The 144,179-nt window shown below is 39.4% G+C and overlaps 1 protein-coding gene across 2 annotated transcripts; it reads left to right on the forward strand.

Annotated features, from left to right (window-relative positions):
* Positions 1 to 15,087: 15,087 nt before the first annotated feature.
* NRIP1 (nuclear receptor interacting protein 1) lies at positions 15,088 to 95,639 on the forward strand. 2 transcript variants are annotated; one of them, XM_034074402.1, is made up of 5 exons: positions 15,088 to 15,110; positions 22,062 to 22,146; positions 69,994 to 70,042; positions 86,744 to 90,614; positions 93,348 to 95,639. In XM_034074402.1, exon 4 carries the CDS (start codon positions 87,111 to 87,113, stop codon positions 90,597 to 90,599), a length of 3,489 nt encoding a protein of 1,162 aa, XP_033930293.1. In that variant the 5' UTR covers positions 15,088 to 15,110; positions 22,062 to 22,146; positions 69,994 to 70,042; positions 86,744 to 87,110; the 3' UTR covers positions 90,600 to 90,614; positions 93,348 to 95,639. The 2 variants fall into 2 exon arrangements, with proteins under 2 accessions (XP_033930293.1, XP_033930292.1); XM_034074401.1 differs by having other exon boundaries at positions 86,744 to 95,639.
* Positions 95,640 to 144,179: the final 48,540 nt, after the last annotated feature.

Raw genomic sequence — 144,179 nt, forward strand, 5'->3', positions numbered from 1 at the left:
TTGAAAATTGTACAACTACAATTTCTATATTATCTACAAGATTACAGGATTTAGCCACACACTGTCGCTCTGACTTGTCACACTGATAGATACCTCTTAAATGTGCAGTTATGGTAGAAAGAATGTGTATTCTTTGTTACAGATTTATTCCTCTAAGTACTTTTCCAAAGGTTTTCACCTTGTTTTGCATTGCACTAAATGGTGTAAGTAAAGATTATCTCAGTGAATGGCTTTATTAATATAAAGAAGTACTATTAAGGATTTTGTTTTGTAACTAGAGAAAAAAAATTGTTCACTGCTCAAGGTTGCTTAAAAACAAATATAAAAATTACTTCTCTATTGATTTTGCTCTTCTGTCCTTCAAAAACTGTTCTTGGTTTTTTTTTGGGGGGGGGGAATAGAGATAAAGATGAAACCAATATCAGGATCTACAAGGAGAGAGAATACAAACCAAAACCAAAAGGAAACACGTTTATATGTTGACAATTATTTTTTCCAAGCTGCAGACTTAACTAAGATCCATAGGCTAGACAGAGTGCTAATGTCTCTAATGGAAGTATTCCTACTGCATTATACCATGCTTAGATAAGGCAGAAAAAGAGCTGAAAAAGGCATTACCCTACTTTCAAATCTAGGAAACTGAAGTGCAGAGAGACAAAGTAATTTGTCCAGTATTACAGACGTCAGTAGGAGAATCATGAGTGTAAGCTCCTACCTCCCAGCTGAACTGATCTACAAGACCATATTTATTCTGTAATCTGTTTTTATGCTCTTAATCTATTTAATCTTCTCCTCATACCAATTTTTAGAAGTGTGTCTCCACAGAGAACTCCAGCATGAGAAATGTTTCTGCAGATGAACCACAAGGTTTTATAGTAACACTATATAATCATTACATGGGAGCTGCTCGGTGTTAAAATGGTGCAAATTGCCATTAGATGTGAATCAAGGGAAGTAAGGTTAGCTATCTGCTCACTGCTGCCTTTCCATCGTTCACTGCCAACAGCAGCCACTCCTACGACATTACATAATGCTACATATGTTTAGCCAGATTGTCTGCTTCTGCTGGGGGGGGGACAGGACATGGGGACACCCAACAAATGCACACTCCTCATCCCCTTTCTGCTGTGATGGGGAGGGAAATCCCAAGGAGACTTGGAGTAAGGCAGTGCCAGGGAGCTACTGGCTGTGTTCCCCTTCTTAGCGATGCTGCTAAGGAAAGGCTGTACACCAGCTCCTTCCTTAGCTTGCCTCATGCTTGTTATTCATAGAATCATAGACTGTTTTGAGTTGGAAAGAAGCTTAAGATCATCCAGTTCGAGCCCCCCTGCCATGGGCAGGGATGTCTTCCACTAACTAGGTTGCTCCAAACCCCATCTATCCCAGCCTTGAACACTGCTAGGGATGGGGTATTCACCACTTCTTTGGGCAACATGTGCCAGCGTTTCACCACACTCATAGTAAAGAATTTCTTCCTTATAGCTGACATGAATCTCTCCTCTTTAAGCCTGAACCCATTACCCCTTCTCCTACCACTACAGTCCCTGAGGAGGAGTCCTTCTCTGGCATCCTTGTAATCCCTCTTCAGATACTGGAAGGCTGCTATCTAGATCTCCAAGCAGCCTTCTCTTCTCCAGCTCAACAGCCCCAGTTTCTCAGCTTGACTTTGTATAGGAGGTTCTCTAGCCCCCTTACCATCCCTGTGGTCCTACTTTATTCCTCTATGAGCAATGGGGATGGGTTAGAAGGCCCTCTTGTCCTCTGGATATTTGCACATGAGAGCTGGGTGTTCAAAACCAGTGTCTTACAGCCTTTCTTAATCTTTGCTGCACAAAATAAAATTGGGAGGGGGAGGAGGGGGGGATGGGGCAGAAACTATCCTGTGGCTTAAATCTGCAGTATAGAAATACACTGAAAGGAAAGCCGAGGTGTGGAATGGATTGGGTACCCTACGACTCAAAGTAAACCACACCCACTATTGAGCATGGTGTGCCAGTTATTTCACAGGTTATTTGTTTAAACTGAAGATTCCACACTGCTAAATTATACTCTATGTGAAACTCCGAATCTGCTAGTTCCACATTTATAAGAGAGCAATATATAGAATATAGGCCTATTAATTTTATAGTCGAATTTCTGATTAGATTTTACAGCACCTCTGATGAACTGCATGGATTTTACCCATTAAAAATGATGACAATTCAGTTCTGTCATTTTAAGTGGAATTAAAGCCAGTATTGCCAAGTATGATAATATCCTATGAAAAAAATGAACCAACACTTATATATATATATAAAATAATATCCCAGCACCATGTTATTTCTGTGTAGGAAAAATTCACTTGGCAAGAAAGTGCCACTGTTACCTATTAGTGCAGTCAGGAGACTGCGGTTCTGACAGCTGAAATCAACAAAAATTCTCCATTCAGGAGAGCAGATTAAGTAATGTTTTGTAGCACAGCTGTATAATGTGTCTGTTGTTTATTAAAAGAGCCTGCTAGAGCTGGTTAAGGAAAAGCTTAAAGTAAACTGCTTTCTATCAAAACCTAGTTTTGTTAAAAACCAAAATCTCTACAATATCTACACCTTGTTTTAGAGGAAACTAAAATAAGTGGAACTTTTTTGAGAGGAAAAAACCCAACATTGAAACAGTCTGCTCTTGACCTTTTTTAGATGCAAACTTAATACACTCCCCAGAACAAAAAATAGAAATGCTGTAATATGAAAATAAAATCTCCAATTTTTTTTAGCGACAATTTTAAATGTGGGGAAGGGGCTTATTCTGCTTTTAAATGAAGCCAGATTCTGAAAACAGACATAGAATGTCATTCCCACTTGTAACATGACTTTCCATTTGCATTTGCAGATGCAAGGTATATATTCTAGCTCTTTTGCTACACTAATCCTGTTGACTTTGCTTGAAAAGAATGGCACATTTCCCACTAACTTTATTAGTGACAGGATTGGGCCTTGATGCAATACCTCATGTCACAGCAGCAAAACTTGTTGCCAATTGACTGTCTCAAGGGAGGAGATTTCCAGTAACTGCTCCCTGAGAACTATGCTAAAAATGCAGCTTTTTTTTTTTTATGTCCAGCCATCGGGGTAATGATACACTCCATCCCTAAAGAGAGGGGCACTGACTGAGCTGCATTGATGGCACCAGAGGTCCCTGCTGGCTTGTTCACTAAACAAAACTGGCAACTGACTCTGAAGATAAAAGTTCTTGACGTTTTTCCAAGCTGGTGGAATGGAGCTGAGTGACACTTAGAAATAAACAGAGGAGGGAATAGTATGATCTTGAATGACAGAGGAGCGTTCATGAAAGACTTTCATGGGGGAGATGTGGGATGTACTGTTCCAGGCTTGAGTCTAGGGGATTTGTTGACAGTTGGATAATGTGCATGTTTGCTACCTCTAATATGAAATGCAGCAGAAAACAAAGGAAAAAATTCCAAATGAATTCTTTATTCCTACTTAAGCGGTTAAAACAAAAACACAACGCTGTATCTCTTCTCTATAATTGCCAATCTCTTTGGAAATCTGTTAGAAGAATGTTTTCTCTCCTGACAAGGAAATGTACTTCATGCAAAATATTTGTCATTTGTCTGTGATGATAATTCATGATCTTATCCTTCATTCTCTCACTTGTTTAAGCAAATAGTAACAGTACCTTTAACCCGAGACTTCAAAGGTAAAAATATTGTGGAGAGGTCCCCATTCTTCTTCTTGTCTCTGATCTCAGCTAAAGCCTTTGAACATCAAAGCAGCTCAGAGTTTGGAGGACTGGGTTACTAGAAAGAAATTCATTACATTTCCATGTTCATATTCAAGATAGACCATAACAAACATTAAGATTCAAGAACAGTTTAATTTCATCACTTACAACAATTAAAACAAGTTGCTGCTTTATCTTTTTGCTCAGTACAATGAAGCACACTCATTCTATCGTATTGCTGTGAAAAATCCTTGACTTCTGTCAGTCAGAAATTGCTTGGAAAAATTTCTTGACCTAGGAACTATAAAGCAATTAGAAATGTAAAATAAATTCCCCAAACAAAGAATGTTGCCATTTTAATTACAATATCACAGTCACCTAAAAGGTTAACACTTAAAAAATGAATCTTGTACCCTCAATATATTACCTCTAAGCAATTCTCATTTTCACATTAATTTTCATAGGCTGTCATCTAAGTTAAATACTTTCCAGCTCTGACAGTTTATCTCTATATGTATTCTCATTACAGCAGTCACTAGTGCCAAAATATTTTAATCTTCAGTATAATCCCTGCAGGACCATATTCTTAGCTACAACTTTAAGGGTTCTACAGCTGGTCTTCTTCTTTTAAAGAGTGGAACTCCTTTGTGAAGCAACCCTTGCTCTTGTAAGGACTTTGTATAAACAAGTACATTTTGCAGTCCGTTCTGAAATTACCTTCATTGTCAGTGACCAGATAGTCATAAACCCTCCCTTTCCCCATTACTCCCCTCCCAGTTCCTGTGCTTTCAGGAAAGGTTTTAATAACATTATTCTGGTTGGTTTAATTTCTGGTAATTTAAAAGCCAAATCCTGGGGACAAAACTCTTGATATTTTCCACATTTTTTCCTTTTTTTTTTTTTGACTGATAAGAACATACTGGACATAAACAATTAAACATGTTAGTTCTGAAACTCGATCCCTCCTCAGATCAGTGAAGCTATACCTAAGTGTACACACCTGAGTGACCACAATAATCAGTAACCAACTCTTCAGCAGAAACACATGCCATCAGGAATGCCAGTAAGGTGGGCTAGCAATTCTGCCTCATGACTGCTGCTGACTCAGGTTATGGGTACATTTTGTTATGGAGAATTTTCACTGGCTTCAGCAGCACCACCAAAGAAGTAAGGTACTTGTTTGAATAAGGTTGCCTGAATCATGGAATCATTTAGGTTGGACAGACCTTTAATATCATCAAGTTTGTTTTCCAGGGTTACTTAGTTGATAGTCAAGACTGCTTAGTCCAAATTCTTAACAATACTACAAGGACCAAAATAAAATTCAGCAGCTCCTTAACCCATGGCAGCTGACAGACAGAACACCTTCACAAGCCAGAACTCCTTGGAAAACAATGCAAATCTCATGCACCTTGTGGCATGCTTAGACCTCCACCAGACACAGCAGTCCCAGATTGCCTCTGTCAGTTCTAGTCCTCTGATCAACCTAACAGAAGGGTGATGACACATGAGGGTTTCCTTCAGAAGAAAATGAGAGCTTGCAAACAACTAGTGCATGTACCTACGTTTCTTTTCAGTGTGTGGGATATAGCCATAGTGCACAAACACCTGGATTCAGGAGCTGAAAATGCTTCCGAATCTGCCAGTTGGGATACACCAACTTTTTCTAAAACATATACAGGATACGAGTAGAAGGCCATCACCCAGAGTCCATGGAACAGCTTTAAGAACACGAGTAGAGGCTATGTGGGTTTGCAGCTCATTTTTTTCTGAAGTCAGTGATAAAGCTTCCATTAATTTAACTTAACTGGTAGGTTCAGCCCCCTGATGAATATCTCTTAGTGGTAAGTCAAAGTTCATTAAAAACTTGGTAGGGCCAGTGCAGTAATAGCTTAAATAGATTTTGTGGTGTACTGGCAGCCACTGTGAGGGAACAGCAGGTATGAAACGTGCATTAGTCTGTACAATACATTGCCCTGGAAACAGGACTTGCTATACAAGATGAAATTTGATAATCAGTCTCATCGGCAGATCTGCAAGCAGGGCATTAAAATAATCTAATCCAGGGAACATAAAAGCATGAATGAGCAATAAGCAAAGCACATTTATTTCAACTAATGATAGGAAGCCTTAATCTTTTAACTGCAATCCTGAAAGAAGAGCTGGCAATCAAAAACCACCTAAGGTTTTTAACCAGTGAACCTGGGTTGAATTTTAAAGACGGGTTAGAAGTTCAAGTGGGTTTGCGTCAACGGGCATGAGCCAGCCATGAACAGCTCAGTTTTGTCTGATTTTAACTGAAGAAAATTGGTGCTCGTAGAAGCTTTTATAGTCACCAGCTTGTCAATATGGTAATAACATAGTTTGAAATTGCTGGTTTGGTTGACAAATAGATCTCTGTCTTGTCAGCATAGAAATGAAACCCAGCATCATGCCAATGAACAACCCTGTGTACAGGCAGCTTTGGATTGCTGAGTAAGAACAGGGCCAAAATGGAACCCTACAGAGCACGAGAAATAAATGCTCTAGAAGGACACAAATTACCCTTGAAAATATAATGCAGGTAACTGTTGGGTAAATATGATTTAAGCCAATTTAGAACTGTGCCAAACAGGAAGATAAAGTTTCTCAGGCATTCAAGAAGAACATTAAGATCTAGCAAAATGAGAGTAGCTGGAGAATGAGAGCCTGTCTTCAGGGGAAGGTTAGAGCTCACTTCTGTCTTGCTGAAAATTTTAAATGGTAAAAACCCCACCCAAAATAGAGAATTTCATTCCATACTCGCTGAAGCCAATGGCAAACCTTTAATGTACTTTGGTGATGCTGGATTATGGGGATGCAAAATAAGACAATAATTCATAGGAGGGAATTTTTGCCTTCTGTTGTGTTTCAATATAACAAACAGAATTTGTGCAATATTTTTAATATTTTTCATTTAACCACAGAAGAGACAGGAAGACAATCGCAACAATTGAGTGAAACATTCTGCAAATCTGATTTTAAACAATTTTTTAAGAATTTGATAAAACATTTAACAGATTACTTGTAATCTTCTGGTTTACAGATTTTCTTTCTACTAGAAGCATTCTAGCAGGATTGAAGAATGTTGACAAAAATTCAGTTGAATATCAGTTCACTGCTATTTCAACTCTCAGTGGAGAGAAAGGGAAAACAAGGAATGAGAACTTGTAAGAGAAGAGCTGTATTATAGGAAGAAAGGTTGAATATCCTCCTCTTTTAATCCACAATTTAAAAAATAAAACAAAAACAACAGTTATTTATGAAGGTGAGAACTGTGAAAAAGCTGATGAGTCATAGAAAACAGAATTACATGTCTTCATGTCATGATTTACACTGTGTTTTACTCATAAATCCTAGTACAGCTTATTACTGGAATCGCAGTAGATCTCTGATACTGGGAAAGAGAATTTCTGTACAGAATAGTGAGAATCATAACACAGTAAATTGTCTTTGCCTTTTCCTTTTCTATATAGAAAAGAAGTGAACAAAACCTATTTACAATCAAAGGAATAACTAGGGAAATACATGAAACTATTTGTTTCAAAAAGCCAAGAATTCATCTGAATTGCTGCTTCATTTATTAGCTTTCTTTAAGCATCCAAACAACATCAATCAGGTATCATGAGTAGAAAATTACACATAACTAGTACATAAAATGGCTTGGGAGAGCTGAAGAAATGTTTATGGATTTAATTAATTTATACTGTGCTGACCTGGCAAATGTATCTGCTTATTAATTATTTGTTAAATAATTGTGAGTAGTGATTGTGTTTTCAAGAGTTTAAATCTGCTCTAGACTAACCACATAGACACTTTTTTTTTTTGGAAATACATTTCTTCAAGGAACATTTTTTGTATATTTCTGCTGGTATATATTTAAAAGTTATTAGGCATATAGGGATACAGAACATAACATATTTTAGAATAAACCTGTAAGGAGTCCTGTGAGTCCTTACCCTTCCATTAAGAAAATTAGCAATAGTGTTAAAGAGCTGATGTATGAAGAGTTCCTCTATCATTTATATTAAAGAAGGGATTTTAAGGAATGGAGTAATTTTAAATGGGGTTTGTCAGAAAAACATTTATTCATTTGTATTTTGTATGGAATTATAGTATTCTATTTAAACAAAATAACAAAAGTAGGCACAGCATCAGTTTTGACAAAATTCATGAAAACATTTGAAATATTTCTTTTTCCTGCTGCTTGACCATCTGATTCCTCAGATGGGGGAGGAAGCAAGAAGCAGGAATCCCTAGGAGTACAAAATTCTCCTCCCTCTTAAGAGGGACTTCCAAGTTCAGGTTTCTTGGAGTATTTTATTAGGAAAGCAACACCAAAGTTTTGGTTTTCCAAATGAATTGTACAGTGGGCAAGATTTATAATAATTTTGGAGGATTTAATGTTGCTTCTCAGTGCAAATAAACATGAAATAACACTTTCAAACTATTCACAAAATGTAGTTCTTTTTCTGTACTCAAGACTTTACTTTTTTAAAAGTTGCTTTGGCCATTGTAATGCAGTAAAATAGTCGTTCAAACAAAGAACGTAACCCACAGATTCTCTGTGCTAAAGTAATCAAAACTCAGAATAACTTTTCATGTATTTTTTAATTACATATCAAAGAAAAAAAGATGCAATTATTTTAAAACTGGAATAATATATGTAGAAACAGGTTATAGTATCTGCTGTTTATATATGGAAGTATCCCCATGTTCTTACTCCTTCAAAGCATGAGTAACCTTGGCTAGGCAGTTCTCTTAATATACAAAGTTTATATATAAAGTTCTCTAAAATATATACAAAAAGGGTGGCAAGAGAAATTTCCCAGCTCTATGAGCAATGTAACTTATCTGAACATAGCTATTACGATCTGGTTTACGGTGAGCTGAATCACTCCTGTGCCTCTGCCAGCTTTACATCATGTGTAAAATACTGGTATGATGATCAACAGCATCAAGGCTGGGTTTGTTATATATCTTACATTTAGTGAAGTTAATGTCTCCTAATAAAACCTAGATATTTGTATGCTAATAAAAATGTTCAAAGATATATAGCTGGATCAGTTGTAAAAGCTCAGCTAATATTATTCTGATAAATTAATAACATAAAATACAATCAAGCAGAAACTTATCTAAGCTTACACGGCCCAGTGATTGGAGTTCCTTAATTTTTTTGATACCCAATTTAAATGGATTATACCATTAGAAATCTGTAGATAAACAGAAGCAGTAATCACATATGACTAAATCTGTGATGATACACAGGTAAGCATCAATTTTTTGAAAATATTTAATCCTCAGAACTTCGCCCCTTTTAAATACTTAGCCAAGAAACCAGATATTTTTTCAGAATTACTTAGTTGTCACTTTTCTGAGGGATTTAATGAGTGACGTTAGGAAATCCTACTACTGTTGAGTAGTAGTACATATTCTTTCTCTTTCCATGTTTTTGTGCATTTGTGGAAATTGTTAAGCATGGGTTTTTCCTAAATAATATATTTTTCATTATAAAAAAACAAAATCATAAAGAAGTTTAGTACTTCTGAATTCCAGTAATCTTCTGAGGCCAGTCTCTTTCCTTCACCTCTCCAAATCTCACAACAAAAAAAAGAAAGGAAACAATCAGCAACTTACTTAGAAAAAAAAGAAATATTACAGATTAATAGAAAAGATGCTACTTTGTCATTTAAATACTGTTATTGTGTATTTCATCAATAATTTATCCATTCTTATGAGGTATGGGGACCAAGCTGGCTAAAGTAAGGTACCCTGTCCCATATTAGAAATTTGATACTTACTTTACACTCCGGTGTAACTGAAATCAGGTAAAATAAATCAGGACTTGCATATTTTTCCTTTGTTGTTAAATAAAATAAGCTATGATTTATTATTTTTCCTTACAAAAGGAGAAAAATAATAAAGAAATAAAACCTCTGACTTAATGTAACCCAAGCAAATGTTCCAAGTTAGTGGATGGGTAGAACCATAGCTTAAGTGTATTAAAGTAACTTGTATTTTATATTATTGGGTTTCTGTCAAAGGTTGTCTTGTTCATAAGCTAATATGTGGGGTGGTAAATATATTTAATAAAAATACATGAGATACAGTTTAGCTTAACACAGCAGTTTCATTTACTTGAGTCAGAGCACTTAAGATCATTTGCACTGAAGAATATTATTGCAATTTTAATATATAATTAAAGTGATCATATATTGTAAAACATTTGCCCAGTACCTGTATTATCTGAAGGGCAAACACAGGACACCTCAGCTTCATTTTTTTAGCTGCTTCCCTATGGTCCTTTCCAGAACTTTATTCATTTGCAGTGTGGTACTGGCTGCCAGATCGCTGCATGTATAATTTGAACGTACTGTTCATTTTATTTTAGAACATGCTGTTTCAACAACATGGCTTGTGTCATCATGAGATCTGCGAGAAAGGGTTATCCAGATTTCATGTTAGACAGCCAAGAAAACAAGGCTGTGAAACAACACTGTAACTGAGAGTAACTTCTGAATGCAGATTGTGAGAGGGCACAATTCTTCAGTCCTCATTCAATCTCTTATCACTGAGATAGGGAACATCTTTGTCAAAGAAAAGAGGAAAATATGAAGTCTGGAAGGAAAATGCATGGTCTGAATGGTTTCAGCTACATGCAACCTTCTCAACTGATATGTTTGCATCGCCATCAACCCACAAGTAGTAACAGTATTTTCACACTGTTATACCTGCTCTACCAGTACTTTCTTGCATCAGATTGGAAGTAGTGTCCCCGGGCTGGTTATTTTCTGGATGTGCCTTCACACTACCAGGAACGTGACTCATCAGAGCAGTGTTCTCAGAAGTATATTTCACATGTTTGTTTGTAAGAGTGGGATGGAATTGCAGAAAATTCACAAGTACAGGATGTGTTCTTCTGGCTAAAACCACCCGTATTTTATTCTTGTAAATAATAAATACAAAGCAATCATATCAACTTAGCACATGCCCCTATGATTCTCCCATGAAAGGTGTTATAGGGCTGAAAGCAGTGTTTATTTCTTGCTACCGAATTTAAGACCCAGTGGTAGTTCCTGCCTATGGACTAAGGACCTCCACCCCAAAAAAAAGCCTATGGGAAAGTAAGCCTCACCCTAGCTCATGCCTCAGAACAGATACAGCATCTTAGAGGCATGGCCAAAACTCAGCAGATGCTGCAAGCATATGATTCCTGCATGAGTGTTTATATGGTACAGCTGTCTTTAAATGTTTTTGTAATTGGAAAGACTCCAGCATCTGGTCCTTTGCTTATTACTCTTAGATCAAAGAGTCATGGTCTGAGGTCTACTTTTAAATAATGCAGAAAAAAACCAACCCCAAAACCTTGAGGCGCTAATTCAGATGGTCTGCTTCAAAGTACTGGTAGAAATATAAGTAACCAGTGTAATAAAAGAAAAGAAGTGGCAAAAAATTGCAGTCAGGAATGATACGAGTTACACAGGCATACAAACACCTTCATCATTTTAAAAGTAGGTATGTAAGCAACAAGCTGTATGTACTCAGTTACACAGAGTAAATTACTCTTCCCTTTACATGTTACTGTGTAATTCAACTCCACCTCCGACAGTTGCAGACTTGCTGCTGTCATGAACAAAAGAGGGTATACGCTATGGTACACACTGCAAAAACCCTTGCCCTGGACGAGTTTTTCCTAATAGCACTCATAGTGTTCCCATTAAATTCAGTTAATCCTGAATAGTACTTCTGAAGAAAGGCAGACTTTTCCACCTTACTACTTCAGATTTATGGATGCATGCTGATTGATATGTAATTATTGTTTATCTAGGCAACCCTGCTCTGAAGTCAATTACTGAATAAATAAGAATCATAATGTTTCTATTTATTTCGTGTACCTACAGAAGTTCTGAAATACAGGTGATTTAATCTTCTGTGAAGGCACCTTTGAAACAGTGGGTAATCTGACATATTACATGAATTGAACTAGGCTGAGTCAAGGATAGAATTCCATTATTTGTCTATGTAAGGCTGACAAACTGTTTTAGAGGAAGATTCAGTCCAGACATTAGTTTCTATAAAGCTTCTTGACCACATCCTAAGCTTTTCACATCATGACTGGATGCCATAAAGCAAGGCCTTAATTCTTTTGATTGAAAAATGTAGTTTCAGAGCTGTTGGTTTTTTGAGGGGCTGAGAAAGCCTTAAAGAAAAATCAAAATAACAGCAACTGTAGTTCTCCCAAGCTCTTCAAAGCACTTTATGTGATTTAAAAATAGGCTAGCATTAGCTTTAGAATGTTTGGGAAACATGTAATAGCATTTTCATTTTCTTTTTTAAATGAATACACATCTTGTTACCTCATGGCATGGACCTGTGTGTTTTACTTCAGCAAGACAAAGACAAAGTTTGTTACTGGAACTGTAGCTTTGTTCAGCTTTTTTAAAATGCATTATAGTAATTACCCAAGTTGTCAAAAAAAAAAAAAGTTGGGCGTATATCAACTATTTATTTCACTATTTTTGAAATGGTCACAGATTAATTTTGTACTTCAAGAATGTCAGAATCACAATTATAATTTGATTTTGACAGAATTCCTACTGGGGCAAAAATATACCTTTCTGTCTTGAGATTTCCTGTTAGCAATTGTAAAGAGGGTATGTGTGTACCATTATGTATTTTTATAAACATAAAAAGAAGTGGTTCACTGAAATTACCAAAGTACAGCAGCGACAGCTCTCCATTAAGTGCTTGCAATTCTGGAAATGAGTTCTAATACAACCTCTATAAAAGGTGTTTTTCTCTTCCAAGAGCAATCCAAAGGTAGTTTACATTTTTCTGTCATAATTTGCCTTCCATTTACAGACATCTTAGAGTGATGAATGTTCTTCAAAGAAAAAAAAAACTGAAAAAAGTCCCCTTTTGGGACATCTATAACAAAGTAAAGGTATAGACACCACCCACAGATCGTAGATAGGTGGGTAACATCGGTAGATGCACGTCTTTCACACTTGGAGAGTCAGTGTGTGTTCAAGTTTGGTTGATGACTGCACAGGAAGAACCAACAAATACACACCGGTACTTTCATATTTCTTGAGAGGCTGAATTCACTGTGTGATGGAATTTTTCGTTTACATGTACAGTGTATTTATTTTGTATATTGTTTGAATTCTCATACTTTAAATATGAGCAAGTGGCACAAGTCAGTGAGATATGAATATCAGTGTTGGAGATAACCTCCTAAGTCCTACGTTGTATTACTTAATACAGTCTCAGTTGATAGCACCATATCAAAACTTGTGTCCTCAGGCAACTAGGTTAACTAACAATAATAATTTGAACAAATATTGCACGCACCCATTTTTACGTTGCTTGCCCAAGATTCCTCATTTTGTAGGTCTCTTGTCTACGCAACACATTCCCTAAGGTTAAGAATGAAAGAGGTCTCTACTACAGACACTCTTGATTGAAATAGCAGCTAAATTGCTAGAGTAATAAAAAAATTCTTTTTCCCCAGCTAATTCTGCTGCTTATCACTGGAAAATTTTTGAGATAAAGATTCTTTATGAAATAAAAAAATTAAAAATATTTTTTTACAATAAGAACTTGCTGATGAGCCTAGTATGAAAATGAAGAACAAAACTTATTGTTTTAATGCAAGCATGATCAGGCTATATTATGAAATGTTCTCAAAACAAGAGACTCTTGTATAGACACTGTGACATGCAATAGCTTTAGAAACTGCTGCTGTGTTTCTGGAAGAAAGTGGTTAAAAACACAGAATGATGAAGTTAACCTAAATCTTTCATTGGCTTAAAAAATAGGTCAAGTAACACATTACTAGCTCTGCTGTAAGCCTGTACACAATCTGTACATTCTGAAGTGAAAGATGTTTTTCTTAACATTCCCACATTTATTTTCATTTATGATATCTCTAGGTTAATTTTATTTTCTTCCCACAAACATGACTCTCTTTTGTGTTTGTTGAAGTGGAGATCTGTATGTTAACTATATTACTCTTTTACCAAAAAAAAACATTTGTAATTTTTTGAGTTTTAGAATGTTGGCATATGTTAATGTAGATATCATCACACAGTTTATAAGCGACTTGTAAACAAATTAGATTCTTTTCCTCAGTCTTTAACTTCTAGAAGTATCACAAAGTATTCCGTAATGCATTTGGCAAACACCATGCAAAGTGCCAAGACATTTGTCACACACAGGCACAGAGAAGATGTAGTAAAGGTCACATACACTTTGTAGCTTTGCCTATACAGCCAAGCTCAGCCACTATCTCTGCATACTCTCCTCTTTGATGGGAACGAAGTCTAAAGAGCAACTTGACATACTGTGCCGTTTCTGACAGCGGAGGTGGCGGGGATGCCACCTACCAAAATGGAGGGCTGACTCTCCTGGAAAGCTCAGCCCAAGGCTGGGCTTTCTCCCGAACAGCATTTATTGCCACGTGGGCTAACAGCACGGCTGCGATGAGCCCTTCTGCCCCCGATTCCCGGACTGCTTCTGTGGGGGGAGCCGGGCGTCCCCTCCCCAGCCCGCGACACCGGGGCGGCCCCGCGGGCCGTCCCTGTTCAAGGACTGTCCCCTCTCCAGGGCGCGGAGGCCGAGGGGTAACGAGACGCGCCCGGAGCCATGAGGGCAGGGCCGGGGTAGGGAAACAGGGAGCCACGGAGGGGATGGAGGCAGGGTGTGTGGCAGGGATGGAATCAGGGCCCGGCCGGGAGCAGCCGCAGGTGCTGGGGCAGCGGCCGTGCCCTGGCGGGATCTCCTCGGGTTCTCGTTCAGAGAGAAAAAGGACAAGAAAGTTTCTAGCGCATGTTTTTCGGAGAAAAGCATGAAAATATCAGCTTTAAAGCGACGAGAAATAGTAACGGCTGCAAGCCCCCTCCCCCCCCCCCCCCCCTTAGGCGACCCCAAGGGAAAAAAAAAAGGTGTTATTTTTAAGCCACGGCTGTTTTCATTAAATACGAGTCCTCCAGTGCTATCGCTCCTAAGTTTGTTTCCCGGGGGCTCCGTGCCTTCAGTCGGATTAATTAGAGAGCAGGAGGCTCCGCGAGCTGCCTACGTGCGCCGCGCTCAGCGGCCCTGGGAGGGGCGGGGGTTCATCCCCTTTCCCCCCACCACCGTGCCCTCCTCTCCCCGCCCTCCCCTCGCTGCGGGTCACAAAAGGGTTAAGAAAGTTGGCCGGCGAGATGAATGGCGCGGCGCGGGGAGGGGCCGGGGCTGGGCTGTGCCGTGCCGCGGCGGGCGAGGTGGAAGGCGGGGAGGATCGCGGTTGCGGGTTAGGCTTTGAAAGTCAGCCTCGCAGGCATTGCAGCAGAGCCCCGAGCCGCGGAGAGGACAGCAGCGGAGCTCGTCGTGTATGTGCGCGGGGCCGGGAGGGGGTGACGGGCGCACAAGCAGACAGAGAGACGGACGGACAGGAGGACGCGGGGGGGAGGCGTGTGGGGGAGAGGCGGCGCGTCCTGTCCTGTCCTGCAGCCGGGGAACCCAGCTGCGGGCTTCGGCTTCGGGAGCCGCCGCCGCTCCTCTCCGCGCCGGCACCGGCCGCCGGGGCGGTGTGTGTGTATATCCGTTGCCTGCGCGGCAGCCGCCGCCGGAGCCTCTCCCAGAGGCACCAGGCAGCCCGGCCGGGAGGAGCCGCTGCCGCCGCGGAGGGAGAGGGTGCGCGGACCCGCTGCAGGGTGAGTGCGGCGCTCCGCGGCCGGCAGCCCCGCTGGCTGGCGGGGAAATGGCAGAGCGGGGCGGGCCGGGCCGCGCTGCCGGGCGGCGGCAGCGGGGAACAATGCCGGGGTGAGCCCGACGCGGGGCTGGCGGTGGCGGGGGCTGTTTCCGGTGACGGCAGCTCCTCCGGCACCCTGCACAGCCGGTGCGAGCTGAAAGTTTGGCTGTGTAGGGTGGGCTTGGGGGGGGCGGGAGGGACGGAAAAGTTATTAGTCTTTCCCCCCGAGACCCTCGAGTGTTTTCCCGAGCGCTGGCTGCAAGCCCGGGTCGCCGTTCTGGAGGGACACCCTCCTGCTGCTGCTGCTTTCCCGGTGTGCGTGTGAAGTATTTAAGGAGCCGCAAGCTCGGTGCGCAGCGGCTGCGGCGGCCGCCCGTGGTGTCGGGAGGCAGACCCGGCCCCGCCGCCCGCGGCCTCGCCCGCCACCCCTTGCTGCCGCCCAGCTGCTCTCCCGGCAGCTGCGGGCAAGGCCACAGTCCCTTCTCGCCTCCCCCCGGCTGTGTGCCACCGCCCGCCCCGCCTTGACCTGCGGGCGAGCGGCCGGTGCCCGAGGTGCTTTTTCCGTCGCCTCTTGTCGGTGACAGGCGCTGTGCTCCCTGCTTCCCCCAAAGATGCCTTCTCATCGCCTCGGGCTCCTTAGGGACGTCGCTGTTTCCCTTCTAGACTAAAGGTTACTTTTTCCAGACGTGTTTTTGTGTCCCTGAAGCCCTTTAAAGGTGATTTTTATTTTCCTTTTTAATTGCCGCCCTCTCCCCTTTTCTCCCCACGGAACATGTTGTTTGAGGCTGTTCTTTTTAAGTGTCAGTAGGTGATTTAAGTTGGAAAGTGGTGAAACATAATGAAACCTAGCGTGGACAAAATAAGGGACAGCTTTGTCAGGTGCAAACAGCCTTCTGTCTGTGCTGCACCTCTCGTGGATTCTGCATGCAGGATTCTGATGATTTAATGGGTTTTTAATTTCAGTATGTAATCAGCTAAAATGTTTGAGACGTATTGAAGCTCTGGTAGGATTTCTGGCTTTGGGGTTAAGTTGTTGTTGGGAAAAAGCTGAAGTGGAAGTTGTCCCTGCTTCATCTTTCTGGAACCTGGAGACTACATTATTCCTTGTTTTATTTTGAGGGGACCTGCCTGCAGTGTCTGACAGCTCACAGGCTGATTAGAATTTAACTGAGTCATGGCACTATAAATGTTCAGAGATACCGTAAAGCTTTACTTACAAAGAGTGCGAATCCAGTCTGCAAAGACCTGTGGAGAAGCAGTCACTTGTGGAAAGGAGGTAGCATATCCTTGACTGAGTGGTGGAAAACACTTTTCTTTAATATTCAAATGCGATTTACTGTTTCTAGGGCTGGCTGAACACACTAGGAAGTGGCACATTAAGATGCCATATGACCAAAGCCTTCTGAGCTGAGGATATCTGGTGGTTAAAATCGCATTTAATGGCAGCTGAATAACTGTTGCTATATGGGCAACAAGATTCGACATCTCTGAGAGCAAAAGTTCTTGTCCAGACAGTGTTTGGGCAGGTCTGGGACTTTTGCTGTCTGGGGCTGCTGTCTTCTTAAACTTGTGGTTGAGAAGTCTGACCAGTTATTTTTATCATTGATCCCTTGAGATAGAATTGATGTTGACTTCAAAGCAAGGCAGCAAGTTTGTTGTGAGTGAAATGCTTCTTCTATGGAATGAGGTGGAGGAGCTAACATGCAGTGATTGCCTGTTCCAGGTAAGAGTGAAAGCTGACTTCCTGTTAGCCTGGACTACAGTGCCGAGTTACCTGATGAGCAAGCTCTGTCAATAGCATTCAGATTTGTGTAGAACTGTGCATGCAGCCAAGTACAAGATGCTGTCAAATGCCAAACTGTATTGGTGGGATTTTAATTTTTTCCCTTCGCTTGGTTTTAGGGTAGGAAATCACCAGGTAGAAATGTCTTTTTCCTCTCTGCTCCCCATACTTGTTTCTTTTTCTGAAGTAAGAGATGAACTAACCAAAATTTATTATGATCATAAAGACTATGTTGATAAAGTAGTAAAAGTGAACTAATGTTTTTAGATTGTAAACTCGAATGGGTGATTTAAATGTTGGCTGTGTCACCTGCAATGTTTGATAGCTGTGTTTAGGGTAAATCTGGTCTATAAAAGGCACCAAGGAAAATGTGGGGTTTTTGGTGTTTTTTTCTTTTTTTGTTTGTTTTTTTTTGTTTTAGTTTTTTTTAAGTGATTCATTAAATGCTGTGGAACTCGAATTAACTTTATAGTGATCATATTTCCCTGTAGGCTTTGCTTAATATGGGATTGCCTTAAAAATTGACAACAGCTTGCTTGCTTAAAGCCTGTTTTGTCTTTTCAGAGCTAACTTTCTTTTTCTGGCTTTGAACATTGGCATAAGGTTTCTGTCATACCAGCTGTATTATTGTTAGCAGTGAGAGTGCTGTTAATTTTACCAGTGACAGTGCAAGACACTACTAAATCAAAAGATAAACTCTTTTTGTGTTGTGCCGAGCACATGTATAAACCTGCCCAAGGCAAAGTCAAGGAGTTGCATTTCCCACAGTCAGCTGCCTTGCTCAAGGGTTGAGCTTGACACCTCCTTGTAGGGCTATCTGAGACGATGTGAAGGCTAATATTTTGTTCAGTTTAGAATAACTCCTTGAAATTTGCCTGAACCTCAAAACCCAAGTGGCTTGTGATTTGGGGTTTATTTCCCCCTATATGTGAATGTAGAGCAAGCAGAGGGAGTCCAGAGCAGAGACTGGGGAGAGTGTGGGGATCCCAGCTAGGTGCCTGGTGTGGGGGCACAAGCCCCTTTGCTGCTGGGTGGCACATGCTGGATGACACATGCTGGATGATGAGCAGTAGGTGGGATAAATAGGGTAACTAGCCTATGAATTAAAAAAGGATAAATACACTTTTGGGAAAAGAAGTGCAAATTTTGAAGAATGAATCATTATTGCTCAGCAGGGGTTTAATGACAGGCAAGTGGAAAGATAATGTAGGTAGGGAATGAAGACTGAGCAGGAGGAAAAGGTATGAAAGAATATGCACAAATGTATAAGACAGATTAAAAAAACATAAACTTGACAGTCTATCTAAACAGTCTTAAACTAAAGACATAAAGGTTAATGGTAACTGTGTTTGTGGTTTGCTCTTTCTTCCTGCCAGTAGGCCAAAATGATAAGAACAATAACTATCTGAACTGTGCTGGCCTGCCTATGGCAAATGTGAGGAAAATTGAGGGAAGTATTTTAAAGGCTTGTGGCATTGGTTTTGGCGATTGTGGTGTTAAGGTTTTGCTAGCTGCATTTGAAAATGCAGTTAGAAAAGAAGGCACTATGGGTGGCAGGCAGTACTTCAGGCAGATGTCTGTGGCTGTGTAAAAATTGTCCTGCGTTCTGTGGTGGGAAGATCTGCCTGAGGAGAAGCAGGTAGAATTCTTTTGGTAAAGATGAGTGCCCGGGCTTTAGTGTTTCTGTTTTATTTATTTCAAATACTTAGAAATGTTAACAGGCCTAGTTAGCACTTGAAAGAATTGGTAATTTATTTGGCTGTCTGTTGCAGGTCGCTTGGCTTGATGCTTGAAGATGGAGAATTGGAACTAAGGCTCGTGTAAATAAATAATTCATGTGTAGGAAGGGGAAGAAGTTGTTGCTAGCCATCTTAGTTTGGGTCAACCCCCTCCTGGCATAGTCTTTTCATGCTTAAATTGTTACTGGAGTTCATTGCTCCTGTTTAATTGCTTGTCTTGAGAGAAACTGTTTTCATTACACTTATTTCTAAATACCACTGTTTTCAGCAGAGGAAAACCAATTTTGCTTATAAACAAAATCAGATTAAAAGCAGAAGCTACAGATCTTCTGTTAGTTTCTAAGTGGTTGAGTTTAGTGTAGAAAAGCGAGTTTTGGGGGAAGACTTCTGGGGGGCTGCCCTTCCTCCTCTTGAGAAAGAAAATTACAAGGGAGACAGGAGAGATCAAGTGCTAGGTGTAGGATGTGTTTTGGTCTCAACTAAAATTGTTACTTGAAAACAAATAAGGGAGTTCAGTGAATTTCTGTTGTAAAATGTGTCCAGGTAGTTTTCCTTGCTTGCAAGAGAGCAAGAGCAGTATTTTTGTTCTTATTAGTGCTAGGCTGGTACTGCTGCTCAGATGCTGGTATTTTCATAGTGAACTTTTTAAGACTCATGGCTATGAAGTTTCTACTTCTCTGTGCCCTACCCCACTGAGAAAATGTAGTGGGAAAGGAAACTGAAAAGGCTTTTCAGTGATGTAGAAAGGAAGTCTTGCCTCTGAGGTGGAAAGAAATTACCCTTCTTGCCCCAGGAGATTGTCCTGTTGATGATGTTCATGTCATCACCTATCCCACTTGCAGCAGTTTATAATATATATAAGATTCAGCATTCAAAAAAAGAAACTATAAGGTGTGCAAAGCAAGTGAGGTGAAGTTTTGGGGGATAAAGTATTATTCTAGGAAAGTATTTATTTTTTTTCCTTAATTTTAAAATATTATTGAAGGAATATTGAATTGTTCTCCAGAAATAAATTCTTTTGTCTCTCGTTCTGAACTGTTGCAGACCTTTAAACCTGCATTTGGGACAGTGCAGGAAAGGCTGTCTAATGCTGACCTAAAGGAAGTCCTGGCTATACAGTGGACCCTGATGGCAATACAGTGTGAGGTGTTTGTTGTATTTTCCCTCCCACTAAATACAGATTTGTCTTCTGTTGAAAGTAGAACTACTTAAATAAAGCCATTTGGCAGTGATCAGGAAAAAAGTTTGTCTACATGTATACTCTAGAAGAAAAATATTGATACTATTTTTTCTCGAATTAAGGTGACTTGAAATGGTGAATATATATTTTTAAGTGCTGCTTTCTTCTGCTCTGAGGGACCTTTTCTCCCATTTTTCCTTTGGTCACAAAAGATTTCACATCCAGCTTGTTTGTGCTTTCAGTGAAATGGGATAGGAAAGGCTTTGAACTATGTTTATTACCACTTTCATTACCCATCATTTCCATGTTTGTTTTGACTGCAATGATAGCTATATTTTTTTTCCCCTAATTGAATTCAAATGTTGAGGGTTGCTACTGTTCTGTGGTGCAAACTGTCTTTTTATTTTGTGCTGTGCATAGGGGAAAGATTTGAAATACTGTCTATATGTAGTGTTTCAGAGTATTGACTACTGTTTTTTCAGCTTAATTAGCTCTATTGCTTTTGTTGGGTCTTGATGCTGGCAGTGGTCAAGCATGCCTCTGTTATTTCATGGACTTGAAAGCTTTGAATAGGTCTTCTTTTGGATGACCACCCATCAGCACCTGTCGGTTGTTTGTGTTTTGGTTGGTTGGTTGGTTTTCTTTTTAATTACTTTATTTACTACATTTTCTTACTGGTTCCTCCCTAATGTAACACATTGCAGTAGTCAGAGTCAGATGCTTTTTCTTTAAGCTGGCATTAGCCCAGGTGGTTTTGTGGCAAGGGGAAATGCTGAAAGCTGTTCACAGTGCATGTGCTTCCTCTGCCTCTCTTCACCCTGTGGGCCCAGAGCTACCAGTGGGGTCCTCTGTGCTAAAGAAATTCTGTATTTAAAAAGCTTTTGTATGCAAGTTTAGTGAGAACAGAAGCTAAAGGTGTGGAAAAGAGGAGAGAACTCTCTCAGTGCGAACCGGGAGAAGGGGAAAGTTCAGCCAAAGAGGGGATAAAGTGTGTGTATGTGTGTGTATATGTATGTATATATGCATATATGTATTTTTTTATGTGCCATTTGTTTGGGGGCGTGTTTGTTTTACTTTAAATATATTTTTATTGTAGTTATATTTGACTCTATGCATAACAAACATGCTGTTTGGGTGGTAACTTGGTGACACAAGATTTAACATATCCTTTAACAGTGTGGCTTGTCACAAGAACAAGGCTAAAGCAGTGCCAATAACAATGATCTGGACTAGCTGTAAGTTTGCATCTTTTAGCAAAACTTAGTAATAGTAGAGAAGTGGTGAGAAGAATTTTTCAGGTGACGAATAACATCTTATAACTATAATACTATATAATACCTAAACATGTCAAAAGCAAATATTGTACTTTCTACTTGTTTATTTTTTTTCTAACTAATTTTGTGGTGTTTAGCATTACATTCACCAGTTATACTGTGCTCTTTTCCTTGTGTGTGTATATATATTTAAAAGAATAGGGTCTCTTTATGATTTTGACTTTGGTAAGTGCAAGTTTGAAGTGTTAAGCAGTTATTACTGCAGAGGAAGGAGGGCTTTCATGTCACAGCTGGTTTTTGAATGAAAGGAAGAGAGTAGCTTTGAATCGGTTGAACATGGATTTTGTTCTTGCAGAAATACTATTGACTTAGTCAATACAAGTCTAGACAACGCCATTTGTTTCTACTTGTATTACGGATGGTTTTGTTTTGAAGGCTTTGATTTCTGAAGTTTGGAGTTCTGTTTTTCTTCTGGAATAGAAATGTTACTTGGCGTTCTCACTAGCCATTTAAACATTGCTTTCTATTGCACCAATAAGTAAGTAGAAGTATATTGGATATGAAAAATCAGTGTGTGGACTTTCATAGGGCAATTTCTGCTGTTTTTTTTCAGATCAAGCATGGAATTGTTGAGGAAGAAAATTAATGCATCCTTGGACTCCTGAAGGAAGAATTTTCCCGATGGGACAGCTTTCAAGGTAAATAATTTGTCTGTGTTATTTACCTTGTCTCTTTGGTTTGGGGTTGCTTCTTGCCAAGTCTGTTGGACAACTGGCTGCTATATACAAGCCTTTTAATATTATAATATGTTTTAAGTGAAAATTTTCAAGCTAATTCCCCTCTTTTACTGTAAGACTCTTTTTTATTGTTTTTTTTTTGTTGTTTTTTGGTTTTTTTTTAGAGAGTACTGATTAAGGAGAAATAAATATTTTTGTAACATCTGAACCTTTTGTGTGGAATTTGCTGGTAAACCCTGAAGATTTAGCCTACTTGTTTAGGAGGTAGCTGCTAAATAGAGAACAATTTGATTTACATATAATTTCAGAATGAAAGAGAAGATTAAATAAAATTTACTGTGTTACAATCTCTTTTACTTTTTAAATAAAACAGATCCAAATTGAGCTTCTGTGGCAAGGGACTGTCACAGTATAATCATTATTAGATATTACATTACAGTGGCTTGTAGACATTTAGCACTGCTGTCATTTTGTTTGGATCTGTTCCCTTGGTTCCCATTTCCTAAATCCTATTTTTCTTTGATACTGGGGAATAATTCCCTGAGTGTTGTCCAGTGATTGCTTATGTGTATGCACTTTGGTTTGTGAGTAATTTTATCCACTTGAGTAGCCCCACTGTACTCGGTGGGCCTACATGCATGCTTAAGAACTTGAGAATCCTGATGAGCATAAAGAATACAATTTGGGCGTGTAGTGGTTGACAAACAGTTGTTGTTTTGTTTCTGGTCTCTCTTAGGACTCATTTGCATTGCCTCCAGTGGCAACTTTTGTGAGTATTAGTAGGGAAGGTCTAGAAGCTGGAGGCAGTCACACCAAATCCCAGCCTGCAAAACTTCTCACATATCTGTTGTGATGACACAGATTGCAGGTGCAAGGATGGATCTTTCTGTTTTTTAATAAATCCATGTGTTGCTTGACTTCGTTTGAGTATGGTGTTGTATAGCATTTATGTACTTCAGTTTGTGTATCTTCAATGTAATAGAATGTAGCAAAGTGAAATAATTAGAAAATATTGGCACTCTTTAAATTGAGGAGATTTGGGTTTATTCAGAATCAGTGTTTTGGAAATTAAGATGAGGAATCTGTTTCTTCCCCCTTGCCCTCCCAATAACGTTTTGTGTCTGACTCTTGAAAAATTAAAAACAAATATCTATCATTGCTGTAGTGCTTCTTAGTTGTCTGAGTAATTGTATTTACAGGAAAGTTAATTATGTTACTTGCTGGTCTCAGAATCAGTAAGATAGGCACTTTGGAATTAAAGCATCATTAATTAATTAGCTATTTACAACTTGAGAATTGTTGTGATCAGCAGCAGATGGTCACTTATACAGCCTTAACAGAATTTAGTAGACAGTGGCTTTTGTGGCAACAAGCTTTTAAAATCTTTCATATCTTCAGAAATTAACGTTAAAGTGCTTCAAAGATTTGTTTCAAGATTCTCACCTCTGTTTAGAAGCAGTTCTATTTAGTCAAGAGGTGCAGAAGTGCAAGTGGTAAATAAGGGTCTTGCATCGAGTATTCAACTTACCAGTGAGGTGGTTAAGATAAAGATTTATGAAAGCCTGGTTATCAGTGTATACGTGGCTGGTAATCCTGATACAGTTTGCATTTTTCTTTTCCATTTCTAACCAATATTATAAACCAGTTAGATGCTATGTATTGGGTTTTTTTTTTGGGGGGGGGGGGGGCCGGGGAGGGGTTGGGGGTGTTGATTATAAGTACTAATTATAGAATACATGTGTTGATATACAAGTGTGAATTGCATAGCATTGTAAATAGTTTCAATGCGGAGTCAAGTACAGTTATGTCTTGATCAGAGATTTGGTTTTGTTACTGGAATTAGACTTCGTGTTTTAAGTTCTGGACCATTACAGTGGTCTTTCTCCAAAAGAGTCCTGCTTTACAAACATAATTGTTGATCTCACTGATGCTGTGTAACCTTCATGATGTAAGAGATACAAGAGGGGAAGACAGTGGTGCTAAGCTTGAGCTTACAGCAAAGGAAAATTATGTAGCAGTGATCTAAAATGTGTAACTTACGTCCTTATTTAAGTTTGTGCAGGTCTGCGAAACTTTAACTCACTTGAAGATACACTTACTGTTAGTTTTTAATTCTCATCTGTAAGTAGTAAGAACAAGGTGGTGACTCAGTGGGAACAAGGTTGGCAGAGGCAGCCTTTAATTGAGGAGGAATTGGTCACTGTATGCCAATTAAGTCTTATTTTTAATGATAGGTTTTGGAGAACTACAAATGAGTGCAGTGTGATCTTGGCTGATAGTATGTGCTTTGTGTGTTGGATAAAACCGGAAAGCCTGAGGATATGAAATTGCAAACAGAAGTTTCACTGCATTTTTTTTCCTTTCTCTGATGAAAAGGAAAAAGTAGACTGTGCAAGTAGAAGAAACTCCGTGCTTTTGCTGTGAAACTGATTAGCTGGTTAATTTGGGTGTATTTTGTCTTTGGGGACTAACACGGTGCTTCCATTTTGTCATCATAGGAAATCTGGTGAAGGGATTGGTAACTTGCAGGGTGGAGAAACATCCCTCATTCTGTCCATAGCTTGACATTTAATATTTTACAGCAAACTTAAGTTTAACATATTTGAACTTGTACTAGATAGGGTTAATAGGCTAGAACAAAAGGTCAAAGCATAAGGCATTAGGCTTAATTAAGGGAGAGCAGGAGTGGCAGGAGTATGTGACAGTTAAATGGGTTTCCCACAGACTAATGTCTGTTACAGTGCAACCATGCCTCAACTTAAGTGGGTTATTTTGTGCAAAGGGCAGCAGTGATTAGCAGTTTGACATGCCAGACATTTCTGGCCAATCCCATCTGTTTTAGAGGTTAAAAAGCATACCTTTATGAGCTGATAGATTGATTTGTGTGCCTGTCTGGTAAAGATTAGAAGTCCAAGGCCGATGCTGTAAATGCCAGTTATAGAATATTGTACTTTCTTAGTTGCTCTTTGTTTAAACTGCTAACTGTGTTGTAATGGGGCTAACAGCTATAAAAGTGACCGTGCAACACGAACACAGCAAGGCTGCTGCAGCGGCAGGTGTTCTGAACCAGAAAGGTTTGGGAGAAACACTTCCTTCTTGGTTCAGGTTTGTTGTGAATGTGAGCCTGTAGGATTTGGTCTGTTGCCAGTGCTTCACTTGGAAGGGGGATCTAGCAGTTGTTGTTAATGTGCTTGTCCAGAGGTTACCTGCCACAGCACAAGCAGTTTTCCAATTCCAGATATGGTCAGCTGGAGGAGAACTTCAGCTCTTAAAAGATTTTGGTATTTATCTTGACTTCATTATGCTGTCTGTATCTTTCCCACTCCATTGCTGAAGTGGGATGATACATGTGTATTCTGTTGTTTTCTCCTTTATAGCAGTTACTCTCTGGATAGTTCCGGTGACTGCATTATGAGGTTGCCTTCTAAGCCTAAAATAAAATAGATAGCACAGTAAGTCTTGACTGTATTTCTCATCATCTTTATGACTTTGTAAAATCAAAGTTACATTACTATTAATATAAGACTATTAATAAATCGTTGATGCAATAAAACTGTTTTTGATAATGTTCAAGGTTCATACATAGTTGAAGGTGATTATCCTATTTTAAAATCAAGTAGAGGTCAGACTGTATTGTAACATAACTGACTATGGCCCAAATGATCTGCAGTAGCTTCAAGACCAGTGACAGTCTTCCCCACTTCGAATAAATACACACTTTTGAATTAAATTGTTAACTGTAAATGCAATTTGTGGTAACATACTGATTAACTTCCTTTGTATTTTGTGAAAAGCACAGAGATGTGCTCACTTAAAAGTAATGCTTAAAGCTCTCTTTAAAAAAAAAAGACTTTAAGTTTTCCGTGTTCTCTCTCTGCTCCGTTCAAGCAGTAACACTTGTAGCTGAACGTAACTGAGAAATAAAACTGCATTAAATTAATATTTGGCACCTTGCGTTTAACATTCCTACATTAATTTTTATAGTCTGTCTTCTGTCTAAAATTTCTTGGTTTTCTCCTTGCAAACAATGATTGTTTTTCCCTTCCTCCATTTAAAGGAAAATAAAAGTAAAATTTGAAGGTAGTAATGACTTGATATTGATACTATAAAAACTGCTCCACATACAGGAGGTATATGTTTGCTCTAACGGCTGTGGCCTGTTCCTGAGATTTACTGATCTGTGATTTGTGAATAACTTGTTCTTACCTTATTTTATAAGAGCCACCTTAGTTTTTCCATTTTTTTTTTTCCCCTCCTCATGGAATTCTCTTCTTTTGGAAATACCCAGAAATATTTTCAGTGTCCTTTAGGATGAACAAGACAACATCATTATCTGGTGGTTTATTTAGTAACATGGAGCTGAAATGGGCATATGCAGCATCATGTTCTCTATGGAATAATATCTATTTAAATGATTTGAATCTAATACATATTTACATAAAAAAACATCTTGCCCTTCTCTGTAGGGAAAGAAGGTGAACAAGCATAAATTTTATAATACTCATTGCTTCTCTTGCACTAAATCATACTTAAATTGCAGAAGGTTGTTGGCTTGAGTTGTGTAAAAAGTGCTTGGCTAGTAAAGTGCGGGTGCAGGGAGATTTATCTAATTTAACACTAAGAAAATGTTGTCAGCTGCACTGCATTGATATGGGATTGCCTAAATCCAAAAGTTGTACTTTAGATTTTCATATATGCGTATTTGTAATATTTTCATGGCTATAATATACAAAGTACAATCCTGAAATGATCCATTAGTGCAGTGTGTATGCATGCTATATTTTTGGCTAATTTGATTGCTATTGATCATACCCAAGCCATTATCTAATATCTTGGGAGTGGGATGGACACTGTGTCTGCTTTTCTGCTGTTTCGGGGCAGAACATAGTTGATGAAGTGTCTCGCAACAGTCGTTGTTAAAATCTTGATAATTGCTGCTTGGATGTAATTAGCATTTCCTGATCTAAGCATAGTATGAATAGAATAATAAATGTTTTCAAGTAGTATGCTAGAGATTGTACTTAGGACTTCATACAGGATATTTTTTTCCCCGTAAGGATATGGTCTACTTTCGTTGATGAGAGTGGAAGTGTAGGTAGTAATTTTTATTGGGTTTAGGATTCTCTGTGAGTCTGCACAGTTCATGAAGCTCAGTGATACGGAGTCATTATGACGGCTTCTTTTCTACTGTTCCATCACTGGATAAATCTCAGCAAAACTGGTTAACATTATTGAATATAACAGGACTATCATATGTTCTGTTACTGTCAGTGAATCAACTGTGGTGTTTTGTTTTTTTTTTTTTCTTAATATCTCTTTTGCATTGCACCTTTCAGTTAGAATAGGGTAAAACATTTGTGTAAGGTATTCATACAGCTTGACTGGCCATGAGGTGTTAAAAACAATTCTGAAGTGTCCATTCTTTTCAACTTCAAATAGTCTTCAGAAAAGGAAAGGACACAGTTGCAGTCTTTGAAGTTTCAGAGATTTGCTTTTTTCAGGTAATTGGTGAGAAGACAAGCACTTGGTTGGTATCCCTGACCCTTTACAAACTGAGTAAAAATGGTGCTGCACCATGTGCTTGTGTGAACTGACTATGGATTTCTCCTTATTTTAGATTTCCACACTCTTTGACCTTGTAGTTGATGACTTTGGTCTGGAACGATTTCAAAGTCATGTAAATGAGTGTAATTAAGGTATTGCTTATCATCTTGGAGAGTTCACAGAGATGCTTATTGGCTAGAAAGGTTTGTTTACTTAATATGGAAGGTTAATATAAGGTGAAATTTTACTGTCTAAAATGGCTTCATAATGTTACTATTTAGCAGCTGAAGAAAATAGTGTTTGAAAAGGCAAATAATAGTTTTATTTGACCTCCATGTGTTTCCTGTAGCTTGTATTTATTGGGAAAATTTATCTTCATTGCATAGTCTTATTACAGTTTTCCTTTTTCATTGTCCTACAAAGGGAACCTCTCAGAACTATTTCTAGGCTTTCCTGTAGGAAAGGGGCTACATTAAGGAAGGAAATGCAAAAATACTTGACAGTAATTGCTATAAGTAGTCTATCCACTTCTGTCTTTTGTTCCCCCTCCGTCTTTTTGCAAGAATGGGATTCATGCTTTGTTCTTGCTGTTGCTTTTGTCTTTATTCCCACTGCTGCTGAAATAAGGTGAAAAAGTGGTGTAAAACATCAGGGAAGAGCAGCAAGCTGCTGTATCTGCCTTAGTTTCTCAGGCAATCAAAAAAACAGGACCTAGGCCTCTATTTTCTCATCTGTAGCTGTCAACTCTGAATATAGTTGTTTTGCTTATCATTATGGAAAAAAATTACTTGCCTGGTTGATTCAATAAATAGTCTTACTGGACTATGTGTAACTTCTGGAGATACCCTATGACTACTAAGCAAGAGCATCCTTCCTCTCCCATTTTCGTAAGAGCTGAAGGCTTCACGTCCTACTCAGTGCTTGCTAAATGTGCAGGTAGGACAACAGTTTGATTTTTCTTGAAGTCATAACAGCAGTCATAACTTGAAGTGAACTAAAGGTGCTTTCACAAGAGAGAAGCAAAATCTCTTGGGCAAGATGTGAAAAGGAGGTAAAGTTCAAAATCAGAATATAATAATCTAAAAGGGGTAAAGAGGTGGGGTGGAGGAACACCACAGATAAACATAAAATCCTTAACCATTGAAATTTGAAGGAATAGTACTACTGACTTCAGTAAGGCCAAAATTTCACCTGAATTCCAAGATTGTAAATTAAACTCCCAGAACTCCCGGAATAATGGAGTAGTAAGGAATGGTTGTGGAGTAGAGAGACAAACTGAAAAATACACTTTGTTACTTCAGGCAAATTTATCTGGAAGGGATGAATCCGTGTCTTTACCATTTGCTTTTCCTAATGTGCTAAGAGCAAATCTGTCCTGACCTGCTCAACAGTGGCCAGGTAAGAGTGCAAGAGTTCTCAAAGCAATGTTTCCCCTTGCTGATGGAGGTCAGGATGATTTCTCAAGAATCTGTCCTGGTCCTCTCGACTTACTGGTGTTTAATTTTCTGCTACCTGAAGTTTTATCCTGCTATAAAATAAATGCAAAAGGAACATTTAATAAACTGTGCTGATAGCATTTTGTAACCTCTTTGCACTCCCTCACATAGGTTTAACAGCAAAGATGAAGAGATAACAAGGTTGTGCAGAATCACATTTACTGTTTACTGAACTCTGTCTTGTCTTTGGTTTGTGATGTCAAACACGAAAGTTTGAGCCTGTTTTTTGGATATAGCTCTTCAACACTGCTGTCTTGCGTGGCTGCTCACGAACTTCTTTTTAAAGTTTGTCATCTAGTTTGTCATCTCCTCAAGGCTATCTTGGCACGCATATGACCAAACTGGCCTTTTATCTGAAATGCATAAAAGGCCAGTTCCCCAAACTTTATCATCTGGACCTCAAGTATTATCATTAGTCATTTTCTACTGTGAATTCTATTAATGAAAAAAGAGTCTGTTCAGTGTGCCCTTCAGGCTCTCCAAGCAATTTCATTTCTGCATTACCTTGCTCTGATTTTGTTTTCCAAGTATTCTAATGTGAAGTAGAGGAGATGAACAGTATTTGGACACTACTTTTGGGGTAATCCTGAGTATTTTGGTTTACAATGGTGCATGGTTCCTCTAGCTCTGATGTCCTCAGAGCTTTGCTTAGGCAAATACCAGCTATATTTTGTCTCTGCAAAACTGAACTTAAGCATTGAAGGAGGTCTTAAAATATCCTCTTTGTGCTGATGATCATGCTATTTCTGTGTCTGCTACCTTATGACTTGGTTGTTACTTTTTTGAGGAAAATTGTGCGTGCTTCACAAGATACCAGGAGCACAGAAACAATAAAATTTCTTCTGTTACAGCCTTCTGGGGACATCAGAGCCCATTGCTGTTCTGCTACTTAAGTAGATTTGGAGAATCAGATGTCAGTTACTCTTTTGGATAATGGATTGTTTGAATTTAACATATGAGGATGCTCCTCTTCTTTTCCTGTTGTCCTTAAAGGTCACTGTACGGGAGGGAAAGTTGAGTCATGGGCTATAAACAATTGTAGATCTGCTATCTGATCTAATCCTTGTTAGCTTATTGCTTGATGCTGTGGCAAGTGGACTTTGTCAAGTGTGTGTGTCAGTGCTACTGACCCTCATGACTTGCTCCATCCATCTGCAGAAGGTCCCATCCTTGTGGTGGGATGGCATGATGGTGTTGTCTGCTTACCTGCTGCCCTTCCTTGCTGAGCAAAAAGAGTTGCTTGGAAATACAGATGTGCCATGTGTATCAGACTGTTTATTTCTGTGAAAAAATTAGTTGGCTGTTTTAGTTAAACTTGCTCATATCACATGGAGATCATCTGCAGAATCCGGCAAACTGACACAATGCGCTGTATCGTAGAAATAGCAGTGGTTGGTTAAGTAATTCAGAAAAGTGATGTAATGTACTGAAATACTCCTGAATATTGCAGTTACTGTGCCTTAGTATCAGCACTGTAGACAGGTGAAAGACTACTGAAAGGGCATGTGATAAAGGATGAATTAGAGCTAGATACTACATGATACTAGAAACATCAAATGCTTCTGAGGCTGGAACAACTGTAGTGCTGTCCTGGGGATAAAGCACATAGAGTGGGGGGGCTTTTTGTGTGTTGTGTTGTGGGCTTGTTTGGGCGTGTTGTTTTTCTGTTTTTTTGTTTTGTTGGTTTTTGCATGTTTGTTTGTTGTTTTTTTTGTTTTGTTTTGTTTTTTAATCCTGATTTGGATTCTGTTTTTAAGATCTCTATCAAATGGCTTCATGCGTTCCTGCTTGGAAGAACTACGGCAGAGGGCCACCTTATGACATAATTGAAATTGTAGTGATGAAATTTTAGGGGGAGGGGAAACTCTAGTGTTAGAAGTCTTGGGAGATGTGATTATTTTGTATGCTTTCATGATTTGAAGAGTACAAATAATGCAAAGCTCTTCATCTGTAATAAATAAAAATGAGATGGAGAAGCACATGCTTACCTTTCAGCCTGCATAAACAACCTTACTAATTAAGGGCAAATATTCTTATGATTTTCTGTTTTGATTTAATCACTTAGACAATATAAGAAAATGTATAAATAAACAAACAGAATTCATAACTTCACATTTCTGAATGAGTCGCCATATATGCTCTTATGGTGTGTTCCAGCACTGTATTCCTGTATTCATATTTACAAATGAGTCACTTAAGATATGTAGAAATAACTGGCAATTACTGAAATGAGATCACAGGAAGAGAAAAAGGTGTAGTATCTTCCATATGCTTTTATTAATTCTCTTTGGTTATTTTGTGTGTGCTATTCAGTCTTTGCATATTGCTCATGTGTAATGCATGCATAAAACATTCTCTTCTGGAAATGCATAAGTGGTTTACATGCGAGTTGTTCAGTGACAGTGGTACATTTTGGAGGCTTATCTCCCACTGAATTTAGCCAGTACTGAATACTTGGATGTGCTGTGGTCTATGGGCATAGCTTCCTCTCAGTTTACAAGTGCTGTTTGCCATTCCTTGTAACAACATGCATAAGTAATGTAAGTCTGATATAATGTCAGCTATGGTTTTGGAATTGAGGACCTTGGTTTAAGATGAACATTTTTATTTAAATATGTTTGTCTCGAAGAATCTGAATATACTGGAAAGCATTCTTTTTAATGAAAGAAAAAAATCAGTCCTTCTGCGCTTAGTGATAATACCCACACCCTTTCCCCTCTATGTGTGCAATAGATTTGGTGATTTGTTTCAACATGTTCCATGGCAGTCATTAGCAGGAATTGTCTATGGGCATAGTGGAGGAGCAAACTGATGGAAAAGCAAAGCTATGAATTGAAGTTTGGCCTGTCTTAAATGTATGTAGAGAAAAAGATACCTGAGCTGTCCTACTCCAGAGGCAAACCCAGGATTTCTTTTTTCTGAATGAAAAGGAGAATGAGGATAGATAAGCTGGAGAATGAATGAGTTGGGTCTAGGAAGTGTGTGAACTTCAGAGATGTAGAAAAAAAATAGCATCTTTAGTTTCTGGGAAAGCCTCCTGATGTGATACATGTGGGAATTCAGTAGAGATGCCAAGGCTTACTAGTCCTGAATACTTGGAATATCATTACTTGTGTCACTGGAAATACCACTTCTTGGAGAACTGAGGGTATCACCTTAATTTGGCACCTTAACTTCTATGTAACTTGGCTTTTTCTCTGTCTTTCTGGGCAAGAGGTGAAGGTCTTCATGAAACAGATCTGTTCGTTAACAGTGTGTGGATAATGGGAATTTTGAATAATCCCTTTGGGCTAGGTTGAGTATCCTTTAATTTTACAACTGGTTTAACAATTTAGAGGGAAGAGCAGTTGTGGAGGGAAGAGCTATAGCAGAGGGGAAGGTGCTGTGTGAAATGTGCTTTAGCAATAGGAACTCTATGCAAGGCTTCTGGAGCACTTGGAAACTGTCACGAAAGAAGAGCTGACAGGAGCGTTGTGTGGTTTATGAACCCTGTCAGTGCCCTTCAGCCCATGGGGTTTGCTCTGATTCCTGAGACTACAGACTGCTGGAGACCTGCAGGAAAACATGCTGCTCTGTGTATCTGAGAATGCTGCTGGGAGAAAGTTGTTTACCTCTAATACAGTGTAAAAGGTAAACACTTGGGTGTTTAGCTTGTTGTATGTGCTATCAGCATCACATAGGATTTGCAGAGTCTGCTCTGCACACATACATCACACCCTCCCTTTTTTGTTGTTGTTCATATGGTCATTGCATTAACAACTTTAAAGCATGTTTTATGAGATAAAATAAGTTTTTAAGTGTATGTGGTGTTGGACTGCTCTGAGCCTGGCAGCCAGTCTAGGGCACGAACCATCACAAGTGGAAAACTGGCAAAACGGGACATGTAACCAAAATTATGTACTAGTTCTAGGCAGGAAAAAGAAGAGATACATGCTGTACCTCCCAGCTCTGGGGAGGGGCTTTAACATCTGTCAGTGGCTGCTTGAGTTCTGCTCTGCAGATATAGCTCATTGGTTAGCTGATGTGAAATAGCTAGCTAATTTCTTAACCCCTTTCAATCACCATTAGAGTTCTATGTTTTTTTTCCAGCTGTTTGCAAGAAGAATGGAAAGATCTGGCTTAGTCTAACACAACTTACTTCTTCCTTAAATAGTTCACACTGTCACCACTGGTTGTCTGAAGTCTTTCTTTCCTTTCGAAAGATGTGTGTTGTATACAGGCTTTCAGGTACAAGACCTTTCTAAATAGAAATATATAAACAGACTTAACTTCAGTTAAAATTGTCACATTTGTGAGCAGTACCAGGCACAGCTAAACGTATAGAAGTTAAATTATATTTAGTCAAGAGAAAAATGCTAGAAGGTTTAGTTACATATTTATAGTATAAAGTCTGTGGTGGGTTTATTCTGTAGAGATACTGTTAAGCCTAAACTTGGGCTGGCTCCCTTGAATGAATGCTTATTTATACGCTTTTACGGAATAGTTTGGGAACAGTACTGTTTTCTTCTTTTAAGCCTTTCAGCATTTAATTAGATGGCTTTGTGTCCCCTACTGTGACAGAAAGTGCAAATAATAGCATGCATGCTGTAGGAAGTTACAGGTCTTGGCCTGTAAGTGCTATGCCCTGTTCTTGTAGACAAGGGTGACTCTTTGCCCATCTTGGTTTTTCTGCTCTTAGTGGGAAAGGGTGGCATATAAACCTGTGTCAGGCTGACTTCCATGTCCTTGCTGTCTCCAGTAGTGGAACAGGCTCAACAGGGGTATCTGGGCAGAGAGAGGGCAAAAAGTATTCAGATTTGAGTTTAAAAATTAATCTAGGAAGGGCATTCTAAAAATAGGTTAGAGCATGTGAACATAGACCTGTGAGAAAGAGAACATAAAAGTTTTGGTCCTAAAAGAGGCTTTTTAAAGGGATAGCTGTATGCATCTCCTTCAACATGCCAAATTACACATTCGTGATGCTTAAAAATATGAATTCCATGGGAATTGGAAATATTAATTCCTATGAGAGAAATGTGTCTCAGTTTGCTTTGGCTGCTTCCTGTTCTTGTCAGTTTTGGCACTGAGTGTGGAAGAACATCAAAGTGGAACACACACAAGTGTAGCCCTACTGCCTCCAGAAAATGAGCTCTTTATTTAGAGGTAAATGCTGAGTTTATAACCAAATAGTTAACACTTCTTTTTTTTTTTTTTTAAATCTGCTAACTAACATTTATTTTAGTTGTTCCTTTTAAGAGCTATATTGCAGTAAATACATCTTTTCCAAGGAGGACAGTCAGTCCTTTAACCACACTGTGCCCTGTTTCTTGAGGAAATTGTGAAAATTGGTGAAACTGTAGGGTCTCCTGTGAGTTGGTGGCTTGGTTATTGTTGTTTCCTTTTCCTGGAAGGAGTAGGTCATATCCAAGAAAAAAGTGATCATTTCCCCCCTTTCCTCACTTCCCCGTCTCCCCCCCATCTAATTCATATGCTAATGATTGCTTTCCTAATACAGGAACACAGAAACTGTAGCTAGAAATAGCACTTCACTATGTTTTGGAGTATAAAACCATATGAACACACTACAACAGGGCAAGAATGGGACTGTTAAAATTTTACAGATATGGAACTAAAATGTGGGGACTTAAGTTCGACAGAGCATCCAGAAGGGAAACCTGTGGCAAGAGTATACCCCATCTCAGAGCCCTTGCAGGCTTATGCCAGCATTCCTGGGTGGATATTCAGTATAGCACTGACAAAGCACTTGGTTGTAATGTGTGTAATGCATGGAGGCATTATTTAACAGCACAGTAAAATAAAACAAAGGATGATTGAATAGAAGGAATGGCATCATCTTCCTACCAGTGCCTTCCATTAGACTAGCCTATGGATTAGTTTGGGACAAAACTAAGACCAGGTGAGATTAACAGGTAACCCTCACCAGACAGAGTCCTCTTTCAGGAAGAAATAGAATAAATATTCTTATTTTGTGGGTTTATTGCTGGGTTTCTCTTACTAGATTAGGTTAAATTAAAGATCAGAAGGCAACAAGAACCTGACCTGTGTTTTAGTCTGAAGAATTGAAGTACTTTTCTTGCCTGACTATATAGAGGCAAATGTTCTGTTATGTGTATATACAGCTGATACAGTTGGCATTCAAAGTTGTTATCAGTGGCAGTCATATAAAGTCTGCTAATCAATTTAATTTTAAAACCAGTGTCCAATCGTGAGATTTTGCTTGCACAAAAGGGAGATGTTGCATATGTGAGGGAAGGCTTGGGAATATTCACTTAATTAGATAGGGAAATACAAAAGAATAGCAAGAGTAAATCCTTACCTATAATGACCAAGTACACAGATTAATATTGCAGATTGGTTTCACTGAGCAGGGAAGTCCTATCCCTGGCCCATCAGTCCTTGCACAATACTGGAACAGGCAGAGACAGTGGTATTACTCTGTTGGGAGCAATTTAAGGAGACACAATTATTTGTCCTATTAAAAATACAAATGTGTGTGCCATCTTCATTACCTGAGCCAGTTTACTGCAGGGTCAGGGAAGAGATTGCTGTTACTGATCAAAGTGTTGGTGGAGGAGGAGGAGAATACCTAAGGGAAGATTTGCACAAGGACACAAGTAGAAGCAAAGTTGGGGACTGGAAGTGGCAATCTTTCTTTAATTTTCTTTAACGCTGACTCCCCAGTAGCTTCACTGGAGCCTATAGGCAAGTGATTAAGAACAGCAACAAAAGATGGATGAACAAAACAATAGTTACATATTTTAGGTAATTCTCTGAACAAGAAGAGTGTTTCCTTACAGGAGACTGGAAGCGTTCTGTTCCGCTCTGCTTTATTTTAGCAGCTCTCCAAAGTAAAGAAAAAACATAATCAGGTATTTAAGTAGAGGATGGTTTTTGTCAGTCTTATGAGATACTCATATTACAGTTTTGTCAAAGGAAATTTTATTAAATCAGTAGCCTGACTCATATGTATTGCATTCTTTCATCATAAAGCGCAGCTGTGTACTATGGCTAATAAGTGACTACTTTAGCCTAATGCTGTATGAAAAGGTGGGTATTGCCACAGTAACTTATGAATGCATTGCATGATCTAATATACACAGGCAAAAAAAGAAGTCAACAACAAACAAAAAAGAAGTCAACAACAAACAAAAAAGACAAAGAAACAAAAAGAAATTGAATTTATGATGACCACTCATTTCCTCTAAGTTTTATAAGAACAGGTGAAGAGGACTTGCCTTAAATTATTTATAAGTTTGCCTAAAACGATCTTACGTAAGTTCTGTGTCAACTGACAGGCCTTTCTGTCATCCAGAAATACTCTGTAGCAGAAATAGTAGACACACATGAAAATGTTAGTGTAATTTGGATAAGGAGGCATCAATCACAAGATGCAGATCTAATTTGTAAGTTCAGGTTCAAAAGACTTGTCTGACCCAGAAACACAAAAGCGTTCTTAGCTAACAGGCAAACTGAATTATTAGTAAGTAGAGAAAATAAAACATTTTTTAGTTTGCCATTTTAGAGGTTTTGTGGTTTAGGGGAAAAAAAAGGCAAACAAAAAAATTTTAAGAGTGTATCAATTCATTTAATAGCTTAGAAAACATGCTGTTTTAACTAAAGTAATGTTCTTGGGCAGTGTCTGGTTTTCGGGTAATAAAAGTATTTTATATAGGAATTCTGTACTACTTAAATTTGTCTAGAATTGCTGGTAGCATATTCAGAGCAAAGTGTTTTGGAAGACTATAGCTTCCCTGCTGCTAAAAGCCAAGCATTTTGTTTAACTCCCTAACATATTATTAGCAACTCATTGTAACATCTCTGGATCAAAAGGAGATGAATGTCACTTAAATGCTCTCCCATTTTTTTTGTGTGCATGTGGTATAGAAGCATTGCTTACTGCAGTTGGACACAGATGAAGGTAGGGGTCTCTGGGATTAGATTGTGCTAAACTAATAAATCTGTGAGCCGAAACAGGCACTTCCGAAGAGGTGTATTGCAGAGGGAAACGTGGAGTTGTATGTGTTGTGGTTTCAAGTATTGCATAGCGTGTTCAGTGTCAATGCACTGAATTAAAAAAACCTTTTCCACCCTTCTAGCCATTTTAAGGGGTCCTGGGTAGTCTTAATGTTTTGGTTCTCTGCTTAAAGCAATTCCAATCTGTGCAAAAGCAGAGTGAAGCCTTGGTCTGTTCCCCTGTGGATGACTTGGATGTAGCTGGCTGCCACATGTAACAAGGTTGAGTAAAGGACACTTTAATGCAGAAGTTGGACTTGCTGGTTGGTATTCTTTATTCTTGCCATCAATCTTCAATCTCTGCAGCTGTTGCCTGCATTAGGAATTTGTGTATGTAATACCTGTTCAATATCTAATGTTTCCAGAGGTTTGCTCTGAAGACTGTAGGAGACCTGTCACAAAGTACCGATGTCCTTAATATGAATGAAAGAACAGAAAAGGCTATTTTCAAAATCAAAAAAGTCTCTTGATAAGTATTAATAGCTTATTAATGTTTTGTTGATGGCAAATACGGGATAAAAACAGAATATCTTGGATTGGCAGGGACTTAAGGCTCATCAAGTCCACCTCCCTGTTCCTCACAGGACTACCTGAAACTAAAATGTATGACCAAGAGCATTGTCCCCATGCTCTTTGAACTCTGACAGGCTTGGTGCTGTGGCAACTTCCCTGGGGAGCCTGTTCCAGTGACCAGCTGTGCTCTCAGTGAAGAACCTTTTCTTAATGGCCACAATGAGTAAGGAAAGGATTTGCTGTAGCTCATAATCACTAGGAAATACACCAGGCTTTCCCTCAGTAATAGAGGCAGACTGTGATGATTTCTGTTGACTTATGTTGAGAAATGCTGTGTACTTATATAAGTACTCTGCAAATAATTTGGCTTTTGCCATATTTTAACATTTTATGCCTTACCTGGGTCTTGAACAGTATTGGGGGGAAAAAAATAGTATTTTTAAAGCATTATGTTTTAGGTTGGGTTTTTTTGGTATGTTTGGGTTTATGTTTTGGGTGTTTTCTTGTGGTGGTGCTTTTTTTCAAAATGGCACTGGTTAGAATTTTAGAAAATGATCCTTGCCACAGTTTTGCACTTGGCCTAAAATTGTTATAAAAAAGTTGGACAAAGTGTCAGGTATCTTCACTGACTAAAGAGCTTGGTTTTGTGTTGTCATTGGACTAACCGAGCTGTTGATGGTCCACAGTACTGCATGTGCTCGAAGTGCCAAATAGTTGGCTTGATTAATAAATTACTGCTTCCAGATAGTCTTCCTTTTTTTGAAAAATATATTTTGACACCTGTATTCTTAAATGTTTCAGTAAAATAATGCAAATATTGTTGGACTTGCTGTAGACTTCTGGTTTTCCAGCTGTGTTCAGGTCTACATGTAGTTAGGGGTTGTATGCCAAGTATTAGCTCAGGGTCTGTTGCAACAGGGTCTGTTTTGTAACAATACAGATGGGCACTTAACCCATATTGGGTTTTCAGGGCGCTTCAAAAGCTACAGTCAGTTTCTAATATAGTTCTCTGTAACAAAATTATTTCTTTCTGGCACTTGGACAAATAAAAAGCATTAAGATTCAGCAGTGCTTAAATGCAAAGAAAAATATTGATTACAATTTGGAAACCTGCTATGAGTTATGGAGTATAACAATATATATTTTCATCTTTTACTGTTTAAAAATTAATCTTTCCTTTTATGTCTTGTATAAAAGGCTGTGTTGGCCTTGAAAAGCTGTGTGGATAAGCAAGAGTGCCTGGTTGGTTTGTTTCAGCTGTAGCTTTGAAGGTACATTAATTGCAAGGGGTTGTAGCATTGCCTCTTCTTTACATGAGCTCATTATGTACCTTAACATTTTCTTCATATGTTATAATTAATATTTTGGAAATAGTTGGAAGGATATGTGGAAAGGGATACCTTCATCATGAGCAGTGGTTCCAGAGTCTGACCTGAAAAAAAAAACTAAAAAAAGAAAAAAGGCAATCCTTTTCTTTGGGAGGAGTTGCGTTGTTCTGGGCTTTATTTGGTTGGGCTTGGGTTGTTTTTTTTTTGTTTTGTTTTGGGTTTTGGGGTGTTTTTTGGGGGGGGAAGGGTTGCTTGTTGTGCCTTTTTTTGTTTGTTGGTTGGTTGGGTTTTGGCCAGGGTTTTTTCTGGAGGGGGAGGGGCGTTTTATGCCTTTTGTGTTCATGTATTTGAGTTTTTGTTTGGTTTTAATTGTATTTTCAGGCAGCACTCTCATGCATGCTGTTCTGAAGCACTGGTTGACTTTGCTGGATAACTGGGAGTCACCTGCTTTTGTGCTACTGTCATTGAAAATGATGACTTGGTTTTCCAGGTCATCTTTCTTTTCCAGTTGGATGTTGCACATGCTTTGTCTTCAGAATATGTAGAAATAAAAGTAGCAGCAAACAGAGGTAAAGCACTAAAGGCAGGAGGTACTACTTTACTATAACTGGAGTGTTTCATCTGTCCTCTTACATAAAAGTGTTTTGTAACTTGCTGACTTTGAGATATGCAGAAGGCTGGAAGACTGCTGGCTGTACATAAGGACACAGAAAAGGGTACTTGGGGGGGTTCCATGTCATGGAAGCAGTCTGACTTTGCAACCTCTGTGTGAGGCTGCAGGCTTAGCTTGTTCTAGAGGCCACACTTGATCAGTACTACCAAGCTTCACCCTGAGAAGTAGGCAGCTGCCTGTGCAAGAGGGCATGGGTGGTAGGAACACACTCAGGCAGTTCTTCAGCAGCTGTGTTGGCTTCCTTTTGGCTTCTGGGTACAAGTCAAGGTTTTGGCCTTGGTTTGCTTTTAAGCTTAACATGACTTGAGCTCCAGCTGAGAGGCTGCCTGCTTTTGTGATCCAACATAGCAATTAATGTCAACCAGGATACTTGACCTAGATCATCCTCGTTTTTAATGTCAAGTAGCCATTGGCAGGAAGTTCTTCGAGAACTTTTCACTGGGGAATGCACTCCCAACCTGGTCTGCTAGAGTCTGCTTGTGGGGTTGGCTCAGTGCCAGGACTATCTTATTTCTTTGCCTATGGAGGTGAGGAATTGTTCAGTACTTCTGCTGTTCTCCTTTGCCACTGGAGAAAAGCAGGTTAATGTGGGTTTATAATCACTACACAAAGGGGGTTTTTTTTCCACTTGAGCCATGTGGGAAGACAAATGAAATATGTATTAAAGAAAAAATAGCATACACGCCTTTCTACATAAAAGGGCTTTTTTTTCCTGAGAGAATTTAATTGAACGTTTTGCATGAAATGAAAGCAAAAGACATTTTCTCACACAGACCAGTTTGAAAGTATGGCAAGTTAAATTTAGATAAGTGCTGGTTTCTTTCAGCTTTGTGGAAGACTCTACAGTTGCTGCCAGGCACAGAAAGCTTGCTTCCTGCTGGGAAACGAGATTTGTGAAACCATTCAGACTGTTGCCAGTTCCTTTAAGCTTAAAGTATCCTCCCCAAGCCTCACAGCTGAAAAGGCTGTAATAAGGCCTGCTTTACCCCATGAGAAGGTGTTTCATGCTTTTTTTTTCCCCTAAACTTGCAATTTTGGATGAGGTTGGTCAGTTGAGTGAAAAAAATGTTCAGGGGCAAAGTAATTTTGGGAAGGAAGGGTTTTGTCTGGAGTGCTCCAGGATGACTTTGTACAAAAGCTGGAGTAAACTGTTGGGATACAAATACTAGGCCTGGACAAGCTCTGTTATTTTACAGCTGCTGGGGGATGTGTGAATGTTTACTGATAAATGCCCAGCAGCCAACCGAGATGGGTATGGTTGTGGAAGGATATGAGGGAGCAAGAGGTGAGATAAATTTGAACTAAAGCCCTAAGCTTTAGTTCATGGAGCTGGGACCAGTTTCTAACAGGTATAGCTACATTGTGCCTCTTTTTGTTCAGGTGAGACTGCGTGGTCCTGCAGGCTGAAAGAGATCAGCCTTCATGTCTGCTTTGGACAGGATAGAAGGAATTTAACCACCTCCCTTTCTTGAGTACATTTTAACCATTTTCCAGTCAGAGGACTTTGGGAGTACAGTTTAAGACAATTCAAGAGATCAGAAATGAGGAAAAGTTAATTGTTTCTAGAAAAGGTTAGGAAACAAAAAATACTGTGGCTTGTTTCAAAATTAACTGAAGATTCACTAGTTTCAGCAGATTTTGGGTTTATCTTTTTTATATGTAGAACGAAAGGAAAAAGACTTAAGAAGTTGAAAACTTAAAGGAAATAAACTAGAAGGAAATATATAGGTCACACCTAAAGGGAAAGATCTTTAGCTAAGCCTATTTTGAAGACTGGTAATGAACAGAGGAAGTTGCTGTGCTAATGAGAAGCATTTACTACCCAGAGTGAGGCAATTCTTGTGACATCTGAGGGGAAAGTACCTAAAGAATAAGTGCAAGCCAGTGGATATGTTGAAATAAACACACTGATTGGTGTCATGTAACTAAAAGCAGTTAGGTGAAGGACTGGTGTTCCCCATTAGCAGTCATCCACTGTATTGAGTGGGAAACTCCAAGAACTTATGCTATGGGTGTTTTGTTACTGATTCTTAAAAGGAAAAGCTTAAGGTGGTGTTAATTTATAGCATGGGATTTCTTGTCTGTGTTATAGATGTCTGCTGCACTGGAATGGGGGGGAAGACCCTATACATTGTGAGCAAAGAGAAGTAGGAACCCTGCAGAGCTCTTTGAAGGCAAGGAACAGAAACAGGCATTTTCAGGGTGTGATTCATTTGACCTCCTTTAGGCATATGCTATAGGATGAGTCTAGTAGAAGAGCCTGGTTCTTCCCATGGACTGTAAAGGGAAACTAATAATGACCTGCTCAGATACAGACACCTACATTGTAAACATTTTTATTTGGTCAAGTGAATTTTGGCTTGGCATCCACATCTGAGAATGGAAAGACTAGGGTGCTCTGTTATTATGGCTTGTGGTTAAGCGTCAGATGCCCTCCATCCTAGTTGAGTAAAGACTCGATGCCTTTTCAAAATGGAAGGTGGTGTTCCAGGGCATCTAGAGATGTTCTTAGGGTAGGGCAAATAGTTCATGCTGAAGCATTGAAGGGCATAATCTTTATGCCATCTCTTAATGGCAGCAGAAGCAAACCCATGTGAATCCTTGCTCTTCTAGTGTCAATGTAAATGGAGCAGTGGTTGGTTGAGTTATGAGGCCAAGTTCTGCAGCATCACTGGGAAGATATGAGCACCTAGCTCTGGAGCAGCAAGCATCATCAAAGAGCTGGAAGTAGTAGCCCATTGAATTGCCCCAATCTAGCAGTGATTGATTTACAGCTGAACGTGAGTAGATATGACAAGTGGTCAGGCAGTGAGCTCCACAGGGACACTTACTGGGGAACAGAGTGTACATCTGGTGATGGGCATGGTGCTTACCTGTAAATCACCTAGCACATGTTTGGTGGGTCATGAAAAGTAAATGGTATTTGTTGAAGCTGCTGCCTGGGTGAAATTGGACTTTTGTGCTGTATTGTTGGATAGGGCCACATAAAACACAAGAACTCATGTTCTGTCATTACTTAATAATTTTAATCCTTTGTTTGGACTATAAGTAATATACAGATGTTACCATTCTTTCACTTGTTTTACTCATGGCTGTAGAAATCTGCTTTCATTACTTCAGGGATTTGAGAATTTTGTTTATGCTGCAGAACTCCTAAATACATAAATAAACAAATGCATCTTTTTTCAAATTCCATTTATTTTTTTTCTCAACTTTTCCTGTGGTTTATTATACCAGCATATTATATGGTGGCTGCAGTATTCTTTCTCTGTGTACATGTTGCATTTGATATCTCTGGAACAAACTAAACAAAAACAACCAAAAAAACCCAAACAAAAAAATAACACCCCAAAAACCCCCAAAACCCCACACATATAACCAAATCAGCTTTAATATTCTGTTATTGTGAAATGTATTCAAGTTAAATTTTTCAGGAAACTTTTGATAGGGAAATTTAATAAAATTAGTTTCAATTTTAAGTTGCATTAACATTCAAGGCACTGTACTAATCCTTTTTTAACAAAACAAGGGGTGTCAGTACTATGACTACTATGAATTATTTTATTAAAGTACATTTTAAAAGGTAACCTTGTTGAGAGCACCTTTATTGTAAAAAAAAAATAAAAAACCATAAACAGATCATTCTCATTATTACACCTATTTTCTTAAAGTGCTCATTGTCCCTGTGTGGGCTCATTTTATAATGTATGCACCTGGCAATGAAAATAATAATTAAGTTCTTTTACAATGAAACTGATTGGGGGGAGGGTGGGGGCGGAGAAAGCTGAAGTAATACTAGCAACCAGATTCATACCCAGTAAAGCTAGCTAATTGACTAGTAAGGCTGATGCTTCACCTAATGTATTTTAAAGCCTAAAGTTATATTTAAAAGCAGTGTTTCTCTTTTTTCTAATTGGTACCCCAGATTTGGTAACACCACTTTTAATTCCCCTCTTATTCTTCCTTTATTTTTTTCCTCTTTCCTGCTACACCCTCCCATGTCTGTCCCTATCCTCAAGTATGTGTTGTGACCTTCAGCCACTGAAGAACTGTTCTTGTGTGGGGGCTGTGAGTAACCCAGGCACTGGCTTAGAAGTGTTTGAAGAAGATGCTACTGAGGGGGTTGGAAAGGTCTGAGATAAGGTCTCTGTTCATCTTGTTCATTCACAGGATTATGAGCCATGCTGTATACCAAACACTAATAAAATCTCTCAATTCTGAGAAAGACAAAGATGTAAACCAGAGCTGGATAGCAAAACCAGAGTGATGTGGTTTAAGACACAGCTCTTCGGGGGTGTCTGTGCTGATTAAAATGTAGGAAATAAGTTGTGCTGCGACATGGCTAAAAGTATTTGAATTATATCTGATTTATTCTTTTAGTTCTTAATCTCCTTGCTTTTAATTTTGTTATTACTCATTTTTCTTTCTTTGTGGTGTTGTGCTTTCTGCGTGGTTTTTGTCTGTTATGTTGTTGGTTTGTTTATGTTTTGGTTTTGGGGTTTTGGTTTATTGGTTTTTTTTTCTGAATACTTGCCTTTTAAATCAGTTTTTCTGTATATCCTCTGCATCTCTTTCAAATCCTATTCAAACAGGTCTACTTTTGAGTTAGGTCTTGAAAATCATGAGCAGCATCAAATGACTTCATAGCTTAGGATGAGCTTCTGACAGTGCCGGTGTTCAGCGCAGTCCCAGAGGTCTATATTCACGTCGTCTTGCAAGCACAGATTAAAGCTGAAATAATCTCACAGCCTTGAGCTGCGTAATGATTCCCCTCGTGTAACAGAGGGAAGGGAGATGAGGAGGGAAACACATCAGACCTGGCTGGATATGTGGGTTTCAGCCTGGGGCAGCTGTAGTACCAGGGAGCATCCTTTTCTGGATGCCTTTCAGTTGTACCTGAGGCCTGGGGTGGCCTGAATCCACCTAAAATGTGATTTTGGGGAAGGCTGGTCCAATCTGTACATGAGTGCTGTACATTTGGTACAGTGTCATTTTTTTCTTTTTGAGATGTATCATTGTAGCATTTAAATAAAATGGCTGTGTAGCTTACGTTTTTAATAGAAGCAAATGCTGTACAATATTAAAGACCTAAAAGATGCACTAAAATGATGGTGTACAATATTAAGACTTGCCTGGCAGGAATGAAAAGCAAAGTGACTGGTTTTGATGCTGCTGCTCCATTGTCAGTTTGGAAAGTAATTCTGGTCTTTTCTGAGCTCATTTAAACTTTCTGCCTCAGTCACCACCTGTAGTAGTTTATTCCATCACCCCCAGCATTAATTACTTCTGCAGGACCCCTGTCTATACTTATATTTTCAATCAGCTGATTTGTGTAACTTTGAAAACCTCCAAATAGTCTCAGAATGTCTTTTTTCCTGATGAAGAATCAACCTGGATCCTTTAAGTGTCTGCATTATGAATGCCTGAGGTCATGTATCACCTATTTTTCTTTTGCTGACATCTGCATCCTTCTATTAGATAAGAAGCAAGAATCAAGTATTTTTCTTTTGTTTGCCTGCAACAGCTGTATCCTTCAGACTTTCTTTTTTAGTGTGGATTATTTAAAATATACTCTCTCTCTCTTACCTTCTCCAAGAGTAAGTTTTTCCAGAAGTTGATGAAAAGCAGAGTTTTGCATGGCAAACTCCGAGTTTAATTGTATGGTCATTGCAACAGTTTTGTTATGTGAGAGAGACCTTGATGGGAAACTGTAACTGCAGTTTGGTTTCTGCTTTTTTCTGTGGCTGTCACAAGAGAAGAGAGTAACCCAGGTGCTCAGCTGTGCTGGTGACTTCTTTGGAGGGTGGACCAGAAGGTCTTGCCTCTTACATGCCAGCCTTTATGGGAAGCAGCTTCCTTGCCCAGCATAGGTTCCATCTCCAGGGAACAACTTCTTCCTTTCTCAGGTGAACAGTCTTGTTAGCCTCTTGCACTCCCTGGCTCTGCCATAGACAAGCTATGCAGTGCCAAGAACTTTTTTTTGAAATGAGTTATATTTTGAGTGTGTGCAGCAGAAAACTGCCTACTCCTTTTTTTGTTTACATGCACAAAACTAGAGTTGTGATATGTTACATCTGACTAAAAGGGAAAGAAGTCTTTGATGTGAACATTATCAAGTTCAGCAGGTTGTAAGCAAGGAGCATGTGTGTTGGAGCTACATGATCTTTAAGGTCCCTTCCAACCCAAACCATTCTATGATTCTGGGTTTTGTTTTATGTGTGGTTTTGGCCACAAAAAGGGGGTAGAGCAGGAACAGAGACAAAGGTAGAAGAGTGCAAATACCATGCACAGGCGATAAATAAAAGGGTTCACCTACTTCTCTTACATAGTGATAAATCCAGAAATCAGAGTTCAAATCCATGTATAGGTTTGTACTATGCTTTTAGTGAACCCATACATACTACTACTTAGAAACTGCAAACCGTGACTACTCTGATGGAGGAGCTCAGCTCTGTAAGTAGAGAAGAAAACTAGTCAGAGAAGTTTTGGTCCTTTCCTGCCTTTTTTCTTGTGGGTGTTGGTAGTGCGGTATATTTAATGCATGTAATGCATAAACCAGGGTTTCTTTGTTGGTGAATGACGTTGTGTGATGGTTGTATGTCACATTAGTACTTGTAAGAAAGTATGACTTCAGAAGCTGCTTCCATTAGGAGTATTTTATTAGATTTGTTTCCTGTTTCAAACAACTGAGAAGTAGAAAGTTGTTTTCTTGGTGGGTGGATTAAAGAATTTTCTTGTGTCCTTTACCATTATGAAAGACTAGTAAATCCTGTTTCTTATGTGGGTTGGTAATTTTTTGTGAGCAACTGGTCAAGTTAATGTAAGTACATGTTTTGGTTGGGGTTGTTTTGTTTTTCCATAAGACAAGATATTCAGGTTTCTAGAACAAATCATGTTCTTGCAGGACATTGATACAGTTCATCTTCAAAAAAACATTTGGAAGGGGTTGTTTTATTTTTTAACTAACAGAATACAAGTGACTTGCTTTGTTCCAAAAGCATGTATCAACAAGCCTTCGTTGTTCTTGAAATCATGCTCCTTCTCATTGTGGTCCTTGATTTTACTGTGTAAGGAATGGGAAGATCTTCATATTTCTGATGATGGTTGGTTGGTGTCTGTGAGATTATTTTAATTTCTTTTTTTTTCCTTATCGGTCATAGTCATTAATCTGCTCCTGAATTTGTGGACTAAGTTTTACAGGTTCTGTGTTTGTTCCATCATCTGTCTGTTGTCCCTACCTCATGATTAACTAGTGCTGGAGCTGGTTAGATTTCTCCTACTTGGGTTCAGTCACTGTTGTCTTTGTACTTACCAATCCCTATGCTTGTTGTAAGGCTCACTAAAATAGAGAGGACAATGCCATAGGCAGAATTCTTTTTCTGTAATCTTAATTTTGAAACTTGCTGATAAATTGGGAAACTCCGGCTAGAAGTTTACCAGATTGTTACTAGAAATTCTAGCCCTTAAATTTCAAAAAAGCTTGTTAAACCAAAAGTTAACTCAATGCTGTTTCTCATCTCTGATGACAAAGAAACATCTGCTTGAAGAGCTTATGGTGACCCAATTTAAAATAGTCTGGACTGTGGTAAAATCAGTTCTACAGTATCAGTGGGGTTTTTTTTTTTTCCTTTCGCATTTTGAAAGAATCAAAGATAAATGTCTTCCACATTAAGGAGATAAGCTATAATAAAACATATATGGAAAATATGGCAGCAGTCCAAGAGCATTAGTATGCATGCCCTGATCAAGTTGTGGTGGCAGCTAGCAGTCACTCTCAACTTACAGTAAAATGTTACTCGGTGAGCATGGAGAGCCTTCCTCAGTGAAGTGTACCTGTCTGGAAGGGAAAAAACTCACCCCAGTTTAAAGCATTTATTGCCTGGATTGGTGAGAAACCTGTCAATTGGGAGAACTAGTGTTTGATCTTTCCAGGGAGCAGCACTGTCCTGGAGGGTCTGGACCACAGATGACAGCATCTGTAGCTATGTGGAGAACTGTGTTAGGATGTAGCGCATATGTAACAAATGTATGGGTAATATACAGTCATGCTGATGTGGGACTGGTCATGCTAACACACATAGAACAAAGTTCATGTACATTAACAGGCACATACGACAGTCACATGAGCACCATCACTACTGCATGATGATTTCTGCACAGTTTGAGTGGAGGCTGCAGATTCTCATGAAATATAGCAGTGGGAAATTGGATGTGAGAGTAATTCTCCTGGGCTTTGCCTGTTTCCTTGCTGTATCTAATTAGCCATTGGGGAGGACAGCAAGGAGTGGGCAGCTGGTCAGATAAATAGTTACAGTGGATTGGATCTGGCCAGCAAGCAGCAGCTTGGGCATTCTGGTTTGGATTAAAAGAAAAAAGAAATGAATTAAACCAAAACCAAACAACCAGGGGTGAGAGGAAAAGAGGCTTTATATGTGCTTCTGACCCAGCTCACCTGGAAAGACATGTGCATTAGATGTCAATGGTTGGTATGTTTGAAGACCAGTTTCCTTTTTCTGTTCTTAAGTAGAAGGCTTTTGGAAGATCTTAGTAGTTTCTTTTCTATGATTATCTATTTATTCTCTTTCCTTAGAGCAGGAGTAATCTTTGCTCCTTCTCTGCATTATTACATGCTTCTTGCAAGTAAGTTCAGGCTTTTACTTTATTATCCTTTGGAGACTCTTTTGCAGAGAAATGAACCTTGATGTCAGGTGGCAGTGAGCATGAATATTCCAAAGCCAAATTGCTCCTGCTGTGGAAAGCCTCATACATAAGAAGAGATTTAGGGGAAGGAAATTTTCCATGAGGTTCTTCCCACAGACATTTCTCATTTGTTCTTTATGTTCCAATGCGACAATGCAATGTGAATGTGACTGATGAGAAGAGAAGGTTGCTTCATAAACCTGGGCAATCCTTTGGATGATGTTGGGATCCACAACTCAGGGATGTGTATAGGTGAACTCTGGGTATAGCTGTTTGTTTTGTTGGTTGTCATATGCTTTGAGGGTTACTGTAATGTTAATTCTGCTCTTGTGAGCAAATAAATTGGGTCCTTTATTGTTTCAATGGTTGGTACTTTGGTCGTGTTTTGTTTGATGCTTGTTAATACTAACATGGAAAACAGTGCAAGAGGAAACATTTAGAGCCTTGTTTTCTTCTCTCCCTAATGTGTCTTATCCATTAACCACTGAAAGATGAAACAACCTGTAGAAGGACATCTGATATTTATGTATACACTATTTTGTAAAGCATCATTGAATGGTTTGGGTTGGAAGGGACCATGAAGGTCATCTAGTTTCACCCCCCCTGCTATGGGCAGGGACATCTTCCAGTCGCCCTATCCAGCCTGGCCTTGAACACTTCAAGGGATGATGCAGCCACAGCTTCTCTGAGCTTGTCCAGCATCTCACCACCCTCACAGAAAAGAATTTCTTCCTACTGTCTAATCTAAATCTACTGTCTTTCAGTTTAAAGCCATTCCCCCTTGTTCCTTACTGGATACCCTTGTAAGAAGTCCCTCTCCAGCTTTCTTGTAGGCCCCCTTTAGGTACTAGAAGGCTGCTCTAAGGACCCCTTGGAGCCTTCTCTTTTTCTGGCTGAGCAACCCCCTGACTCTCTTAGCCTGACTTCACAGGAGAGGTGTTTCAGACCTTTGCTTTTTGTTTTTTGTTTTTGGAAAATAATTGTATAATAATATTTTAATTCAGCAAATCTGTGGTTTTATGTAGATTCATGCCTCTTGAAGAATGCATTTTTCATCTGTATGGTACACAGACATACTGTTAGTCATCCATAAATGAAAACAAGTGAAAGCTGAGAAAGGTCTTGTAAATGCTTTGAAAACTTTCAGTGCATGTAAGAAAATTCATGAAAGCTTCATATTTTTGATTATTTGAATCAGTCAGCCTGGGGGATGGTGGTGGGGAAAGTTTTATAACTGGCAAAATATCAAGAATTAGACAAACTTGAAGAGAACATTTACACTTTGAGAAACTGGAATTACGTTTTGTAATGTGCGTGAAATAAAAACTAATTGTCTTCTGAAAAAGCAGAACAATTTTAGTGTGCTTTGTATTTTCCTGAGACAATAATTTGATGTGATCTTCTATTGTTCAAAAAATTGTTAGGAGTGTGGAGCTGTTGTGCATTCAGTTTTATAGAGGCAGTGTGTTTGGGCTGAGTATTTGTATTTACTACAAGACAAGAGGTTTTGTTTGTAAAAGGTCTTTCTAGTGTTTCTAAGAAAGGAAAGCGAATAGTTCAGGATAATTGCTGAAGAACTTTCATTCCTTTTCCTTATTATTATTTTGATTATTTTCTAGTAAAAAGCATTACTGATTCTGATGACTTAGTCTAGACTTAAGTTTACAGTACTGCCTTTGACTAGGAACAGGATAAATCTCATTTACTTTTACTAAAGTTTCTGTGGACTTTAATGTGAGATTTAATACCACTTGAGTTATATGGAAGTAGTCAAGAGGTATTAGCGACTCATAAACATTTGAATTTCTAAGATTAAAAAAAAAAAGATGCCTAATATGCTGCAAACCTATATGTATGTAGTAAAGTGGGAAACCCTGGCTTGAGTACAAGGCAAAGCACCTGCAATCCTAAATTAAGAGTGTTGTAAAGTGGAGTAACAAAATAGAGAATCAGTGTGATAGATGGGTTTCTGATATTCTTGCTAGCTGGAGAACAGGAGAGGTTTGAGTCACTGTATGGCCTAGGAATTAGTATTGTTGAAGAAAGTTAAGCATGTTTGGGAGAAGGAAATGAAGTTGGCAAATGAGTACCCAAATGCACTCGATAACTAGGAATCATTGTTGACAGCTTTTGGCTTCAGCTGTTTTGTTGGACGTGTGGCAGGAGTATTGCAGTGTGATCATTGTTGGAACTGCACAAGTGTAATTCATTCTTGTGGTGTGCTTACCTGGTTGTCAGTTTCTTACTCTTCTCTCAAACTCACCTGGGGTACCAGGATAAAGTATTCACATTTAACATGGATGCATACATATGGAGATAAGGTGCATGTATACAAAATATGCTTGCCTGCCAGATGCTTCCAGTTTTTGAGTTGTGTTTTCTCTAATCAGTATGCCATTTCTTGCTTTGTAGTGATATCTGAGATTGCCAACATTAACCTTCAGGTATTCTTCGTTAAATACTCTTCTATTGTCTTCGGCAGTGTAATGTTTCAGTGATGATACAGACAGAAGTATTTGTTTTAAAAAATGCTGCCCCCTCCCCCCCCCCCTGTGATATTTCTTTAGCAATTGGGTGCTGACAATAATAATAATAGTTAATACAGCACAGTCAGAAGTGTGAAATAAATGCTTACTTTTCTCTCCTCAGTTAGACTTCCTTAATTCCAGAAAGGAAGAAGTGATACAGAACACTAAGGAGGTTGTGGGGTGATGAAAGAGGAGGACGGGGGAACAGGGAATCTTTAACTTTATAAAGCATAAACTAACTTGTGGATTTTTTTTTTATATTGCAAATTATTGTTGAATGTAGCCAGCTTCCCACCTCCCTTTTAAGTGCAAATGTAGAAAAGGTTGTGTCTGGCAGAGCAGCAGAAGGAGCTCAAGGACCTGATTCTGTACTAGATGTCTTCAAAGGCAAAGAGTGGGAGGTGTAGCTTAGACTTGCAAGATTGCAGGAGTTGAAACTGATTTTTACATCATGTTTATACCTTCCAGATAAGGGTGGCTGCAGAGATTGAAGGCTAAATTAAAGCCTATGATAATATAGGTAGCAAAGTAGAATTATTAACAGACTACTGATTAAGGCAACTTTAAAGGATGTTTTTCACCACTTCAAGATGTTTCCAGACATCACTTTGCTCTCAAATGCACTTTAAAAAAAAATCCTCTCCTCTGCAGACAGCCAAAAAGCTGTGCTTGTGAATGTTAAAAATGACCTTGAGCAGAAGAACTCAAAGGTTGTTGGTGGCTTTGTACTGAATAAAATAAACTGGCACAGCAATGAGAAAAACCTGCATTAGGGTTCAGGGCTCTGATTCAGCAAAACACACTTAATCTTAAATGTGGACACAGTCCTTATTCTTCTGTGAATGCTCATGTAATTCCTGATCAGGACATTTAACAAGTTTAGTACTAAAATTGCCAAGTTTAACACTAAAATAAACTATATTCATGAGTGCATGTAATATAAAGTATTGATAATGTTCTTAGATGGATATCTGAGATTTTTGAACCAGGAAAAGACCACCATCACCACCCACTACCACCCCCACCCCCCCCAAATAAGTAGTGCTATCTGTGCAAATAGTCATCCAGTCAGCCTTGCTTTTTTTAGATGCACCTTGTGGAGAGGTGTCACCAGGTTTGGAAGCTTTTGCTTTTGGCAAAACATCTACAGAGGATTGTTGCTGAAACTGAGAGTTGTTGGGAGACCTAAATTAAATGCCTGGTTTTACTAGCAAGGTGTGGATGATGTCTGGTGTTAATTGAGATCTCAGTAGAGTAAGGTTATTTCCTTTGTAACCATATAAACACTGACAATCTATTAAGATTCCCCCCCTTGTGGATGTGGAAATAATCACTGTATTTGATCACTTTAATCTGCATTATTCAGTACATCATGCTCTTAACTGTTAGTTTTAAGCAGTAGTAATAATAATTGTCTTATATACTAATATAAGTAGTATATTGCATACTATGTAAGACTACTAGGTATATAAAGTGTCCTTGAAAGTGATATGCAAATAAGGCTTCTTTGCCTTTGCTTCCTTACATTTAATTTCTGTGACTTTAGAGATGTAGAATCCATATAAATGATTAAGTTGATGTATCTAACACTTCATAGTAGTATTAATTTAAATTTTTCAGGTCTATTTTTCTTTATAAGCATTGTAAGATTTATCTGTACTAACATTTTAGCTATTATTGCAGTACTAAATTTGTATCTGGTAATGCTTCCCTTTTCACGAAAACAATTATTTGTACTATATTAGTGCTACTAATATATTAGTATATTAGCACTACAAAGAGCAATTTATCAAATTTTCTGTTTAGTCTGGTTACTTAAATTTGGTAGCCACCCATAGCTAATTTGTCCTTAAATTGTCATTGCTTTACACTACAGTTAGCTCATAAACAGTAACAGAATATGCAGTAATGAGGATTGTAAATGTTAACTCTTGTTTCCAGAAGTCTCACACGTGTGGTGCTAGACCAAGGCCTGCTTCGGATGCTGCCTGGAAGTTAGGTCAGCAGTGCTGGGTGACAATATCACAAGACAGTTTTTCAACTTTTCCTTGTTAGTATCAGCATCAGTTGAAGTATCTGTGTTTCCTCGCAGGAGAATGCTTTAGTCAATAGTATCTTTGCTTTAGCAGGTATGGTTTTATTTAGTAATGGGGTCCAGGTGGGGAAAGAATACATGATATTAAATTCTGCCATCTTTATCCCTTTTATTTTTTTTTTTTGCGCTGCACAGAGGTACACTGGGTGTGAAATAATTGCCTTATGCTTAAAGAACATGAATATTGTATAATCAGAATCAGCAGCTATAGAGAATGGCAGAATTAAGGTTGTGTGGACAAACTGTACTTGGATGGATTGTAAAATGCTTGTTCTGTCCATTGTAGGGCTTGTGTGTGCTTGTGTGAACATGCCCATGGAGGGAGCAAAGCAGGGAGAGAACAGCCTGCCTATCAGTGGCTGCTGGCCATGAGAAGTTGTGGCCACAAAGACTGTTTTTATCAGATGGTTAGAAATGAATGACTTCACAGCTGGTATGCTGTCATGATGGCTGTGTTTTGGGTCTGTGGGTGTACAGGTTGCTGCTGTAGGTTTAAAGTGATGTCTAAGTACTGTGTAACCACGCTTGCTGCTTCTGTCTGATGTTCTTAGGACAGCCTGGTTTGGAAAGTTTTTGCTGGACTGTTGTGGCCCTGGAAGAAAGCTGCTAATTTGTATTTTTGGCTTTTGGCTTATACTTTTGGCAGGGCCACACAGTGTGTCCCATGCTTGGCAGCAGTGACTGCCTGGCTTGAAAGCTGTTGTGCATTTAAATCACCCTGCTCAGCTGTAACACTGCAATAGGAATTCTTTGTTTTTGTTTTGGGGTTTTCACAGTGCTTGATGTTTGGAAAATCCATAATGTATTTTTGCCTTGTTACATGTTGGAGAAACTTAAGAAACCCTGGATGTTGCATGGTCAGCTGTGTGGACTGTGAAAATACTTAATTGTATTTTCTGCCAGGCTAACATGTAACATGTGAACTATTTAAGCAGGTCTTTCCTAATCACTTTTCCTGGTAACCCTGGAGTAAACTCGAAGGTTTTCTAGGAACACAGTGTAGAACCCAGTACTACAATAGTTGTATAATAGGCTAAGGGACCAAACTCTTCCTTTTTTTCTTTTTTTTCTTTTTGTTTCTTTTATTTTTTTTAACCACATTTGGCAGCCTCTGTGGTGTCCTGTCATTCAGAGGCTGCAAAAGGGACAGATTTCTGCAGAAGCATCAGTGAACCCACATATGCGGACTTGCTCTATGTGCGTTTGCCAGAGGCCCTGAGGTGGCAGCGAAGGCACACAAGGTTGTGTGCCACCTCTAGCCTCCTGCTCCCTTGGGCTGCAGAGCTGAGGCAGGCCAGGTCCCTAGGGCAGAGCCAGCCTGGAGACTGTTCTGAGTAATCACAGGGGTTGTTCTGACACCCAGGTGCTGCGGGAACGCTGTGGCCCTCTGTCCAAGCATAACAAATGTGTTGAAAACCTTGGCAGGTCTGTGGAAAAGCATCTGTACAGTGCGAGTTCCTCCTGTGCTGGCACAGAAGGCACCGTCACCGATATTACTGAAAACTAAAAATGGTTACAGCCTTCTAACAAGGAGAGGGTATTTTGTGGGAAGAGCCGTGGTTCTTGGGAGTGAGAGAATGAGTCTATTTTAGTGGTAGTTGGAGGGTAGTGTTATAGCTGTTGTGACATAACTGCCAAAGCTGTGTCCCTCTTCAGTAAACTTGAATGTGTTTTGTTCCTGCCTAATAGACTATAGTACTTTTAAAAATGACTGTAGGAAACCAGGCTAAGTGAAGCCCTCCGTACTCAACCGGAGAAGAATCACAACACCCTCTGCTGGTACAAGTGGCGGCTCCTTCCTCTTCTCCTCAAGGACTTGCCTGGCGGATATCCTAGAAATAGTAAAAGGCAGTTCTGAAGTGCGGTGCTGGCTCCTCTTCATTAAACTGAGGTTATTTTAAATCATTTGTATTTTTTTTTCCCTGGAGAAACTTGATAGTTTCATCTGATCAATAACACTACTGCTAAAACGGATGGGGAGCAGGTGGTGATGGTTTTTCTGCACTTCCATATGTGGGAATCCATGTTACTTTCTGGATATACAGAAGCTTACTCTTGTTGGCAGACTGACTGAAGTTGGAGGTTCAGTGTGCAAATATGCTTCTGAAGACAGTGTCCATCCCTTCGATGTGCTGATAGTTGCCAAATCCACTGGGTAAACTTGTGGTTTCGTAGAGTAACCATGTGTTCCTAGGGCCTTTCCTAGAGTTTATCTCTACGTGCTTGCTCAAGATTTTAGACAGCCTCTGTGTCACTTGTCAGATGATGAGCAGTCAAAAGCAGGCAGGCTGGCAGATTAATTTATTTATTTTTGTCTCCCCACTGCGTACAGTCGTGCTCTCAAACTCCTGGTAGGCCTGTCGCATATTAATATCCACTCCTCTGCTGCCGCCTTGGCTCAGGATGACCAAGGAGGAAATCACAGGTTAAGATGGGGAGTGGACACCTTTTTAATTTCTTCTTATAGAACACATCCGATGCCTGCCAAAGTAACCCTCTGCATGTTCCTAACCCTCCTTCTCCCCCTTTCTTACCTGCTTTGCCTTAACATGCAACAGATCGTGGTAGGTGCTGCCACTTTCATTCGGAAGAATCATCTTCACCCACAGTATATTTATTTTATGGCAGGGCTGGGACTGTGTCGTGCTGACCTCCCCTCTCTCCTGCCTGCAGCCTGAAGAGGATGAGGGCGCCTTCAGAGAGCGAGGGTCTGTTGCTGCAGTGCTCGGATGCAGAGCCCAGCTCCACTCCGGAACGTCACAGTTTAAGCTGGAGCAGGGGGCAGAGGGATGGGGATGACTGGCTGGGTGTTCAGTATTAATAACAGCACCATTCCCAGTAAACGGTTGCTTACATAATTCCGTTATGAAAGAATGCTGCTGGTTGAGCTGAGCTCTTCTCTCTGGCTTATGAAAGTATCCCTTCAGCGTGCTGGTGATGCTCTGCCTCCTGCATGAGAAGGGTTAAGAGGAGACAACATCCTGTCAAAGACCTTGTTTTTAATTTTGCCTCTCACACTGGCACAGATCCGGCTAAGAGCAGCCCAGATTAGTTCGGAAAACCTTTGAAGAGATTTAAGATGTCCTTCAGCCAGTTTGAAGGTTTTTGTCTTGCAAATCCAGTACAAGGGCGCCTGCAGGCATCTCGACCCTTGCTGTGCTGCTGATGTAGCTCAAGGTCACACCAACCCGCCCTGTGACATTCAGCAGCACACACACACACACAATATTATGCGGTGAAACTGCTTCAGCATTCAGCCAACCAACAACTTCCTCAGTTCCTCACTAAAGGAAGAAGTGTGTATTTTTTTTTTCTTTCCTCTTTTTTTTTTTTTGGCTTCGTGGATTTTTTTTTTGCTGCAGGAAATAATCCAGGATTTCTGGTGTGTGTGATGACAAGGTCATTTCTTAATTAGAACACATGTAAAGAACAAAGCTAAATGGCTTCAAAACAGCTTTGTAGTTGATGGAGAGGATTTAAATTATTTAAAGAGATAGTCACCCAAGTATGATGGAAACTGAATTCTAAACACATTAACTCTTTCAGTACTCTACAGTTTCCATATTCTTCTCAAAAGAAGATGTCAAACTTGATGAGCATTATTGCTGCTACTGCTAAATGAACATTTTTACAGCTGTTTATAGTTTGGGTTGTATTATGCTTTCTCTTATCAGAGTTATGAAAGCAAATTTGGGGTTTTGGTTTATGTGTTTTTTGAGGTTGTTTGATTTTGGTTTGGCTTTTTTATACAGTGAAACATTCCAGGCTGGCTAGAGAGCAAGTGCTAACTATAGGAAATTGCATCTTGGAGATCAGTGACTTAATTTTTACCACATTTCATGTTTTGGTGAATGTATTAGAATAAGTATAAATGTGAGTACACATATGAATTACAATGTGAGCATACAGATATTACTGCTTCTGGGAGAAATCTGGACTGCTGTCCTCAGCACTCAGTGTGGTTACAAGGCATGAGAATACAAAGAAGGTTGGTTTGAGATTAGGAATGGGAAAAGAGAGAATTGACAAGATAAATGGCAGCTTCCTTCACTTTGAAATGACTTGTGAGCTGGCTGGAGGGAGGAGGTGGCATCTTGGAATATGAATTTTGTTCCTCACACTTGTTTGTTTCTTAGACTCAAAGCACCTAAATAGAAAGGCATTGTTTTAACCACTGTTAAACCTCTGTTTCAGCTGTTTTAACCATGGTTTGAGGTGGTTGTATGTTAATGATCCGTCTTCATACCCTTATCCTATTCCTTTTTTACTTACTCTCTTTTCTAGATTTCTTGTTCTGTAAATACCTGTGGGCTAGCCCGTGGTTCAGCTCCCACTATACAAAGGGCTGACCCAACACACCAAAGGAGAAGCTGGATTTATTGCGGTTTGTGGAAGCTGCCTTTGGGTACCAGCACCCGGTAACTTTCCAGGCTGGCTGCTTAAGAAAATAGTGAGAGTGAAAAAATATTTAGGAATTGTTCACCAACGGGGAAAAAAGGGGGAAAAAAAAAGCATTGAATGGAAACTGCTGGCAAACTTATGGCTGTATGTGTGTTTAAAGATGCTACTGCATGATGCGTCAGGGAACTGAAATGTGGTGAAGTCAGTCTTCCCCCTGTAGGCAAAAGTCTAGCACTTAACTCAGATTTAAGTGTTTCAAGTGTAAATGGCATAAAATGTACTGAGAGTTTATCACTTGTTTTGGTTCTTGTTTCGTTTGTGTTTTCTGGGGTGAATCATGTTCAGATGGAACATGAGGTGCAGCAAATGTCAAATGTTGGACTGAAATGGAGTATGCTTACTAGAGAGAGCTTGTGCTGGCTCTGAGGACCTCCTTCTGAGAAAGCAGGAAACTGCCTTTGCCAGGATAAAGAGGAAAGATCAGGTGCTACAAGTTCTTTCCTCTTTGAGTTGTGTTATTTTCGTTTCCCTGGTGCTATGTGGCTCAGAAAGGGCTTGTGAGAAGAAAACAATGGAGTAAAACACTCTCCACGCAAGAAAGATGGATAGGACGGAACTGATGTGCTCTGTGAAATCTGCATGTTGTGCCCTTGCCTGGGGTGTGCCATGCCTTTAGTATTATGGGAGACCTAAGCTCACCTGCTAGTAATTTCTAATTTACTGTCCTAATTCGTCGATTTGTTATCACTAATTGTACTTCATTTACTTCTGTGTAGTTTCCAGTACCTAAAGGGTTGAAAGGTTGCTGTAATTGGCACCCGCAGCTGCTCTTTCTTTTGACAGGGGATAATTTTGCAGCCTATGCTTTGTGTGACAGCTGCCTAATTGGGCATTCTCCCCTTGTAGCGAGCCTGCCTCCTCCAGCCTCCCTGCTGACAAATGGTGGTGGATTATAGATGAGGACACGCTGACCCGTTCGACCTTGCTGAGACAGCGGGGAGGGGCCTCCTGCTACTTGAGGGAAGCTTTGGGTCATTTAAAGGACAAGGTCATGAGCCAGGTGGGGAAATGACATGATATCACATGACAATAGCCCGGTGACATGGTCAGTATGTCAAGGACAAACTCATCAGTATTGATTAATGCTGCTTTTTCTTGGTGGCTCTGCAAACCCACTGATACTTCAAAAATATTCTGCTGGTTTGCTCTAGGTAGAGTGCTAAATGTTATTTTGGGGGTTATGTGGGGGAGTATTTGTACAATGTTTTCTGCTCAATACAGAACATGTGCAAAAGCAGTGTTGGTGAACACACACACACACACACCCTCTCCCCCATATTCCTCCCCCCAATAATAACATATGGGGTTCATCTCAATGCTTTTGGTAAAATGTACATCTGCGTGTACAGTAAAGAAAATGCCATGAAGGCTGCATGACAGGGCAGAATTTTTGGGGAAAAAAATCCCTGCTTTTAAATTTCAGTATTTCAGTTTTCACTGCTATGTAAAATGAACATGTATGAACCTTATGAAAACACGTGTATCCACATACATACAGCTGTCTGGAATGTGGAAGAAGCATTTAAATAAAGACAACCAAAGTGAAAAGTTAAATATAAGTTGAACATTTAAAGAAAGTCTTACATTAGCTCAAGGGCAATACAGTTAAGATAATGCCTTGTCTGTTTTGAGAACTAATGCAATACCCAGCTATGCCAGGCAATAAAAACCTGCTAAGTGGATTTTCAAAAATGTTGTGAATACAAGTGACAATATTTTGAGAGCATCTTCATGCTGCATTTCCATGCTAATAAACTTCAAGGTAAATGAGCAGCTTGTTTGACATTTGCTATGTTAGACAATAATAAAATGCTTTCTTCTGGAGTAATTAGACTTGATAGATTGATTATGTTAGGAGGTAAAGATAAATATAATCAAAAAGAAAGCTGTCTTGGAGGGAGTTACTGCCTTTTTTTAACTTTTAAAATTGTCAGTCTTGTTTAGCCAATGCCTAATGGTGCGCCTTGCACACACACATGTACCCACACACTCACGCCCATGTGCATGCACATACGCACCCACATACAGACACACATAGCATGTAGTGAGTTTCTGAAACAGCCTGTGAAGAGGGGTGTTCACCTAGGAGCACAGCTCCTGTTTCTGTGAGATCTCATTTGTTGTTGGTAGCTGTTGTGTCTGAACCTCATCACTTCATCGGGATGTAATTTTACTCCCCTGAGGTAAAAAGCAGTCAGTGGTAAAGTGTGATAAATTAGTGTTCTCATGTAGATGCGCGTGCGTGTGTGTGTGTTTAATTCTGACCTTGCTGTGCATGTGTTTAGCTGCTCTCGGTGCCCGAGTCAAGCCTGGTGGAGGTTTAATCCTGTGCCCTTGTACACGTATACTTGATTAGTAGTTGTGGTTCTCTCAGCAGAAGACATTCTGCCCTCCTCCTTGTATTGGTCGGGACCCAGGCACTGGGGAGTCAAGTCGAAGGAGAAAGAAAAGAGATTTTGCATTAGTATTCTGTGAAAGCCTTACTGTCTGCAGAACAAATTGATTGCTACAGTGTACCTGTGCGTGGCACCACTGCTGTGAAAGAAAGGTATGGTTGTAATCTGTTTTATTGTATTACATATTGTGACACTCCAAGAATGTTTAACATTGGGCTCTTCGATGGCACATGCTAGAAGTCTAAGTAAAGAAAAATGTGAATGAATGACTGACTGAATGAATGAATGAATGAAAAGTATGTGAGGCTGTCATATCAGCAGCTTTGTTTACTACAGCGAACTAAGTAGCCCCTGCTAATGAGACTAAATTTATGTGCCAATGGCAATGTAAGATGATTCACTGAATTTTCTGTATTGTATTCAGTTACTCACATCTGTGTCAGTAGTTGCTACATACCTACACAGATAAAATTCTAATTAACATTTTAAGGGGGCTTTGCTTCAGCTTTCAGCAAGATTGTAGATGTGAAATAGATGAATAGAATATGGATGTGTTTTCTTCTTTAAATGAAAATGTGAGGGTTTTTCCTAGTTTTTAATCTAGTGCACTGGTCTTACATGGAGGTGGGGGGGTGAGGGGAGGTATGAAAATATGGAAATCTTAGATGTGCTGCTGTGATAAACAGAACAAGAATGAAGCTGAGGAAAAGTCTTGCAGGATTTGAGCCTTCAACTCACCATCTCTCTCTCCCCCTCTTCCCTCCTCCAGTGTAAATGAGCATGGATATGTTAATGAGAAAGCTAGCACTCTTCATTTCTTTAACTCAGTTGCAGACTTTACACAGTTGGTTCTCTGGTTTTATAGATGATCAGCTGATGTAAGTTGTGTGTTGATGGGAAGTATGAAGCACTCCATTAATAGAATTCAGGATGTTTCACAGAGAGCTGTGCTTACTGCTTCATTATTGGCATCACTGAAGTTGTGTTGGTGATTATTTGGATGTTTGCTTGTGGTCACTCCAAAACACCTGAAGTATGTGCTCTTGTTATGCAGACATTCCTGACTAATTAAGTTTAGGACAGGTGGCAGACTCCTGAGCATTTAAATCTGCATGTAAACCTAATCTAATAATGTGATGAGAAAATGAAAATCCATCTTTCCTGGTGTGTTATCACCATGCACAAGCCACAGAGGTATTTGCAAAATCCTTTCTCTACTCTTTGTCCTGGCAGGTGATGAGTAAACAAGTTGCTTTAAGGAAATGAGGGACTTGGAAAACACTGTATGTGCAGGAGCAGTCATGGACTATAATAGTTACTTCTGTCATACGGCCTTGCTGACTTAAGATTAACACTTCATAGATGTGCAGTATATTTATATGAGTGTACCCTTGAGCTTACATTTTACACCTTGCAAAGAGTGTGAATACAGTCTTATGCATGCAAGTTGTTGATCTTCAAGATCCTTCGACAGCTAAGAAAATTTCGAAGAACCCTGGATAGAGGAGCTCTGTGATGTGACTGTACTCAAATAATGATGTCTTTAATTTTAACTAAGTAGTCATATCTTATTTATTCAAGGCAAATATTTTGTGAGTGAGCTGTTCTTCCACCTGGCTTTCCTTTTTTGGGTTTTTTTTGTTTGTTTGTTTTTGTTTTTTTCAAATATAAACATATGTTGTCATGATAAAAGTTGGTAAAACAGTTGCACGATTCACACAGCAGATCACAAGATCAAGGGAGTACCATATTTACCAAGATTTGGGAAGTCAACTGCAGTAATACTGCAGAAATGGTTAAATCTTACCTTACATTCTGTACTGGCCTTTTTTAGATTTTAACTAGTTAGTGACAGGTGGTCAGCTCTGAAGAAGGTGTTAGATAAATAGAGGGCAGTACTCCATTTCAATGCAATTAACTTTTGTTCATAAATAATTCAACCTGTGACTTTAAATAAATGATTAGAGGAAAAGAAAATGACATGTGATTAAATCCAAGTCCTTGGAAGCATTTTACCAGTCAAGATTGCTGTGGCTGCTTTGAGACGACTTTTAATTCCTCTTTTGAGTAGAGCCAGTCCTGGGAGTTGTGGGGTTCTTGGTTCATTTTGTTTTCATCAGTTATTTGTGTCTCAGTAGAGATATGAAGTATACTCTTTACTCTTCAGATCATAGTTAAAAGAGGGCTGATGAGTGTGTGGTTTTGATACCTCAGTTTTCCTACTGCCATCAGCTTGAGTAGCATGTGATTTTTACCTGTTTTTTGTTTGGTGGGTTTTTTTTTGTTCTTGCTGTTGTTGGGTTTTTTTATGGAAAATGGAAGGATGTTTGCAGAATTAAAACTTTTATTGCCAGCTTTACTGAATGAGCATGTACTGAATCTTCAGGTAACACTAAAATCTTCATGAGAATTTTGGAATACAGCTTGGCCTGGGCTAGAGTGAGCTACTGTATCTGGGGGAGGGGGAAACCCCTCAGGCCTTTACCACCCAAACCTCCCCCAACCCCCCCCCCAAAAAAAAAATAACAACAACAAAGACCTCACACCAAAAAAAAAACCAATCAAACCCAAAAAAACACAACCAAAACCACCAAATAATCAGATTTAAAATACATTCTTGTGATCCATTGGAGGCAGGCACTTGATTCCAGCATTGATTAACTGTGTAACATCACCATTCATCTGGAAATACTGAAGTTTTAAATAAGAGTTGGTGCTGGAGTATATCATCAATTTGGGCAGATGTTAGAGGCAAATTTCAGTTTAGGTGTGTTTTTGAAAGGTGCCTGTTCCCTGTTTGCAATTGTGAAATGCCTGTTTGCAATCTCCACCCCCTTTCCTTCTGTTACCATGCTTTACCATAGTAAGTAAAGAGGAAATGGAGGTGTTGCATAACTTCTCTAAGTAAACAGATTTTCTGTGCAGATAGATACTGAAAGCAGTCTTAACCAATGCTGCAGCCTCCAGGTTCCTGCTAATGCCAAAGGCAGTTGTGTAATTATTGGCCTTGTGTACTGAACTGAGACTGCTTTGAAACCTCTGGAGGGAAATATTTTGTCTATTATGTTGGTTAACTTTCCCTGAAAATTAAAAGTGTTGCTGATACTCCATTGGGGTGGCGGGAAGAGATTTTACAAGGCCTGATAAATAAGCTCTGGCATCTTTTTCCTGACCACTGGGCAAAATATGTGCAGCAGCAGAATCAAACTAAATGATTGAAATGGAACCATTAGTAAAAATGAAATCAGTCTTACTTGAGGGGGTGAGCACGGTAAGATAAGGAAGTGGAAAGCTACATTTAGAAGTTTTTGTGTGGTTTTAAGCTGTTTTCACTGTAAAATTGTAGAAAGAATTGGAACTTGGTTTTGGTACTTGGCACAATTGCAGTCATGGTAAATGAACTAAAGTAGACAAGATTATTAATCTTTATCTAATGTATTCTTCTGAAGCCATTTGAAAACCTTGGGGTGTATTAAAAGTTTCAAACAGCTTTTTTTTCTTTGTTTCTACAAACCAGTTTTACAGAATCAGCATCAACCATAATGGCAGTGACTATTAGCAACTACAAGATTTGCGATATTTCCTCTCCTCCCAGATTTACAATTTTTGTAAAACCAATTTTTGTCAGTCATTTAGAATCATGGAATCATAGAATAGTTAGGGTTGGAAAGGACCTTAAGATCATCTAGTTCCAACCCCCCTGCCATGGGCAGGGACACCTCACACTAAACCATCTCACCCAAGGCTTCATCCAACCTGGCCTTGAACACTGCCAAGGATGGAGCATTCACAACCTCCCTAGGCAACCCATTCCAGTACCTCATCACCCTTACAGTAAAGAATTTCTTCCTTATATCCAATCTAAACCTTTGCTGTTTAAGTTTCAACCCATTACCCCTTGTCCTATCACTACAGTCCATAATGAATAGTCCCTCCTCAGCATCCCTGTAAGCCCCCTTCAGACACCGGAAGGCTGTTATGAGGTCTCCATGCAGCCTTCTCTTCTCCAGGCTGAACAGCCCCAACTTTCTCAGCCTGTCTTCATACAGGAGGTGCTCCAGTCCCCTGATCATCCTCGTGGCCCTCCTCTGGACTTGTTCCAACAGTTCCATGTCTTTTTTATGTTGAGGACACCAGAACTGCACACAATACTCCAGGTGAGGTCTCATGAGAGCAGAGTAGAGGGGCAGGATCACCTCCTTCGACCTGCTGATCATGACTCTTTTGATGCAGCCCAGGATATGGTTGGCTTTCTGGGCTGCGAGCGCTCACTGAAGCTGGCTCATGTTCATTTTCTCATCGACCAATACCCCCAAGTCCTTCTCCGCAGGGCCGCTCTGAATTTCTTCTCTGCCCAACCTGTAGCTGTGCCTGGGATTGCTCCCACCCAGGTGTAGGGCCTTGCACTTGTTAAACTTCATGAGTTTGGCATCAGCCCACCTCACAAGCATGTCAAGGTCCTTCTGTATGGCATTCCTTCCCTCCAGCATATCAACTGAACCACTTGATCTGTTTTCTCTCACTCTGGCAGAGTACATGTGCTAGGTATCTGCAAGTTCTACAAATTAATAAGTATAAGAACTAAGTTAGGTATTGAGTTTGGTCAATTTGGAAACTTGCAACTTCATAAGCTGGAAGTGGGACAAGAGGAAATGACCTCAAGCTGTGCCATGGGAGGCTTAGACTGGATTTTACAAAATATTTCTTCACTAGGAGGGTAGTCAGGCATTGGAACAGGCTTCCCAGGGATGTTAGGGAATCATCATCCTTGGAAGTGTTCAAAAACCATGTAGATGAGGCCCTTAGTGATGTGGTTTAGGGGTGGACTTGGCAGTCGTGGTGTAAAGGCTGGTTGTGATCTTAAAGGTCTCTTCTAACCTAGTTGATTCTAAGAATTAGAGTTTGCAGGAACTCATAAGGCAAAATGCTAATGCTGACTATTAAAGGATAGTCCTCCTGTGCTTTTTGACTTCCTAAATGGGAGGCAAACTTGTTTCTGCAGGCTTAATTCTAGTTACTGGTGCAACTTGCAGAGTATGTTCAGTCAGGCTTTGTGTAATCCAGGGTTCGAGAGCCTGGGCACCACAAAGCATTTCAACACACATAAAAAAGAAAAAAAGCCTCCTGTGTCAATTGATTTGCCCCTGCAGTGTCAATCACCTTTCCTTCATAGCTCTGCCTCTAGCATGGACTGCTGGAGTCTTGTTTATACATTGGTGTACCTATGGATGAATGCACACCCTGTTTTCTAGTCCATCCAAGCAATCCAATGCTGTGAATGCATTGCTGCTGAATTAGACTGGTAAAAAGCAGGTTTTGACAGCTTTCTAAAGCAAATAAGTAAAAATGGACCTGTTTGGGAAGGAAGTGCTTAGATACATGTATACACTTGTATGCATGCTTCAGTATGAGAGATCCTTGTTTTAGGATAAAAAGGACTTTGTTGTTCTTGGTTAGGAAAAAGAGTGAAAATGGGCAGTGGATCAGAAGAGCCACTCCTGCAAAACTCTTAGCTGCTGCTGCTATGCAGTGATCCTTCCAGCTCCAATGAACAAAATAGTACTTGCCCAGCTCATTAGGACTGTTTCAGCAGGTCATATCTCTTGAGAAGTAGAAGTTGGTGGAATTATGGTTTTGATACTAATGCCATCATTCATCTTTTCAATTCAATACTGACACAGTTGTTTTCTCAGAATATCATTTCAGTAGGTACAGTGGAAAACCTGTACTGGCTGTAGTTGGCTGACATGTATCTCCCCCTAAAGGTAATGGCTGTGCTGATATTTTTACTTATCTTGGAAGACAAAAGCATTTACTGTGGTGTGCAAGTCCTTTTCCTTTTTTAAGCCCCATTGTTTCCTCAAGTTCAGTGTGCTCAGTTCTTTTTTTGTTTCACCATTGGTGGGCAGGAGGGATGGGACACCACCCACCAACGATAAAGAGAGAATATCTTGTTATTAAAGGGCTAAATGAGATTTTGATAATCTTTCCTTCTTTGCTATGGGTGTAGACTTCACAGAGTTGCTTAATCTTCATTGTATACACTCTTCCTCTCGTGTAAAGAGGGAATATTTCAAAGGACTGCTGTGATATGTTCATTTATGTTTGTAAAGTGTGCCGTTTTGTCCTTATCAAATAACTTTTTTCTTTCAGTTTTGACTGCCTGGTAGCCTTCAACATGGTTTAGACCCACACAGTGCATATAATGAGAGGTCCTGGTGAACAATAGAGGAGTAAAATTACTATGATCAGTCTGTAAAGAGCAGCAGCCATCTAACATCAGATACTTAGGTGTCAGATTGAAATAGGTCTTTGGTAATTGAAATGCCTCTTATTGTCATTAATTCGTTTGTGAGTGAGGATTTTCATGACCTCAGTTTATGTGTAAGTAACATGGAAATGAATTCTGAGGTTAATTCAAGTCCGAAATAGTTTGGGATTTTTGTTTCCAGATTCATGTAGTGGATGGGTAGTCTATGGAAGTCCCTTCTATGGTTAGTAATGTTTCATACTATCTGCAGCTTGGCGGTGGAGTACATCAAGGGTTATTTTTTTAATTACGGAGTTTTGAAATGGTGGTTGTATGTTGCATCAAAGAAAGGAAGGATGCTTGGTCAACTTCAGACACTTCTCAGCTTTTCTATCTGTGACTATCATTTTAACAAAGAAAATAATTTCATGGAAGGGTAGTTCAGATGCGTGTTCTGTGTAATTTGCAAGTGTGGGCTCTTGCGTGTAGTTACAGCTGACAGTACAGTCAGTGGAGGGAAAAGTCTCTTTATCAACAGTACCCTGCTCCTAAGAGCATTTCTTCTGTTCTCCATGATTTATGAGGTCACGACGTGGAAGGTTTTTTGTGGCATTCAGCTGGTCATGATGGAGTGCAAACCAATTTGAAATTTAAAATGGCTGGATGAACTTTACTATGCAGAAATTAAACTTGTAATCAAATTTGCCAGTCAAACAAAGAGAAATGTTTAATTTAAACAGGAGAGGTTTTTATGTCAGTACCTAGAGCAGGAAAGGTTTTGCTGACATATCCCAGTCAAATAGTTTGGGGGTTTTGGATATGCATTAGGAAAGCTATCATAAATACTACTGCCTTTCTCATGATCAGTATCTGTGTGGAATGTGGATCATGCTTGCTCTTGGAAAATACCCACTTATATTAAAGTAAGGCAATTAAAGGTAGGCACAAAAGTTCCTGGAAAATCTGAGAAAGATACTTCTAGTATCATCTTATGTTCAGATGGATTAGTGAAAAGGAAGCTGTTGTTATTCCATGTTCTTCAGAGTCATTTGTGTCTTACCAGGCAGCTGACAAAAAAATTACATTCAGTGCATACTTCCCATATGTAGAAGTTAATTACAAGAATAGTCTAGTCTATTAATTTTCATTCTGGAATCTTACTCCCAATCCCCCTATATAAGTGGAGCTTTTGGTCTGATTTTTCTCTTTACCTCCCCACCACCACTTTCTCAACAATAGATTACAGTCAAGATGTTTCAGATCTTGCAGTCCTCTCACTTGTTCCACTGGTCAAGATCACAGTAAAAATAATCCAAGCTCCTGAAGACTTTTACTTCCTGTCCATACTCATTATCACGTGGTGTTTATTGCAGTGCAGTGGAAATGCTTCCTACAATGGTAGAGAAAAACAGCTGATGTTTTAGGAACCATGCTACCTAGAATTTCATCTCTGGCTTTATATCTTAATGAAGCAGGTTGCGTATATCCTTTCACAGTATCCTTTCCTACATCATCTTGTTTCTGTTGCTCTTTTACATGCTTTTTTGGGACTTTATGCTTCTGAGACAGAATCCCAGGCAGCTTGGATAGCCTCACTGTGTTCACCTGTTGTTGATGCTTTTCTACCTTATACCTACCTTTCCCCCTACAAATCCTCCTCTCCAGCTAGTTATCCCTGTATCTTGTTTTAGCTTGCAAGCACTTTTGGATCACAGTGTAGAATTTACAGGAATATAAAATGTTTTACAATAGTAATTATGCTAGTGTGTTTCCCAGCAAATGTCAAGCACAGACAGACTTGATCTCGTAAACCTGGCAGCATATAGAGAAGGTGAGTGGAATTTGCATCATGGTAGGTTATTCTTGGTAAGCCAAACAGTTCACCTTCAGAAGTGCTACAAGCAAGCTTTGGGTTATATGATTTAATAGAGAAGATACCAGAGGGACTTCAGAAGGAAGGGTTAAGTTTTATGTGCAATAAAACTGAAATCAAATTTCAAAGTGAATCAAATCCCTCTGATCTAAGGAATAGAAGGAGAAATTATCTTCCAAAAAGTGGAGAATTTGCAGAGTTAAGTCTGTTTGGGCTCGGAAGGTAATTTCATTAAGGCAGCTGAGATACAAAAATCCTCATTTGTTTCATTGAAAGAGGTCTTAGGTTTAGCTGGTACCTGAGGCACATATTCTCTCTGGCTTCACCTTCCTCCTCAAAGGTTTGCTTGTTCATGTTGTGTTTGGTACCACTTGCTCTCATAATTAAAAATAAATAAACATCTCTCTGAGAAGTCTTTTTCCTAGGAGCAGTGTCTCCTTTCCTTCTCTGGTCGTTCTTCCAACTGTGCTCTCCGAAGCAATAGCAGATTGTGTTGGGCTAAGGATATTGTACCAGCCAAGGAAGGGAAGGTGCTTTCATTAGATTTTTAATAGCAGCAGCTCAAGATAAGGGGAGCCCTTGGATGCTGGTTTTTATTCTTTCTGCGTTATATTTTAGCCCTCCTGTACCCATTTCCTCATATCATTAATCTTTGTGTTCTGTTGATCTTTTAGTATGTATCACTCTTTCTTTCCAATCATATGTAGTAAAAGAAAGGCTTTGGATGAGTCTCTGTTATTACAGCAGCATGTATTGTTGCACTGGAAAACCAATAAATGTGTTTTTTCTTCTGTAAGAGAAGGGAAAACAGGCTTATTCTGGAGGCCAGTGTTTCTCTAGGGCTTCATTTAATTGTTGTCCAGCTGAATTCATTTTATGTATGTACTCAGCATCTCACAGGTGCAGTGTATTTATTTTAAACTTCATACAGCCTGATGAGGGAAAGGGAACAAATAGCGTGGTGTGAATCTGTGAGGAAATGCAAGCAGCATACATCATTTGTGTTTTCGCTTGTGGTTTTGCAGGAAGTATTTTGGGTGGATTTGGATTAATTTTTGCTACAGTGATTTACTGTTGGAGCAGAGGAAGAAATAGCCTCCAGAGTGTTGATGATCTTTGCCTGGGGGAAGCAGTGCAGAAGCATAATGGAATTTCCTGTGAAGGTGCCTGAGTATTACAGTAAACATGAGTGTGGAAACAAAAGAGTAAGGAAGAAGGACACAGTAAGTGGTTAGGCTATGTGTATAGAAATAAAGTATTAATGTCTGTAGAACTCTGAGAAATTTTAGATTCAATCTAGAGCAAGAGAAAAACAATTGAAAACTTGAAGTAAAGGGCTATATGGTCAGAGTGTCTTGAGGGGAATGGATTACACTAACAGCTGTGTTTTGTGTAGTGTGGAAGGATTATGTCCATAATGCTACAGAAGTGTGGTTGTAGAAGTAGGGAGCTGAGAGAAGACTAGAGTAACTTAAGGGTAATAGTGGGAGAAGATGAGTAAGATTTTTAGAGGAGGAGGATGCAATGTCAAAGGTGTGTGCTCTTTGCTTGGTTGTTGTTTTTCTTTCTTGAAGTCATTGTGGTAAATGGATAGTAGGGAGTGTCAACATAAATGTAATCTGCTAACAACTTTTTCTGACAAAGTGAATAGCATTAACCAGGTGAGGAGACCTATGCCTCTTCTGGCAGGTTAGCTTTACCAGCTTGCTCAGCTCAGTTTTGCTGGTCAGGCTCTGGTAGTGTCATAAACTGACCACAGATATAACTAACTTCAGGCAAAAACTATTTTAGTCTGTTGATACTTTGTTAAGAAGCAAGATGTACTCCCTGTCATGAGCTGATACTGAATTAACAGAATGATATTCCTGTTACAGTAGAAATAAAATGTTTTCATCATAAGTTTCTGCATCCTGATGTGAATGTATTTATTTTTGGCAGGGTGGAGTGAAAAGCAGATTCACAAAGAACCAGCACTGACAATTGAAAGGTACGAATCTCTGCCCCTGAACTTGAAGCTTACTAACCTGTATTTTTTTCTCACCCCAGGTGTGGAGTGGTAACTTTATCTAATTCACACTAGCTTTGACTGTATCCCCGTAAAAAATCTGAGCCTGTTTCACATCCCCAGATAGTCTTTGATCTCCTTTTCCTGAGATTGCTAACTAGGGTGCCAAGATAACAATCTGCTGAAAGTTTCCAGGGAAGCCATAGACATGATCACCTGCCCACCAAAACTTTTCTCAGCAAATGGATTTTAAATTGTACACTTTTAGAGCAAAAAGTCTCTTTGAGAAGAGTGGATTTTGGTTGTTTGGTTTCAGCTGGGTTGGGTTTTTCCCCCCTCCTCTGGTCTCCCTTTGTTGCCCTGTTTGATTTGAACCTCCCTTGGCCAGTATGATTCACTTCTGCATTAATTTGGTATTTGTGAATCTGCTTGTGTTTCTGTAAGATGATGCAGGTACATATCAGCCTGAACTGCTGTGGAATGAAATCACATCGATGTAGTCTTTGGTGAAGTTCTTTTGGTATTGCTCGCTGATGAAATTTAGCAACAAGGGTTGAACGAAAATGTTCTTTCCTAGCATTATGGCAGGATTCTTGTAAGACTCTAATAAGAGAAGGAAAAGTACAGTTTAGTAAGATTACAGGCAGTCAATGAAATTTATCTTCAGGTTATTGACAATACCTTACTATATATTGATTCAATATACAGAAAATGTGAGTTACTTATTGATGGTATGTTGAGCTGGGAAATTGCTCTTCTGCATACATCAAGCAAAGATGGCTTTATATAATACAAAGGACAGGGGCTGTGACCTGTCAGCCATGCTCAAATTTCTACCATGAAGCTGGAAATAATACCTAGCCTGATCAGCTGGATCAATAGGGTTGTAGCTATGGAAAATAACTGTTATATGTGATACTACATGATACATAGTTAAGCTATTTTGATGGATTTTCACAGGTTCATTTGCTAGATTCATGAATCTTTTGTTTTATATCCCCCCCCTCCTCCCCCCCCCCCCCCCCCCCCCCCGTAAACATTAAGGGAACAAATTAAAACTGTAATTACAACTTTGAAATATTTCTGTAGGTGTCTTGTCGCATCTGTCCTGTCTGTGCCTCCATTCCCCCAAAGTTGAGGCAAGATTTACAGGGGTAGATTCACCAACTACCTTCCACTGCTTTTCGTTGTTACCACCAACCAGTTTTGCTAGATGAAGAATCAGTATCAGACTTCCAGCATGTGGAAAACCAGATCACCTTCTATAGTTGGTGTGTGTTGAACAACTTGAGGATTGGGAAAGCTGGGTTAACCGATTTCACACCTCTTGTTTGAAGAAGGAAATCCTGTGCTGTGTCTTGAATAATAGAAGAATATTCGGATTTTGAATGTGAACCAGTTTGCTTTTAATAGTCATGATGGTTAAACTGGTGATGTATTGCTAGTTTTAAGTATAGTAGATGTCCATCTGTCATGTGCCTAATTCTGCAACCTTAATATAAGTTGCATCAATTAGATGCCTGTCTCATGCAGAGACCTGAGCATATACAAAATAATGTGTCATTAATTTGTTATCCTATTAAAATCCACACACCTAGTTAGTAGGGAAAATAAGTAAAAAGAAAGTACAAAGTTCAAGGACTTACTACTAAATTATTCATTGATATGATATTTTAACATTTTTAAAAACTTGATTTGGGATTTCACATATGTAAGTATAACCACAGACAATATAATTTGTTTTCCTTTAAAGTACCTTTACAGGATTTGTCATTGGCAGCCATCCGGTGCTTCAAGATAATCCATTGTTGTGGACTGCTTGACTACTAAATTGACCAGAAGTACTCTCTTTGTGCTAGCTGTCATACTCATTTTTGCTGCTATATTGGCTAGTCATTTATTGCAGTTTGTCATTAGCACCCCTTAAAAGACAGCACACTTGAAATGGTTCACCTTAGTATCTCTGTGCAGAAAGCTGTTTAAGAGGCAGAAGCATAGAGAGATGGAATGGAATAGAATTGGGTAAGAGACCAAAACTGCCACTGGATGCTGGTAGCAGCCTGCCTCATCCCTGCTGCTTGAAAAGTGGGGGATTTGATTAAAAATTCAGAACTAACAGAAGCCCCCTGCTCTTGCAGGTTGTATGTATAAAGGGTGTCAACACGTATTTAATAGAAAAAAAGAAATGGGGGAAAAACAAAACAAAACAAAAACGCTACCAAAAAAAAGAAAAAAACCCCCAAAAAAACCCCAAACCCAACCACCATCCGCCTAACTGCTGCTGACTTTTTTTATTAAAGGGTTGGTTATGCTGATTAAAGTGTTTTTCATAGTATAAGTGATACGCGGATAGACTCCACAACTAGTTAAAGTTGTAAAGTAGGTATGCTTTTATTCAGCTCTGAGGTGCATGGGGATAGCTCCTGCAAAGCATGCATGCCTCAGGGTTGTTGCCCCTTTACACTTATTCTCTTAAGGTATACATAGACATGAGGTTGCTCAATCCGCCTATACATATTTATTATCTATCCCCGCTTCGTATTATAATGAGCCGGAAGGTCCTTTGCACTTGCGCAGTGCCCCTTCTGATCATGGGCAGGGGTCTCAGGATGAAGTAAATGAGTCTTCCTCCTGTGGGCAGGGGTCTTCAAGATGAAGTAAATGAGTCTTCCTCTTCTTAACCTTTACACCTTTTAATCTTCAGACATGGACTTAGGGTTAGTTGGCGCCCAGTCTGCTTCTCCTGCCGCTTATCAGTAGGACCCAACACCTGTGCTTTTGTCATGGTCTTAAGGCTTGGTCACCCAGTCTGCCTCTCCTGCCGCCTATCAGCAGGACCTTTCATCTGCTTTTGTCAATAGAATTAGCATCTGTTTCTTCCCCTCCAGCAGTAATCAATGCCTTGGCAAGATCCAATGGCAGGTACTTAGGACAGACAACACTTTTGTTTAAGCAAAGGAATTCCTTTAACTCCCTTGTACAATTTCTCTGTATTACCCCCCTGTACATTGGTTACCCGTGTATCATAAGCATGAGAGAAGACCTAAAATGATAGTGAATGAACAGTTATTCTCTGTAATATAGTTCAATTAACGTAATTCTTTACCTATTCCAGTTTTCATGCATTAGTAAACTTAAATAAGCTATGTTACTCCAAATATACATGCTTTAGAGTCTGAAGTGTTGGATAGCTATACTGCTAATAAGCTAATGTGTTTTCTAGAATGTTTTTGATTGTGAAATATCTTATATATTCACACTTTCATATATGGTTGGTTCTCAGAGTACATTACGGATTTTTTTTGTGGATGTTGAATGAAATTTTTGTCTTTTTTTTTTTGGGGGGGTGATTTTTGTTGTTTTTTTTTTTTTTAAATCTTGAATCATAATCATTGCCTGATTTAATTTTCTTTTTGTTGTTGTTGTTATTCCTGACATTTCAGTGCAGTGAGAAGCTTTATCAGCCTTTCACAAAATGGAAAGAACAGAAATTCTGCTTGAAGGAAAACAAAGCAAAACAACAACAAAACAACAGCCCAACAACAAACCCAAACCTCCCCTTTTCTCCCATTTTGCTGAAAGGTTTTAGAAAAGGAGGGACTAAGGAAGAGTACAGTTCTATTGCCCCAGGGTCTACAAGTTAATTCAGTGTGATCTTAAAGCAGTAACTGCTTTAAGACCCGATGAATCACTATCAGAGCTAAAAACACCTACACTGTTGCACGGAGAAGCTTGCATCCCAGGCTTCAGGACTGATTTGTATTTGATTCTAGTAGCTCAAGCAATACTATAGCTTAGAAAGGTGACAATCTAATTCTTATGAAGTATGTTTTCAAAAAAGAGCCTTTCAGAAAGAGTGCTGCAAATCTAACACCTATAGGAGAATTAAATGGAGAAAAATCAGTTGAACCACAAATGTTGAAACACAGCTGAAACAAGATGCAGGAGGGTGTGTGCTGGTATTAAGATTTTACTGGCAATGTCTGAGATGCCTTCATTTAAGTGAGTTGTTCAGGTCAGCCCAAATGGGCTCCAATAGAAGCTTTAATACAAACATGAATGCTCCTATTTATAGGCATGGCTTTTTGTCTAAGTATAAACTGCTCCCAGTCATGTCTAGACTAACATCAGAGCTGTGCTGGTATTCAGAGCAGGGGCTCAGAAGTAAGAGTACAATCCATGCTATTCTGTATATTACTGTTTATTGCAGTGATCATCTAAACTTTGTGGGAGCAGTAAATCTTTGAATGTCATATGACATTATGCCACCCAAGACACCTTTTCTTCCTCTTGTTAGGCATCAGAAGGTATGTCTGATGGATGTGACCCATAAGCTAAATACTCTTCAGCATGTGTTTAAAGCTTTGAGAATGTATCAGTGGGTGGATGGATAGATGGATGGATAGATCAGTGAATGACTTTCATTGCTAACTATTTTCAGCAACTGAGTGTAATGAGTCTTTCAACTGTTGCTGCTGTGTTTAATCTGCTCACTTACTCAGCTTTCAGCATTAAAGAAGCTTTCTAGGAGGTAAATGTTGTCCTTATTACAAAAGAGCTTAGTTTGATTGTGTTGAGCACAGACCTTGTGTTAAGAGTTCTTTTCGTTTTTTTTTTTATTTGAGAAATATGCTGTGTGCACAGTTGATTAGGATAAATAAGCAGTTGCTGTGCTTGGAAGTGCACATCCAAATACATAGTTGCTATGTTAAGATAAGTAAGTTGGACTGCATGAAGTTATAAGCTCTGGTCCTGATTCTGTAGTGGTGGTCTTACTGTCATGTCCTGTATTTCTGAGTTTCTCTTTTGGACTTTTGCTATCATATGTATCAATACATAGCTGAACAGAGTGAAAAGCATGGCAAAAAATGCCCACTGCTCCCTTTTCATTTAACATTAGGGTTCTTTAATTTACTTGATACACTGCCTAATATCTCTTGTCAAAATAAGTATCAGGGCAGCTGCTCTTAAAGGTAGGGAATACTTTAAACATGAAATGTACCAATGTGAAGAAAATGTAGTATAGCGGTATTTCTGGTAAGTGTACTAAAAAAATATATCTAGGAGCTTTGCTCAAATGCCAGCTCTTACATCAGTCCTCTTTGTAATCTTTCTTGCTGATCTGTGACCTTGACCTTGTGTTTGTGTTTGTATGTCAAGTCTATTTTAGGAATGGACAAACTAAGTTCAGTTTAATAGGATTTATACTCCAGTTTCACAAGATGCCTCAGTAAAATAGAAAAATTAAAATATTGAAGTAAATTATTTTATTTCCAGTTATCTTTTCAGATCTTGAATATATTGACCATTTATTTTTACTTCTGTTGAGAAGATGCTTCTTAAAAAGGCATCTTTATCTCACTAATGAACTCTTCTAAATTCAGCACAGACATTCTGCCTGGAGATGGGGTTTCCTCTGTAAGAATCTCACTGGTAGCAGTGTTTTCATTTGGTATAAGTCTGGCTTGGTACTGAAAGTAATCCCTGCTTTTTGTCCTTCCTCATGCCACTCTTGTAGTCACAGGTAAAACAACTGTGAAACAACCCCTCAGCAGTATCTTTGAGGTTCTTCTGATGGTAATGAGGTCATTGGTCTAACTTGCCTTGAAGGAGCTTCCTGTGGGGATGCTTGTGTCACTACTGGGAAGGTGGCAGGCATTAGAGGCTGCAGGTCCATAGACCAAGGCAAGGTTACAAATTCTGACAGCAGCTTAAGACTCGGATCAGACAAAAATTCTTGTGGAACCATGTTTTGTATACATTTGAATGTGCAGCTTGTGAACTAGTTTATTTTATTATTTTATTTATTATTTATTTCGTTGATTACTAGGATTGTTCTTCATGGTGATTTGAGATGGTGTTCATTTATAGAGATCAAGGTGGAGCTTGCTAGCAGCCAGGTAAGATCTGATGCACTGGTGCTGCTTGCATTCACGAGAGCTCTTGAGCACAGGCTTAATTTTAGACCTGTGCTAACATGGCACTGAAGTTGGTTGGTGTCATTGATGCTTGGGCATATGGCTTTATAAAGGCTTAGTGAGCTTGTTGGTTTGATGGGCACTGTCACAGAATCATAGAATGTTTAAGGTTGGAAGGGGCCTTAAAGATCATCTGTTTCCAACCCCGCTACTGTGGCAGGGACATCTCCCACTAGACCACATCACTCAAAGCCCCATCCTGGCCTTGAACACTTCGAGGGATGGGGCAGCCACTATGAAAGATGGCCAAAATTAGTTAGTACGTATGTGTAAGTATGAAGTAACAGATTTATTTTTAATAGATCTTTTATTTTGGCAGTAATGTTATCATATGTAGGAAATCACACATTTTCTTCAGAAATCAATTACACATCTGTAGTTTTTTTGGTTTACATGGTTTTTAAATGGGTGTGATCACCTGTTTCAAATTTCTTGACATTAATGGAACAGGTGGTAACAATAATTAGCTTTTCTTGCTATTTTGCAGTTATTTCCCTCATGTAGCACTTATGAAAGATAAATACAAAACATATTAGTAAAAACTCTTTTCCACAGCTCTGATAGCATATTGTTTTTCTTCTCAGAATGCTTGCCATTTTCATCAATATAGAATTTGCTAAATTACTTCAAAGTGTGTGTTGTTGTATTGAGGGGTAGTTACCTCCCATTGCCGGCCATCCTCTGTTCCTACCATGACTTTGTGATGGTGAATAAAGTTATCAGTTTTGAGCTAAGTCTGTATTTTACTTGTTCTGATTTGACTCATGGCCAAGATTGAGTTGCAGCCCAATTTCTAATGTATTAGGGTATTACTAACTAACTGATTGTCTCTCTATGTATCTATATGATTCAAAAGACTTTTAGTATTTTACTTAAGCTTTTATGTTATGCATTTTTTCAGATTAACTCTGACATAGTGGTAAGATGAGGGCTTTCTGTGACATTCTTTAGATATTAGTGCTTTCTCCCCAGGTTTTGCTAAAATAGGTTCGTATGTTGTATCTTTAATTCCACTTGGTCTTATTGCTATTTTGGAGAGGAAAAAAAATACATTTTTTTTAATTGAAATTGAACTATTAGAGACCTTCTTGTAATGCAGGTTTTTTTTTTCCCCACTTAACTGAAATTGTGAGCCTTTTCTGTGTCCGCAGCCTTTAGAAACATTATGTACATAAGTGGAAATCTCTCCTTATAATAGGAATGACATTGTCCTTCTCATTAAAAAAAAAAACACAACAAAACCAACAAAAACAAAAAAGAGGGTGACCCACCCACCAAAAAAGAAAACTCCAAAAAACAACCCACAACAGAAAAAAAACACAGGAAAACCCAAAACACAACCGTCAGATAACCCCAAAACGCCAAGCCAGAAAACCAAATCATCTGGGTCTTTAGCATGGATTTTGAATAGATATTTTAATAGATCCTGTACATTTTATCTTGCTATGGAATTACTATGTATTTGTGCTTAGTTAGCTGAAAACTGTTCTGAGGGAAAGTCTAGAAAGTGCCTCTCATTTATCACTAACCGTGAAACACTTGGTCCCAAGTGGAACACAACTACTACTGTCAATAGAAGCTGTGCACTACTTTTCAGTGCTTTGCAGTTTGGTTTCTGTGAAACCAGTTCTTCCTTAAAACAACATAAAATGACTTATAATATGACAAATCACCTAACATGTACAGTTATTCCAACAAATCCAAGAAAATGCACAATTTCATTGCAGTGCTGTCAATAAATGCCTGTATATTTAGATCTCTTCAGCAAGCAGAAGGTCAGAGCTGTGTGGAAATGCATTATATGCATGCATTGATCATAACTCAAAAGCATGATTGTCCAGAAGAGGACATTGATTTCTTCACTGTGTATTAATCAAATGTCATTCTTGGGGAGCTGGTGTAGAGTTAAATGCATAATCAGTGACTTGTTTTTGTATGTGTTGAAGGGAATGTGAATCTGGTTGTTGGTTTCCTTTTAATTGCTTTTTTATGCACCTGGCTCACAAAGATGGGAAAGGTGCATCTTTTGACCATTCTGGCATACCTACCAGTATATTATCCACCTCTCTAACCTGAAAACAGGTCTTGGTATCTATTTTCATGCCTATTTGTTTTTGCTTCTTGAATAAGAAGACTCAATTAACCAAAAGCCTTTTTGCTCACTGTACTTCTGAGCTTTGATCAACTCACTACCTAAGCTGAGATTTAGTGATACCTGCTATTTCTGGATTCCTGTCCTTACTGAGGATGGGGTGGGATGTAACTTTTCTGCCTTATCATTTCGTTTCTGCCCTTTTTTGTCTTCAGTAGCAGAAGATCATTGATCAATGACTCATGGGGCAGGTTTAGATGTCAAATACTCCATTCCTTCATAGGTGCCTTCACAGGCATTTCTAGGTTGAACGTAATATGGAAAAGAATAGACAACTAGCGAAGAGTTGGCAGCGAGTGTTTCTAAGTTCATGTCTGAATGTTAGCAGATCCTGATCAAGAAATGAACTCAAATATGCCCTTTACAGTACCATTACAGAACAAAACAGAGATATTTCTGCAGTAGTATTTATAGGAGCAAGTATATGTGCATTCCTCTGTGCTAAAAGAATTAACTAAAATTTTTGTGAACCATTCAGTTAGAGAGCTGAATTGTAAGTTATATGAATGGGGTGGGTTTTCCATATCCAAGAGTGATTATTTTTATGATGCTCAATTCTTTCACTTGTTAGAATAACAAATACTAATTTAAGGTAGGCTGACATAAGCTTTTGTTTGAAGAGTGCCAAAACCAAAAAACGGCCACACCCTGTGACTCATCTTTGAATTTAGCAGAATTTAGCAGGAGGTTTTGAAGTGCAGGACAGTCTCGGATTAAGCTGTGTACAGTGCTTGAGTGTACTTGTAAACCTTGAGGGCTGCTGCTAAGGCTTTCATAAACTCAGCTTTTATGTCACTTGTGTCTGTTCCTCATTTCCCCCTTCCCATTTACATACTTCATCTGTTTTGGGGGTTTGCTTGGTTTTGTGGTGTTGATGGGTGAGGGATTTCTTTGTTGTCCAGATGGGTTTGTGTTTTGGGGAGGGGGGGGGTGTTCAGATTTGGTTTTGGTTTGGGGAGAAGGGGGGATTTGTTTGATTGTTTGTGAAATTAACCGATTTTAAAAAGAACAGTGTCACAGAATGGTTTGGGTTGGAAGGGTCCTTAAAGATCACCTAGTTCCAAACCCCCCTGCTATGGTTCCACTAAACCAGGTTGATCAAAGCCCCATCCAACCTGGCCTTGAGCACTTCCAGGAATGGGTCATCTACAGCTTCTCTGAGCAACTTGTTCCAGTGACACCACCTTTGCAGTAAAGAATTTCTTCCTGCTGTCTAATCTGAATCTACCTTCTTTTAAAGCTGAAGTTTAAAGCTATTCCCCCTTGTCCTATCACCGCATGCCCTTGTAAGAAGTCCTTCTCCAGCTTTCTTGCAGGCCCCCTTCAGGCACTGGAAGCTGCTCTAAGGTCTCCTCTGAGCCTTCTCTTCTCTAGGCTGAACAAGCCCAGCTCTCTCAGCCTGTCTTCACAGGAAAGGTGCTCCAGCCATCAAATCATCTTCATGGCCTCCTCTGTGCTCACTTGAGTAGGTCCATGCCCCTCTTGTGTTGGGAGCCCCAGGGCTGGATGTAGTACTGCAGGTGGGCTCTCATGAGACTGGAGAATAGAGGCAGAACCCCCTCTCTTGGCCTGCTGGTCACACTCCTTTTGATGCAGCCCAGGATACAGTTGGCTCCCTGGGTTGTGAGTGCACACTGCTGGCTTATATTGAGCTTTACATCAACCAATGCCCCCAAGTCCTCCTCAGGGCTGCTCTGAGACCATTCTCTACCCAGCCTGTTTGTGCTTGGGATTGCCCTGTCCCAAGTGCAGGACCTTGCTCTTGGCCTTGTTGAACTTCATGATCTTTGTGCTGGCCCAGCTCTCAAGCATGTCAAGGTCCTTCTGGATTCTGTCGCTTCCCTCTAGTGTCCCCACACAGCTTGGTGTCATCAGCAAACATGCTGAGGGCAGACTCAATCCCTGTCTGTTTCGCCAACAGAGATACAGCAGTGATCCCAATACTGACCTCTGTAGAACACTGCTTGTCACTGGTCTCCACTTGGACTTTGAGCCGTTGACCACAACATTTTGAGTGTGATCATTCAGCCAATTTCTTATCCACCGAGTGGTTCATCCAGTATAGAGACAAGGATGTTGTGCATGACAGTGTCAAACACGTTGCACAAGTCCAGGTAGATGATATCAGTTGCTCTTCTCTTACCCACCAATACTTCCTTATTTTACCCCTCCTTACTGGTGAAGTAAGCCTCATGAGCATGAGGCGCATGTAACTTAGGCGGAAATGTCTGCCTGTGGCCTTGTGTAAATTGCGCACTGCTTTCCACAAGAAGTACCTGACATGAGTTGAGTGCCATCACTGGGCGAGTCATGGCATACCAGAGCTATGTTGAAATACCCTGCTTCTTGGGGCAGGCTAACCTCCACGGGTTCCCTTGCTGCCAGGCTAGGCTTAGCTAGGTTGAGCCATCTTGGCTCTTCCCTGTATGTGCCAGTCTGCAGTGCCGACGTAGCTGTTTTTCTGAGCACCACCGCGCTTTTCTTGCTGTAATTTGTGCTCATGCTGTCCCATCTCAGGGGGGACAGAGCTAGATGGGCATTCCTTTGTGACATGCTTTTCCCTCGAAAATGCTTTGCCACTGAGTTTGAGGCATTCTGACTTCTGCATCTCTCCTTGCGTGGGTACAAACGTGCCTTGCTGCCTTCCTGAAAAGCTCTCTGTGCACATATGAAAATCTCTCTGACATTTCCACACCTTGCTTAAGTAGACAGTGGAAATACTGTATTCCCCCTCGATACATATTGCATATCCTCCCAAAGCTCCTTGTCCCCGTGAGGTGGTATTGCATGATCTGGGTGAGTCACAGATTCCTGGACTGTAGAGAATCCTATATGAAATTTGAGGAGCAGAAGGTTACTGAGATGAGGTGTCTGAATCCCCCTTTCCACACCCCAGAAGGAATATGTAGGAAGAGCCTCCCCTTCCTTATGTGCCTCTTGGGCCATGATTAACAACAACAGTAATTAGGATTTACATTTAGTCTCTTAAAAGCCAACCTCAGTGTAAATAGTCTACTGCCAGAACAGTTGGGGTTTTTTCTTCCCTGCTTAACTGTTGGTTCATTAACATTTCAGTCCAGTGGTCTGTCAAATCTTACTCTCACAGGAAGAACTTTTTTTTTTATGTCTGCTCTGCTGTTGGTTCTGTGTTCCTGTCAATTTTATGTAACAGGATTTCTCTGTTATTCTGGGTTTGTCTGCTTTCATAAAATAATAGATTTTGCAGCTCTTTGAGCTATTGCATCAAGTGTTACGGAATCAGTTTTCTGCAGTATTTCTCAAAATCCTACCACTCAAGCTGCTGAAATCATCAGAAAATTTTGATTGGGCTGGTTTGTGTCTGTGCCTTTCTACTCAGCCCCGATTTTTTCCCCTAATACTGAAAAAAACAGCACCCCATTCTGTTGTCTAAAACATCTTTTAAGAACATGAGGACTGCATTTGGCAGTACACAGCTTAGCAAAACCGTAGGGAGAAGGCTTTTCTGTTTGGTATACTTGTGCAGGATTTAGCCTGGAATCTGTGGCTGTTGCTAACCCTGCCCTTATCCAAAGGAGGTGTTCTGTAGAGTGAGTGATGCTGCTGGAGAGGCGTCAGGACTGTGTCAGCCTGGAGGGAGCACCTCTGCCCGGTATGATGGGGGATGCCACCTATGGTGGCGTCGGGGCCTTAGAAGCCCCTCCAGTAATCTGGCAGCAGCGGGGTTCCTGCTGGCTTCAATATGATTTGCTATGTGGCCTCTCCTCATCTAGCTGTTTAAAAGCAGTAGGCTGTCCTTTCCATGTTCAAAATGTCTTTTGGAGTCAGTCAGTAGGGCTAACAAAGGGATGAATAACATGCCAAGCTCCTGGGAAAGAAGCCTGCTTTTGCTTTCTCAGAGTGATATCCTATGACTGTAGGACAGGAACCTGATGGATTGTTTTGGGGTTTTTATCCTTGGTGGTTTTTTTTGGGGGGTTGATTTTGGGTTTTTGTTTGTTTGTTTGTTTGTTTTCCCAATTAATTCATTGTAGAAAGAGTTTGTTGATTCCCAAATTCATCTAAGTGCAACCATGGAAGAATACACCCTTTTATTGGTGAGTTTTGCTGTCCACTATCAGATCACTTTTGGTTTTGTTGAGTTGTTGTTTTTTGGGTTTTTTTGAGGGGTTGGTTGTTGTTGTCTCTCAAACTATATTTGCAAAGGGAACCTTCAAAATGTCTTGACAGCCTGAATCAAAACTGTGAAGAGGTCTCAGCTGCCCCATTCATCTCAACAGATTTCTGCTATAAAGTGGGGATTTAGCGAAGCACTTAAATACTTGATTCTGTTAATGCACATGCTTAAGTGCCATTGAAGTACCTGCACATTTGTGCAGCTCCGTGGATTGGGTACCCTGGGTTGTTGGATCAGGCCTGTTAACAACCTTAGCAGAAAGAGTCAACTGAAGTGCTTCTGCCACCACCCTGAATACATCCTTTCTGCTTGCTAAAATCAAAGTGCAAATTGAGCTTAATAAGATAATTCTGAACAGGTAGCCTCATTTTCCCCACTCATGTTTAGTTTGCTGCAAGATTGTTGCAGTTTTCAGTGCATCTAGGAAATTTTTGAAGACCATAATTTGATTGTGCTCTGCAGCATTTCACTGCAGGTGGCTATAAGGATGGAGAACCACTTAAAATCCTATGTTTTACATACTTACTGAAGCTATTGAGCAACACACAGCATTTAATACGTTTATCCTCAATTATATTCCTGAAGTTTGCATCTATTATTATTCCATCTGGGAAAACAGACTATAGAAAAATAAAATCAAAAGTCAGAGAGCCTGTCTGCAGCACAGCAAGTAATTGGACCCCTGGATCCCAAGCTGCCACTGTAATCACTGTACTCCATTCCTCAAATCTGTAATAATTAAAATGACTGTCAGAGCCACTGGTTGATACAGTGGGCTGCAGCCTTTACATTTGGGAATATGCAAATGGGAAGTCAGTCAGTAAGAGACTTTTTCTGGCTCTTCCATAAGTTTCTAATCATTAGAACACTGAATTTAAGTAACTAAAGATTTTAATTTCACAGACCAGTTTGATTTTAGCTCTACAAATTCACATTTTGACTCGTCTCAAAAATGGAACATAAAATTACTACAGGAGTTTGATAGTCATTAAAGAACTCTGAAATGCAGTTAAGCTCTGTGTGTATATGTATATATACACACACATTTCAAACTATATTAATCATTCTACCATCATTTGTGAGTTTGGATAGCCTCTTTTAATAAGTCTTCATGTGGGTGATCTTCTAGCCATTGCTGATTTCCTAAACAAAAACCTTAATGGCTTCTGTAAGTTTTTTTCAAAGATTCTGAATTTTGACTACAGAAGACACCCTGACAAATAACAAGCTCTATGAGTTATCTCTATTAGACTGTATAGCCCTCCTGCTCAAATAATACTAGTCTAGTGTTGTTAATTTACTGTGTCTCTGTTCCATTTAGCAAAGGGATTTAACTAGAAATCTTAGTCTGAGGTATTGGAAAAATGCCTTGTGGATGTCATTCTACTAGTTTAAATTGTGAACTGATCTTAATTTCTTAAATGGCAGCAGCTGAATATCTGTTGGGTTAACTAGGGAGACGCTGTTTGTTCAGAGTCTCCAATTTGATTTTACAGTTGAGGTGTTCATTAATTAAAAGAACCATCTAAAAAAAAAGTAATATTTTCAGGAGTAAAAAGCTATTGGCTCAGAGGTTTTTGTGGTTTAACCTATTAGATGTGTTTATGTGTTCACAAACATAGCTGTCTTTTGCAGCAGTAATACTTTATGGTAATCAAAGGATATTAAGGTTTATTAGTATCATCATTCTTTCAACATCTTTGTGGTGACTAAGTGTATCTAGTTTGCAATCAAAGGAAGACCCCCAGCAACTGCAAAAATAGAACTAATATTCTGGACATACACAGTTCATTGTGCATTCTGATGTTTTCTTATCTCCCCTATTTGGCACACAGTTTCACCTTAGGCACTTTTGAAAAGGCTGCAAGGACTGATTTCCCATGGTATGCTCCACTTGGGGAGTGTCTCCCCAGGTTACAGCATTTGTGCTGCAAGTCCTGCAGCTGCTTTAGTTCTGTCTAGGTAAACATGGCTTAATGAGCTGTGATCAGTGCATGCTCCTGGAGGTTCTGAAAATAGCCTCTGCAAAACAAGTGCTTTATTTTTTTGTTAGGATGCAGAAGTCTGGGAGAAGAGAGCTGAAGCAACAGCAGAGTGCATATACAGTAGTTACGTGGTCAAGAAAGTATGTTATCTTTATCAATTTAGTTCGTTACAATATTGACAATAAATACAATTTTTAGGTGTAGAGATTCATAGGTATTAGAAACTGATGTTAGAGGCTAATTGCGGTAAGTTTTCTTCAGCCTTTACTGGGAAATAGGAGATCTGTTGCTGTATGGCTTCTCCTTTTTCTTCTAACTTATTTCTTCACATTCTTTGCCTCCTCAGCTTAGGTAATTTCTAGAATAATAACAAGAAATATTATTAACATTTCAGTGGGCCCAGGGAAATTCTTTGCTACAGTCTATATGTTTCTAAACAATGGCTGCTTTGGTGTACAGCTAAACATTAATTTCCAAAGCTGATTTGGTTTCCACATGACCGCTCTTCAAGTAGTGGAGGAAAAGCATACTCGGTTCAAAACTGGCTGTAAGTGCTTAGTTATGAAATTGCCTTCAAACCCTGAAATTTACTACTTTTTTTTCCATCACAAATAAGGTGTAACAAGGGTTTGTTTTGTCTTGGGTTGAAACTCTGCAAAATCCCACCCAGAGATGCACAAGTTTTTGCAGGAAGAGTAACTTTTAATTAGATAATTCCACATTTAAATGTTAAGTTAATATATTTGAAAGAGCATTGTGTCTTCTGCAGGTAATTATGTAAATAATGCTTGATGTAGACATGTATTTCTGAGAGAAGTACTGAGACCCCAGCAGTAGCTACCATCTTTTTATTTGATATTTAGATAAATGGATATACACATTTACACTACAACTTCATGTTGCTGTTTTAAGTGGATTTGGATTTTGATTTGGTTTTTCTGTTTGGTTGGTTTTTGTTAGGGTTTTTTTAATATAGCTCAGTTTTTAAAGTCTCTAAATTACTTAAAATCTAGTAAGGGATTCTTTGCAGAGGGGACTATATGGGCTATTGGCATTATGGCTGCTTACATGTTCTCCTGATTCTTTACTCCGTTCAGATCTTCTATTTTTCTGACTTCTAATTGCCTGTAGTTTTCAAATTTAAAAATGACTTCTGGAAATCCATCGTAAAATATTCATTCACTTTAAGGAGGCAAGGATTTAATCTGTGCACATACTTTTAAAACTTGTAAATACAAGTTTTCAGTGGACTTTTAGTCTGTGAAAGTTAATTGTAGAGTTCTAAATATGGAAAGACACTTAGCTTTGATCATGTTGAATCTTCGTGAATTTAGAACTGAATGAGTGAAGGAGTAGGCATGTGTGGGGCAATGATCTCAATGTTGAACTGTGGTGACTGAACTGTTCATGCTATCATTGACCAGTAATATAACTAAGACTGAAGAGATGCATCTAATATAAACGCCACTGTTGGGTTTTAAACAGCTTTTTATAGTATGCTGCCTCATCCAAGAAAAAAAGTATTGACTACAATTGAAAATAACAAGACTTCAAGGAAGACCTGTTCTGTTTTTTCTTTTATCATTATATGTTTAATACACAGAAAGAATATGAAGCTAAAAATCCTCCGATGAAGGAAGTATTTTAATACCAGGATTTATGTTATAACAGGAACATAAGCACTCTTTTCACCACTCCCATCACATGATTCTTCTAATGACTTGTGGTAGCTGGGAGTTGTAAAACAACAGATTTCCTCCCTGCTGTGCTATCATGCTAGATTTTGCATTGCTAGATAGTTCTGGGAAGCAGTGACAACTTGGTTTCTACTTTCAGCAGTATCATTTATGTGCCAAATGAAAATGTATTCATATATATGATGCTGCCTGTTCTGTTATTTGAACACAGATTTGTCCTAAATGTTAATTTTAGGCAACCCTCTTCCCCATTAATTCTCTTTTAGGGTGATAGTCTACATATCCTGTGTAATAGGATATTCTTACAAAGTGAGAAGAAAGATTGATGCAAGTGTGAAGTATAATCCAGTGTAGTTTTTGTCAAAAATTATAGAGTGATTTAAGATTTTCCTTTCATGTTATTCTTTATTTTGAGCTGTAGGAGAAATCAATTTGATGAATACTTGTAGTAGCTGTGCTTTTGATAATTAAACTCAATTTTTGCATAAAATTTTCTCTCAGAATTTTCTCTCACAAAGTTTTTTAAACTGGTTACTGTAGGCTTTTTCCATTACTTAATTTTTCATTTCTTCTGGAATGTGGGTATTTATTGCTGTAGATATGCTTAATCTCTAAGACAATGTGTTTTGTTGTTTGCTTTGTGGATTTTTTTTTAAATCTTATCCTAAATCTTCTATTTCTTTTTTTTGTTTTTGTTTTTGTTTTGTTCACTTAGAAATTTTATGTGCTTGGTGGAGATGGAAAAAGATGAAAAACAAGCTGGCTTCCTGGAGAAAGAAGGTGGCAAATACTTAGTGGAACTTGATTACTGTGGAACCACATTTTGAGTGCTCCTCCTGGACGACCGTCATAAATATTCTAGATAACAGCAGATTGATATGATTGGAAACCTGACTCATCAAAAAGATACACCAGAAGAAGCCTGCTTGGGATATGATGTTTTGTACTGTTCCTGAAAGTCTGTGAGAAAGCACTATAGACATCTACCTATTGTTTCTTAACTCTGCATCTCAATTCAGCTACAGCAGAACTAGTCTTTGAAGTGAATAGAACCAGAGCCCTTTTGGAAGCTTTTGTTGAACATGACTCATGGAGAAGAGCTTGGCTCTGAGATGCACCAGGATTCTGTTGTTCTAACTTACCTAGAGGGATTACTAATGCATCAAGCAGCAGGAGGCTCAGGTACTGCAGTTGACAAAAAGTCTACTGGGCATAGTGGAGAGGATCAAAACTTTAAGATTTCTGGAAATATATTTCCCAGCTGTCAAAGTAATGGTCCAGTTCTTAACACAAATACATATCAGGGATCTGGCATGCTGCACCTCAAAAAAGCAAGACTGTTGCAGTCTTCAGAAGACTGGAATGCAGCAAAGAGAAGGCGGTTGTCTGATTCCATTGTGGATTTGGATGGAAAAAAGGAAGCTTTGTTAGCTGGCATGGTTGAAAATGTGCCTAAAGGCAAGCAGGATAGCACATTACTTGCCTCTTTGCTTCAATCATTCAGCTCTAGGCTGCAGAGCGTTGCTCTGTCACAGCAGATTAGGCAGAGCCTTAAGGAGCAAGGGTATTCCCTTAACCATGATTCTTTACAAGTGGAGAAAGATTTAAGGTGCTATGGTGTTGCATCCAGTCACCTGAAGACTCTACTGAAGAAGAGCAAAGCAAAAGATCAGAAGCTGGACAACAGCCTGCCTGATATAACAAAGAACCTGCCCAAAGAGAGGTTTATCGAATCTCCTCATACGGTGCAGAGTGGACCTAAAGTGATAAACGAGCCACTCTCTTGCGCTGCAAGATTGCAAGCTGTTGCAAGCATGGTAGAGAAACGATCTAGTCCTGCTGCTTCCCCGAAGCCCAGCGTAGCATGCAGCCAGCTAGCTTTACTCCTTTCAAGTGAAGCTCACTTGCAGCAATACTCCAGGGAACATGCTTTAAAAGCACAAAATGCAAATCAAATAGCAAGTGAGAGACTTGCAGCTATGGCCAGATTACAGGAAAGCACTCAGAAAGATATTGGCCAGTTTGGTTTAGCAAAAGGAATGACAAGCCATCTCAATGGTCAAACAGGATCATCAACTAAACCAGTATCTAGCAAAAGCAATATGGCACCATTTCAGAGTTCAGTGGGAGTCATGCATTCATCTCCCAAAACTGGGGGATACAAAAGTACTTTGGAAAGAAATAACCTGAAAACCTCTCCCAGCAACAGTTTGCTCTTGCATCTGCTGAAAAGCCAGAATACCACCAAACACATGAAAGGGCGTGAACAGAGTGAGAGAGCCAGCAATTTTGAAGATGGCAGCACACCAACAACTACTGATGAATATTCAGACAACAATCCTAGTTTTACAGAGGATGACAGCAGTGATGATGAAAGCTCCCATTCTAACTGTCTTCCTATAGACCTATCTTTTAAACAGAGGACAGATAAACCAGATGCAGGTCCACCTGCGTCACTGGATAACCTGACTCAGTCCTTGCTTCGTAACTGGGATCCAAAAGTTTCCTGTGCAGAGAACAAGGAAGACAAAGACACTCCAAAAGCTTCTAAGCTGAATCCCCATCAGAAAGTAACGCTACTTCAGCTGTTACTTGGACATAAGAGTGAAGAAAATGTAGACAAGATTACTGACCCTCAGGGACCACACAGTGCAGCTGATGTGGCAAAATTCACTGTACAGACTGGTAAAAGGACTCCAATTACTGACAGTCCCAGTGCAAGTCGAATGACTCCGTTAAGCACTCCCCCTTTGCTGGCTTCTGCAAAAGCAGATTCTCCTATAAATCTCTCGCACCAACCGTTAGCTATCAAACGTAGCTCACCACCGTATGCCTGCAGCATCCAGCCAGAGAGACTGGTGAATCCCGCATCTAAACACTTGATAGACCTTTCCAAAAGCAAAGAAATTCAAGGAGCTAAGCTGAGCAGGAATGATAGTCCCCAGAACTCTTCGGCATTCAGTGCCAGCAAACTGTTGCAGAACCTTGCTCAGTGTGGCATGCAGACTTCCATGTCAAGTGAAGAACAAAGAGGTAGCAAACACCTGCTAGCAGGAAACACAGATAAACCTGTTGGCTTGATTGATAGATTGAACAGTCCTCTGCTTCCAAATAAATTGAGTACGCATGAAGAAAATAACAAAATATTCAGTTGTCAGCCTGCACCTGCTGAACAAGGAATTCCGGGTTCGGAAATAGAAAATCTCCTTGAAAGGCGCACTGTCCTTCAGCTGCTTCTGGGAACTCCCAGTAAAGGTAAAAGTGACAAGAAAGAGAAGATGCTTTTAAGAGATGAAAGTTCTCAAGAACAGACAGATAAGGCTTTGAACGAGCAAATTCTGACGGTGAAAATAAAAACTGAGCCATCTGAAGAATCAAATATTCCTTATAATTCAAGTGCACAACAAGTAAGAGATGGCAAGGATAACACATTTCAAGGATTTGTACATTCACTGCAGAGAAATGCAGCTACTTCTCCAGCATCCAAGGAGTTGAAATCTGAGCCGATTTCACCTCAGGATTTTTCTTTTTCCAAAAACGGCCTACTAAGTAGGTTGCTGAGGCAGAATCAAGACAGTTACCCTGCAGATGAGCCGGACAGAAGTCACCGAAACAATGAGATGACACACCTTGAGTCAAAAAGTCTTTGCACAGTACCGAAGAAGAGGAAGCTTCATGCTGAGCCTTTGGAAAGCCCATTAAAAAAGATGAAAAGTAATATGTCTGATGCTGCAAACAATCATGCTTCTCCTACGGAGGCACTGTATGGGTCTTTGCTTAACCAGCAAGAGCTGAAATTCAGCAGAAGTGATGCTGAATTTAAATACACTGTAAGTCACAGTTCAAATAATGAAAGTGAAAATAGGAGTTGGTCTAGAGATAGTAAAGGCTTCAATGTGTTGAAACAGCTGCTTCTCTCAGAAAACTGTGATAGAGATCTATCACAACATAGGAATCACATACTAACTGAGGGCAAGAAAAAAGGAAACAAAACCAGTGCAACAATTAATAAACCTGAATTCAGCATTTCATCAGTAAATGCATTAATGGGAAGCCCTGTGCAACAGAACAATTGTGTAGACCATAGAACATTTCAGTATCCTGTAACAGTAAAAAGTCCCGCCGGTTCCCCCTTCCCTGAACATTTGGGGAGTACAGTATCTAGACTTGAATCTGACCAGTTTAGCATGTGTCCCATGCCCAGTGAAAAAGGGCCCATCAGGTGGGTAATCACAGGTATGGACAAGAATGATTATGAAAAAGACTCTCCAAGACTGACCAAAACCAATCCAATATTATACTATATGTTACAGAAAGGCTGCAACTCTGTTAGTAGCCAAGAAGCACATGACAAAGAAATTTGGAATGGACCTTCATTTACTGATAGCTCAGCTCACATTACCGTCAAAGAGGAGTTGATATCTGATGCAGAGCTTAAAACTCCTTTTACTAACTTAAGAAGCCCTTACAACAGCCATATAGGGAGTAAGACCACTCATCAGCATGCTGTGAATGGAGAAGTGCATGGACTTCTGGAAAAAGTGCGAACAATCAAAAAAGAGCCAGAATAAACTACAGCCTCCTCAGTGAGTTTACAATCAGTGGTTTTGAATCTTTGTTTAAAAAAGAAAAAAAAAAGAAAAATGAGTATGGACTTGACTACTGTATAAATTGAGCATGATTTTAGAAAAGCATGGTCTAATTGAAACATATTTTCATTTGATAAACATTTTATTTTTCTGGTGATGTTATTTAAAATACGTGTAGATAAAATTTGCTTTACAGTAGATTGTCACAAGGAAACTAGAAAGGTTGTAATTTGTACAAGACATTTCTGTATGTATCAGATTAAGTTATGAGTACTTTTTGATCAGAGTCTTATTTGGATCTGCAAGTTTTTGGCATAACATAAAGTGTAAGCATACAGCCTAGGCGGTGGTAATGCTGCGTTTCCTCCCTCTCTGTAAAATAATCCTTATTTTTTGGAAGCCTGAGCATAGAGATAGTGTACTTTTTTTTTCTTCTTTTTTTGAATGTTTAATATGTTTTGTGAAATTTTAAGAATAACTTTTAAGAAAAGGAGCAGTCTGTCCAAGGTATTAGCTCATCATATTGGAAAACCTGTGTCAGTGTTAATAAATAAAATGCACTGAAATGTTTTTTTAGTGCTCCCAAAATTTTTATTGTTATTTTTAAATCTCGTTTGTGCTCCTGCTGGAATAGTGGTGTAAAATCTGTTTTTCTTCCTTGCCCTGCTCTTGATAAATGCCATCCTCCAAATTTTTAGCCATAGTTATGAGTTACTAGTTATGCTTAAGGGACTTTTCTAGGTTTTTATACAAAAGGCAGATTTTCATAGGCCATGCAAGTACTGCATGAGTCCTTTTGTCGACACATTCCTGTCAATTTCCTGGTTAAAAGGGGAAGGCCAAAATGCCTCTTGGTGTAGTACAATTAAGAAAGCTTAGTTGCAAATATTTAGTGAGGAAAATGGTGGGAAGTTTGTGAAATGGAATGTCTGTTTAGCACCATCCTGCTTCCCCTGCTGAGCACTACTAACTGTGCTAAAGCAGCACTTCAGGCTTCCACTCAAAGATGGAATAGGATTTTAATGAAAAATATGTTGGCCTCTTCCTACAACCAGGAAAAAGAATCCATATTCTGCCAATATTTATTACTCTCTGAACAGCTGATGCATGGTTTAATGCACTACCCCGTCACTGCAGAAAAGCTGGTTTTCAAATCATTTTTCTGGTTGCACTGAGGATAAAATTGTGGTTTTGTCATGTTCTGTAATGGATAGTGGGACACGTCTGAGAAATCCTCCTCTGCCCTTTTCCTCAATCCCCACCTGTGCTGTGATTTGTAACATCTGGCAATATTAGCCTGAGATGGGAGTAACTGAAAATTGCGGTCAGAGCTGAGACACCTTAAAAGAATTGCTGGCAAGGGAAGAGCCATGCGGCTCTGCTTTCCTGTTAATGCTGTCAAGTGTTAACTCCATTTGCAGCCTTTATTTCTCATGGGGGAGGAGGAGGACAAAATCCAGTTCCTCTAAATTACATGCATTATTGGCAACCATAAGTTCTGCTGAACTTTTTACTCCCCTGGAAAAAAAAAAAAGAAGTGTTCTCTGTAGCTTCTAATTTCACTGATAATCCCCCATGCTATTGGCAGGCAGTTAAGTAGTTGGCTTGCACAGATAATGAAAGCTACACTCTGTTTTAATTTTGACTGTTTTTACCGTTGAGGGCTGATGACATGACAGAACTGCTGTTTCTGTCCATCTCATGTTTGCATAGCAGGGGTGAATGACGGGGCATTTTGCTCTTCTTTCTGGTTTGGTTTCAGAGATCCTTTTCCCAGACTGCTGGCTTGTTGAAACAGAGTGAGCTGTTGTCCCCTCTCATCCCCTGCCCCTGGGATCATTTCCTCCTCTTCCCAGGGCAGTCTCTACTGAAAGGGATTTCTCCTGCCTGCCAGCTGGAAAATGCACCACTATTCTGTTTTGCCCCTCCAGGGGATAGCTTCTGTTAGGGAACACAAATAATTGTCAGTATCCAATATAAAACATTCCCCCTGGTTTATATGAGAAATAATAGAGCAATTTAAAGATATATTTTTATGTTATTTGGGTGAAGCGTAATATATTAATGGGCTGTACAAAGAAGATTTATATTTTAAAACCTTCACACAAATCTAGCATCATTTTGAATGTCATTGTCTGAAGTATAATATAAAAATAAAATTTTGTTTGTCTTTAATACTGCATTTATAAGTGGCCCAGTGACAATTCAGATGTCTCATAGAATAATCATTAACAAGAAAAAGTATATTTTGGATTGACAGTGAACTGAATTTTTTTTATATGAGTCAACCCAGCAGAAATATTAAAAAGATGGTATTTGTTCCATCCATTAGATGTCTCTTAAAGTCTTAATTGATTATTTTTCTTGAAACAACATGTATATAGCTAGGAAATATATATAATATAGAATAATAGATGGTCCCCAGAGTAAATACAGGGCTATAATTTACTTGAAGGGCTCCACAGAAAAAAGCAGCTTGGATAGATGTGAAAAGAAAATCTGGTTAGAAAAGCCTCATCAAAACAAAGTTGAGACAAAAAGTAAGGAGGAGCGTCTAACCCTAACGTAAAGTAATATCGGAGTCTAGGAGTGTGCTTACCTATGTATTTATTCTATGGTAGTCTATTGTTATAATATATACTTTTGAACATTTAGTTTTTAAAGTTTTATAAAACATTTAAGTTAAAATGTTAACTGTTTGACCAGTTAATGATTTAGCTTTCTTTTTAGGTGATGTTAATGAAAGGTATTGCCATTCTCACAGACGTCAGTAAACTATAATACACAAGAATTTTAAGTTTAGGACATGCTGTCCATGGAAGAATCTTACCTCTTGTAGACACTGCAGACTCAAGCAGCATGTAAGGTAATGATGAGGCCTTTGGAGAGAGAGAGAGGGTAGAACATGCCAACTGAATGCTCTTCAGCCAGCTGCTAAGAGGACAACAGTCTTCCATATGAAATTCTCCAGTAATACTGTTACCCCTCCCTGAGGAAGAGAGTTCTGCCCCATCCACATTTACAGCCTTTAAACCAGAGGACCAAAGGCTCTTTAATAATTTTTTTTATCTTGTAACATGGGTGAGTGAAAAGGAGCCACAATTATTTTCCTTGGGGACTTTTCCATCAGAAAAGGGGGGTTTTGTTGCACCAGCAGATGGACCGGTAGGGCTGGCCATGTTTTCCGAAGCAACTCGAAGATCCTCAATTTCCACCCATCTCTGTAGATGAATGACAGACCAAGGTCATCTGTTGAGTAATGCTTAGTATTTTTGGCAACTCCTCTCTCCTTGGTTCAGTAGACATTTGCTGCTAGGATATGCATTTCAGCTGTCCCCAGTATGATTCCCCAGTCTGTGGGAGTGGAAACTTCAAAAGATAGCTTTGCAAACTTGGAAGGCAGAAGTGTCAGCTAGGCATTTAGACTATAGACTTGAAGAAAAATGGGCCTTGTCAGATATTGGCAGCAGATACAGGCAAAGAGGTGCAGGATTGATGGGTGCTGTTGGATCTCGCCATCTAAGGAGAAGGAAGGGAGGGAAGAAGACTTCCTAGTTGTAGCTGGGTGAGACTGCTGGGGGAAAGCTGCTTCCACCTCGTGAAGCAGTGGAGGTTCACTGAGCTGGGAATGTTTGCAGTAGCAGTTGGGGTGCTAAGTGCCTGATGCCGTGCTCAAGGGGTGTCTTACAGGCTCATGCCATTTCAACTGCTGTGGTGGTGTAGCCCAAGCTAGCTAGATTTGGGGATGGACTTGCAATTGCTGTGTAGATGCGCCTTTTCTTTCCAGAGGGAAGTGTATGGGACTAAGATAACCAGATTTCTAGTGTCTCCTTTGCCAAAGTTTGAGGAAATGATGGGGGGGTAACATGACCAGAGAATCAGAGGTGTTTTGCTGGAGGGCTTCTCTACTGATACTACACAACTGAGCGGCTCATTTTGAGAGGTTTATAAACATTACAAGATCAAAAGGGAATTCAGCCATAACTTTCACTTTTCTTAGCCATTTCTCTTAATAATGTTTTTAAATTTTTAATTTACAAATGTTTTTAAAAGAAAGAAATGAATGGTTTAAATTTTCCCTGTTAAATGTTGGTGAAAGTATTACAGCTCTCATTGACGTCAGTGACATGATATTACCAGTTTGTTCTCTGCCACATCTTGCAGAGGAGTAAACTGGTAAGTATATATTATATATATTTATATATAATGTAAATATATTGACTTGTTACACCTATAATATGTTGAAATTGGTTTTTAAAAGGTGATGTAAATAGTGGTTTCCTTAATGAAAAATACATATTTTGTATTGTTCTAATGCAAAGGAAAAAAAAAAAACAAAAACCTTTTAATCATTTTTGTTATGTATATTCCATGTATAAGTGTAAATATGATCACATAGGTTTAAAAACTTTTGCATGTATGTATACAGTTGCAAGTCTGGAAGAATGTATAGAAGAATACTTTTATTTAAAGTTGTGATTACCTGCTGCATGAAAAGTGCATGGGGGACCCTGTGCATCTGTGCGTTGGCAAAAAAAAAATGTCTTAAAAAGTCAGGTCAGTTCAAAATGCAACAGTATTCCACTTCTGGACATGACTTCTGCTGTGGTATTTTAGCTTTGTGAAAGAATGTGCTTCAAATCAAAAGGGTCTGGGGAAAAAAAGAAAAACAGAAAACACAAAACTACTTTTAAAACATGAAGTACTCATACAACTATAACCAGTCATGTAATTTCAGGACTCCATTTTGCATAACAGAAATATTGTACCAGGACTGTTCCATCCCTGTGAAACAAAGGAATATTGATTTTCATTGCCATACATAAGACTTCGGGATTTTGCCACAACCAATTTTATTGTGATGTGTCTTCAGTAATTTATCTAACTGGTCTCATTTTTATTAGAAATTAATTTCCTCATGTGATGTCACAAAACTGTACATACTGCAGTGTGAAGTTTTTTTAAATCTTTCAGTGTTTACTTCCTGCAGAAGATTTGAATAAATGAGAAAAATGCATTGTCTTGATGGTTTTTAAATCTGCTTTATTTCATGTGTACTTTCCATTATTGGAGTGTTAGTGGGCTCTTTGCATCAGTGCCATTAATAAAGATTTCTGACAACAAAAATATCCCAAAGACCCAAGGGACACATAGCCTTCAACAGGGCTACTGACTAGCAACCTGGAATCGTGGAGCTGGAAATGAAACAACCTAAATCAGGTTAGCAACTTTACTTTACAAAGCATTATATTACGTTATATTCAAATACCCTTCTTATTAACTTGAAATCAATGGCCATAAACTGGAAACCTCTAAATGGGAATTTTCATGTGAAAATTATTTTAAGCAAATGTTCAACATTTTTGGGGTCCCCTGTGTAGGGCAGGAAAGGTGTGTTTCCTGCTAAAATCTGCTTTGGTCCATATTGCGAAGAGTACTTGAGTTGTTTTTGATATAATTTCTTAACCAAATGTGTAGGAAAGTTGAACACAATTTGTCCATGAAGACTATACAAAGATTTAACAGTCCACTTGCATCATATTTTTCAGCTTTTTGGTTAGCTTGTGACAAATGGTGGATTGCAACATCAGGGCAAGTGCGGTTTCTCCAGAGAATTTTTGTTCCAAGATGTATAGGCACAGTGTCTGGAGCTGTACAGTTGCAAGTAAGCACTTGGCTCCTGACTGTCTTGGGTAACAGTAACAGCTATTTTCATGAATCATCCTATGTTTTCAGATCTTGTAGCAAGAAATAGGCATGTGTGAGGTTCTTTGGAAGCTTTCTGGAAAGCATGAATTGTAATCCATAAAGTTCATTTAAAAACAGTAATTCCAACTTCATAGTTCTCAGCTGGGTCTTCATGAAGTATATAGCTGAGCATTTTGATTGTTTGATATCCTAAAAGGAACAGGATTGGGAATACTCTTGTCTTTGGATACATTTTCTTAAAGTACACATATCGCCAGTGATACTCAGCTGTGCGTCAGAGGGAATAGACTCTTGACCCAGACTTCGGTCTGTCTGTAGGCTTGCCCTGATTTGAGGGACAAATGACTAAGCCAAAATACCAGCCACATGAAAAAGCAATACACTTAAGGAGCCAGTTTAGTTTAGTAATTCCCATGTCCCTGGAAGTGGTTGAGCGACCTGGCCTAGTGGAAGGTGTCCCAGACCATGGCAGGGTGGTCAGAACTAGGTGGTCTTTAAGGTCCCTTCCAACCCAAACCATTCTATAGTTCTAATGGCACACAGCTTGGAAATAACTTCTGAAATACACGCTTCCTCACTGACTTACTTTGGTTTTGATTCTACCTACCAAGCAAAACTGACAGTGCGCCTTTATTTCTCAAGTGATGATGCCCTGGGACAGGTTTTTGGAGCTCCTGAATATCACTGGTTTTTGTTTTATTACTTGGGGAGAGTTCAGGCTCCTGTAACTTCACTATTTATTCAATTTGTTGTGCTGTAACACCAAGTAAAACTTGCTTTGTGTCTACCAAAATAAAAAAGCCTGTGGAGTTGAGAGTATGGTATGCTAAACAGCCTGTGGGATGATGAGGGGTAGATATTCAGAGAAACATTTCACTTGGAATGAACGTATACACCATTTGTTTATTGATTCATACTGAATTCTCTCAAAAATGCCTCAAACTGCCGGTGAACTCTTTACAGACAGATCTGTGGTCATGCAGAATGTTCTTGATCTTCAGTTTGTTCCCCACAGAATGAAAGACGCATGTGATGTTGATGATTTTTCTATTTTTTCCACAAAACAGCTGTTGGACAAAGAAATGAAAGTTTCTGCTTCAGAGATTTCAAAATGTGGGGGAAAAATATAGCAGTGTTCATGTGACTTGGCAGCACAGTGTTATGCTCCACAATGAAATTAGCACTGTGGGCATCAAGGATGGATGCGGACTCTAGTGGATCATTTGCAGCCCCGTGCATTGTGGAAGTATTTATCAGAGTAGAAAAAAAATTGCAGTAATATAAACATGTCTACATACAAGAAAAGTAAAGCAAATTATTCTTCATTGACTGTAAACTTTGTCAAGAAAAATGTTATTTTAAAACTGAAGAATGCAATGTCAATGTTTTTCTGTCTGACACAGCTTGGTGCATTAGAGATGTGTAATACACTCATGGGAATGTCTGTGGGGACTTGATAGGAGCCTTGAGCAGTAGCTAGGACATGCAGGTAATAATTGTTGATAATATTTTTATTTCCTTTTGATTGTTGGAGTGACTCAAAGGGAGCATGGCCCAAACTCAGGGCATGAAAATCCTCTCTACTGGTAAATGTCAATGCCACTAATGAAAGAGCATATGCTGATCTAAGCTCACAGCAGCCTACTTTGATTTGGCTTTTTAAGGATTGCTTGCTCTTAATGAATAAAGAGATTTGTCACTATTTCCAGATTACTTTTCTGATTAAACTACTCAGAGTTTAACTGAATGCAAAACAAACATTATTGACTTGCATCTGTGCCAGTCAGATAAGCTTGATGCTTGCCTCTGCAATTAAATCCAGCATGTATCTTCATCTTGGTGTGTTAGGGAGAGATGGAGAAATAACTGTCCCCCTTCATAGTATTAGGTGTTCTTGTCTCACTTTGCCCAGTCTAGTTTGGTGAAGTGGGGATATTTTCTCACTAAATGGGAGGCAAACTGGGCTATTCTGGTCCCAGTCTTTACTGAAGCTGGTTTTGACTTGGTTGCATGCTCAGTAATTCTGAGAATTTCAGCATAGACCTCAAAGGTGACTTGTGCAGATGAGTTGTGGGTGGCCACCAGGACAGAGATATATCTATCCTATTGCTATAACCTCTTAATATTTGTCTGTTTGCACCTTTGTAACTCCAGCAAAATGTGATAATTTTCCAAGCCTTGCCTGTCTAGAACCCATGCCCAAATCTCATCACTGCTACCAGGAGAGAGGAAGAGATGAAATCCAAGCATGTTTTGGAGTTGGATGCCTTGACCACTCAGTTGCTTGTATGCCATGACTTGGGAAAAGCTTTACTAGGGGTTCTGAGGAATATGGAAGGAAATGCCTCTAATACTTGCATTGGAATTGTGCTTTTTTTTTTTTTCCCCAAATATGTTATTCACATTTGACTGTGAAAGAAATCCGTGGGTTTTTAAAAGAAGCATAATGAACTCTCACATGCCTCACAAGTGGTTCAGCATGTGATTGGGCTTAAGTCATGCAGGAAGCCTGGGTTCCTTCAGTTGCTACACATTATCCCTGTGTTTGTGTATATCTGCATGCCTGTCCTTTCTCTTTGCTGTGGCAAGCCAGTAACTTGGGGGATGCGATCTTCTAGGCCACAGTTAATTTAAGGGGATGAGGAAGAAAGAGAGGGAAGGCAACTAAGCTACAAAGATGTTATTCTTGAGTGACTTTTATTTTCTAACTCCACCTCATTTTCCTCTGTTCAGTATGGTCACAGGGAGAAACTCTTCATTAGCATCTTCAGCAAGAATTAGATACATCTGGGAAACAAAATCATTATGCAGATATTCATGTTATATATAATGTACTGGCCATCATTGCTTAAATCTCAGCGTATAACTGATGCACGTTTACTTACTTCCAAATCCAAAATCAAAAGAAGTCTTACATTTCATTATGCATTAGTCCCAATAGCTGATTGGTCAGCTTGTAAACATGCTTGCAAATTTGAAAGGCATTAGTTTAACCAATCCTTGCACACAGTGACGTGTCCACCTCATGCCGTTTTTGCCCTTCTATTATTTTGAGTCCTTTCATCTCATTTTTAAGCTACACAGAAACCCAGTCATTACCTGTGAAAGGCAGAGGAGGGAAAAAATATATATTTTTAGATAAAAAACTTCTTCAAAATAAGTATTTGCCTAAGGTACTACATTATGCACTGACTGTATCAAATGCTACATCACAGTCTCTCCTTCTGAAAGTGTTCACCCAAGGCACTGAATAGTGCCTGTGTACTGAGAAGAGAGGTGATGACGTCTAACAGCACCTACCCCAGTAGTTCTTTCCTTTAGTTTAGAATGCTGCTTACTGTGGCAGAAAGTGAAGTGTATGCCACCAAGCTTTCTCAACACCCCTCCTCCTCCCCCCCCCCCCAAAAAAAAGATGTTCTTTATTTTAAAATGTGATACAGAAGAGAAGGTCCAAAGGCACGACAGAGAAGGAAAAGGAGAGGGAATTTTCGGGGGGGCATCCTCAGTGTGGTCCAGCTGGCAGCCTGTTGCTTGCTCCTGTTCTGTTCCACCACCTGTTTCCCGGAGGGAATGCACAGCAGCAGTGGTTGGGCAGTGGTTTCTTCCCAGGGAGCCAAACGTTGCCATTTGCATGAGGCCTGACACAGAGCTGGGAGCTGGTGGTGGCTGCTCTCACCCCTGACAAAAGAGTGGCAGCTGCTGGTAGAGGAAAAAGAGAAGGCACTGAAATCCCCTGCTGAAAGTGTTAACAACCAAAAAAAACATCCTGTGTTTTTGCATGGCATAGATTTTCAGTTATTAACTTAGAAGCACTAGGAATAACTGTCTAGTAACAGACAGCATCTATTGTGCTGAATACATCCCAGTCTTTAAAACTTGCATAGAAGGTTTAAGGATAAAGCTAGTTAGGTTAAAACAAAAACAAAAACAAAACAAACAAAAAAAAAACAACCTTTTTTTATACCCATTGGCTTCAACAGATTTTTTCATTGTCTTCCTACCTCTGCTTAGCAATTGACAACTTGGTTCACTTTAGTGAGGAAGGCCCTATTCCAGTTTTCCTGTCATCCTTGTCTCCCTTTTCATGTAAACATTTATGTTGTGCTTACATTAGAACAATATGGCTTGCTATCCCATGTTTGATTTCAAACCATGTCTGTAACATGGTACAATTCTGCTTGCAAAACATCTCCTGACAGTACCGGGAGCCTCGTGCATGGAACAGAAGTCCCCTCTGACCCAGGCTAACTGTTGTGCCTTAGTGCTGGGATGCCTGGAGCGGTAAGTGGTAATGTTGCTGGTATAAGATACTGAACACTGTATAAATTTCTGCCTAGTTCAGTTTTTGTACCTCCCAGTTTGGATGAAGGGTACATGGAAATTCTTGGCAGTACGCAGTCTAGGCTGCAGAAGTAGCAGCCAGGTTCCAGGCATTGACTATATTTATGTTACCCTGCACTAGTGGCACATCTGTGCCAGTGTCACCCTTTGAGCCCATGCTCAGTTGGCCAAAAGCAGACATGATTGCACAGGGGCTGAGATGGTGCTGTTCATTTTGATGTGGAACGTGGTTGCCTGTGTCATGGAGCCGCATGCTTTGCAGGAAAATAGAGGGTTCAGCATATGATGTATCTAACTCTTGATAAATCTAGAAACATCTATAGGGTAGGGTAGAGCTCTTAATTTTACTGAGGAGCCATGCTGAATTCATGGTGGTGGTCTCCTCTGCTTGATGCACATTTTGTGTATTCTTCTGGAGTGGGAACTAGGAGGGTAAGAATCAGATGAATGAGAGCAGCACTCAACTGGGTTAAATCCAGTCCCTGAAGTGAGGGATCAGGTCAGAAGGTGGTGAAGCACAGGGAGCTCTGTTCAGAAAGGTATCAAGGCCGAGAGACAGTTACAGTAGTAGACTGGTCAAATAAGGAGTGCTTAGAAAGATGCCCTGTTGTCTTTTCTATCTAGTATGCAAATTCCAGGTGTTACCTGAGACCTGACAGGGATTAAAAGAGGTAGTATAAAGGGGACCGTATAATGGAGCCACACTGGCCACAGCTGCTACTGCTGTGGATACTACTGGGGGTAACAGTGGCCAGTTGAGTAGATGGTAGCATCCTTAGCCTGGAGGGAAAGATAACTGGGTTGGGCTTGCTGAATCGGCTGGTTTAAGATGGAGATGCAGAAAACGACTTCAAAAGGAGTATTACGGTACCAAGGATGCTTTAGCATCTGAGCAAACAAGGTCAGGTTACATAGCCAAAACAATAAGGCTCCTGTGAAAGCAGAGTTCTTGTTTAATATGTTTTCATTTTCATAACAGAAGTTACAGCAGCTACATCATCACTTTTACAGTAATCACTGAAGTCTTCCTGCCATGAGCAAGGGTTGCTTTTGCTACAGCATCTATGTACAGTATATACAGATGAGATCTGTATTCATACCAGGTGGTGCCTGCAGCCTGTCATGACTGCTTGTTTTTCCTACCATCATCCTCACCAGGAGAGGAGGAATGGTCCCCAAATTATGATTGAAGAAACCCAGGTTTGCATTGTGGTTGATTCTGGGGTTTCATGAGATTTGGGGGGGGGGGGGGACGACGACGACGACACACAGGATGACATGGCCTGACTGCATGTCAGGATTTCTGTTAAATAGACAAAAAATCCTTCTCTTTGGTTATGGAGATTTGAATGCCAGGGGAATATCAACTGCACATGTATCTGGGGCAAACAAGAGAGTATAATTTGTCCTGTATCAAGTTTCAGTGTGTTAAAATGAATAGCATGTGGTTTGGCTTTCCTGTTCAGAGCACCTAAATGTAAAGATTCCCATCAGAAACGTCTGTGGAAATGATGCAACTGCTATGATCTGGTAATCTGTCTGTCAGAAATGTCTTTCAAGTGACAGATCACAAAGGAGAAGGTAAACTTCACAGCTCCAGTCTCTTTTGCTTCCTGTCTGTGCTGGTTATTTAAATCTCACCCTGTAACCCTGCCCTTGCTTTGGTCATCTCACCTGGGACCTTTGAGTAAAACTAGGTTAAAATGTACTTGCAAGAGAAACGTTTTGGAAATATAATTCACTTGCAGTGCATTAAATGAGCAAGTTTAAAAGCCAGTGAGAATGAAGAAAGTGAAAGAAAGGTTTCTGAAGCCAGCATGTAGAGTAACCAAAGCAGAAGCAGGACACTGGCTATGACTGGTACCTGAAATGTGTGAAAGCTGACCCCAGGCTTGCAATTGTATAGCAGGTCTAACCCCTAATAGGCTTGGACAAGTAAATAAGAACTTGCAGCAGTGAAAGTGCTTTATTGTGACTCTGCTTGTGGGAACCAGTGTTTTTTTCTCAGCCAGGCTGCACCTCACTGTGTTTTCCTCACCACAAAGCTCTTTCACTTAGGCTTAGTTCCAGTGTCAGGATTTCAGTGTATTTTTAGCATATTGTTTGTTTATCATCTGCCATATATTTCCTATAGGAACAGCAGGGCAAGTTAAACATGGGGGCTCATGTCTAAAACAGCTTTTCTTGAAGAACACAACACAAACAGTGCTTTTTTACTCTCTGATTAGGTTTCTGAGAGGGAAGGGGAACTTTTCCTTGAAGAATGAAGAAGGGGGGAAATCTTTAAAGCTGACTCTCTCTAGCTGATCCAAAATGTTTTCATTCAGTTGCTAAATAAGGAATTTTGGTGCAGGGGATTATGCTAGCATTTCTTTCTGCAGAGAGAAATGTGAATCAGTATGTGTCTGTACCTAAACACATGCAGAAGATGGGCACAATGACTCCTGCAGACAAAAGAAAAATGAAACAAGCTGAACGTGTAACAGCTGATATTTGAGACAGTTGGGGTGTAAAGTGAGCATTCTTGTAGAGTAGCCATTATTTATTAAGTAGAGAGAGAGTGGAGCTATACAAAAATATAATGAGACATGCTCCAAGGATTTTGCAGCCTATTACAAACTCAGGAAAAAACACTGCAGGCACATAAAGTACATTAAGTGCTGGTACAAGTTAGCAGTAGTGAAGGAATCTGGCTGAGGTCATTGTTGAAAAGTACTGTGAAAGGAGTAAGTCTGGAGGAGAAGGAGAGGGGAAAGTCATCTGAGGTGAAATTCTTTGGAAGACTTAAGTGGACCTGGCACCAGCTCCTCTGCATGGGGCGAATTTTATCCTTGAAGCCAGGGGAAGATGACTTCCCGTTTGAAGAGGCTGTCAGGGCAAGGGGGAGAGGAGTGAAGCAGGTTGAACTGGAGGGAAAGGTTTTATGGTGGAACTTGAAGACAATGAGGGGAAGGTCAGAGCAGGAAGGAAAAGAGGGAAGAATTTGAATGTATGGAGCTACAAAATCGCAACTGATCTTGCTGTAGAGCTAGCCAAGAGTTAGTGGTTACAGATGGTACTGAGTTAACTTTCAGGAGCTGAGTCAAACCAGAACATTCAATATCTTACTAAATTTATAAGAATGGTAAATAAAACAAGTAAAGGAGGAGAAAGATTTATTGAAGGAATAAATTCCTTACCTAGGCATTGGAATTCCTTGTTCTGGGAGGAAATAAGGGTGTTATTTCGTGTGTTGTTTCTTGACAACTTGAAACAAGAATGATTATCTATGGTCTGTGTCATGGAGGTGGACAGAAAAGGAAGGGGTCTGTTGCTGTGGGGTTCCCCAGTGATCCCTTCAAAAACATTTCTGTGAACCCAAAAAAGATGAGGCAAAAAGGAAGACTAAATGTGGGGTGAGAAAGAAATTACTTATTAAATTGCCCAGAAAGAGAAAAAAAACTGTTACTTAATACAACAAGAAATCTGAAATACACACTGAGGTGTTTGGCTAAAAGCTCTGATGTTCTTGGAAATGCTGCTGGTGCCCATGTCAACACATGTACAGCTAGTGTGGGTATATCTGAACAGCTACAGCGGGAGAGCAGTGACCATGCAGATGCGGTCTCAGGGCTTTACATCAGACTGGCCTTGAGATTTTAGCAGAGAAGTGAAGTGTCATTTGGATCTGAAAAATGAGCTGGGGTGAGGTGAAAACAGGAAAGGCTATGTGGAGAGAGCTGCCTCCGAGCCCCTGGTGCTCCCTTTGTTTATACTTACTTGCTTTTAACGAGCACAGAAGCATAGTCTGGTGTGTGGGTGGTCCCTGCAATGCAACCCAAGGCTAGTCTTTGCTTAGTTAAAGATTAGTGCTGACAATGCCATCTTCTCACTGCAAGCTGATAAATATGTAAAGGAACTTCCTAGCAGTGAATTTTAGGGAACTTTTCCGATTTCTGGTTGCAAGGGACAAGAAAATAACAAATTATGGCTGGTATGGCATAGCTATTGGAAGGGTTTCACAATAGCCATGGCTTTACACAGAGTTTGATGAAGTGAATAACCTTACCTGGCCTATAAATTGTATAAGAACTTACACCTTCTCTTGTTCTGTAATATTACTGTGTGGTCACTGGGGCTGCACACATGCAGCAGAGCGAAGCAGCTACAGGTAGCAGATGAGCCTGGTTGCTCCTTACAGCAAACTATGGAGAGAAGGGGCAGATGGTCTTTCTTCCAAGTCTTCAGAACATAACTTTCAGGAAGGAATTCTTTGTCCTTTTTTAAAATGACCTAAGAACATCTTTTGTCCTTGGATCTTAAGTAGATCCCAGGGTAGCCTAGCCTTTTTTTTAGCTCTGTAAAAACAAAGCAGGCTTGTTTCTTTTGGGTGTGATCTTTGGCTCTCCTTTGATGTAACTTAATGAGTGTCAGTAACACCTCACTTCTGCAGACTGACCTTGCTTACCTTTTTTATGGAGAACATTGAGACTTAGACTAAACAACAGTACATTTAGATATAAATTTAGGTAAGCTGCATGCTGTTCCCCAGGTGCTTAACTATGCATTTGGTGGGGATTTGCTATTATCTTCAGTTTCTGCATTCCTCAACTCCTCGATGCGGAGCAGGGGTTCTGGAATTTATGACCTCCTGTGTTTCCTTCATAACAGTGCAGACACTTTTAAGTCAGTGAATTCAACCATCATGACTAAAAATGTGTCTTCTCCAGCTGTCTTTTCCAGGGACGCTCAGAGTCCCTATGGCCCTGGTAGAAAAATGTCTGCTGTTGAGAGACATTACTTAAAGGTTATTCAGGTACCACAAGAAAAGATGCAGGCATCCTTGATGGAACGAAAGAAATATGTTTAAACCAGTTAGATTTAATCCTATACCAGATGACTTTTCACTTCAACACATGTGTTAGTGTGAGTATATATTCTGTGTAGGTATATTGTCATGGAGGCAATCAGAAAAGGAAGGAGGAGCAAAATCTGTTTAGAGCAATTCGCACAGATCCAGAAACAGAAACTTGCACTCTGGGAGGAAAAAAATGCATCTGTGGACTGCTGCCCCTGCCAGATTACAGGAGTTTATTACTCTTAGGGGAAGGCTTAATAGTCTGTTAATTGAGAAGACAGAAGATCTTTTACACTTGGCTGCACACTATTATTAGGAACATAGCAATAAAGGGAGCAAACCTTAGCCTACATATTCAAGTAGAATTTTGCAAAATAAGTATAACAAGATAGTGATGGATTATCCATGCTACAATGTGCTTGGTTCTCTGCAGAGTGCAAAAGGGCTAATAGTAAAAAAAGCATTGATTACAGACAGGAATTCTGCTGATTCTTACTATTGCCATGGTCAAAGTACAGTGGCCTAAGGAAGCCACAGGTTTCTTCAACACTGTGTGAGGGCCAACAGTGTGAGAAGAACCGGTGTGTTCCTGGTGCTTCTGACTTAATCCACAGGTTGTAGAGTTGCAATTCCATGTCTCAGGTCTAGCTTGCAGAAAATTACTGATTTTTCTGAAATCTCACAATTTTTTAAGCTTTATATCCAGATTACAAGATCAGGGTGAACACTGGGTTCCTTGAAGGTACAAAACTGTTTGTTCCAAGGCTTTACTTGCTTTGTATGCAGTTTTTTCTGCTGCTTTTCAGCATGTGATCTGATGGTACTGTGACTCACACATAGTATCACTGGTACCATGACAACTCCAGACTCAGCCGTGCTTGTGAATTTTAATCTTAGCTCCCAGTGCCAGCCCCATCTCTTATAATTCCCATATTTTAATTCGGTTTTAGTGGTAGAGTGTCAGTCTGAACTGATTCTAATATTTTAAGGCAAGTTGTTACTTGTCCCAACTTAAACAGGGAAAAACACAAACACTAAACTTGCAAACACTTCTGGGTCTTACATTTTTGTACACAAGTAAATTAGAGGTCTGTAAACAAGGAATTATTTGATAAACCCTATTTTGACTGGTTCTTATTGACATAAAAAGCAGTAAAAGTGTGTGACCATGCTGCCGGTATGAAGTCAGTGAAACTCAGATCTCAGGCGTGCTTGTGAGTAGCTCCTGGTGCTTGCACGTGGCTTTGCCTGGGCAGCTTCTTGAGCCTTCTTCTCCATTCCAGGGAGACACAAAGGTCTCCCACAAAAGAAACTGTGGGCTTCTGAATCTGCGTATCTGAATCCAGTAAGTTTCCAAAAGAGCTGTGTCATATGCCATTTGAGAGATTATGTTAAAGCAACTTTTAGAGTATCTGCGCTGAGGAACATGGGGAGTGTTCAAGCACTATGAAGCAGGTATGATATTTCTTTTTGTGTTTTTATATTTGTTGTCACTGATTTAGAGATGCTACCAAATAAGTTGTGGCGGGTTTTGGTTTTGGGGGCTTTTTTTGGTTGTTTTTTTGTTTGTTTTTTTTTAAAAAACAATGGTATAAATTAATTTCAGTATGAATATTTTTGTCCTGTCCTTTGGGTATCTGCTACAGGAGAGAAATTCACTCTCCAGGGGTACTTATGCTAACACACAGGTCACACACCAGTCTTTTCCCCAAAACTTGAACATCACCTGTGTTCTAATCAGGCCATGCTCCATTTTTATAGACAAGCAATTGGTTGCAGTGCAGAAGGCAAAGGGCCAGAGGAAGACACAGCACTGGGGTCTGTCTCCCTGTGGCAGGGAGAGCCTGCAGCTGGCCAGCCCTTCTGGGAAACCATGTGTCTGAGGGAGCTGTAGGCAATACTGGGAGGGGATTTTTGGTGTCCAAGAGCACTGGAAGATAGATGGAATTTGCTTGTAAGATGTACACCATCCACTGATGTATTTCTGATGTATCCCCCAAAGGAGGGGTGGGAAAGACCCACACCAAAAAAAAAGAAAAAAGAAGAAGAAAAGGAACTTTTCAAACATTTCCTTCAAATACATTTTTAAAAATGCATCAGATCCATTGTGTCTCATGATGAGTACTGGCTAGCCTGAATTCTCCTGCTAGAAATTCTGTCAGCTCTGCCAAGAGCTGAGATTATTTCAGGCTCATCCAGATCATATCAAACCCATTCGCACCCTGTTCTCCTGGCACCAAATGTACCAATGTACTGCTCTGGCTGGGTCATGCTGCTGCTCTGACCGGGTCAGGTATGATGCAGTCATACAATCCAAACAGGTGCTTAGCGTGGGAATGTGCTGTAGCTGACATTTCCTCCCAAGTCCTCCCATCCTGGGAGCAAAAGGCTCATCGTGTCACCCCACAAGAGAGAGCTTGCAGAAACACTTGGGGTTTGCTCAGAAAGGAGAAGATGGGGCTTGAGGAGAGTTATTCTGCTGATGACAACTTGCCTCTACCAGCAACCCAATAATACTGCGCAACCAGCCCAATGAGCACCATCACTGTGTCTTTAGGTCTTGCTGGAACAAAGTCAAATGCTGCAGCTAGTATCCCTACAATGCCCAGATCTATGAGCTACTTAACAGAGTCGAGGTAATGTGAGAAAATGTGATGACTTCTAGATCTGCCATGGAGAAATTTGAAATGGGACAATAGTGAAATACAGAAGAGAGTGCACAAGCTGATACTGATTGCCCAACTAAGCACTTCATAGCCCTTTATTCCTCAAGAGCAAGATCTGTTTGGTATAGAGAAATGGTAATACAGCCAGTCATTGGTGTCACCAGCTAGGGAGGAATCAGCTACTCCACCAACCAAGATAGTGACAGGCTGAAAAGCACCAGATGAAGGGAGGGGAAGTTTCTGTGCCCCAAACTGCTACTCTTTTTTCACAGTGAAACTCAGGTCTGCACAACCACATCTGTGGAGAAGCACAAAAATTCCTCGCAAGCAAAACTTGTGATAACAGTTGGTGTGCTTTGCAGACCAGAGATTCTGACAGGAAGCCGAAAAATGAGAATGTTAACATCTGCCCACCAGGAATGAAGCTCTGGGGCCACATTTTCCAACAACTGAGATGAATTGGCAGAGTTTGGCCAACTGCCTTTGAATGCAGAGCATTCCAAAGTTTGCATCTCTCTTCTGCAGTTTGACAGCCCAATTGTGTGTAATGCTCTGGTGGCGAATCTTTTCCCATATACTAGGTTTCCATTGCTGAAGACTGACTGGATGCTCTGATAGCCACCAGCTGTTGTGATTTTAAGGCAACAAACACTTTGCACTTACTCTTTTTTTTTTCATGTTCTTGTTTTAATATGTTCAGATGCAGAAGTAGTTAACTGCACAATACCCCAGATGTCCGAAGGCCTCTTGCAGATGAGAGCATGCATTGCTGATATTATAGCCTGGGACAGTGCTTTTTGTTTGCATTAAGAGTGACTACAATTAGTAATGGGAATTTGGGACAGGAAACCACCTACCTAGAGAAGAGATTGACTACAGACAGAGCCATGCACAATAATTCTGCAAACCAAGCAATATTTAGCATTTAGATAAAATGAAGATAAGTCTGAAACTCAGCCACTCAAAAAGCAAGTTAAAGTAGGTCAGTGAGTTTAGTCCCAGCACTGCAGTTTTAACAACTCACAGAAAGAATCTGCCTTCTTTCTTAGAAAAAAAAAAAAAAAACAAAACCCAAACCAAATAACATAGGCACTGCCTAAAGCCATTGCTTTGCTGCAGATCCAGGAGTCGACTGAACATCCAAAAGTCTGATCCAAGACCTTCCAATGCTGCAATAACGTAGAAAATGAGGCTAAATCATCATCCTTCTTTAAAAGTGTTCAGTCAGGGAAAAATTTAAAAGGGTTAAGCTTCAGCTGACACATGTCCTACTTCTTATATGAGCTTACTAGGAACAGTGGTAGGAATACATCTTTGTGACAGCAAGCCAAGCATGAAGCTTGGTTATGGCCTTTGAGTCATACTCTTATGCCTCACCTTGGGGTTTGTGTGATGCCACAGCACTTGGCTCCAGCTTTCTGCAATTGCAGAGCCTTCCTAGAGCCAGAGCTATGAAAAACCTGCTTGTATGTGACAAGGTTGATCCAGTGTTATAGTGTGGAAAAGAAAAGGTAGCAAGTATTCAGCTTCCTGGGACATAAGAACCATGGAGGCAGTGCCTCTCTGAGTTCCCAGCAGGGTACCCAGAAATGTATCAGGCTCGGGCAGTCGTGTCAGAAACAGCTGTACTGGTTTGCTGTTAGGAAAGCATGCTCTAGGATCACTGTTTCCTCACATGGGTCTAATGCTAGTAATAAAAATAGAGTTATTGTTAACTTGTTACTGGGGAGGACCAGAAGCATCAGCCAATTACCAGGGTTGACAGGTGACTTCTCATTTGTGTTGGTGTCTCTTCTCTCCTGAAAACCACAGAAACTGCTGTTTCTGGCATGCCGTTTCTCTGCAGGTTTTTACCCCAAAACAAGAGAGTTGGTTTAAAAACAATAAATATATATATAAATATAAATATATGTAAAAAAGAAGAAACACAACCCAGAATAAAGTGACACCATGTAGCCGGCTAGAATCTCTAATCTTTCTTGATAGTGCAGGAAAGTTTGTGCAGACTTTTACAGTGAATGACTCAGGTTGGTATTTAAATTTGAGAAGAAATCAACCTAAAACTATAAGTGAAGACTGACGCAGTTTTCTAGGTTAGGTTTGCCTTATTTAGTGAGCCTCATTGCATGTTCAATGACATAAAACCAGGTGGCAGTTGACACACTAAACCAGTCTAAACAGGTCGCAGTCTGCTGTAATGTCAATCATTTGCCTGGGGTCAGGAAGTAAAAGTAGGCCATGACTTCTTTTATGAAAACATCAGATTTGTTTCTGTTCCTTATTAGTTTTGTTCAACTCTCATGTTGAAATACAGTGGTCACAAGCACCCTGTGTAAATACTGAACCCAAGACTATATCTTAAGCAGAATGCCACTGCACAGGTTTGCTGCTGCTCCTCCCTGTACAATGTCCACCCCTTCCTTTCTGTGGTGCTGAAACAGCAGTTCTTTATTACCTCTCCTACCTCTAGCAAAAATCATTTCAAATTTCACAGAACAACTCCCTTAAACAGCTCATTCTATGTATGCCAAAGGTATACACAGTCACAAAGCATACTTATTGGAATAAAAGTCTTAGCCAATACACTGTCATTGTAATCTTTCCTTTGGTGCAGCTCTGTTGATTTGCATCACTTGACTGATATCTCTGGTAGCTCTCTTTTCAGTTAGCAGTGTAATTACAATAATATACCTTTTTGCTAAAATAGGGGTTTTGGAAAATACATTGAATACAGCAGCCAGCCAAAAGCTGAAGCGTGACAAGAGAGCTTTTGTAAAACTGCATTTTCCGATAAATAAAGGCATAGATTTATTTCAATGGACAACCCTCAGTTGTACAGCCCCACCAGGTTCATTCCTTGCCTTCCTATTTCCAAGTACTTACTCCAGAGGCAAAAGGGTGGTATTCCTTCAAGTATCAAACCTCAAAGTACATCATTTTACTTTTTTTCACCTCCAATCCACCTGTTAATCCAGGAATTAAAGAGCAGGGTTCTCCTTCTCAATCCCATGTTAAAGTGCAGTGAAAGCTGTGGTACATCATCAGAGAATTGGCCTGAGATTTTTCCAGTGGGGCCATAGACCCCCAGCCTGGGTTTCTATTAGTATGCAGCACCACTTTCACTGTGTGATACTTCATCATGTCAGTGATGCTTTCACCAGGCATTTTGGAGGCTTTAGTAATAGAAACATAGGCAACTGCTATGACTGAAAATTCATCACAATCCTTTTAGATAAGATGCTGAAGAACCCTTGACACAAGTCTTTTGGTGATAAATTTCTATTGTGTATTAAATAAAATTACTTAGAATCATATTCCAATTTTCAATTCCAGGCAGCTGTGTGGATCATCAACATTCCTAAAGGATCTGAGGTAAATTCAATTACTGAGAAATGTTTCACCTGATATAGAAAAGTTGAGTGGTGTGCATTACATTATTAGATGTTTGTTTATTGATTTCTGAGGAGTTATCCTATTATAGTTTTTTTTAATCCTACTAAAGACTGCCTCAGGTTTTTGAAAAACACTTTAGGTCTAAATAGCCATATTGCAGCAGCAATTTATTTGGTCTTAGTGTAAGAAAAAAACCCACAGCATTCTTAAATTTGTCACCAGCTTGAAATTAAGATTTAAATTTGACAGGGGTCAAATCTGGATTAAGTATTTTAGATGTACTTCTCAATCAAATAGAATGAACAGGCAGAAAAATTTGAGAGACAGTTCATAAATGGAAAAAGTACTGCTGTGCAAATGTTAGAAGAGAAATTTGCTGGAAACTGAGATGAAAGCTTTCCAAACTCTGATACGTACTGTAACATAAACTAGATTTTAATGGCATCTTCCTTTAATTGTTATATGTATCACAATTCTGTGTGGATCAGTAAATTCAGTATACTATAATAAGAGTTCAAAATACATCTAGCTGGTGCATTGGGGAAGTCATTTTGTTCATGATTATAGAGTGATTTGAGAGCCCCCAATGGAAAACCCACATACTGTTGCTATTATTAGGCAGGCACTCCTGGGTTGACTTCAGCTGATTTGCAGCTTCTATTGAATATGGAGATACTAACTTCTTTCCCCAGACTACCACTGTCATGAGATGTGTGAGCTCTATCATGTATATCATGTCAGTACCCAGTTAAAGGCAGCTGTTTGCTGGAATAGGCAGTAGGAGAGAAAAGGCTTTTCAGGTTGTAGGCTTCAGCTATGGCTGACAGAAAACATCTGAGTAAGGCCTTTGAATTATGACTCTGCGTCTGGATGAGATGAATCTTGTGCTTAGTCCTGATACCATTTTCATCCAAAATAACTGTTCATGAGCTTTCCACAGAGGATATGAGTTATTACCAGACCTCTTTGGAATAATTGCTCGTCACCTGCTGCAGAATGGGACACCACAGTTCCGTCTCTTGTTCTTCACTGTTTCCAGCAAAAGAAACTCTTGGTCACACTCAGTGCCACTTCTTTAAGCCACCCATGTGTTTTCTTTCCTTGTGGCTGGTTCAAAGTCCTGGGTTCAGCAGTAGCAGTCATTTTTCTCTTTCTTAGTAGCTGGTACAGTGCTGTGTTTTTGACTTTCAGCCTGGGAACAGCGCTGATAACACCGATGGTTTTAGTCGTTGCTCAGTAATGTTTACTCTGACCAAGGACTTTCTGAATCTCATGCTCTGCTAGGGAGGAGGGGAAGCCAGGAGGAAGCAGAGACAGGACAACTGACCCAAACTAACAAAAAAGGTGTTCCATACCACAGCACATCATGCCCACTATATAAACTGGGGGAAGTTACTGCTCAGTTGGGCTGGGTATTTGTTGGAGGGTGGTGAGCAGTTGTATTCTCTTCCCTTGTTATTTTCCTTATCATTGTCATTATTGGTGGCAGCAGCAGTAGTTTGTGTTATACCTTAGTTACTGGACTGTTCTTATCTTAACCCATGGGAGTTACATTCTTTCAATTCTCCTCCTCATCCCTCCAGGAGCAGGGGAAGGAAGCAGGGGGAGTAAGTGAGTGGCTGTGTGATTCTGAGTTTCTGGCTGGGCTTAAACCACGACAAAAGTACACCTTTACAAACTAGATACCAGACAAGAATTGCTTCCCCATTTCCATATGTTTGAAATTAAACTTCAGACTGAGCCATATATAGTTAAAGCCCAAATCCTGGGACTAAAGATAGGGGTTTGTGCTTCACAGTTCTATAAATACATTCAGATTTTGCAAAGCAGTGTAGTACTAGTGCTTGTCATTACCTGGTAAGGTAAATAAAAATATGTGATCTGGTTAAAAAGAAAAAAAAAAGTACTTTTTAGAGTTGTGTATGAATCCCTGAAGCATGCTAAATACTGTTGTGGGAATATTTGGTGAGGACTGCAAACAAAAGTGAGATCATTTTCCCAGTGGAATTGTATTGTTGATTACTCATTTTTATTATTTTGCTGCATAGAAACTCTCTCCAAGGTTATGTATTTTAGGATCATAAGTGTAATTGTATCCTGAGAGCATATCAGTTCACTTTATGTAGAGAGCATCGTGGCATGTGTCATATGAATTCACTGGTCAAATGCTAGTCTGCTAGTCTGCTTTCATTCGTATTATCAGTAGTTTATAGGTAATTCTATGACTGACAACAAAGATCATAGCCTTATAGGTGTAAGATCATGATCTTTGTTGTCAGTCGATAGGTATCTAAAACAGATCACTGAACGTTTTTCTCAGAGTTATCCTGCTGTTGACAACACAGGCTCCTTAGTGACAGAAAAAGTGCTGTATTTTGTTGAGTTTCTTGAAGGTCTACAGAAATTAATAGCACTCTGTTTTAAGTTTCAGAATAGTCGGAAAATAATCTATTTACAGAAGCACGTTTTCAAGGATAAAACTGAGAACTTCACCTTGTAACCCCAGCTTAGCATGCACCATTGAGAAATCAGAGTAAATTTTAATAAGGTCTTTAATGAAATTGAAGGTTTGTGTTAATAGAATGCCACAGTTTCTCAAAGAATTACAGCTGTGTATGTTTTCAATGTGGAGTATACTAGCTTGACTATAATGAAAGTATAAGGAGGAAAGATGTTCTACTGAAAAATTTATTTCTGACTTCAAGGAAACTTAAACAGAAGAGGTAGAAAACATTAGGTCACTTTCTCCAGCACCCTTAGAAATCAGTGGGAATTGCTGGATTAGACGCTGTGAACCACAGCAAATATGAAAGCTTGGTATGAAGATATCCTTATAAGCAAAGAGACATGATGTCTGGTAGTTGTGGATGCCAGAAAATTACTTTCCATGTGGAATCTTAAAAACAGTGTGTTTTGCAAATAGATGTAAAAGGTATTTCATTATATGTATTCTATCTGTTTTAAAGGGTCCATGCTTTTAATTGCAGTTCACTGATTCAGCTAAGAGTGAGGAATTTTAATGTGTTCACACATTTCTCTCAAAATTATTGTGTTCACATAACTGAGAAAGTTATTAAGTTTCCTTTATGTATTTGGATAGTTGCCTGAAACTCATTGCAATTATAAGAAAGTTACTGTAACTACTATTGAGCCAATTTGCTGTTTATTTCAGTTTATGTTGTGTTAGACTTTAATTTCTATAACTGGTTCAAATCTACATATTTTGATATAATCAATAGTAAAATCTCCAGTTAAGCAAAGGCACTGAAATAACCAAGATTTACGTTAACAGAGAAATGTAGGAAAGTTTCCTTCTTGTAACACTTAACTGCAGTGAGTTTTATTAACATTTTATTTCCCTGTTGTAGTGAGGCGATACTAGTCTGCCACTGCACAATATAAATTAAACAGCAGCTGGTTGGCTTCTGCATTATTCTGTAGAAGTCTTTATTACAGGTATTTTGAAATCCAGCCTGGTATATCACTTTTCATATGTTTCATGCTGAATTCTCAGAGAGAAATGCCTGCCATAGCCTAGATACTGCTAGTCACACCTTTCTGGTAGGGAAAATCCTGGTTCATACTTTAATCACAAATGTACTTTTTCTAGATCTCCACAAGCACTGACATTTGCTGTTGTTCTTCCAGCTGCCTGCCATTTGTTCACTGACCTTATCAATATGGGAGAAAATAAACAAATCTTTAGACAAAAAGAAAAAAAGAAATATTTGCCACTGTTTGAAAGGTTCTCTCAGAAGCACCTCAAGTGAGCTTGATGGTAGCAGCATAAAATATCTGTCAAGTATCCTGTATACTAGGGGACAATGCAATCTAATTTTTCTTAAAAATAAAAAACCCCAGACTTTAAAGACTTCTGGTGTTTACAGGTTACTCTTGCCCTGATTAGACATCAATCTTACTAAACTCATTGGAGGCACCCACTAAGATCTCATTTATTGGGATTACAGGTGAAAGCGTAGAAAATGGAGGATAATAGTAAGGTCAGTTGTAAAGTACCTTCATCCTTCCCGGGCAGTGGGGTAATGAGCCATGCTGTACAGGTGGTAGGAGCAAATACTTATTTTGAGTTTGTTGTGCAGTGTAAAAACACCAATACATGCTGCTAAGCCTACAGGTTAAGGTTTCCTATTCAGCAGAGTATGGAGTATAGCTGTGTCAGAAAAATTGTCATGCTACCTCACATTTTTTGCGTGCTTTGAAGACTATTCAGCCTGAGAGAAAAACCCTTACTTTTCCCGTAAGAGTTGTGGGATTTTTTTCCCTGGGATTACTTGTACTAAATGAGACATTAAGGTGAAGAAGATGCACAGCTGTATCAGCTAATTTGCACAATGGTGAGTGAAGGCTGATTGTTGCCTGGCTGATAAACCATAGAATCACAGAACGGTTTGAATTGGAAGGGACCTTAAAGCTCATCCAGTTCCAACCACTCTGCCATGAGCAGGGACACCTTCTACTAGACCAGGTTGCTCAAAGGCCTGTTCAACCTGGCCATGAACGAGGGCTCCATAGCTTCTCTGGGCAACCTGTTCCAGTGCTTCACCACTATAATAGTGAAAAAACTCTTCCTTATATCTAATCTAATATAAATCTACCCTCTTTCAGTTTAAAACCATTTCCTGTTGTCCTGTCACTACATGCCCTTGTAAAAATCTCCACCCTTGGAGATATTAAAAAGTCTTCTGGACATGGCCCTGCACACTTAGCTCTAGATGGCCTTGATGTCCACAGTTCTTGTATTGTTAAACTTTGGAAGTTTGTGTTTGTTTTCATACAACAGGTCCCTTGAAATAAATAAATAATAATAAAGAAAGTGCGATAGCACTTTGTTTTCTATTTCTAGAGTGGACTTTTCTGATTTTAAGTTTTCTCAGTTATTAAATTAGAAGCATTATAATTGATCTGTCAGTCTATGAAAATTCAGAAATTAAGCTTATTCACTTTCAGGACTGTTACATCAGCAGAGACAATAACAGTACAATAGTATCTCTTATTTGTCTGTAACACAATTCCTATGCTTGATCTGTAGGTCACTTAAGATAAATGGAGAATATGTACTGAGTTTATGCAGACCTGAACAGGAATCTGAACTTTAAATTCTAGCAGCTTTGCTCATTGAGTTGAAGTCAGTTTTTATTTAGCAGTTTTTAGATGCATAGCCTTCATAAGAATATGATTTATTTTATTATCTCTGGTTTAATTGCATAGATTATGTTGCTTCTGAATGTGAATGGAGTGTAGTTACAAACTTTCTCACAGTATTTCACAAAATCTTAACGTGTATTTCATGTGTTAGAGACAACCAGGCTGAATGTATATTTTCCCAACTTCTGAGTAACCTGTGAAAAAACATAAAACACTAAAATCAGAATTGTTAGAATTCCATAACATAGAACCCCCAAGCTTCTCATCACAAAGGAGTTCAGCCTTATATTTTTGATACATGTCTAAATTCTATAATGATTTCAGTCTACAGATTTGAAAATGCCTAGAAGACTGCATTAGGACTTTATCAGTTTCAGTACACCCAATGTTTTGCGTAAATATGTCTTTCTCAGTTGATATACGGCCTAAAGGCCAATAGAGTAGATTTACATTTGGAGCAGGTTCTAAAATTTAAATCAGGATAAGACCTTTGCTGCATTTTCTATCAACTTTAGAAAAAAGTCTATAGAAGAAATGGTATAACCTAGATTCGCAGTTACAAAAGGATTAGTAGTAAAATTTTGTATTCAAGGAGACAAGAGAGATTGGTGTTATATAATATTTCAAAGCTGCTGAACAAAGCAACTTGTAATGGAGGTAATATGAAGTGAAATATCCAAGGTTTAAAGAACCTCTGATGGAATGATGATGTTAAAAGTCACCAAGAAGGCTGCATCTCTGGAGATAGCCTTAGCAAGGAAATAGACCAATGAACAGAAGCTCTTAGCTCCATCTTTAATAGATAGGAAGCTTGTTTTGCAAAAATCAGTGTAGCACAGTTAAATTGAGGCTCTGGTAATTATAGCAGCTGAAGTTCCTCTGTTAGGTATTTCTTCTATACTTTCTCCATTTTATGCTTATGCTGCCTTACTATCCTTTACTTTTTTCTTTCTAGCCTCCAAAATAACACCTGAATTGATTGGTTAGACATGGCATCCAAGAAAAACAGCTGGTCAGCAGTCAGGCAGCGAGTGGCATTACAGTAGAATTTCAAATCTAGAAGAAAAGTTAAGGTCTACAGAGAAACTACCAAGAGCAGTCTCAGAGCACAGTAGGGTAATGCATCTCTACAAGACAGAAGTAGCAAAGCATGGAAGTATATAGGGCAAAAGGTCAAACAGGTTTTGGTAACAGATTTACATGTAGCTTATGTTCTGTGTTTTTAAGTGTAGTACAGTCAAGAAGCAACAATGAAATTTTGGAACCCACCTACAGTATTGAAAACTCTTCAGGTCCTTATAAAAGATAGACTGGGTGTCAAAACAATTACTAAGCCTAGAAGAACATATAGTAGAAAATGTAGGAGAATTGCATGGAAAAATTGGTGCAACAGCAAAGACTAAAAATCAAAGATAGAAAAAATGTGGTAAAATTCCCAAAAAAGAAACAGGCATGCTGCTGCTGTTGCTGCCTTTTCAAAATAAAAAGAATAATAACTATTTTTTTAGCTGATTTCCACCTGACAAGATGACAAAAGAGCACTTGGAATGAGTAAGACAAGAGTCTATAAGACCCAACCTTTACTAACTTACATATTGATTTTTTTAGGAAAAAAAAAACAACCTAGCCTTTCATATGTCTGATAAATGTAAATCAGTGACTTGAATTACCAGCTGTTTACTGTTTTATACATATAGTGATGTGATAGTCTAAACTAGAGGGATTTGCAACCTTATTACTTTTTGTCTCATTTGAAAAAGTACAAATGGGGTGTCGAAACTTCAGTGAACCTTATTTAATATCTTTCTTATCCCCGCTGGTTTCCTTAAGTGCACAGCAGCTCTTTCTTGTTGCTGTAAGAGGGATGAAAGATTTAGAAGCTCAAATCTACTCAAAAGGCAGCACACACATGCAGGTCTGAAGAGGATGCTTTCTCATTTGTAACAATGCCAAAATTTTATTGTGATGCCTTGGAAGCATCACAAGGTATTGATTCTGTAAAATGATGGCACAGGTTCAGCCCTAGTGAAAGCAATGGAGTCAGCTTATCCAGCTTGCTTTTGAGGACTTCCACCATCTATCAAGTGGGCATAGCAGGTTTTACATCTCTAAATTAATTATTCCTGCGCAGCAAACTGTACAGGCATGTACAGGAATACTTAGTTTAATCTCAAAGATACTAATCTTATCTAAATTTAATAATTAACATTTTTTTTCTCTCTCTCAAAATGACTGTTTAGTGACTTTTTGCTTTGAGATTCAGTTACAGTGATTTTGACTTAAAACGACTAATCCTTATTGTCAGAGAGGCTGCCAGCCCTTTCATTATTAATCACGGGGATGGTCACATGCTCCTTCCATTGTGCCTGTAGATCTTTTCCCTTCTCTGGCTCATGCTGCGCAACCTCTTTTTTCTCCTACGTCACAAGCATTGCAATCCTTTTCCTTTTCTGTTACATGCACAGCAATAATCTCCTGCTAACGCACCAGCTCTGACTAAGAGAATAAGCCCTGTCACCCTCAAGCTCAAGCAGCTTGCTGAATAATACCACATGATGGGAGATTACACGCTTAAAATGTATTTCAGTCTTAGAGTTTTTTTGCTTGTTCTAATTCAAGCCCTTCATTGCAGGATGTGATGTTGCCCAAATCCCTCCCTAGGCCTATAACCCTGTGGCCTGTTGTCTAGTATGACCTGGCTCCATGCTTGGCCTTCTAACGACTCCCCATTTTGATGGTGAGGCACATTCCTTCAAATGTGCCTTTAGCTACCAGGGATGGCACTTTACCATGTCCCTCAGCTAAGACATTGCAGCAATAACACTGTCACCTGGGGCAGTACTTAGACTCCCAAAATTGCAAAGTCCTATGCAAAACAGGTTGCAGTTTGCAATCTTGCTGTTTTAGAATGTAACTGATAATTAGCCTTATTTACTTCTGTAATGTCATAGGTATACATATATATGTGTTTGTATTTATCTAGTGGGGATGTTCACTATGTTTTGAATAAATATGGTAAGTATAAAGCTTTACACAGCATTTTTGGAAACAAAGCAAGCAGGTTAATATATCTGAATACCCTAATATGCTCTAAGAATGGGGTCCCTAAATAATTTTATTACATAAAGTCTAAGCTCACATGCAAATACTGAGGTACATAGGTGTTGATTTATAAAATTTGCTATTGAAATAACTTTAGAAATTGGATGAAATATTTTTTCTCATCTCTTATAATTTTCAAACCATTTCTTTTCCCTGCACTCTGAAGACAGACAAACAGGTAATCTAGGTTGCAGAATTCTGTAGTAAGGCTTTAATACATCATGTAGTCAGAGATCTGTAAAATACTATTTTCTTCTGCACAGTCTCAGATGTTGCTGGGATTTTTTTTTATGGAAACAGTATGTTGTAGTAAAGCCAAAGTTGTGTGGGATGCCTGAACTCATTATGTGCTCTACTACATAACTTTGAGAAATATTTTGCTCTGTGGTATGCTAGCTATAAAATTGAAGGTATTAGTTTTTTCCTTCTTTAGTGCACCTATTTGAGGTAAGTGTGAAGGAATAATTATACATTATTGCTATGATAATGTTCTTTTTAATGTATGGTTTCATGCAATACTTGCTAAAAATCTTACTGCTATGCCATTGAAACATTAATTAGCCTTTTCCCTGTTAAACTGTGATTTTTCATTTTCTCGTGAGATAGCATGATTCTTCTGATGTAACAGTCCTTCTGGCTGGAGGCTTTCAACCAATGCTGAGCTGAAGGAGTGTGAATAGGTTTCTCTTTCAACGTGCTTTTCTTGGCAGACACACAAAATGGGTACAATCTGGAATTATAAAGAAAAGTTTTAGAGTGGAATTAATTTTCTTCTTATGTGGCTATCTGAAAGTTTGCCATCCAGTCAGTTAATTGTGTAGCTAAATCTTTTCTAGCAAGTACCTGAGTCAGCTGTCAGTCTTCCTCAGTTTGGCTATTCTTTTTGAGTCTGGTGTAGAAACACTTCCATCAATCCAGTGCAATGCACATTTTCACATATGAAAAGAAATTAGTTTTCTATTGCAGAACTGTGTTACTTTATTTTATTTTTTTTTAACTTAGCTGTACAGGTTTCTGTATTTAAAAACTGTAAGTGTATTTGGAGGTAGTAGAAATAATTTATCACAAGTAGTAATGTAAGTGAGGTCAAGAGCATAGAATTCTTTCCTCTTGTGATTTCACTTTGTCGCTACCGAGAATACGTCTAGCCAAGAGACAATTATTCTTGCCCTATTACATAGCTATAAATAGCTGAAAATTCAGTGGCATTTATTCACAGGGCTGGAGAGGTTACTAGGCACAGCTTGTTTTACATCTATTTTCTGAGACATAAAGCTTTTACCTGAGTTTTGCTCTGAAGTTTGAGCCTGTAGTGGGTTAGATGTGTAGTTTGCAAGGGCATCAGGTAGCAGAACATCAAAAAGGAAGTTCTGTTCTGTTTGTTGGTGTCTCCAGACTAAAACACAGGATAATGCAGGACACCAAAATTAAGTTGCAAATTTATAAGGTGGGGGCTGAACTGTGGTCTCTGTGCAATGCCAAATTTTATTATCCTGAGTGGGGCTATATGTGAAATACTTCAGCTTATTTAAGCTTGGGTGGCTTCTTTGAAGCATTAGTAATACACAGAGAAGAGTATACTTTGTCAAGGTGCCACATGAGCTTATACTTGAATTTTATGGATTGTGTTAGCTGCAGAATCTTGATCATCTACTCCGACAGATATATGGAAAGTCCATGAGTTCAACATAATACCTCCTTCGTTTTAGATGGCAAAAGCTGTGACACAGGAAAGGGCCCTATGGTTGAATGAATCATAGCATACAAGAAGTCTGTAACTGAGATCTATTTTTCCTAACTCCTCCTCCACATGTACGTCTTCCCTTACTCTACTGTCATGCTGTCATAAGATGTTATCTAGGCTTAGATACTGATACAATGGCGTTATGAAAGAAACCTAGTTAGAAAACTGACATCTCATTTAGCCCTGTTAGAAATTCATATGAAAAGTAGTGAGAGACACCATAACACTAATACCATCAGGTTTTTTTAACTACATTTTATTCCTGGATCTATTGAGAAATGCTATTAGTAGATTTGGGGCGTCAAATGAACAACTGTGCAATGCAAGGAATAAGAAGCTGACAGCAAACAATAGACCAGAGACAGCTAATACAGAGTGTTAATTGTAGTTTAATATATGGCTGGGCAAAATATGAATGGGAGATAAGGTAAGAAATTATAAATACAGTTTTCAGCCGGTCAGATCATGGTTTGCTAGAAGACATCTGGAATGTTACTTGAAGTCTCCATTTTAAAATTGAATATTTAGGAGCTTTAGGCCATGGTCAGCCAATGACTGCAAACACAACTGTGCGTGCTCAAGATGCTACTTCCCAGCACACGGCCACCCCCTAAGCTGATCCAGAAGAGCAAACGTACCTCAGAAGGGGTATGAAATCTAAATTGCCTCACTATGACGTTAGTTGGGTCAGCTTAAACTGCTGTTCAAAGCAGTTTAAGCATTAGATAATTGACAGCTATTGTGCTTATGTTACTATGAAGCAAGTAATGGTAAACATTGTAATGTTTGTTTATGAGACAGCTGAAATATATTTTAAGCAAATAATTTAGTAAAAGCAGTAACAATAGTCATTAAACTTCTTACTGAGTATACAGAGTGTACCCAGGACTTCTCAATTCTCAGAATTATTTTTGTGCTGTAGTACTTAAATTTTCAATCAGAACTGGCTGGAACAGTAAACTAATTACTGCTGGATTATAATGGGATTCCTGCGAATGTGTATATGACACCTAGATTAACACCAAATGAGGCCTTCATGATTAATGTTACTGTGGTGAACATCAAGGGATTAATAAAGATTAGACATTACTAAACAGTGTCAACCAAAAGAAGACAGTTCAGTGCAAAAAAAGTGATGTTTAATATGAAAAAAATCAGTGTCACAGTGTAAAATTCATATCAGCAAAATGATGAGGATCTGACTAAAACTGAAAAGTCCAGACTGTTCTCTTAAAAATGCTTCACCCTGATCCTTTCTGGTCAGGCATGCATGTATGTTTCTGCTGCTTGAAGGGTACTCTAAGTAGTTTGACAGAGGTCTGTGCTGTACACTGTATTTAGCATGACCAAATCAGTAATAGATTATCTGAGGATTTATTTTAAACTATAACTTACTACAACCTAGTAAGTTTTGTATGCATGAAAATGAAGAGTGGTTTTATAATACGCTCAGATATTTAAAATACTGACATGTTATTAGATTTCTTTATAGTCATGTGGCAGATAATTGCTGATAAACTGATAGAGCCAAAACAGACATATCCACTGGGCATCATAGAGTGCTGTAAGAGGAAGAAAATATTTGGATGTTGTTTGCAAGGAGAGAAGTGCAAGGATACAGAAAAGTTTGATCATAATGGAGCAGGTTATAGAATTTCACTCACTTTTCCTATCATGCCTCTAAAAACATCCTCTACAATGGCATTCAGTGCAAAGGGAGGGCTTGGAAGGTTGGCAAGGAGTCAAGGACATGGCTCAGCTTATGCTATCTCAGTTCATGGAATGAACATCCTGCCACCACTGATGATCATCAGGTCACAGTGACCCTAGCTTCTATTTATTGCAATGGTGTATTGTTTGTTGTGTAAGTGCATGGGCATGATATATCTAATCTGCTGTTAAAACCAAAAAGAAATATAAGATGAGTCAGGGATATCCCTGAGTTGAATCCCAACTGGACAGCTGACCCAGTCATCCACTTTTCCTCTGCAACCCTCTGCATGCTTATCTGGGCTCCGTATACTGACTGGAATGTGAGTGTATGATCAATAAAATAGCCCCTGTTGTGGTCCCACATTTCCCCTGACAGTATCAAACTGCACTACTGTTTCTGAGAATCTTTACATCTATAACCAGCATTATCATAATACAGTATTCTTTGCATATTTTCCCATTTCTCCAATCAGCAGTGAAAACATAGCAATGTCTACAATGGCGGGTGAATACTGGCAGCTAAGCCTCTCCTCAAAGGGAGCTTCCAGGCTGGGAAAGTGTAAAGGAAAACTAGATGAGCTACAACAAAATAACACCATGATCCAATTATAGTACTATGTTTGGAAAATGTTTTTTAACATTTTTTAACTATGTCACTGAAAAATGAAAGTGATAAGAAACATCTTCCTGCCACAATACCCAGAGAGGTTAGAATGACTTAAGTACAATTAGTGTTTTATTTGATAAAGGTTACTGTTCTCTGTTCATGGAATAACTCAGTGAAGACTGTGATGTCCTTTAATGCATTTATTGTTCAGAATCATTTGACAAAGCATTACTTCAATGTTTCTTGTTGAAATCAAGCTTCTTGTGAGATTTTGATTTTAGTACTTGTTTCTGAAGTGCTGTTGGTTACCTGTGAAAGGTAAATTATGTTGTATTGCATTATCCTCTGATTGGATAGCTGATGCAGTCAAGACTCTCCCCCATGCTTGTTAAATTTTCTTTTGTTTTATAAACCACCTCCTTTTCAGGCAATTTAAACACAATTGCATAAGTATCCATACAGAAATTGAACCTGAATAAATTTAAAAATCTTTCAAATTAGTAGCAGGTTTAACCTCTGTCTAAGTCTCCTAAACTTCACTCTGTGTAATAGCAAATACAAACTGGGGAAGAGAGAGAGAAGAAAGATATACGACAGATCATCATCAGATCATCATCATCATAAGAAGCTCACCAGATAACCCCTGTGCTCTGTTGCTACAGTTCATCCAGAGGGACAGTGTTAGTACAGTGCAGTTACTTCTGAACCAACTTTTGAGCAAACCCCAAATTTTCCCCATATACACTTTTTACATGCAGCTCCCTTTCTTTTGAGAAACTGGAAGCATGATATGAATCTGCATTTTTGTCAAAGGCAACATCTTTCCATGGAATTGGAATGGCTGCATATCATGGTGGCAGGGCAAGCCACAAATGGACACTTTAGGGTCTTCCTTGTGTAGAGTAAAGAAGAGGTACTAACTGAGCTTTCAAAGCTGCAACGCAGCTGTATAAACCCTCTTCATTTCAAGCTGATGTTGACACCAAATGGTCTAATTGTCTAAAGCTAAAATCACAGCTGAAAGAGGTCTGCTGATGCAGCTCCTCTACAAAGTTTTGCTGGTGGTAGTGTCATTAAGACCTGAAAAGACTGATTTTGCCACCATAGGAAGTTCTGACTCCTGGGGTGAAATCTACTGACAAAGTTAAATATTTAAGGAAAAATGATCTTACATTAGTTGTACCAGCGATTCTACTGTAAAATATTATTGAAATGAAAATTTCCTCTCTAAACTGCAATGCTTTAACAATGAAAGATTTTTATGTTAGACTATGGCATTTGAAAATCAACAATAAAGTTTCATAAAATTAAAGCCTTTTTAAAGCATATATTTCAATCCAGAAGGGAGCTTTCCAAGAACTTGCTTTGTGTTAACAACATACTTGCCAACTTAATAACATGATACCAAGCCCAGGGCAGTAAAACCTGCTGAGAGGTAAGATATATTGGATCAGGTTTGGAGTTGTTCCATTAGGGTTGCATCCCTCTTAATTCATTTGTGTCACAGACAGAGTAAACTCATATGTGTGGTATGTGGACATATAATAAGATGCAACTGCAACTACATATATATATATATATTTTTTTTTTTTAATATAATAGCAGTAGAAGTGTTCCTAGGGAAATACTGATGTAGAAGGCATGTCTGAAAACAATAGCAGATGAGATGACAATGGGATGGGATGACACTTTAGAACTCCTACAATGTTTAGTGGTCTACAGTGAAATAATTTATGTTTAAAAAAATCAAATGTCAGTGGAATTTTTTCCAGCTCACCACATTCACTGACCTTTGCATTGAGTGTTCTCTGTAAGCCTTTGAGATGGAGTACATGAAGGATGTGGAGTTCCATGTCATGTTGGTCGTCATTCTCTGCTTGACATTTCTTGTGTTCCTAAGTTGGTGTGTTCCAGATTAATGAGGCATTTGTTCTCGATCAAGAAGCTATTTAAGAATACACTTTTAATTGTAATGGGACGTATCTGATTAATTATTTCTTCATGGCTTGCTTATATTTTTTGATAATTCAAAGCAGATTTTTTTTTCCCCACTGGATACTGCCCAAATCTTTTCAATGTTCATACTGGTTATCACCCAATAATTTATGGAAGTGAATTGTCTTCACAAGGGGTTGTGAGTTTCTCAAAAAAATCTTGCCTGGAGCTCTTTGCTGTAATGACCTTCAATGTCCTTTGTCTGTAAAAGGAATAAGTGGGCTAACACACAGGCTGGTTGCAAAAGCTGTGTTTAAGTTAATTTGTGGGTTTTTTTAAAGACTCCATTGTTTTAGGACTACTCATCTCACAGTACTGCTGAGAGTATTTTAGTATTGTTCTGTGCTCATCTTTCTGTTTTTATTGAGGTCTACCCTTTTAATTCAGCTATGTCTTTAGAAGAAATTGTGTTTCAATGCCCAGTACATTCCAAACTGGACCAAGCTGTTCCCCACATGTGTGCTCCCTGAATGGGGAAAAAGGGCCGTGCCATGTGTTTTCATTTGCAAAGCTTGCTTCAGACTTTTTTCACACCCTGAGGAATTTCCATTTGTTGCTGTTCTTGAAAGGACAAAAGGCTCAGTACTTCAGGGCCTGGGTCTTGAGGGAGTCTTTGAAAACTCTGATTTTATAACCTTTCATTTCTCTTGGTTACATGGGATGAAATTTTGGCAAGTGTAACCATGGGCCTAATGGCAATCAGCACACCAGACTGAGCTCAGTCTGTACTCATAAGGCAAAATGAGATCTTTCTCTCCTCTGAATTAGCAAATAATTAAATTAACATTAATCTTACCTTTCCCTATCAGATTTGTTGGTTTTAGCTACAGAGATTGCAAATGAATCACCTGTAGAAGGATTTGGGTGCAGAGGGAGGCTCTTTCTCTTTCACATCACTTTTGTCTGTAGCTATCAGATAAGTAATCTGATCATCCACTCACAAGATGTATTATCCTTTTATTAAGTGGGTCCAGTCTAGTAAAATAATAGCCATGAAAATACTACAGTAAAAGAATAATAAGAAACCAAATTGCTTGTTAGAGCTGTCTGTAGATAGCAGTCTGCTATTTAATGCCTTGTGACTGATTTTTCACATGTTTCATGTGAAATGTACTGCAGGCAGCAGGCACCCAGCAATTTTTCTTGGCTGTTTCCATTTCAGATGAACAGGGGCAACATTATGAGGAAAGATCCATTTGTAAAAAACAACCCATTAGGTCTAAACTTAGGGGCTATAGAATCAGATTATGTGTGATCTGTGGGTGGCTTTTGTAGCACATGGTGATTGACTCTATGTTCTCTCCTTCTCTTCTCATACAGAGCATGTCATGAAGAGCGGCTTCTCCAGAAGAGCTTTCTTTGTAGGAAAGACATTCAAATTACTTTGATTTTCCGTAGTATCTATCATGGCAGCATGTTCCTGTAGGGCAAGGGGCAGAGCTTTGTCAGTTAGGCTTACAGTAAAAGAGCACAAGTGGTGCAGAATGACTTAGCAGAGAATTACAAAGAGGAACTGCAAATGAAACAGACCATAGCATCCTGACAAAGTGCAGAGATGATGAAAACATCTAAACCCTGCCCTCCTCCCTTCCCCCTCCCTTCAGCATGGTATGTCATTCAGGGTTCTTCTTGCAAGTCCCAGGGACTCATTTGGGTGAAATTTCAAAGGTTAGCACCCTTCCCCATTCCTCAGTGGGAGGTCATTGCCCTTGATGCAGAGGCAACAGATCTGAATGTGTGATTGCATATAAACTACCACGACTCCTGCACAGTATATTAATGCACAGAGCAGTAAAATGAAAAAAACCAGAAAAGCAGAAACTCTTGACTGTTTCACCAGCCAGGAGGGCAGGTGGGAAGCATAATCCTCTACTCTACCTGGTGCAACTTGATATTGCTCATGGGTCACAGCTCTTCTTCTAGAAAGCACTTCTCCTATCCTAGTTGTCAGAGGCTGAATTTTGCACTCAGAAGTGCAAGCATATGAAAGGGGTGAGATGATGGCAGAGTAATGAAACTCTCTGAAGTACTGTTTTTGAGCTCTGTGGCTACAATTGCACTGTCAAAAAAACCCCAGCAACACAGCTTCAAGAGAGGACAGTAGGTGTTAGCAGTTTTTCCCATGAAGTTTATTTTACCACAAATAAAAATAACAAGTTTTAGCCTGAAGATTAAGACACTTAAAAAGCCAGTTTGAGTTAGCCTGTAGAAAGGTGGAGCTGAGGCATGGAACAGCTGTAGTTAAAAGCAAAAGGGCTTATGTGGAGAATGATAGAGAAGCAAAAGTCAAGTAGAATAGTTAGTGTTTCACTGAAGCTGAAAACATATGCTTCATTTAAAATGATAATTTATGGAGGTCTGATTGCCAGGTATTCAATTTGGTCCTGGAATCACTTGAACTTAGATTATGTTTGTGAAACAGTCATGCTTTACACAAATATTGTCAGTGTCAGCTGTATTGAGCAGTCTTTTTTTTTTATTAAGCATAATTGTAATTAGTTGAGTAAAATGACAATTACATCCAAAAGGGACCTCTTCCAGTAAAAAATTATGCTACGCTACCTATTGCAAGTCTCATAAATGGTTTCATAATCCAATTCAGTCATCCTTTCCTCTATGTGGATGGCCTATAACCTACAGAATCTGTTGTTAATTTGTGAGCTTGGGTGTTTGAACAGAGCTTGCTAAAAAGTTCATGCAGAGGTAGTACCAAACACCTTCTTGGGGAGACTGATTTAAATATAGCTGGCTGACCCAACTAAAGCCTTTTGTAAGGTCACCATCATTAGATGAACTTTGGGACTTCTGGACCTAGTGAACTAGTTCTGCCAAAAATGGTAAACCTTTCCTACTGAACTGAATTGAAAACAGCTCATGTGCTGGAGTCAACTGCTGATCACATAAAGGAGAAAATGTTTCTCCGAATATTCACAGAAACTTATTTTTCCTCTAGTCTGCAGTAGACAGTATAAACAAGTGACCAAAATGGTAAAAGAGAGGTGCTTGTAGAGGTGCTTGATGAACGATAGGTTAAAAGGAATAAGGTCATGCATAATCTGTAGGAGAACTAAAAATGACAAGGGTAATGCAGGACAAGCTTCTGAATAGTGAAGATTTGCAGGTCCATCATAAAGTGCATAGTACTTCATAGACACAGTAGTCAACATTATTATACGAAAAAGTCCTGGAAATACAAAGTGTGGGTTATGTCCCAGTGAAAGAAATTCTAGAGCTGAGTTATATTTAAAACTTCATTTCTCAAAACTGAATTGTCCTCCATAGTATGGGGGAGGTAGAGCAGGATGAGGAAAAAAACCTTTAGCTGTGTTCTAAGAATGAGATGGTCAGACCTAAAGCATGTGGAAGTGAGAGCTTGTTTTGTTTTTGCTGAGGTTTGTATCAAAGAAGAGGGTCACAGGTATTGGTCAAAGTAACACTTTCAGGCACCCAGTGGAAGATTTTTGCTTGTGGATACAGCAAGACTAAAATGCTTGGCTTCAACTGAACTGTTCTGGGAATATTTGAACTTTAGTAAGCTGATCTTTAATAAAAAGACCACTTACACCATGGCAATCCAAAACTCACATTATGAGAAATTCCCTAAAGAGAGCTCAAATTAGAATTTGTTGTTTTTTGAGACTGCAGTTATCCCAAATTCATGCATAGTGATCTATTATCTTCCAAGCCAAGGGCATTTCCTATTTCAGTTTCATAAATGCTTATCCTGGCCATTATCATGGGACAGATATTAAAAACAAAAGTAACATTTCTGTTGGCTTTTCCTCTTTTTGGAAACCTTTTGACCTGCACTAATTAGTATCAGTCTCTTCACACCTATTGAATACCCCTCAGGGAGCTCCCATAGCACAAATCTGAACTGCGCTATATAAAAGCAGATATATTTTAGATTAACTGTTTTGTATATTTTCTGATAGGTCAGCATGGGGATCTGATTCTTTAGAGAATGAAGATAATGAAAACACCTATACTTGACACATTCACCATTGACAGAACTGTGAACCTGAGCTTGTGTGAAATAAACTGTGCAAAAAGTCCTGGTGGAGAAACATCTGCTGTAAATGTTTCAGTAGGGAAAAGATACTGTCTGGCTGAAAAATGTAGGACAAATTCACAAATGCAGCATGTTGCTGTTTAACAGATATACGTGGCCTTAGGGACCCATGTGGCTCCATTACTCGTCCAAAGTTCAAAATAAAGAGAAAAATAAGTTTTGACAGTCACTTCTGAGGGAAACGATAACAGATCAAAGGACTGTCTTTTATTGCGATATTTTCATCATTATGGAGAAGAATCACATTGGACTTTAGCTGCTGTTTGAAATCTGTACCTTTTAATATGTGAACTCTGTAAACGTAGCTCAGAGAACAAAGGTTCCCCTTTTACAGTTAAACTTTTAACCCTTGAGGTTGAATTGGTGGAGACCAGAGTGAAAATCCTCTGTGTTTTCACTGAACTTTTTACCCTTTGAAAAAAGCTGAACAAGTTTAAAGTTCATACACTGAGCAAGAGGTCTCTACTGGGGATTTCTGGTATTATTAACTTCCTGACCTCAGATAATTAAAAGGGAAGAGTGGAGGCAGTGCAGACTTTGACTCAACTTTGAACTTTTAACCTCTTGAGGAACATTTTTAGTGTGCAAGTGGTAGGCACAGTAAACTCTTATTAACTTTCTTTAACCCATGGACACGAAAAAAATGTCAGCAGGCCAAAATTATCCTTTGTCCCTTATGTCATATTTCTATTTGTGTAGCAGTTAAAACTCGAGGGGGATATTGTTTAGATACAAAAGTGACAGAGACAACTATTTTCCAGGAACTGGCAAGTACAGTAGGCAAGCAAAAGGGAGAAGCAGCCATGAATCTGTCAGATGTTGCAGCAGGGTTTGTAATTCAGACTGTGTTGAGTTTTAGCTTTAGGACATACACCAATATTTTAGTGTTGCCCCTTAGCAAAATTTTCCTTACAGAGCGGAGGTATTTTATCTTTTTATTCAATCAGGCTTTACTTCTTCAAGCGTTAAACATAGTAATACTCAGCAGCCCAAGAGATTATGGATTTATTGACTAGAAAATAATTAAAGAAGTAGCATTATGAATTCTGTATTTGAACACATAAATTGTACTTTCTCATGGCTATAACATAAATGAAAGAAAAAAATCCGTGCTTCTTGTCTCAGCAAGATGATTATCATCTGTGGTCAGTTGTTTATCAGGGATACTATTTACTATGAACTAGTCTGGAGAAAAAATATGAGAAGCAGTAAAAGCTTAATCTCTTAGCATCAGTTTTATTGGGGCATAAAACGGAATTATCCTGAATCTATGTTGTCAGAGATAAAAGAACTTAGCAAAAATAAATAAATAAATAAATACAAAGAATATTGAATGAAAATATTTCCTGTAAGAGAAAGCTGCAAGCATCTGGAGAAGAATGTCAATAATAGGTATCCTCTCTTCATTTTTTCATTATAAGAAAGAACACAAGTGACATTATGTCTTATGGTTCCCTAAATGTTCTAACTGATTGCTAAATCATAGCAATCATTTGTCTTGTCCAACAGGAACTCAGAAGTGCTCAATGTAAATGGAAAGTGTTCAAATTCATTTCACAATCAGAAAAAAAATGCAGAAAGTCTTTTGGAAGCAGATGTGCTATAGCATAAAATAGCTGCAACAGGATTATTAGATTAGCAGAAGAATCTCGAGGCTGGCTAGAGGTTATGGTAAGTAAGGATGCATGCATCTTGAAAGTTTTGAATTTGGAATATTTTTCAAACCTCTTGATTAAAGCCAGCTGAACACTGGTAAAAAATATCCCCCAACATTTTAAAACAAATACACAAATCAAATAGTTATTTAGGAGATCACCCTGTATGTCCTGTGAAAAGTACCCTAAAAGAGAGAAGTTTGAAAATTTTGGCAAAAAATGTTTGGAAAAGCACCAGAGTAGCCTGGGTTTCTATTGGCTTTCATTGGGGTTTTACTGCTTAAAAATGTTGGTTACATTACAAGGTAGCATGATGCAGTTCAAGTAGATCTGTAGATTGAAACAGTTAGTGTGGTAGATCCCAATACTCACGCTATATGCATGTGGAAGGTGTATTTCAGACTAACTCTAGTCTGATCCCATGAGCATAACACCCGTAGCAGCAGGAGCACATCATAAGTACTCTTAAGGTTTATTTTCTGGTCTATTTTTAACCTGGAAGAATCTATGTCATGTGCTCTGTGACTGCCCAGCAGTGCAAACCAGCAGACAAGAAGTGGAGGTGATGGAGGGAAGACTTCTGAAGCAACTTCCTGTTCCGGACTGAAATGCTTATGCAGATGCACCTGGTGCCATTGCTACAGGGAGCAGAGCATGAAAACCATGGCAAGACCTCATGCTTGGGCTGAGCTGGTTCAGCCTTTGCTGCACCAGTGGTTGGTGCTGGGCTGGATTTCCTGTGCTCCCTTTGCAACTTTTTGGTTCTGAAGATTTTCCAGATTTTCAGCTGCAAGGCAGGAGGCTTCGAAGCCTGGTCACTAGGCCAAGCTGGGCTTTTTTCCACGTGGATGACAAAAAGCACTCTTGGATATAAGTTACATTCCTGCTGCAAGTATGGGGTTAGTGAGACCATCTCTATTAGCAGGTTACCTAGATTTTATAATTTTCAGCATAGACAGTGCATTTTTCACTGATCCAGATCACTGAACTGTCTGAACTGGCTTAGTGCAGAGGTTTTCCAAAAAGCACTTAGCTTGTGGTATATAGTTGGCACAGCAAATTTCAGCTGGAGCTAGACAGGAGAAGTTTGGCAAAGTTACAGGCAATTAATAGCTGGGGTTTTATCATAACAAGCACTGGGAAACCTTGCTACCAGCCCCTCCTGCAAACTCACATCTCATACACAGAAACAGAAGATGTAAAATCAGCATGAGTGTGTATGGATGTGTGCATGTGGATGGATGGAAAGTGTCAACATGTGTATGAGTTTGTGTACTGCAGAGCTACTCATGTGAGAAAGTACCAGGGCCTGTCCCTAGGCATGGATTAAGGAAGGCAATTAGACACATGCTTAAACACTAGGGGTGCCTTCCTCTATTAGACCTTTGGAAACTCATCTATCCTGTGGAAGCACTGAATTTGTGTTTTCCCTTAGATTTCAGCACTGGCCACAGAGAAAAATCAACACCAGCTGCACTCTGTGGCAAGAACCCCAAGTCTGCTCATCTGTACTTGCTGTCCCTTAAGCAAAGAGATGTCTCACCTGTTTTTTGCAGACTTGGCTCCTGGGCATGGGGAATATGTTCAGCTTTTAGTGGAGATAGAGATACAAGCAGGAAAATCCTTGTAATAGAGGTACTTAGCACTCATATATGGCTCTTCAGGAAATAACTGTATGATATAGAAAAATATTGTTGGGACAAAGCTGCACTGTATTTTTTCTTGAATTGAACATAAAGGTATTATGGACTAGATAAAATAGAAGACAAATAGTTGTTATCATCTGCATAGAGATGGAGAGCAGAAGTTAAATGGTTTATCTGGATGTCAGGATGAAACCATGTCAGGGTAAGGTTTAGAAAGCCAAAGCCTCTTTTTCAGTTCCTCCACCCAGCCCATATGTCACTATCTTGCTGTCATGCTGAATATAGGTAGCTTTTCTTTTCCCTTTTTTCTGAGTGGGCATGTAATAGACAGAGTTTATAAAAAATGAAAAACAAAATTCTCACCTGACTCTGCATTTTGAAACAAGAAAGAAAGAGGAATCCTTGTAAATATCACATCCCACACACTCTGCCCTTGAGTCCTTCAGAGCCAAATAATCAAAGCTGAAATGTATTCCATGGAAGGAAGGGAGTTAAAAATCTGCTCTACCTTGCAAAAGGGTACTTACAGCTTAAATTCTGTCAAGGTGAGGGACAGAAATGAGATATAACTGAATTACAAACCCTGCTTGGGCATTTAGGGGGATAGCACTCTACTTACTAGGGCTAAATGGAAAGGCCAAGCCTAGCTTTAAACATATGCTGTCAGTCAGGTTAATAGTAACAGTGGTAAAAACTGGAAGTGAATGTACTCGTCCTTTTATTTCACAGTTCTGCCCTGCCTGGAGCTGCCGTTGGCTGGTCTGAGCACAGCTGCGAGTGACCAATGAGTTGAGAGCCAAATACCACATCAGTACATGGAACTGCATCATATGAAGACTTTCCCCTGTGGCATTTTTTTTGCTGATGGGCCATTTCACCTGCTTCACCCCTCACACCAAGTGAATCATGTAGCCCTGGGAAGACCGTGATTTGAAGAGCCAGACAGTAGGGGTGGTTGCAAGGAGAGTGCAAGGAGAAAGCTCAGCCAATAAAGAGCCATACTGTAGATCCAGAAAGTGATTCCTTGACAGTCTGAAATCAGGCTCCTCTGAAGATGTATTTTCATGACCTCATGGTGTTTCTCAAAGGCAAGCTTGAAAAATCTCACCTGGGGCTCACTTTTGTTCCTTAGCTGTTGTTTTCTTAGATTATACATAAGTCTAATAACATGCAAAGATTTGTCTGTAGTGACTACTACTTAGGCCAGGTTAGTTGATGGATGTGTGTGTCTGTTCTTCATTATTACTTTATGACTCTGAAGAGAACACATCTGAGTGTCCGCAGGAGTGAAGAAGACAAGATCCTTGCTGATAAGTCCTTGAAATGAAATTTGAGACTTGGTAGCAAAGGATGAAAGGACAAAACGGTGAATAGGTTTAGTATGAGGAGTTTTATCAGCAAAACAGACTGCACACTCATCAAAGCCTTCTTTCTTTACGGTAAGATGAAAAAGGTTTGATTTTGTTCTGTTTCATTTTTTGTTCAATTTAAGTAAGTCTGTAGGGTTAATCTGTTGCTACAGGTGTTAAGAACATCATGCCTCAAGTTTGAGAAGTGGCCAAGCAGATATTGGTTTACAAATCAAAGGAAAGTTTAAATTTAAGATTGAAGCTCATATGATAAAGCTAAACTTCTCATGAGTCAGCACTATGATCAACAACTTCTTTTCTGTTTGCTTCTTTTGTGCCATAGCTGTATCTCCAACAGCTTAACAGAACAGCATCCCAATGAGTTTAACAATGACATTTCAGACCTTGTTGGCTAACTGGCTACTGGCAGAGAAATCTTCCTCTCTTGGATGGTATTTTCTTGCCAGGAAGAGAAAGCATATTACTGTCCACTAGATAAATTATAGAACTATACAAAAGTAGGGACACATTAATAGTCTTTCTCACCTTCATGTCCAAGTTGCTTATTAGTTGCTTATTTTTCATTCTCAGCAGTGGGACTTCTTACATAGAATGAAGATCAAAGTGTGTTCTTGTCTCATGCCTCTAGCCTAACCAAAGCCTGATAATAAAATGTATTATTCCCGATGTTCCTTGGTGAAGAGCTGTGAGGCAGAAAAACACACAACTTTATTTTAGAGAAAAATACTACTTTAAATCAGAGGTGCTAGTGAACAGGAAAACAAATAGCAAAAGAAAATCTTCAGGCTTCAAGTTAAGACATTAAATAGAAAATGAATGAACCACAACTGGTCATATTTTCAGTTTTATGAAATTTTGTTTTCTTTCACACTCATCAATACAAAAACATACAACTGAATTTTAAAGCCTAAGTGCATAGCCTACTTCACCTGATACAATGCTTTTCTTCTGACACATTTCAGTCTATCCACTGAACTGTATCAGGAGTAAAGGGAGACAATTTTGGAGCATTTCAGGAACTTGTGTTGATCTAAAATCTCAACCTCAAATCCTATCTTACTGGTCACCAGCCTATTAGGACAACTGGATACTATACTGAAGGAGTACTTGCTTGTATGTGTTGGATTTTGAATGCTTGTTACTCATCCCCAAGTCTTCATTTTTTGACAAATCACAAAAGTCAAATCAAAGCACAAAACAGTGGTCTGTGACTATGGTGAAGGTACCATAAAATCAGCAGTCACAGATACTATGCAAACTATTGTACTGATTCTGCACTACTGAAAAATTGCTGCCAGTAGCTCCAAAATTTAAGGTTTTACTTCCTCCTTTACTTCTTCCTAAAAAGGACCCTTATTATGTTCTGGAAAGATACCATTATATTGAATTAATATTTGTCCAACATCACATATTATCCAAGAGGAAGTCAGAGAAAGAGCAAATGAAAGAATTGGTGTTTTTACTAATTTCTCACTATTTAAGGCAATTGAAGTAAATTGTAGTAAGTGAAAGTTCAACAGAATCAGAAAGTGGAGCTGAGAGTCTGACCCAGTGAAAGAACGCAAGGAGTCATCATTCTGGCTGTACCCCAGCTTTCCCTCCCAAGAAATGCAGATTCATTCTTTTAAAGCACATTACCACCTTAGCAAAAAAATCCCCTCATGGTTGCTATCGCAGTTGTAAATTTGACATGCCTGCTTTATTAGCTGATACACAATACCTTTAACAGAATGTATGTGTTTTTAAGATGTTCTTGTTTACAAGTACCCTGTTCCCTGAAGAAGGGTAATTTTTAATGTCATAAGAAACTTCATGCTTTGTTTCTAACACTGATATATCTAATGTAAACAACCTTCCCCAGTGAAGAAAGGGAGAAAGGAAGAATAAAGTACTCTATGAAAACTGTGTTAGGACCACACCGAGCCTGCCTTTTCTCCGGTGGCAATAGGGCACAGCACTGTGTTCTCCTCAACTGTACTGCCATTTTTTCCTTTTAGGGTAGCAAATCCTGATCTGTAAAGTTCACAGTGGCACAGGAGCTGCAGCCAGTTCCAGGAATTTGCTGCTGCTCCCCGGGTCAGCTCAATGTTGCTTTCATCAGAAGTGCCACTGCAGTGGGAAGTTGTTATAACGAGTTTCAGGAGGCATTGACATAATCAGGTCAGCTGGAGGTGCATAAACAAGTGAGGGGAAGGAACAAAACCCACAGAGAAATGTATATCTTTCTACCCTGTCCCTGGGAGACAAAAAGCAAAAAGCCTTTGCTCTCACCTGCTGGCATGGCATCCTTGCTCCCCCCTTTTCTCTTTTTGGCTGTAAGGTGCTTTCTTCACTGCAACCTGACAGATGCAAGGACATTTTCATCCATTGCATGGATCTTAGGCAAATTTTCTCTTTCTTCTTGTTGTTATTGTGACAGGCAGATTTTTTAACAGGCTGCTTAATGGCTAGGTACCCCCACTGAGGGATGTCTGTCACTGAAATAGAAAGAGATCAAGGTCTCTCTGGGGGCTTCAGGGCCACTGGGGAGGGGAGAAGAGAGAACTTAAAGGAATATTCTACACTGCAGGAACATCTAGGGAGCTTGTGCCTCTGATGATGAAAACATTACTGGGCTTTTGTATTTTCTCTACTTGTGAGCTTATTGAAAGTTTTTATGACAACTGTGATCTGAAGAGAGCCAGGAAAAATACCATGTTATGTAATTTGCATCTGGAGATGACACATGTTAATGGAAACTTTAGTCAGTCATAGAGCAGGCTGCTGTTATAGCTAAGGCTGAAAAATACTTCAATTTAAACAAAAAAAAAAAGTAGTGAAAAAGTGTTGAAGTTACTGAAGAATCCTCTTTCCTGATGTGACACCCGCAGCCTGCAGCCCTGGCTGGAAGATGAAGGACTGGGTATTTATTGAGGATTTAGAGTATCTATGTACTGGTATGCATGCCAATATTTAATGCAGTTTCTATATTGCTTTAAGATAACTGATTTAATGAGGAAGAAAGCAGATTCTGTTGTTTATGCTGTCATTGTTGCTGAACAATTCATTTTCCTTTGGAGGGCTTGGAGAATATGAAAAGCAGTTTCCATCAGTCCCACCTCCATTAAGAGTTTAAATTAGCCAACAGAGGAAGAGAATGGTGTTAAGAGGGATATAGGAACCAGTTTGTTCATGAGAAGCTGAATTTTTGTGAACTGCTGCATCACTGAATTGCAAGAATTCACGGGTTAAGGGGACCAGTTTTAGAAGATGCTCTTGGGGAAAGTTTGAAGTGCTCTAAGATGCAGTTGGCATCTTCTTTTTGATGCAGTTAGATACTGTAACCTTCTCTTTGCAGCAGCGCAGAGCTGAAGACTGCTTTTGACATTAGTGGGCGAAGATCTGCAGGGGTTTTGGATAAGGCTGATGTCCTTGTAAGTGCAATCTCCCACTTCTGGCAAGGGAGTGGCAGAGTATTACTGTCTATATTTGGATTATTACCACACTTTTTACCTACTTACACTTCACTTGCAATTTTGGATAAGTAGAGTCATCATCTTCATTTTATGCCCCAAGTTTTTGTCTGGTACAGCTGTGGAGTGTTAACAGCTGCTGGTTTTTGTTACAGAAGTAGATGCACTTCAGGAACAGTCAATGAGATTTCTGCTCTACAGTTTGTTCAGCCAGTTTGTGAAGCACTTTGTAGATCGAGGTGTGTAAAAAGTACTTAATAATTTTGATCTCACAACAATAATAACTCGGTTAAAAGAGATCCTGATCTATGTTTTGATGTGCAACTTACTACTGATTTGTTAGAAGGTATGCAGAAAATCTTGGGCTTGTGTTACTGAGCCTCATAGAACAAAGCACCTAGGTCTAGAAATTAGATTACTACTCTGCAGCTCAGTGATTAAAATAAATAAATTTTAAAAAAACCCAACCAACTCTACCATTGTATTTACATTCTTGTACAAATCAGGTCACGCTGCCCTTTGAGTTCTGTTTTCCACAGAATGGGCCAAATCCATTCCCAGTGTGACTCCCTTGACTCTGGCACAGTTGCACAAGAGATGACTGTAACTCATTAAGTCTGCAGACTAACTATTTTGATTAGGGATAAAAACCAGTATTTGGGTGGAGTCTTACTCGTGTTGGCACGCTAGGTGGTTTTCTTCATTGACACTAACTGGAGCTGGAACAGATATTGTTTACTTAAATAAAAAGTATATATTTTAACTGCTTTCTGGCTGTTGCACAGAACTAACCATAAGACTGTAAATGGCAACAAAATCAGAAGAGAAAATAAATAGCCTGTCTTAGCTGTGTCTTCGTCTGTAATACCGTTCTTTGCTGAAATTACAGATACAGTTCTACCGCAAACACAAGGAAGGAATTGGGGCCAATTTGGCTTCCTGCTTCCTCTGAACTGGGGGCACTGGGTGTGGGTTAGCCATGTGTCGTAGTTTAAACCAAGTCCCTCAACTCCCAGAGAGTTAGGAAGGAGAATCCAAAGAATGTAGCCCCCACGGATTGAGATAAGAACGGTTTAATTGCTAAGGCATAACACAAAACCCCTACTGCTATTCACTACTACAAATAATAATGATACAGCAAACAGCAAGTGAAAAGAATACAACACCCCACCAGCCACCGACCCATAACTCACTCCACCCTGCTCGGCTGAGCACCATGTGCTCCCTCCTCCATTTTTCTCCAGAGCTCTACCCTCCAGCCTTCTCTCTCCCAGTTGCATCCTGGGCATCACGTGCTATGGTATGGAATACCTCATTGGCTAGCCTGGGTCAGGTGTCCTGTCTCTCCTTCCTCCCAGACTCCCCCTGGCTGGAAAAAACCTTGAACAAAAACACCCTCAAAACATGCTCAAACCATGACACCATGACAGGAGAAATGCTCACTTGAGCACCCCACAGAGGATGTATAAAGAGAGAGCCAGGTGTGGCTACTAGCACCAGGAACCTCCCAGGAGAGGCAGTAAGAAGCAACAGGGGCTGGAAAGTCCTGTGGGACAGGTGGGATATCAAGCAGGAAACTGTCAGCCTTCAGCATGGGAAAGTATGAGAGACATTTGGGGGAGAGTGAGAGAGAGCTAGCTGGGAAGGCAATGTGAGAAATCAGAGGCTTTCTGGGGATTGAAAGAAAAGTCAGATGAGGTGCACGGGGAAGAGACAGTGGGACATTTTTGGTATAGAGAGAAGACCTGACTAGAGTCATCCCACTCTGTACAGCAGGAAAGCTTTCAGTGGACAACTGATTTAATCTCTCTGCCCCTATACAAGAGAAACTGGCCAAAGCAGTCTTCTTTCTGTTGTCTCATCTCCAATTACTTTGCCATAGACAGGGACCTACAGTGCCCCAGACTGTGTCTGGTGGTAAATAAATAAATCTGATTGACTAGCGCTGTGAACATTAACTCTCTAGGAGTAGCAGCAGAGTGGCATTGCCCTTTGTACATGCAAGGGCCAGGGGAAAAAAATAGTGTAGCACTTTTCTTCCTGATGTTTAGCTGAAAGTAACATTAAAGACCTCAGCTCCTCCCAGCAGGTCATTAAGCCCCAGGAAATACCCCATTCCTCTATCCTTATTGCTTAATTATTTTCAGCTCTGTAATCTAATTTGCAGTTTGATTCTATGTTGATTCTAGCTGCTGTATCATAACCTTGGCAGCACAGGAAATGCAGCACAGGGTTGGCTGTATTGACATCTAAATCCTTTCTGTGAAAAGGGCCTTTTTCTAAGCCTGCAGCTTTGGGAGCTAGCTCATTTTCTAGAAAGGCTGAAACCTTCAATATTCTGGAGATTTCACTTTCTCCCACTTTAAAAAAATGTTTTACAGGGTTTACAATGCAAAACTGAGCAATGAAAGGTCTTTTATTGAGTATGTGCCATTACTCTGTAGTTTTAAAGCAGGATGTTAGAGAAATATGTCACACAGAGGAACCGTTAACATAGTCCTTTTATTTTAATTAAATATAACAGATGCTTCAGGTGTTCCTAAAAACAAGGAAATAAACCCAGAGCTATGCAGGGAAGCTGTCTGAGTGTGGGAATTACAAATGAGATAAATTAGCAATTGAAACAATTCAAAGCTCGAAGTATTGTTAAATACATGTTATCTAAAGCAGGTAGTTTTACTTCACACAGAAATAACTGAGTTTATGCAGTACCTGTTACGCAGGTATTACCTGTTACCAGGTCTCTCTGCAAATCTCCAAAAACTAACAGGAAATTAGAGCCGTAAGGAGTCATCTGCTTTGAGATACATCTCACCAAGAGTCTCATTCTTATGTCTGGAATTGTCTGACAAAATACAGGGACAAACCATACAGTTCATAGTATGTGATGTATGGGATGCTTTTGAGCTCAAAGTTTATTATGGATGTGTATTAGTCATAGGAGCCCGTGGGAGGGTGCTTAATCTGAAATAAAGCGCAAAGGGAAGGCATGTGAAGGGGCCTCTGAAGTGCAAGTCTCCAGGAAAAGCTGTCAAAAAGGCACAGAAGGAAATAATCTACACTAGGAGATGAGAATAGGGGAAGCATATGGAAATTAGTGATCAGCAGTCCAAGGACTATGTTTTGGGCAAATATCCTTAATGAGTAGGAAGTATTGCAAGCATGATTGTATTCTGTTTTTCCTGTAGCCTTTTTGTTTTCAACCCTTGCATGCATACCTCTGAACCTTGGCTTCAAACCAGGTTAAATAAAATAAACCTTCCCATTGTTTTGCTACAGGTCTGTCTTGTGTCAAGGTGCACCAGGATAAAACAGAGATCCTGAGCCAGGAACCTGAGAGCTCAGTGTGTCAGAGGGGCAGAGGAGGAGTGAGTGTGCTTGAGCTGTGTGTACTGAAGTACCCTGGAAGGTGCAAGATAAGCTATGAAGCTTATGTTGCCACATGTTGGGTTTCCCCATGGCTGGTGCAGAAAAAGTTCCTTCTCTGCAGTGTATGGGGGATAAACAGGACATTTTTCAGCCTATGGGGGTGGTCAGGCACCCCTATATGATGCTTCTGCCCTGTGTAAAAGCAAGGTTCCTGACTAATTTTGAAATTTTAGGATCAGGGAAAAAGAGATTTCTGCACAGTGGAGATGGCATGTTCTAGGCTATTGGATCCAGCTGAGAGGGGTTGACTCTAAAACGCTGCACTCTGTTCAGCCTTCCTCATATTAGGGATGTGGACTATGGGAATATACAGAAGAGTTATTCCTGCTTCTCTTCTTTGTCGCACAGCTCTGCAGAGCCTTGTGAGCCTGCAAGCTACAGCATCCCTTTTGCCAGGACTGCCATTATCCCCACAGCAGGGAGTTGCAGGGGCTGCTGTTCATACACTGTAGTGGTATGTGCTAACTAACCATTACAGTGAAAACTACAATAATACACTTGAGCTGTCTCAGAGCTGTTGTTCAACTGCATGTGTGTACAGGGGAAGAAAAGAAAAATTGCAATTAATCTCCATATCCCCTACATAGGAAAATGATTGCTGTAAGGTCCAGATCACATTTTCTCTACTCCCCGGCCCTGTGTCAGGCTTAAAAATGCTGACTGAGGGCAGCGGATGACCTTTGATCTGCTAGTAATGCAGGATCAGATCCTCTCTCCATGTAAAAGACGTAACAAAGGGTAAGGAAATGGCAACCTACCCTTTATGCATCGTGCAGCATGGTGACCCTTTCATATGACCAGAAGCATATATAATGATTCAGGAATTAAGGCCTTCATGCTGGAAGAAAGGCTGAAGACAGAAGATATTCAAATGACAGCTAGAAGAAGGGAACAACACTGATATAATTGGAGTAGACAAAGAATGTTCACTTTATGACACATTCTGAGAAACATCCAGGAACATTTGTTATGCCAAAGCGGGTTCATGGTTCAGTGGACATGCCATCTTCCAGTGGGGAAGTAAGTAGAAGAGGCAGTGCTCTCTGATCAGACAAGGAAACAAAAATAGTTCAGTGCTCCACCACAGATAGGTGTGTACAAGTTTACATATATAATTATGATAATAGTCTTGCTGCCTCTGTATAGCATTTCCTTTAGTGGTTGTTTCATTGACGGATGACTGCATACTACCACTGTTCACTAGTGAAGGGGTCTTTTTAATTCACCTCATAAACAGCAGTGTTCATATGATTTAAAATACATGATAAGAAGGTATGGCTCATGTCTTAACCAGTGTCTGATGACATACAAATTATTCAGATTTATTTATTCAAATGCTGGTAAATCTGCCATAGCAGTCTCATGTAACTGAGGCAATATCAATCAGAGTTCTTGGCTTAAAGAAAATAAGTTTGAAGAAGTGTCTTTTTTTAAGCTTGTTTTAGAAGAAAAGATTCTCTTTCCTCACTCAAGCTGCAACAAATTCCACAAAATTTTGAGATACAGAGAGACAAACTGCATTAGAGTTCAATAACAGAAGCCAGAAGCACCCTGAGACCATTTGGTCTGACATGAATGACACATTTCATCTGGCTCATCTCTTGGTGATCAAAGGCGCATGTACACACACACCCATATACATACACAGTAGTTTATGAACCAGACAAATAGTCCAATATCCATATACAAAATTTCTGCATGTGAGTGTATGCATATATACATATACATGTATTTCATGGTGCTCAAAGGTGAATTATGTTACTTTAATTGTCTGGACTGAAACCCCGGGAGAAAAAGTATGTTTGCTCTTGGTGGTATGGGCAGCTGAATCTGCTCAGGGCAGAGAGTCCCAGGGAGGCCGGCTGGAGAGAGAGCATCCGTAGAGCTCTCTTCAGAAAAATAGCAACACTTTCTGATGCAACAGCAGGGCTTCACAGGGTTTGTACCATTCAGATAATCTTTCTTATACTTTCTTATACTTTCTTATACTTTCTGATACAAGTCCAATAGTTTGTACTAAATGAGGAACAGCTTCCATATGGACAATGCGCTTTTTCACAAAGGCATCGCAAGGGGGAGAGTCTAGCATATCCCTGCACGTGTGCTGACCAATTTAACTTTTAACTGTATGTTCTCTATTACTAATTGCAATTAGTTAGGCTTAAGATTCCAGCCTTTATTTTTGTTGTTATGACTTTCTTTGCTGAAGTGCTGATCCTCTAAGCTGCAAGTACTTGTTCCCAAGTAAAGTGATTTTAACTGCAATCAGATCAGCTCCTGATCTTTTGGACAGAAAAAATAAGTTAAATTGTCTCCCACTGCAAGGCATCTTTTCATTGTATATTTTTGGTTTCCTTTCTCTGTTTTGGCCCCACGATGTAAACAGTAGACCTGTATCCTAGAATCACAGAATCCCAAAGGTTGGAAGGGACCTCGAAAGATCATCTGATAAGAATATGATAAGAATATATCTGATTTACCAATCATTAGCCCTTCTCCTGCTAATTGACATCTCTTAGGTGCATCCTAAGACTGTAAAAGTCTTTTTTTTCCAATAAGATCAGGTTGAACTGCTGTTCACTCTAATCCAAAATCTTTAACAGAGATACAACCGGGGTGTAACATTTCAGAGATCTATGTGTGACCTTCATTTCTTGTTCCACTC

This window comes from Melopsittacus undulatus, chromosome 2 (assembly GCF_012275295.1).
Source record: "Melopsittacus undulatus isolate bMelUnd1 chromosome 2, bMelUnd1.mat.Z, whole genome shotgun sequence".
Classification (NCBI taxonomy): Eukaryota; Metazoa; Chordata; class Aves; order Psittaciformes; family Psittaculidae; genus Melopsittacus; species Melopsittacus undulatus.

Bases quoted from the DNA above. Each gene is read 5' to 3' on its own strand.
- NRIP1 (XM_034074401.1), top strand. From the start codon at position 87,111: ATGACTCATGGAGAAGAGCTTGGCTCTGAGATGCACCAGGATTCTGTT.